This window comes from Chenopodium album, chromosome 23, assembly GCF_948465745.1.
Source record: "Chenopodium album chromosome 23, dcCheAlbu1.1, whole genome shotgun sequence".
NCBI lineage: Eukaryota > Viridiplantae > Streptophyta > Magnoliopsida > Caryophyllales > Amaranthaceae > Chenopodium > Chenopodium album.
This window is the reverse complement of record NC_137856.1, coordinates 891,211-1,009,641: the sequence shown is the minus strand read 5'-3', so window position 1 is coordinate 1,009,641 and position 118,431 is coordinate 891,211. Positions and strand designations below refer to the sequence as shown.

At 34.5% G+C, this 118,431-nt stretch overlaps 16 protein-coding genes and 4 pseudogenes across 20 annotated transcripts in view; 6 read left to right on the top strand and 14 right to left on the bottom strand.

The window, feature by feature from the left end:
• Positions 1-339, bottom strand: part of LOC145609507 (FBD-associated F-box protein At5g60610-like) — a 1,823-nt gene extending 1,484 nt beyond the window's left edge. Inside the window, exon 1 of the mRNA XM_081664973.1 lies at positions 1-339. This exon is cut by the window's left edge and continues 311 nt beyond it. Within this exon, the coding sequence (XP_081521099.1) occupies positions 1-339 (339 nt within the window).
• A 1,863-nt stretch (positions 340-2,202) lies between these two features.
• LOC145609591 (phloretin 4'-O-glucosyltransferase pseudogene) lies at positions 2,203-3,924 on the bottom strand (annotated as a pseudogene).
• A 4,236-nt stretch (positions 3,925-8,160) lies between these two features.
• LOC145609477 (receptor-like kinase TMK4 pseudogene) lies at positions 8,161-10,728 on the bottom strand (annotated as a pseudogene).
• Positions 10,729-10,803: 75 nt separating this feature from the next.
• Positions 10,804-12,418, bottom strand: LOC145609476 (lysM domain-containing GPI-anchored protein 2 pseudogene; annotated as a pseudogene).
• Positions 12,419-14,325: 1,907 nt separating this feature from the next.
• Positions 14,326-16,635, bottom strand: LOC145609475 (receptor-like kinase TMK4 pseudogene; annotated as a pseudogene).
• Positions 16,636-21,884: 5,249 nt separating this feature from the next.
• Positions 21,885-25,029, top strand: LOC145609592 (F-box/LRR-repeat protein At4g14103-like). 3 transcript variants are annotated; one of them, XM_081665045.1, is made up of 5 exons: positions 21,885-22,115; positions 22,697-23,734; positions 23,901-24,053; positions 24,433-24,466; positions 24,539-25,029. In XM_081665045.1, exons 2-5 carry the CDS (start codon positions 22,718-22,720, stop codon positions 24,829-24,831), a joined length of 1,497 nt encoding a protein of 498 aa, XP_081521171.1. In that variant the 5' UTR covers positions 21,885-22,115; positions 22,697-22,717; the 3' UTR covers positions 24,832-25,029. The 3 variants fall into 3 exon arrangements, with proteins under 3 accessions (XP_081521171.1, XP_081521172.1, XP_081521170.1); XM_081665046.1 differs by having other exon boundaries at positions 24,558-24,722; XM_081665044.1 differs by having other exon boundaries at positions 24,433-25,029.
• An 802-nt stretch (positions 25,030-25,831) lies between these two features.
• On the top strand, positions 25,832-27,334 carry LOC145608017 (G-type lectin S-receptor-like serine/threonine-protein kinase SD2-5). The gene has a single exon (XM_081663619.1). It carries the CDS (start codon positions 25,832-25,834, stop codon positions 27,332-27,334), a length of 1,503 nt encoding a protein of 500 aa, XP_081519745.1.
• A 4,675-nt stretch (positions 27,335-32,009) lies between these two features.
• On the bottom strand, positions 32,010-33,833 carry LOC145608295 (UDP-glycosyltransferase 75C1-like). Its single transcript, XM_081663912.1, has one exon. It carries the CDS (start codon positions 33,663-33,665, stop codon positions 32,217-32,219), a length of 1,449 nt encoding a protein of 482 aa, XP_081520038.1. The 5' UTR covers positions 33,666-33,833; the 3' UTR covers positions 32,010-32,216.
• Positions 33,834-39,477: 5,644 nt separating this feature from the next.
• On the top strand, positions 39,478-43,061 carry LOC145609371 (uncharacterized). Its single transcript, XM_081664871.1, has 5 exons — positions 39,478-40,518; positions 40,692-40,794; positions 40,978-41,801; positions 42,559-42,657; positions 42,737-43,061. Exons 1-5 carry the CDS (start codon positions 39,496-39,498, stop codon positions 42,794-42,796), a joined length of 2,109 nt encoding a protein of 702 aa, XP_081520997.1. The 5' UTR covers positions 39,478-39,495; the 3' UTR covers positions 42,797-43,061.
• A 636-nt stretch (positions 43,062-43,697) lies between these two features.
• LOC145607856 (putative xyloglucan endotransglucosylase/hydrolase protein 16) lies at positions 43,698-44,963 on the bottom strand. The gene is made up of 3 exons (XM_081663452.1): positions 44,661-44,963; positions 44,239-44,438; positions 43,698-44,133 (listed from the first exon to the last, which is right to left on the bottom strand). The coding sequence occupies exons 1-3, from the start codon at positions 44,961-44,963 to the stop codon at positions 43,698-43,700; spliced, it is 939 nt and encodes a 312-aa protein (XP_081519578.1).
• A 1,938-nt stretch (positions 44,964-46,901) lies between these two features.
• On the bottom strand, positions 46,902-48,175 carry LOC145607822 (xyloglucan endotransglucosylase protein 1-like). Its single transcript, XM_081663421.1, has 3 exons — positions 47,929-48,175; positions 47,552-47,751; positions 46,902-47,334 (listed from the first exon to the last, which is right to left on the bottom strand). The coding sequence occupies exons 1-3, from the start codon at positions 48,169-48,171 to the stop codon at positions 46,902-46,904; spliced, it is 876 nt and encodes a 291-aa protein (XP_081519547.1). The 5' UTR covers positions 48,172-48,175.
• A 2,104-nt stretch (positions 48,176-50,279) lies between these two features.
• Positions 50,280-52,337, bottom strand: LOC145606634 (xyloglucan endotransglucosylase/hydrolase protein 24-like). Its single transcript, XM_081662441.1, has 3 exons — positions 51,967-52,337; positions 50,982-51,181; positions 50,280-50,853 (listed from the first exon to the last, which is right to left on the bottom strand). Exons 1-3 carry the CDS (start codon positions 52,261-52,263, stop codon positions 50,496-50,498), a joined length of 855 nt encoding a protein of 284 aa, XP_081518567.1. The 5' UTR covers positions 52,264-52,337; the 3' UTR covers positions 50,280-50,495.
• A 4,207-nt stretch (positions 52,338-56,544) lies between these two features.
• On the bottom strand, positions 56,545-57,689 carry LOC145606690 (xyloglucan endotransglucosylase/hydrolase protein 24-like). The gene is made up of 3 exons (XM_081662511.1): positions 57,368-57,689; positions 57,067-57,266; positions 56,545-56,919 (listed from the first exon to the last, which is right to left on the bottom strand). Exons 1-3 carry the CDS (start codon positions 57,656-57,658, stop codon positions 56,559-56,561), a joined length of 852 nt encoding a protein of 283 aa, XP_081518637.1. The 5' UTR covers positions 57,659-57,689; the 3' UTR covers positions 56,545-56,558.
• Positions 57,690-67,376: 9,687 nt separating this feature from the next.
• Positions 67,377-68,830, top strand: LOC145606707 (xyloglucan endotransglucosylase protein 1-like). The gene is made up of 3 exons (XM_081662532.1): positions 67,377-67,660; positions 67,813-68,012; positions 68,375-68,830. The coding sequence occupies exons 1-3, from the start codon at positions 67,394-67,396 to the stop codon at positions 68,733-68,735; spliced, it is 828 nt and encodes a 275-aa protein (XP_081518658.1). The 5' UTR covers positions 67,377-67,393; the 3' UTR covers positions 68,736-68,830.
• A 2,679-nt stretch (positions 68,831-71,509) lies between these two features.
• Positions 71,510-73,163, bottom strand: LOC145606730 (xyloglucan endotransglucosylase protein 1-like). The gene is made up of 3 exons (XM_081662555.1): positions 72,839-73,163; positions 72,413-72,612; positions 71,510-71,957 (listed from the first exon to the last, which is right to left on the bottom strand). The coding sequence occupies exons 1-3, from the start codon at positions 73,124-73,126 to the stop codon at positions 71,561-71,563; spliced, it is 885 nt and encodes a 294-aa protein (XP_081518681.1). The 5' UTR covers positions 73,127-73,163; the 3' UTR covers positions 71,510-71,560.
• Positions 73,164-76,724: 3,561 nt separating this feature from the next.
• Positions 76,725-84,703, top strand: LOC145606712 (putative E3 ubiquitin-protein ligase RF298). 2 transcript variants are annotated; one of them, XM_081662537.1, is made up of 3 exons: positions 76,725-76,876; positions 77,435-79,577; positions 83,990-84,703. In XM_081662537.1, the coding sequence occupies exons 2-3, from the start codon at positions 77,439-77,441 to the stop codon at positions 84,530-84,532; spliced, it is 2,682 nt and encodes an 893-aa protein (XP_081518663.1). In that variant the 5' UTR covers positions 76,725-76,876; positions 77,435-77,438; the 3' UTR covers positions 84,533-84,703. The 2 variants fall into 2 exon arrangements, with proteins under 2 accessions (XP_081518663.1, XP_081518664.1); XM_081662538.1 differs by having other exon boundaries at positions 77,432-79,577.
• A 1,090-nt stretch (positions 84,704-85,793) lies between these two features.
• Positions 85,794-90,505, bottom strand: LOC145608162 (thioredoxin domain-containing protein PLP3B-like). Of its 2 annotated transcripts, none has more exons than XM_081663774.1 (9): positions 90,363-90,505; positions 89,999-90,118; positions 89,017-89,091; positions 88,882-88,929; positions 88,663-88,805; positions 86,669-86,741; positions 86,456-86,517; positions 86,202-86,299; positions 85,794-86,136 (listed from the first exon to the last, which is right to left on the bottom strand). In XM_081663774.1, exons 2-9 carry the CDS (start codon positions 90,080-90,082, stop codon positions 86,033-86,035), a joined length of 687 nt encoding a protein of 228 aa, XP_081519900.1. In that variant the 5' UTR covers positions 90,083-90,118; positions 90,363-90,505; the 3' UTR covers positions 85,794-86,032. The 2 variants fall into 2 exon arrangements, with proteins under 2 accessions (XP_081519900.1, XP_081519899.1); XM_081663773.1 differs by having other exon boundaries at positions 89,999-90,103; positions 90,363-90,439.
• Positions 90,506-91,409: 904 nt separating this feature from the next.
• LOC145609741 (xyloglucan endotransglucosylase protein 1-like) lies at positions 91,410-93,748 on the bottom strand. The gene is made up of 3 exons (XM_081665204.1): positions 93,387-93,748; positions 92,068-92,261; positions 91,410-91,913 (listed from the first exon to the last, which is right to left on the bottom strand). Exons 1-3 carry the CDS (start codon positions 93,654-93,656, stop codon positions 91,541-91,543), a joined length of 837 nt encoding a protein of 278 aa, XP_081521330.1. The 5' UTR covers positions 93,657-93,748; the 3' UTR covers positions 91,410-91,540.
• Positions 93,749-97,224: 3,476 nt separating this feature from the next.
• LOC145608314 (protein TIC 22-like, chloroplastic) lies at positions 97,225-103,486 on the bottom strand. The gene is made up of 7 exons (XM_081663929.1): positions 102,809-103,486; positions 102,058-102,132; positions 100,419-100,475; positions 98,422-98,481; positions 98,241-98,321; positions 98,115-98,150; positions 97,225-97,681 (listed from the first exon to the last, which is right to left on the bottom strand). Exons 1-7 carry the CDS (start codon positions 103,295-103,297, stop codon positions 97,583-97,585), a joined length of 897 nt encoding a protein of 298 aa, XP_081520055.1. The 5' UTR covers positions 103,298-103,486; the 3' UTR covers positions 97,225-97,582.
• Positions 103,487-108,603: 5,117 nt separating this feature from the next.
• LOC145608822 (uncharacterized) lies at positions 108,604-114,336 on the top strand. Its single transcript, XM_081664416.1, has 5 exons — positions 108,604-108,834; positions 109,150-109,362; positions 109,453-109,686; positions 111,015-112,997; positions 113,405-114,336. The coding sequence occupies exons 1-5, from the start codon at positions 108,798-108,800 to the stop codon at positions 114,031-114,033; spliced, it is 3,096 nt and encodes a 1,031-aa protein (XP_081520542.1). The 5' UTR covers positions 108,604-108,797; the 3' UTR covers positions 114,034-114,336.
• Positions 114,337-118,431: the final 4,095 nt, after the last annotated feature.

Sequence of the window (118,431 nt, the reverse complement as noted above, 5' to 3'; positions counted from 1 at the left end):
TTTTGTATACGGTATGTTGATCTCACAGTGACCCCCAAAATGAAGTCTAAAAGAGGTTATATTGCGAGATTGAGATCTTTGCAATACGTTATCAACATACATCTCAAAAACACGGGAAGAATCAATCATATGTGGACTTTTCCAACAATGACATATGGGCAAGTCATCGAATTCAAGGCGTGATAACCAAGTGTAAGTCCTCTTCCATCGCTTCGACAAAGCACAAGTAGCCACAGCCTCTTTCGTAGGAAGGAATGAAAGAATGTGTTGTAATATATTATCGGGTAAATTGCTAATCCTTGAATCATCAACTTCCTTGAATTTCATGGGCATCGTCATGATCACAAATTTCCAAGAAACCTAGATTGAAATCATGTCACCATTAATAAGAATCATCATAATCATATAATCCATTATATCAAAATTCACCAAAGTTTCTGTTTTTCGATTAAATTAACCAAAATTCACTACCCACAAAAGCAACATTCATATCAATTGCACTGCAAATGTATAATCTGTATTAAGATGAATCAAGAATTCTCAAGAACACACTCAATCATAAAACCGAAATCAAGTTGAATATGTAAGAATGAATAATTGAAAATCATGAGCAATTACGATTGAAATGTGTACTCTCAAAATCACATTCTACAGGACAAGACTAAATTAACTAAAACAGCATAAATATCGAAACAAAATCAAACGCAAGAACATCAAAATAATAAGATTATACAATAAGTACAATTAAAATTTCTGTTTTTTCGATTCAATTAACCAAAATTCACTACCCACAAAAGAATTCATATTAATAATATAAAGCAAATATTCTCAAGAACACACTCATTCATGAAACGAAATTAAACTGAAATCATTTATAATTACAATTGAAATATGTACTCAAAATCACATTCTTCATTCAGGACAAGATAAAATTAATTAAAATTGAATGAATATAGAAACAAAATCAAACGCAACAACATCAAAATAATAAGAAATACAATTAGTACAATCAATCAAACAAGAATTACTCAATTCAGAAAACTAAGACTAAACCCGGCCTAGTTCATCAATGTACATAAGAGAGAGAAATTGACGTACCTAATTGAATTGGGTGGGTTGATGATTTCTTCTAGAAGCTTCGGAAGAAGAGGAGCTTTAAAAATGGAGGGAAGAAGAATAGAAGATTAGAAATGATTTAAGAACAAGTAAACAGTGTTACGTAGTATAATAAAGTCGGGCATGAGGTGCGGGTGGCGCGAAAATGATTCAATATGGCACAAACCTAACACGAACCCAACACGTTCACGATGGCCGGTAAAATTGGGGGTTATGAAATTTGTATGGAGATCATTTTTAAAATTTTAGATTAATTATATACTTGTATGATGTATTGACTTATACGAGTTTTTTTTCATGTAAATTTACATTAATTTCTATATTGATCATATTAAATTATTAGCTGCTATATTCATTTCTACTAGAGCATATGCATGCTAAATCACTGAATATATTAATTATTGATTCATTGGTTATTGTAATTGTTTTTTTTCTCAAATTTGATATGCAAAGATTAATGTATACGTAGTATTAAAGGAAGTTATTGTGTTGATGTAGAAAGGTATGATAAGTTATAGTTGTTTAAAAAAAAAAAAATTAAATTAGAACAGGTAATAGGATTTAAGGAATAAGAGTTTAGATGATTGACATTAAAAGTTGTAAAATTGATTGTACAATTATATAAAAGATATTAGCATTTAAAATATATTGGTGATGATGATCCCCTTGTATCATAATCATAAATTATAAAAAGAGGCAAAGCTAATAAAATGGAACATTTAGTTACAACCATAGTCACAAAGACAAGAAATATAACAAGTAATTTGGTCTCCCAAAGAGAATTGTAAAGTTTTGCATGCATTCACAATAAAACTGGTTACAAACATCACTAATTACACTAAAATCGGTTGCTCAAAGTAAATTTCAACACAATTATCATCTATCATTGAGTTTTTCATTGTGACAAAACCCATATACTAAAAGTCTAAAACACATTTATAAGTATTAAATAAAATATTATTCCTACTTGGAAAATTAGATTCCTAAGCTATGAAAGCTTAATTCTTTAAAAAAAAAAAAAAAAAAAAAAAAAAAAAAAAAAAAAAAAAAAAAAAAAAAAAAAAAAAAAAACCTTAATTAGAAACATCAATACATACCTAAATCCATGATTTTAAACTTTCAAGCAATGTTTTCTTTACATAAAAGATCGTTATCCTTAGCTTTCCTATGATTTTTATCTCCAAGGGAATCAATATTCTTCTCTAAAAGTTGATAAGGTGCTACTCTTTTCTCTTGCATGCAACTTTTCTTTTCAAAAAGTTCCCCATTTTCAATTGTTTTCTCCTCAATTAGTAATTCTTTATCTTTTAAGGGCCCTTCCATGTGGTAAATTACTTCCTCTTTTAGTTGTCTATTTTGAAGGCCCTCTAAGAAACATTCAAGATTATTGTTGGAAGAACCCCCTTCCATAATTGCTTCTAGGGCCAACTCCATCCACTTCTTTGTGTTTCTCCTTATCTCTTGTCCAATCTGTTCATCTCCCATTACGGTCTCCACACACCGTTTGACCTCTTCTCGGTCCACAATAGTACCCTCTTCATTATTCTTTTTAGCTCTGATTCCCACTCGCCATACCTCCTCCACCAACTTTGCGTTGGTAGGTTGATCCGATATCTGTGGGACCCCCACTATTGGTACTCCCGTGACTAAACCTTCTAATATCGAGTTCCATCCACAGTGTGTCACAAAACACCCTATTGTAGGGTGGCTTAGCACTTCCACTTGGGAGCACCAAGGCACAATAAACCCTTTTTCATTCGGGTTACCACCAAACGGCCCAAGCCTGTTTTTAACTAGATCATCTATAACAACCTCATCTTCATCCCCCACAATTTTATTATGGGTCATGGGCCTAACTACCCACAAGTAAGGTCGGCCCGTTAATTCAAGCCCATGCAATATTTCCTCAAATTGCTTCCTTTTTATGACGGCCATGCTCCCAAATGACACGTATATAACTGACTTCTCTACTTTGTTCTCTAACCAAGTTAAGTATTCCCTAGACCGCTCAAACAAATCACAACCGTACGATGTATCGGATGGATCAATCATGTCCGAGAAGGCGGAAGGAATCAACGGTCCGATGGTGATCATCTTTACACGATGATCACGATCATGATCAACGGCCTTGATTAACACGGATTCTTCAAGAGCATCAAATGAGTTTATGAGGACCGTTGGATTGGGATCTTTTTCAAGGGCCCTGATGTGATCCTCAATAGTGGGTGCAGCAAAATAGTGTGGACTTGAGGGCAGGAGAAAACTAGGAAGATCAGTACTTTCAAACAGTGGCAAACCTGGTAAATCTATGGAAATTTGAGGGCTTTTGATATCATTTCTGTTATTACCGTTAAAGTAGCGGTTATAAATAGCAAACGTGGTTGCTGATTGGATGAACAACAAAGCCGAGGGCACGTGAAGCTCACGCGCCACGTCAGCAGCCCAAGGGAGCATTAAGGAATAGATCAAAAGGTCGATCGGACGACCTTGATTAGAGAGGGCGATGATGAGATCATGTAGGGAGGTGGATACCACGCGCTTGGCTGTTTCGGCCACGGTCTTTGGGTCATCCGACGGCTTAACGCCATCATCAAACCCCGTTGAGAAAGTGGCAAAGGATAGACGGTCGAGGTTTGATCCCATGGAGGGGAGGTTGATACGATCCCGGGCATTGGCCGTGGTGGCGAAGGTGACGTGTAAGGTGGGGGAGGCGCGTGTGAGACACTTGGCAAGTTGGAGAGTGGGGTTTAAGTGGCCTTGTGCCGAGGCAGCAATGAGAAGGAGGTGATGGTGTTTTTGGTTGCTCATAATAATAAGTATAAGAGTTTTTATGAGAGAAAATGTTTTGGATGAGAAGTGAAGTGAATGGTAGTGAATGGTTGTATGTGTATCATAAGATATTTAAGTTGTGGCTTAAATGTGTATTAGTGGTACATTATTGTGTTTTTATGTCTCAAAATCATGGTTAACACTATTATTAACATGATATTTATAATAGTGTATAGTGTATTAGTGTTACACGTACTATTACACTACAAACTTAAAAGTATGGATGATAATTTGATGTGATATTTGTAACTTTGCAAAATTTTTCTTTGTATGCACATTCGTCTTCAAATAATAGTCTTATTTCACTTAATAATTTTGTCCCTTGATAAATTTTCAATTTCACATTTAGATTATTTTTTAATAAATGTATAATTTTTCCTTAACTTTTAAATCAATCAAATCTTCATTTTATTGTTTTGCAAAGTATTTTGTTCACTATAAATCAACAAAAACTCATCATCTTATTATTAAAATCACTTCACGCTATAAAAACTTGTACAAAAGATGAATACGAATCTTAAATTTGTGGACGAAGGGAGCATTTAAAATTGTATAACTTACTCCGATCTATTACTTTCCATATAGAATATACGAAGTATCAACTAGAGGAGAATATTTACTAGAGTCAACGCTTTAATTTTGATCATTGAAATTTTCTTATTTACTCGGATATATATTAAAAAGAAAAATTCAAAACTTATTGCTTTGTGACAAATTTGGAATTAGATTCAAGATGAAACATTATGCTTGATAGATGAGTACTATACTACTTATATGATGGTGGTGGAATATATAGCTGCCATACATATGTAGTCCTAATATCTTGAATATATTCTCTCAAGCTAGTCTCAATAAATAATTTTCCTATCTTTAAAAATTTATCTTGCAAGAATATTTGATAATGATACAAAATATATAAGTCATAAATGTATTACACTAGATTTGAAAAATACAAAAACTATTATTAATTAGAAAAATTAGAGTAAAAAAAATCGACTAACATCATGTTCGGGCACAACACAAATCTATGACATCAATTTTTGTCCTGAATAATGTTGGATAAATTTGTACCTATACTGAAAACGTTACATCTTCTAAAGTGAGTTTAAAATATACTAAATCACCAGCTAAAAAAGTACTCCATGTTTACAAAGAGTATGGAATCAGAATTTGTGGAATAATAATTATTTTCCACCAAGTTTATATAAATTAAAAAAATATTTTCTTAAATCTAGTACTGAACATTTTGCTAAATAAAGAATCAAGCTTAAAAGCAGTCCTTCTATTAATTCCTTCTAATTAATAAATTAGTTATACTTTTCAAGTTTTCAGCTAGACAAAGCTAAATGGAACTATATCCTGTACCATAATTGGTAAAGAAAAATAACTTAAGTTAGTACAATTCTTAATTATTCGTATAGTAATCATGGGTTTCATGTGATTTAAGTACAGATTGATGTAATTAATGACAGTCTTTTCATAATCTTTGGCCCAACTTTAGTTAGAAAGCACCATGTTTTGCTCGTAAAAGAGACATCTTTTATTGGATATATACTGTAGATGCATATTTTAATTATTAAAATATCTAATATAAAATGCATCTTAAGCTTTTACACCAATTGTTTTATTGTTATTTCAACAGGTAAAGTGACAAACCTGTGAAACCATATCCAATTATAAGTGACTAAAGCTTAGCCTTTCTCCAAATCTAAATCTGCAATATTTGACTATTTACACCATTTCTTTTACTCAGTGTAAAAACTTTTATAAAGTGATTAGAAGGCAATATATATAAAGGTATTTTCAATATATTTATTCAAATTTGCCCAATCATTGCATGTCACACCTTCTTTTCATCTTAGCATGTCATTTTGGGCCACGAAGCACGTATACACCATTCAATTGTCGTATACTCTTATGTATTTAACACATACACGAATGGGACTAACCTAAATACATAGCATAGGAATAACACTCCGTCTAATTTTAAGAGATCTTAGAACACATGGACACAAACGGTGTCCTACATTGACATAAATACGCAACATTAACATTTTTGTGGGTTTAATGGTGCGAGCTAGTGAATACTAATTAAGGCCCTGTTCTTTAAAGCTGCTCTGCTCCGTCCTACTTTGCCCTGCTCTGCTGAAATCTGCTTTGCTCTGCTCTGTCCTGCTCTACTCTGCTTAGCTCTGCACTACTCTACTCTGCTGAAATCTACTCTGCACTACTCTGCTCTGTTGAAATCTGCTCTGCTTTGCTCTGTCCTGCTCTTCTCTACTCTGCTCTGTCCTGCTCTGCTCTGCTTTGCCCAGAAGCTCAAAAGAATAGGGCCTAAGTAGATAGTAGACCTGAATTTGCTGCATGCTTAACGATGTCCCATGCTTGATTCATTGATTGATACTTTGCATCGATTGGGAATATATCTAGTGATTTTATTTCAAGCTAATAAAACAAGTTTATATGAGATTTTCTAGGTGCTAAATGGCTTCTGCTAGCATTTCAGACATAAATTTTTTATGTTTTCAATGGTTTATATGACATTTGCTTGATGCTAACTTGTCTCATATCAAGTATTTCTACACTGCAACTCCAAAGCTTAAAAATTGCAATTTACATATTTGAAGTACAGAAAATGGACAATATATATATATATATATATATATATATATATATATATATATATATATATATATATATATATATATATATATATATATATAATGAACAGCTGAAGTGCTTATTAATTTGATTCTAACGAACAAGCTTCCTTATCGCGGTCCTTAAGTTTCTTAATGGTCTTAAGAGTATCAAAGAACTGACCAGACGTTGGATGTAACTTAGTAATTATCTCTTGAGGGTTTCTCGACAATTGGCTCTTCACTTGATCACTTTATAATCCTTGACCACAATATACATGCATGATAAGCCTTGTTAAGCTACATTAGTCTGCAACACCATATTGCTACTGCTAGTTAGTTACAATATCTTCTTTACTTCACTATTTTGAAGCATATCATCACTGCCTGTTAGCCTAACTATATCGAGCAGACCAGATAACCAGTCTGGCTCGGCCTTCCTTTTTACCATATAAAAACGAGTGTATTGGCACCCAGACACTTCTGCAGGTGAATACTTGGATCTCCAAATATGACTTCCTGCTAGTACTATGATTTCATAACTACAAACATCAACTTTCTCCGTTATCTTCCTCCCCAATATCATTTAGGGTCATAGTCTCGAGTTTATCTTATTTGAGTCATTACATATCTTTAATCCCCTTCAGCTACTGAAACATAGTAGCATAGTTCAAGTACTCTGTATGTATACCTAAAGTTTATGTCATTATGTGTGATCTGCAAATCGCGACCAATTTACCAAATTTGTAGTAGGCGTATACAAACATAGCAAACTATCCACTTATCTAGCAACTATCAGACTCGAACTGACACACACTGACACACCCAAGTACCCAACTTTACCTTACGCCAACTCTTCAGCCATCAATTAGGCAAAAAAAATCAAAACCTGCTACATACAGAATTTTTCTTGGGAAATTAAACATAAATAGACACAATCATAGGTTATATAAGGCTGCAAACAGGTATATTCAAAGCTCTAGATCAGCAGATTCGGATCATGTCAGTCCAATTATGCATTATAGAGGTATTGAAACAACATCCTAGGCTCCTAGCTACTCAGATTATGTAGCAAAAAAAAAAAAGATGAAAACAATGTGACTTACCTTGCCCTCTTTTGATCTTGCTTTACTCAATATACATATCACCAACAATTACCAATGAAAACATCAAATTATCAATCAGCATTTCATCGAAAATACACTACGGAGTACGGAGTATTTTCCTACTTGGATATTTATAAAGATTATCCTAGCCTCCTAGGTAGAACATTGGTGGAAACTTTTATCTTTTCCATCAGCTACCAAAGTTGAATACTCTGATTAAGTACTACTACAGTGCCAAATATTATTACAATTAAAGAGATAAACAAAGATGTAAACATGTAATAAAGCTGTTTGTGTGCGCATGACTAAATTCCCCACAGAGTTGCAGTTTGTATCTTACCATTTTGGAAAAAAAAAAACTTCGGCTACTCTTAGCTATAAGCCCATGTTGACAACGTTTCGTATTTCCTACAGAAAATTTTCATTTATGCAACAAATGATCACTTAGAAATTTGTTGGCAGTACCTGCCTCATCTCGGACCAGAGAGAACAGAATCAGAAATTTCTGTTATAGGCTCAAAGGTCGGGTTTCTGTAGGTAACTGGGCTTGTCAAGGAAAATTCATCAATGTTCTCGAGAAATACTGAGCCCTCCAGAACTTTTACTACCGTTGACATAGAAGGCCGTCTTGCTGGTTCACTCTGCAAGCACCAGATTGCAAGTTTTACTGCCATTTCTATATCTTCAAAGTTTTGATGCATATTCTCAGAACATTTATCAAGTAGATCAAGTAATTTACTCTCCTCTATCTTCTTTTTCCTGCATGATTAGAGTGCTTTCTTCAGGGTGTGAGCAATCCAAATTCTTCCTCTCAAAAATTACTTCTAGCACCACAACTCCATAGCTGTAGACATCGACCTTTTCCGTGATCTTTCTGCCTAACCATTCAGGGGCAAGATAACCTCGAGTTCCCCTCATTTGAGTCAGAACATAACTTTGGTCCTTATCCATTAGTTTTGCTAGGCCAAAATCAGATAATTTTGCATTAAATTCCTGATCGAGAAGCACATTCTGGGGCTTTACATCTAGATGGGCTATACGCTTTTGACAGTCCTCATGCAGATAAGCAAGTCCCTTGGCAATATGCAGGATGATTTTTCTTTTAGTATCCCAAGGAAGGACATCTCTTGAATTGGTCTTGAAAATCCATTTGTCCAGTGAACCATTGCTCATGTGCTCATACACTAGTAAATTATGAACTTTTTCGGCACAGAATCCAACCAATTTCACCAAGTTGACATGGTGTATGCTTCCTATAGTCTGTACCTCCGCCAGAAACTCTTTCCTTCCCTGTCCAAGACGATCCAACCCTCTTAACAGCAATTTTGGTCCTGTTATTCAAGTTTCCTTCAAAAACAGTCCCAAAGCCACCTCCCCCAAGCTTTCGGAGCACATTAAAGTTATCAGTTGCTGTCTTCAAAGTGTGATAAGAGAACCTTAGTGGAGAGTCAGGTGCTAGATGCAAGAAACCCTCCCATTGCTCTGCATCTTCTTTCTGTTTTGCATTATGCCTTCTTTTTTTTAATACATACAGCATAACCCAGAATGAGACAATTGAAAATGTTGAAGCTGATGCTGCTAGTAGTATAGAAGTCTTCTTAGGAGTTTTTTTACTCGCACTAACAGTGCTATTGTTTGTGTTGTTTCCGATATTCTGATTGCCATAAGTGAGGGCAATCACAGTGGACTTAAAATGCGGGATTTCTCCTCTAAGATCATTGTTTGAGAGGTTTATTTCTTTGAGACTGTGCAAGGTTGTTAAACTTGCTGGTATGGTACCAGTCAAGTTGTTATTGTCGAAGTATAACTCACTTAGAGATGTCAAGTTTGCAAGAGCAGGAGATATGGTACCGCTGAATCCCTGCTTGGATAGGTTTAGTCTAATGATGCTTCCAGAGGCATCACAGGTTACATATGGCCATTTATTGCATGCATCATTACCCTGCCAAGCCTCAGCCAGCTTCAGAGGATAGCCCAGAGCTCCAGCAACCTCTAGCAATGTTGTCACTTGAGGATCACAAGCTCCTTGAACATCTTGACAGAATAGGTTTGTTGTTCCAAGAGTCACATCAGTACTGTCAGGGAAAGCTGGTAATGGGCCTTGGAGCTTGTTGTTCTGCAATGAGATGTTGACTAATCCGGGCAAAGACATCAAGGAATTTGGAACAACACCGGTTAATAGATTGTTTTGCAGTTGTAGATCGAATATACCAGTGTTGTTTGAAAGGTCAAGAATTGGGCCAGTAAATTTATTTCCTTGTAGCCAGACCTGCTTCAATAAGCTCATTTCTGCAAGAACATCAAGGGAGCCAGATATACCCATATGCTGATTTTCAAGCCACAAGTTCTGCATCTGGGTCTTATAAAGAGAACCTGGCAATGACCCTGTCAAATTGTTATATGATAGCCTCAGATTCTGGAAACTGGTGAGGGAGCCAAAAATATCTGGTATAGGTCCCATAAGATTGGCATTGCTAGCTTGGAAGGATACCAAAATTGTACTCAGTCAATTCAGCCGGGAAGGACCAAGGACTGAGATGTGGATTATTATCTAACGAGAGGGTTTTAAGCTGTTTAAGACCTGAAAAAATGCCATTAGGGACAGAAGTGAAGTTGTTGGAGTCAAGGTGTATCTCTCGGAGTAATTTGAGGTTGGCAAAGGATGGGAGAGGGCCGGAGAGTTGGTTGTTTTGGAGATAGATTGTGGTGAGCTGAGAGAGGGAGTTGAGATCAGGGGAAAGACTACCAGATATATTACGGGAGGGTAAGCTAATTGATTTGACAAAGCCATTGCTGGTGCAAATAATCCCAGACCAGATGCAGAAGTTGGAGCCATACCAACCTGATACAGGACTGAGTGTAGAAGTCAATTTCTTCAGAACTGCCCCATCGGCTTTAGATGAGAAAATAAGAAAGGAAACAGAGAAATAATTAGAACTGGTAAGAAAAAAGTACTTTAATAATGGGCAGCTTTGATTTGTTACATTTACATGTAAACCACTCAAATAATCATGATTAGGAATCCAAGAAGAATACATCAATTTTGTCACATACGGAATATACAGTCTTATTTTTGCTAAAATTGCCAAAATTACAATCTGATGACCTTTGTTTTATGATTCTTGATCAAGAACAATTTTATATGCTTTGTGAAGATATGGTCCTAGGAGGCAATTCTCCTCTAAATATGCTGAGAAATGAACAACCCAGTATTAGACATCGATACATTTCTTTACATAATCATAATCGATACGAAGAAACTTGGTCTTATGCAAGGAAAAGTGTCCCCTTAAAGCTAGGATCTAGCTGTTTATTGGGAAAAACATTGACTAAACTTGTATTGTTAATACTTTCCCCAAAGAAGAAAAATATGACTGGAAACTAATTTTCCTTCATCAAGTTTCTTTGAGATGATTAATTGTCAAACACTACCTACTTTTCCTTTGCTAATGAAATGCTAAAATAAAGCCAAGCTACTGTGCAGTGATGTTGAAGCAATGCATTAGCAATATCATGAAAATGCTGTATTGATCTTTCTGAAAGTTCATTATTATTCTTTAATTTTCTTATACCATATTAAGTTGTTAGGCTTGATTTCTTGATCAGGTGCTAGCTTTGTTGAACAAGTAGTAATAACTAATAAGAACTAGATCATTATCTTCTTTATTACTCCCTCTATCCCATAATACATGACACAGTCAAACATTGCACACATGTCATTATGTCAATGTACTAGTTTGACTTTATTTTTATATAATTAAATATTAATAAAAATTATTTTAAAAATTATATTATGAAACTTTATACTAAAACCTATCTACAACATATTTTATGATAAAATATATTTTTATTATGTTAGTAAAACATTATAGTCAAACCTAATGCTTGCATGAATAGTGAAAAAAAAAGTCCAACATCTCATGTATTATGAGACGGAGGGAGTAACAGAGAGAGAAAGCTGAAAGAATCACCTGTAGAAGGGGTAGCAAGGTTCTGGAGAACTTGACCTTTAAGAGGGACATCAACGACCTGACCAGCTTGGAGCTTGGAAGGCTCAGTTATGTTGTTTACGCTAGCTAAAGTTTCTGATGTGATCCCAAACTCCGCAGCAACCTGATCCAGAGTGCTCCCGGGTGGCATCACATGTGCATAGTGCACCACCTTCTGCCCCTCCACAATATCACAACTGCAGGGAAGTGGGATCCACAGCTTCGTCCCAATCGTTATATTATAGGGATCCATTGGATTGACAGCATTAATCTGCTGGTAAGTCACCAATCCTAGAAGTTCAGGATTTGACACATTTGCTGCCACCAATCCTGAGTAAACTTGGGTTGCTAAGTAGTAAAAAGTATCACCACGAACAACAGTGTGGATGGGGATCCTGTCTGAAAGACCAGTACCGTTGATGCATCTGCATGGGAAAGGAACCTTGACCGTCTGATTAGCCACTATGCTGTAGTCTTTAGGAGTGGAAGGAGGGAGAAGATTGACCCCTAGTAGGGAGGTCAGATCCTTAACCTGAAACAAGGATTGGATGTGGGCAAGTGTAGTGGTGTTTTGGGAGACGTAACCTACCAGGGCTTCACATGTAGCATTGTTGGTCATGCACTTGAAAGATGGCAATGAGTCTGTATCATTTAAGTGTTGAGCGGCGTAGGATACAGAAGCAAAGAGTAGGATCAGAGAGATTGATATGTAGTACTCAGGAACGTCCATCTGCTTCATTTTTGCAAGATTAGAATTGTTAGTTGTGAACTTGTGGTTTTGAGTTTAACAATATCTTAGCCTCTTAGGGTCTTGGGAATAGAAAATTCTACCTAAATTTTTTTTTTCTTTTACATTCAGCTAACAACTTCGAAAAGTATATTAATTGGACTAATACTTGGTGCATATATTGTGCAGTATATTGACTCAAATTTCCCTTTGAAAAACAATGAGGTTTTGACCTTGATAAAGGTGTCGTAATCAGCAAGATGGTGGTGAAGCCCATCATAGATTCACAGTCCTTACAATTATCAAGTCGAGTAGTTGAAGACGACATAATCAATTAACAAAAGATGAAGACTATAATAGCAAAGACAAAGAGCACCTGTACTTACAACTGCACAATATATAAGAGAAAAGAACGGCAATAAGCAGATAATCAACTAACAAGCACGGAAAAACGCAAGTAGAAAAGAACAGAGCATTTCTAGTCTAGATGGAAAAAAACCAAGGACTCACAACTGCACACTATCAGCTTACCTGTTCTGACGAATTCAAGTCAATTTGCAACGATAATGGTTTCGACATAACACTAGTTGTCTCCCTTCTGATCTCAACATACTCTCTCTCAGCTCAGCTCACCATACCTCCCTCGAGAACCATCAAAATTCACAATCTCCGGTCTTTACCCCTTTCCAACCTCACAAGGCTCACTTTACTTAAGTATAACCTCCAACAACTTCACATAATCACATCTGTTTCATATGAAGCCTTTTCAGGCCTTAATCGCCCCCAAATTTTCACTTGATCAGTTTGCGAAACCTAAGGCTATTATACAACAAACCAAAGCAGATTGAAAGGGAGACATGATACCATAAGCTAGCTCAAGAAGTATTAACAATAAGGATAGCTCTTCCTTGGTTATCAACACTGTATTATTTTCCCTTGTATTTTCATAACGCCATATCACTTTGAATCATTATTAGCACCATTAAATACCACCTTTCCCTCCCCCTCTTTCACCCTCGAAACTTCGAAGCTCGTCACTTTCCCACCTCGATGCAGCCCCTTGGACAACAAATCATCACTATCACAACAAGAATTACTAATTACAACAACTTTCTTAGCAAAACCCCAAGTATGGTTCAAAATTAATCTTAAAAAGCTCAACTCCATTCTCAGAGGCATTTCGTCGAACATGTTAACGGCAAAGCAAAACCCCTAAATCACCTCACTAAACATAAGGAAATTGGAGAAATTTCATGGAATTCTATATTTATTCATTATTTTAGTTAGAATTCTGGCGAAAATCCCAGCTATGGTAGCTTTCTCTCCTCATCTTTGCAGTTTCTTCAACTCTCTTTCTCTCTCCTAAAATTGAGGATTTTGAGGATAAAATCTTCATAAAATTGAAAATATCGCCATTTATTATGAAGGATAAATTTGTATGATCATTGAAAGATTAGGGATTATTTGATCAGTATGATTCAATCTGACATTGAAGAAAAATGGCGCGAATTTTCATAGTTGGAGAAGAGAATTTTGTTTGTGATTTTGGGTTGCAGCCAATCAGCCATTATGGTATTGTTGTCGTCTTGTGGATACTATTTTATAATGGATTGGATTATGGAGTACTCCTTTTGTCTCGGAAATTGTTTATGATAAAATTACTATACAAGGATTTAAAATAGCAATCCGGTGCAACACCCAAGCCAAACAATAGTTATTTTCATAATTGAACATCATTAATTCATTATGCATTATTTCATAGCCTAATAAAAGAGTAAAAGTCTTAATATTCATAACGGTTCTTAAAAAAATGTCTAAAATATGTTTTGGAATTTTATAGCACTACTAACAGAATCAAGCACAAACATTAGACAAGAAGCTGTCAAGAAGGAAGATACACATTTAGGCAAGTGCCTACTTCATCTTGGACCTGATAGAACAGAGTCAGAAATTTCTGTCATCAACGGGCTTGTCAAAGAATAGTTATCAATATCCTCGAGGATCATTACACCCTCTAAAATTTTCACCACCATTGACATGGGAGGCCGCCCTGCTGGTTCACTGTGCAAACACCGGATTGCAAGTCTTATGGTCTTCTCTACATCTTCATAGTTGTTAAGCATATCCTCGCTGCATGTATCAAGCAGATCGAGTAGCTGACTCTCCTCTTCTTTCTTTTTCACCTGCATTATTAGAGTGCTTTCTTCAGGGTGTGAACAGTCCAAGTTCTTCCTCCCAAAAATTACTTCTAACACCACAACTCCATAGCTGTAGACATCTGCTTTCTCTGTTATCTTCCTTCCTAACCATTCAGGAGCCAGGTACCCTCGAGTTCCTCTCATTTGAGTCATTACATAATTTTGATCTCTATCAATCAGCTTCGCTAGACCAAAATCTGATATTTTGGCATTGAACTCATCATCTAGAAGCACATTCTGGGGTTTTACATCTAGATGTACAATCTTCTTGTGGCACTCCTCATGTAAATAAGCGAGCCCCTTGGCAATGTGGATAATGATCTTTTTCTTGGTATCCCAAGTGAAGCTATCTCTTGAGTTGATGTCAAAGATCCATTTATCTAATGACCCTTTGCACATGTACTCATACACCAAAAGCCTATGCAAGTTTTCAACACAAAACCCAAGCAACTTCACTAAGTTGAGATGGTGTATGCTTCCTATAGTCCGCACCTCTGCCAAAAATTCCTTCCTTCCTTGCCCAAGACGATCCAAACGCTTAACTGCTACTTTGGATCCATCACTTAAGTTTCCCTCGAATACAGTTCCAAACCCACCTCCTCCAAGTTTCTTATGCATGTCAAAATTGTTGGTAGCCATTTTTAAGGCTTTGTAAGTGAACCTCATTTGAGAGTCGGGCGCCAACTGCGAGTTTCCCCATTGCTCTAGATCTTCTTTGGATTCTGCCTCGTGCCTTTTTTTTTTATACATGTATACAAGAATCCCCAATCCAACAACTGCAATCATGGGAACAAGTACTCCTGGTATAATCTTAGACATCTTCCCAGATGATCTATCACTTGTAGCAGTGGTGTTCGGAGTTGTCCCATTGGTAGTACTTGTAATAGGCTTAATATTCCTATTCCCACTGGTCAAAACAGTCACCGAGGATCGGAAGCTTGGCACTTGCCCTCTAAGATCATTATTAGAGACATCAATTTTTGTCAACTGGGACAAGGTTGTTAAACTATCTGGTATAGTACCAGTCAAATTGTTATCATTTAAGTACAATTGACGCAGAGATGTCAACTGTACAAGAGATTGGGAAATGGTACCGCTGAATCCTTGCCTGGAAATATTAATTGCAGTGACATTCCTTGAGGCATCACAAGTCACAAATTCCCACTTGTCACACACATCATTACCAAGCTTCAAGGGATAACCCAAAGCTCCAGCAACCTGTAGTAATATCGATACATATGGATCACATTCCCCTGCAATATCCTTACAGAACGAATTGTTCTCAAGAGTACCTGTCAATCGTTTCGTAAAAGATGGAAACGGGCCTTGGAGCTTGTTGCTATGCAATGAGATGTTTACTGAGGACAAGGATAAGGACGGTGGTATAGGACCGGTCAATAAATTGTTGTCCAGTCTTAGATTAGAGAGACGAGAGCAATTAGAAAGGTCAGGGATGGTACCAGTAAAATAATTTTTTTGTAGCCAGACTTCACGTAATCGGGTCATCCGTGCAAGTACATCAAGGGTTCCAGATAAACCCATGTGCTGATTATCTAGCCTCAAGTTACGAATCCGACTCCCATGAAAAGAAAAAGGGAGTGACCCTGTCAAGTTGTTACATGACAGCCTCAAGTTTTGCAAACTGGTGAGGGAGCTGAAGATATCTGGTATCGGTCCTATGAGATTGGCATTGCTAGCAAAATAACCCACCAAATTAGGAGAGCTAACCAACTCAGAGTGGAAGCCCCAAGGACGGAGACTCAGATTGTCTTCCACGGACAGGATTCTGAGGCTGCTTAGGCCAGAAAAGGCACCATTTGGTACAGATGTAAAATTGTTGGATTCTAGGTGTATCTCTTGGAGAAATCTGAGGTTCTTAAAGGAGGGGAGAGGACCAGAGAGTTGGTTGTGTTGGAGAAAGATTCCACTGAGCTGAGAGAGGGAGCTCAGACTGGAAGGGAGTATACCACTTAGATTAGAGGAGGAATAACTGATAGATTTTATAAAGCTGTTCATATCAGTAATGACAAATGACAGACATTATAAATCAGTAGTATTCTGAATTGTATCACAGCGTTTATTATATTTATGTATACTTCAAATTATCTTGTATTAATGAATACCTGTTGGAATCATGATTTCGAAGGACCTTTTAACATGTGTGTAGTTGTAGCGCATCACCGTTTGCCCCTTGACATTGTTTTGCATACCTGATCGAAGCATGTGTTGGAAAAACTCCTCAACGTCGTACTGCTCCTCCCCTTGCCCCTTTACATTGTTGTGCATATCTGGTTGAAGCATGTCTTTGAAGGATCCTGCAGCATGTGCGTAGTGCACTACCTTTTTCCCCTCTACATCGTCGCAGCTGCACGGCAGTGGAATCCACAGCTTCTGTCCCTCCTCAATCATATCATTCAAATCTTCGATATGATTTACGTCCTTGACTAGTTGGATAGTTGTCAAACGACTAAAAAGGGTTTTTGATAGATATTCTAGGTCCTTACCATCCTCAGCCTTGGTAACAGTGTGGACAGGAAGGCCATCAGAGAGGCCTGTTCCGTTTTTACAGCGACAGGGGAAGGGGATCCTTACTGTCTGACCTCCATAAATCGGAAAATTCCGAGGGGTAGAAGGAGGCAGGAAGTTAATCCGCAAGAAGGAGCTCAGGCTCTTCACCTGAAACAAGGATTCGATGTCGCCCAGTGTAGTGTTACTCTGTGTAACATAGCCTGCTAAGGCCTCACAAGTGGCCTCGTCTGTCATGCATCTGATTGACGGTGTGGGCCGTATGGCTTCGAACGCTTTGTAGTAAGTGGGTAGGCTTTGTTCGTAGGGGAATAACGGACTACTTAAACAGTATAAGGTGTTGAGATTCAAAATAAACACTAGTACTAATGCTATAAACTGTTGAGCTTGAGCACCCATTTTTTTTTGTACATGTAATTTATGTAATGCTTTGTAAATTTTCTCTACGATTATGATATTAAGAGGATATAATGGGAGAAGTAAGTCAAGTAACCCAGAAAGTTCGTGTTTCAAACGTCCATTGCTACTTTTTTAACACACAGAAGCTTGGGGTTGACTTGGTATCCGAGTAGAATTAATAGGTCGACTGCTATTGATTGGGTAGCTATATTTCCCTGTATTGGTAAGTTTTGGGAAGTATCCAAGACGGTGAGACCAAAAATACAAAATTCTAAGCATTGCAAATCTCTTACATATGTAGCTAACTAGCTATGTACTTGGAGCAACTTGCCCCTCAAAAAACACTAAAGACTTGACCATAAATTAAGCTGTTGTGATTGATCAGTAAGCTAGTCCTTACAATTATTAAACCGTGTAGAACGGGACCTTACATTGCCTGGTCATTATAGCAAACTAGGCGGGACACAACAATATGCCTTTAAAAGACTTTATAAACAGCATACAATAATGAATATCACATACCGATGACATCCTAGTCCAGCCTACGAGAATGTATTATCACGTACCCAAGGCTATTCTTGCTCATTTGGACGGCTCCTGACACTCAAAATAAAACCTAATAAGCAATAACCATGGACCGGAACATAATGGATGTTTTCTGCTCCTAAACTATGATCTTAAAGCCACGGTTACTAGTAGGACTGCAGAATTCAGGCAGACGGAAAATACTGAGCCCATCCTAATATCCTATCACATCTTTGATCTGTTTTTTAGCTTTACATCATTGCCTAGACATTAGACACAGACTCATTACCAGTTTTTTTAGTGTGTCGGAATACTGACTGAGGCCTCAAGTATACAGATCACAACAGCATTTGATCCAAGCCCAAACAACTCGTCAGGTACAAGGCTTGTCTTTAGTTCACACTAACAGCAAGTCAACATATTTTTGTTACAATATACTATGCCAGCATGTAGTTATCAGAGTTGTAATCTGAAGTAATAAGCCATATTGTATGGGGCTTTATATAAATGATCCCAAGGCATTCTCTCAGCTCACCATCTCTCTGGTCCTTTTTCCCCTTTCAATATTTAAGCTATAGATAGTGTAAACTACATTACTAAACTTACCTTAGATGTATACTACTTAGTTACCAATCAAGCTAGCAGCTAACCTTCCATGGGAGGCAATTCTGCACACATAGGCAGGTAAGAATACAAAAGTTTGCAGCTCCCGGGGATTGGACATTATTTCCTCATTATTCTAGTATCCAATTCACAAAAAAAAAAAAAAAAAAAAAAAAAAAAAAAAAAAAAAAAAAAAAGAGATCTTGACTACAAAACTGACAGATATCAAAGTTTATTAAAGACATATAAGCATCAGTACTTATGGAAATTGGAAAGAAGGAGCATAGGTAGACATAACTAACAAACAAGCAAGCATACAAAAAAAAATACAAGTACAAAAGAACAGGGTTTTATCTAGATATAACTAAAAATCAATGTGTTCCAAAGCATTGTGACCAATCTTTCAATAAACACACTCAGCACAATGACGATGCGAACTGATTGATTTGTCTATCTCCAAGCACGGTCCAGCCTAGTTGTTCATGATGACACAATCTGCAATTCTGCATAGTCATCATATATTTGTTTAATATATCAACATGCAATATATAAAAATATAAAAATAACTTTTTTTTTTGTTAAAAAGAAGCTCTGTAGGGTGTAAAATCAAGAATTGTGGCTTCTAATTCATTTATTTACAAGGTAATTTAATTAGGACCTGACCAGTAACCATTCAACAAAGCATCAGGCAGGATTCTTTAAGCTTGTCAGCTTGTGTAACAGAATAGAACATGTATAATTCGGATCTAAAGATTAAAGCTTCTTTATAAGTCTATTAACTCTTGGAGTTTCATTGTATGCAAAGCCACAACTATACACGATCTTCTTATTTTCTAAACAACAGCTGATGGAGCAATAACAAAAAGATTGAATTCTGCTCTTAAGTTGCAACAACAATGGTTCCGTTAAATTTATTATCTTACCGTCCTAAAATTATTCTGGCTCGCCAAAATCTCCCTCCGAGCCAGAGCAGCCATCTCTCTGGCCCTTAACCACTTTCCAACCTCACATTACTCCAAGACTCCAAGTACATCCTCGAACAACTTCACGTCTGTCCAATACAGAGCCTTTTCAGACATAAATCACCTCCAAATCTCTCTTTAGAAGACAGTGCACATCCTTTTGCACCTACCCTGACGAGTAGGCTGGTTCTACAAGTTTGGCAACATATTATGCTAGAATTGTCAATCTCATTCGACCAGTATGACCATATTTGTGGCACCTTGATCAGTTTGAAAAACCTAAGGCTATTATACCACAATTGGACATAACTAGCAAGTTCCCCCAGAAGAAAATTTAATAAACCAAATCACCATTGAAAGAGAGACATGATACCATAAGCTAGCTCAAGAAGTCTTGTGGCACATCAATCCGCTATCTTATACTATGACAAGCTGTTCATGCCAACCAGTGCCAACATCTGACTTCTCGAACAAAATAGTGTCTATATCATCTACATAATCACATTTATGCTGCTCTCAAGAAAACCATGTGAAATTCGCAATATTGAGGCAGTAAAACAAAAACTGATATCCACAAATAACATTGTCTCCCTAATCGTTAACCCTTTTTCCCATAATTGCACATTTTCGTTTCACTAGTAAACCCGAAACCTGAAACCCAAGCACTGCGTTCTTTGAATAACCATGTAAAGCTGCCTAGAAAATGAATCAATCCCATTACCTTTGCCAACCCCCACAATATGAACAGCCATCAATGATGAGGATTGCTCTTCCTTGTTATGATGTTATCAATACTATATGATTCTCCCAATTATTTCAGAATGTCACATCACTTAGAATCATGATAAACACCATCACATACCACCTTTCCTTCACCCTCGAAGCTTCGAAGCTCGTCACTTTCCCACCTTGATGCGGCCCCTTGGATAGCAAATCATCACTATCACAACAAGCATTACTAAATTACAACAAATTTCTTATCAAAAAACCAAGTATGGTTCAAAATTAATACTTGAGAAGCTCCACCCTATTCTCAGAGGCATTTCGTCGAACATGTAATAGGCAAAGCAAAACCCTAAATCAGCTCACCATAAATAAAAAAAAAATCTCAAAATTGGAGAAATTTCATAGAATTCCATAGTTATTCACTGTTTTCCTGTAAGAATTCTGGCGAATACTCCAACCATTGTAATGTTGTACCCTCATCTTTGCAGTTCCTTCAACTCTCTTTCTCTCTCCTAAAATTGCTGATTTTGATGATAAATTCTTCATAGAAATTGGTAAGATCGCCAATTTTTGATGAAGTATAAATTTGTATGATAAAAGTAAAGATTTGAGATTATGTAATCAGTATGATTCAATCCGCCATTGCCGAAAAATGGCGCGAGTTTTCATTGTTGGAGAAAATAATTTTGGGTTTTAATTTTATTTGTGATTTTGGGCCGCAGCTATTACGGACAGTCCATGGATGACTTAACCTCTATTTTTAATGGATTAGATTTATGGAGTACTCTTTTTGTTTGAAAATTCTTTTAGTGATAGTGAATTAGTGATCGAATAGTTCGGGTGTTGCCCTGGATTGCTATTTTTATAATCGTGCAATTTTATGTTGGAACAATTTTATATTTAGAAATAACTCATTATTATTTTATAACTCCCACTCAGTAAATCCAATTTCTTAAATCACTAAATTCAATTTTTTAAATATTTTATCATTTTTCTTTTCCATCACCCTTAAATAAACTTTTTATATATACTTCCTCCGTTTCATATTAATTACAACACTAGGGTGTTCATTAAGTTTAAGAAAATTTTTATGGATCATATACAGTACAATTTACTTTATTATACTAATCTAATCCATTTGTAACTGTGGGAGGTCATCCAATCACTCCCTCCGTCCCCGAAAGAACGACCCATTTGGGTTGCTTATGCAGGGATTAAGAAAGTTAAATAAAAAGAAGTAAAAGTACATTGAAAAGATAAATTTACATGGGATTTGTAAAAAAAAAAAAAAAAAATAGAGAAAGTAATAAAATTACATGGAAAATCAAATTTTTATATGGGGATGATAATTTTGCACAAATATTGTTGCAAATTGGTGGGTGTTTTAATGTAAATGGGTCATTCTTTTGGGGACTAAAATTAGGCCAAATAGGTCGTTCTTTTGAGAACGGAGGTAGTAGTTGTTAATGTAATGGTAATTAGAACAGTACTTAATAAGAAGGACAACGTGTTCGAACCCCGTAAGTTCATAACAAAAATTGGGAGGGATTGTAACATAGTAAATAGAATTGAGCCCAAATCAGGATTAGTCTAAAGGGCGAATCGGTTGAATAAATACTAAATAGTGGCGGGTTAAGGCTTTTATTTGGGCTCTCGTTCCCTCCATTGAAGCTCAGTAAACGTTCTTCATTGAAGCAGCAGTTTAGGTTCTCTGTTGAATCGCACTTTATTCTCTAATTACTCGTATTCTCCGTTGAAGCAGCTTCTGAGGTAAATTATTTCTTTTTGTAATCATCATAACCTCAATTTCACAATCTAGGGTTTATTTTTGGTCTAATTTAATTTCCATAAATCTGAATTATTGGTTCTAAATACTAAGATTATGAAATATTATAACCAGCGATTAGATTATTATTATTATTTTAACAGAAAACTAATTTGATTATTGAATCAAATATCCCTAAAATTATTTTAAGGTTGAATCAAATTCGGTTGCTAATGTATTGCACAAGCCTTTAATGTTAAGGATTAACTCTGAAATTAGACCTCCTTTCCCTGGTTTTGACCCAAATTTACTTAAGAATTATTTTGTCAATTAACAGATGTTTTTTAATGGGATAATAAAAGTTTTAAAAAACAATAATATAATTACCTCAGGATTACTCTTTATTTTATAAACTTATTGTAAAGAGGGTAACTTTATTCTGTATAAGCATGCAACTTTTCTTATACTATATCCGTTACATATTATTTGCAACGATTTGACATATATGAAACTTGTTCCGTAAAATACTTGCTGTATGACTGCCTTTGTCCCCAATTAACTTGTTCATCATGGATTGATAAAGCAGGGATAATTTGATTTCAAGTCTATGGATTTCGGGTTGAAACCATGTGCTACTACTACCTTACAAGATGATAGCCTAATGTTAGATAGGCTATCCAATTTGCCTAATGAATTGTTAATTCGGATACTTTCTTTGCTTCCTACCAAGGATGCTGTTGCTACTTGCTCATTGTCTAGTTCTATTAAACGTGCATTTCCATGGATTACGACCCTAGACTTGAGTGATTCACCTGTATCGAATTGCTTACAACATCCATATGCAATCCAACGTTTCCCTAGTTTTGTATCTTTTGTTGAGACTGTTCTGCGTGCGCACCAGTCTCAGTATCTCACCAGCTTTAGACTTCATCTAGGCAAGGACTACGCCACCACATACTTGGGTCGTACCAAACATAAAGTTTTTGGATGTGAGAAAGGCTGTTTTCCGGACTTGAACACCACGAAGTGGATCTCTTTTGCTATAACCCGTATTGGCCTCAAGCAACTTGATCTCCGAATTCATGTCAGGGAACCGGGTCAGCTTCCACCAGCTATCTTCTTGTGTGAGACGTTGGAGGTGCTCAAACTTGATGTCAACCTCGGTCTTGATCAAGTTTGCACTATGCCATCCTTTCGTCTTCCAAACTTGAAATTACTACACCTCTATGCCACTCTCATTAGCGAGGATGGCTTGTTGCCAAGGTTGGTTTCAAGCTGCCCTTTACTTGAAGATCTGAAAGTCGTAGCAAATTGGAATCGTGTCAACTACACACGTATTTCTTCGTCTTCTCTCCGGAGGTTGCATTTAGAAATATATAAACTTGTTGATGAATTTAGCAACACTGATTTTGTGCTTATCAATACTCCTAATTTGGAGTACTTTGGTTATTATGATAATCTACCTAAACGACTTTCTATTACAAATATGAGTCGGCTGGTAGAAGCAGAAATAGCCTTCGCAACTGTGACATTAGGTCAAGTTGAAGATCTTCAAGTATTGCTTAGCCTTATCAAAGCTCTCGATAATGTTCACCATTTATCTTTGCACGGCATTTGGGCACAGGTTTGTTTAAATTTCTAGTTTTGCTCCTCGATTTCTTATTTATTTATATACTCCCTCCATTTCTTTTTTTTCGTCTCATTAGTAATCTTGCACATATAAAAACAATATGTAGTATGTATTTTATATTAGGTAATGTGAAATTGATTTATTGCACCTTTGGTTGAAGGAGCTAAATGTTGATGGTATAGAGGATAAGCTGCCACTATTTCATAATTTGAAATATCTAGAGCTGGCTTATTCTTATCATAACTGCTGGGATAAAGTCGTTTTGGCATTTCTCAATCGTTCACCGGTCTTAGAAACTCTTGTTTTTCCTAAGGTTAGTCCCTGACTTACTTCACTTGTGTATTAATTTTACATACATAGAATAAGTTCACTTTAAATAACTCCGCTAGTGTAAAAAAATTTCACATCCCATGGGCCATGGCATGAACCACATTGATCGAGAATAGTACTAGGATGGATAGTGACCTTCTAGGAAGTCCTCATTTTGGTTCATGTAGCCGACCCCACTTATGGGATTAAGACATTCATGGGGTAGAAGGTGCCTTTTTAAACCACTTATTGGCACCCCCCAACATTGGCACCGGTTCAAACCGGTGCCAAGACCGGGTTTGAACCGGTGCCAAATTCATTTTTTCACATGGTGTGTGGCGTAAAGTTGTTGATGTTGATTTTGATTGGGATCAACTTTGCAGGGATTAATATCATATTCATATGTGGGTGGACAAGGTAGAGTAACGTTTCCTTTTCCTGACGAGAAGATACTCAAGGAACAAGTGTTTTTTAATACAACTCTAGCAGTGATTCCTTCATGTTGCAGATATCATCTTAAAAGAATTGTGATTGATTACTACTATGGGGCGGAGCGGGAAGTGAATTTGATCCAGTTTTTGTTTAGACATGCTTTTGTGTTGGAGGAATTGATCATAACGAAGGGACATGTTGCTGAAGAACATAATATGGAACTCGAAAGTACATTACAGAGTCTACCAAGGGCCTCAGCTACATGTTCAATTCTGTTCTATCCAAGCAGAGAGGAGACAGTACAGCTTCATAGGAGATCGCCTCAATATAGGTCCAGGTTTGGTGGGTAACTGGCTGGGGATGGAGAAATACCATACTTGCCATGGGTGATGGGGGCGGGAATGGATGTACCCGCCCCGATACTTATATGTATGCAAATAATTTAATTCAACTTCTCCATTGAAGGCATACTTATATATTTTGTAATTTTAATTTAATTTTTGGTATACATTCTACTCCTATTATAAAGATTTAAATTTTTAACCTTACATGATTGTGTATTGAGTCTTTTTTTCATTATTATTATATGTAGTAAGAAGGATATTATACTACAACTGTCATATCCGCGGGTTTATCACATTTGAGTCATTACAAAGGAAGGGAACGAAAACCTCTAAAGCAACATAGAGCCAACCTATACAAGGGTTAAAATTTACAGTACTACCTTAGTCTATATTATCGATGAGATCTTAAGAGGTACCGATTAATAATAATTGCATCCAACACTATAAATTGACGGTATTCGAATATTCATTCACATTCACATACAAGTGATTCTTATCTTCAAATTTGTACTATATTAGTCCTACTTTGTTTGGAATAGACTACTCTGTCTCATGCTACAATAAACTACTGATACTTGCTAATTTACTATTGCGTTTGTTATCTTCTGCCTAATCTGCACATATATAAAAAAAAAATTAAAAATAAAATAAATAATAGTAGGCCAACTAGTTATTGATATTATTCATACATTCATTTTTTTTAAAAAAAAAAAAAACGGCTACATATATAATCATATTAAATATATGTAATTAAAACTAGGAGTAGTATTTTAATTGATCAATTGTCATTACGATGAATCTATTCAGAACATCCAACTAGTGGACTTAGATACCAAGTATTTATCATCATTCAACATTTCAACATACAAAAGACCAGCGAGCTAGCATATAATAAGCACATTAAATTAGTACTCCATAATAAACAAATAGTATAATATTTATGTTGACTATTTTGCTAATAATCCTGTTCTGCAACAATGTTTCAGGAGATTGTGATCCTCAAGTGATGACGTTGCTAGAGGTTGCTGGGGCATTAGGTTATCCTTTGAAACTAGCTGAGGCTTGGCAGGGTAACGATGCATGCAGCAAATGGCCATTTGTGACTTGTGATGCCTCTAGGAACGTCATTAAAGTTAATCTATCCGAGCAGGGATTCAGTGGTACTATTTCTCCTGCTTTTGCAAACTTGACATTTCTAAGTCAGCTGTACTTGAATGATAATAACTTGACTAGTACTATACCTGCAACTTTGACAACTTTACACCAGCTCAAGGTAATAAATCTTTCTAACAATAATCTCGGAGGGGAAGTGCCAGATTTCATGTCCTCTGTGATTGTTTTAACTGCAGGGAATAAGAATATTGGGCACAAAAAAAGATTAACAGCGAAAATTATACTAGCAGTCCTAGTTCCTACAATTTCAATCATTGCATTTTGGATACTTGTATATGCCTATAAAAAGAGAACACGTCACTCAGAACACAAGGAAAAAAATGCTGAACAATGGAGCTTGCACCTAGAACCTGACTCTCCACTGAGATTCACTTACCATGCCTTGAAGGCAGCAACAAACAACTTTGATGTCCACAGGAAACTTGGGGGAGGTGGGTTTGGCACTGTTTATGAAGGAAGCATGAATAATGGCACCAAAATTGCTGTTAAACGTTTGGATCATGTAGGACAAGGAAAGAAGGAGTTTCTAGCAGAGGTTCAGACTATAGGAAATATCCATCACATCAACTTGGTAAAATTGATTGGGTTTTGTGCTGAGAAAATGCATAGACTTTTAGTGTATGAGCACATGGGCAAAGGGTCATTGGACAAATGGATTTTCAACATCAATTTAGAGGATGCCCTCACTTGGGCTACTAAAAGAAAAATCATCCTGCACATTGCTAAAGGACTTGCTTATTTGCATGAGGATTGTCAGAAGAGAATTGCTCACCTAGACGTAAAACCCCAGAATGTGCTTCTAGACGAGGATTTTAATGCAAGATTATCGGATTTCGGCCTAGCTAAGCTAATGGATAAGGAGCAAAGCTATGTAATGACTCAAATGAGAGGAACTCGGGGGTATCTTGCTCCAGAATGGCTAGGCAGAAAAATTACAGAGAAAGTTGATGTGTACAGCTATGGAGTTGTAGTGATGGAAGTTGTGTTTGGGAGGAAGAACTTGGATTACTCTCAACCTGAGGAGAGCAACCTACTGATCCACATGGTTAAAAAGAAGGCTGAAGCAAGCCAGTTGTCCGATCTACTTAACACATGTAGTGATGATGCGCAGCAACATGGTGAAGAAATAGAAAAGATCTTGAAGCTGGCAATCTGCTGTTTGAATACTGAACCAAAAAGGCGGCCTTCAATGTCAACAGTGGTCAAAGTTTTGGAGGGTGCATCTATTCCGGAGGCTATTACTGAATACTCCTTGACAATCCTGACAGTGGGTGAAAATCCATATATGAAAGCAGAAACACAGCTTTCAGCATCTCTTCTATCAGGACCTAGATAGGCAGTTAGTCTACTTCTAAAGCATTTATCTCTGTTGGAATTGTATAAAGCATATAATTACTTATGAAAAGTTTTACCATCATAAAAGAAGTTAATTTATTGAAAAATAGCTGATTACAACCATACATGAAAATTAAAACGGTGAAGATTCAAAATAGTGCATCATGCAAACATGATTACTTAGAATAACCTCACATAACATATACTCAAACAGAAATCATATACTCTTGAAGCAAATATGTTGATTACTACAAATATTGTATTACATTTAATAGGTTAATTACTAAATTATACAGGTTGAATAGCTGAAATGTCCATAAGCATTGATATTTAGATAATAGATAGTCACAAAGCAAACAAAACTTTATAGTAGGGACAGACTTACTTATTGAGGTCCGGAGAAAACAGATGTTATTGGTGACTTTGAATCTGTCCTTTGGTTCTCAATTATTGTTGGGAAAGTATAGCAATAACCACAGATAAGCTCTAAGGTAATGAATCCTCTAAGATTTTTACCATAGTGACATGGTAGGCATTCTGGCTGCATCAGTGTGCATGCACCATATTGGTAGCTTCATTAATCAGCTCTATCATCGCTGCATATGTCAAGCAGGTCAGAACTGATGGCATCAGCCTTCTATATTACCATATTGTTTAGTAGACTGGCATCCTCTTCGGTGGGTGGATAGATTAAGTTTTTCCTCCTGAATATGACTTCCAAACTACAATACTACCTACGATTCCATAGCTATACAAATCAGCTTTCTCTGTTACCTTCCATCCTACCCATTCAAATGCAAGGTACCCTAGAGTTCCCCTCATTTGGTTCATTACTTAACAGTTAACATGCCATCAAAATCCAAACCACAGCTACCATGTCCAAGCTACCTTTCCATGTTGAAATAGTCAGTTTCAGTCCTCAAAACTTCATAAGTGAATCTCACAGGGGAGTTGGGTAGTAGAAACAAGGGATCCTCAGATTGCTCTAAATCTACCCAATGATTGATGCTGCATCTCTCTATACATTCTTATAGATATCCACGATATAAAGATAACATGAACTACAATGATTGATATCAGTAAGAGCAGGGGTACACGGACTTTAGTAGGAGCATGGTGTACGTGGTATAAGATAGGAGTGAACGCCCTGCACGTGCAAAACATACGTAAAAAATGTGGCCAACATTAGTCTTCTTTATTGACAGAGAGAGGTAGAGTGAGAAGACTGGGAACTGAAAGAATTATCAGCAGACAAAGGGACATAAAAGACTAAACTCACTATAATGGTTTCAATAAAACTATTTGCTTAGCTACCCAAATCAATTCTAGCTGTCTCCCTTCTGATCTCAATTCCCTCTCCAAGCTCAGCTCATAACCTCCTTAAGAACAATCTCTCTGGTCAGCTACCCTTTCCAACCTCGCAAGGCTCACATTTCTCCAAGCATAGCCTCCAACAGCTGAACAGCCTCACGTAATCACGTCTGTCCCATATGGAGCCTTTTCAGGCCTAAATCCCCCAAATTCTCTCCTGAGAGGACAGTCTGCGTCTCACTCCTTTTTCAGTTGCACCTACTCTGATAAGTGACAAGTTGGTTGATTCTACAATTTGGGACAGTATGACATACATGTGGCACCTTGATAAGTTTGTGAAACCTAAGGCGGTTAGGCAATTATACAACATTTTGACATCACTAACAAGTTCCTACAGATGGAAATTTAATAAACCAATGTATATTGAAAGGTAGAAATGATACCATAAGCTATCTGAAGAAGTCTTGTGGACAAGCTGTTCATGCCTGCCAGCGTCAACATCTGAATTCTCGAACAAAAGACTGTCTTCATATAACATTCTGTTGAGGCATCAACCACAAAAATTAACATCCACAAATAACATTCTGCTCCCTAAATTCTAACCCTTTATCCCATAATTGCACGCCTTTGTTTCACTTGTAAACCTGAAACCTGAAACCCAAGCATCACGTTCTTTGAATACAAATGTAAAACTTCCTAGAAAATGCATCAACCACCAGCCATTTCCCATTACCTTTGCCAACCCCCACAAATATGAACAACCATAAATAACGAGGATAGCCTTTCCTTGGTTATCAATACTATATGATTCTCCCAATTATTTCACAATGTCACATCACTTTGAATTATGATTAACACCATCAAATACCACCTTTCCCTCCCCCTCTTTCACAATCGATACTTCGAAGCTCGTCACTTTCCCACCTTGATGCAGCCCAAATGCCCCATAGACAACAAATCATCACTATCACAAGAAGCATTACTAATTACAACAAATTTCTTAGCAAAACTCCAAGTATGGTTCAAAATTAATACTTAAGAAGCTCAACCTCATTCTCAGAGGCATTTCGTCGAACATGTAACAGGCAAAGCAAAACCCCTAAATCACCTAACCAAAAATAAGAAAATTCCTCAAAATTGGAGAAATTTCATGGAATTCCACAGTTATTCACTGATTTTCTGTAAGATTTCTGGCGGATATTCCAACCATGGTAACGTTGTACCCTCATCTTTGCAGTTTCTTCAACTCTCTTTCTCTCTCCTAAAATTGCTAATTTTGATGATAAATTCTTCATAGAAATTGGAAAGATCGCCATTTTTGATGAAGTATAAATTTGTATGAGAAAAGTAAAGATTTGAGATTATGTAATCAGTATGATTCAATCTGCCATTGTCGAAAAATGGCGCGAGTTATCATAGTTGGAGAAAATAATTTTGGGTTTTAATTTTGTTTGTGATTTTGGGCCGCAGCCATTACGGTAATGTGTTGATCTCGTGGATATTGGATATATAGTCCATGATGACCTCCTAAGTTAACCTCTATTTGACGGATTAGAGATTTACAGAGTACTCCCTTTGTTTTAGAAAATTTTTTAACACAAAATTCTCTATGTGGCTAGCCACACGGTGTGGCCATCCAACTTGAGAATTGCTTCGTTAGTGTTATAGAAGTTACTCGTTCAGTTTTACAGAGGTTATTTTGTCAGTGTTATAGGGGTTACTTAATCGGTATTACAGGGGTTATTGGTCAGTGTTTCTAGTCTTCTCGACTCGAATTAGTGGACTAATCGCTTTAAACATGGAGGGTAGGGCAAGAGGGTCCAAAAGTCCTTTAGTGTGAATTGAACTACAGCTTTGGGGTTGGAAGGTATTTCCTTGCCACAAGGCCAAGCTCGTCTTGGTCTTAATTGAAATTTGATTTGTCCATTGCCAAAATAAGAGAGCTTAGCTTGAATGACAATACTCACATAAGACCTGTTAAGAGGATGAAAGAAAATAACTTGAATCATGTTTCGCTGCTACATATGAGCCGTTTGTCAATTTAATTAACTAATAAGGTTCATGATGGACAAACCCAACACCTAATTAATTTTTTTCCCGAAAAGAAAAAGGTTTGTATTCCATATGTTATTTTGCCACATTTTTTTTAATACAAAATGGTACTTGTAAATGCTACTGTAAATGTTTAATGTTTAGTTACTCAAATTATTTTAGTTAAGCCTATAGCATTATGCAAATTGTCTCAACTAGTTTATTCACAAAATTGGGAAATAAATTGTTTGGCATACTAGTATATACTACTACGTGTCTAGATTCTTCTTTATATTTAAAAAAAAAAAAACAAACAAACAAAAATATTACACACATAAATTCGATCACCTAAATTTTGTATTTTATGTAAATAAGATTATACGAGTTATATATTTGTGGCTTCTTTGCAAAACGGCAAGGATAGAAAGCGTCCAAACGACGGGCCATTTTTGTTCATAAAAAAAAATTTGATGAGTTTATTTATTTTTTGGTTTAAAAATGGCTAGCTAATTTGACCCCATAGTCTCCAAAAAGAGTTTTTTTCAAAATGAATTAAATAATATACAACTACTAGTAGTTTAATTAATTTGACCCCATAGTCTCCGACTCTCAATAGTCTCTAGACTTTTTAATAATCCTAAATGATTGTCTTATATACTCACTAATAATATAAAGTACTCCCTCTGTTCCTATTTTTTTGCCCCATTTGACTGTGTGCAGTCTCCAAGAAGCGTATTAAAATGTCTATATCTTTATTTTCATAAACGTAAAAATTATCTCACCAAAGAAAAATAAACGTAAAAATTATAAAAACATGATATTAATAAAATATACAATGAGACGAATCTAACAAGACCACTCATGACTATATTATCTTTTATAGATTAACGGTAAATTATGATCAAAGTTTTAAAAATTTGACTCAAAAAGTGGCAATGGGGCAAAAATAAAGGGACGGAGGGAGTAACAACTATTGCTTTATACTCATTACAACTTCACTAAAATGAGCTAAGGCCAGAAATCAATCAATACGAAGGCCTGTTCTCATACGTTGAAATTCAGTTCAATTCAGTTCAGTTAAGTTCATCTCCTAATTTCCTTCTCTTATAAAATATTCAGTTCAGTTCAGCTCCTAGTTTCCTTTGCTTATAAAATATTCAGTTCAATTCAGTTCAATTCAGCTGAGTTTAGTCGATGAGATCAGACCCGAAGTAATATGTTCATATATATTTTTGAATAAAAATAAATCAATAATATAATCACTTCAAGTTTCAACATTTAACTTAATTTAAATTACAAGTATTTTACAATTGCCATTACGTCATCATTCAACATTTCAACATACAAAAGACCAACTAGCTAGCATATAATAAGCACATCAAATTAGTAATAAACAAATAGTATAGTATTTATGTTGACTATTTTTGCTAATAATCCGCTAGGTACTCCTTCAAATCACTAATCTAGTAATAAAGTGCTAATTAAAAGCTAACAAATGATAATGCAACATATATTGCAATTATTATATGACGTACTATTACTTATTCATGAATCTTTTTGCTTTTAACATTACTAAACAACTCTTCCATGAAAGCCTTCAAGTTCTTATCAGACGATCCACCCTCGTTGGCCGCTTCGACCGCCAATTCTCTCCATTTCTTAGCATTCTCCTTAATCTCTTCACTCTCCATAACCTCCTCCAAACACCTCTTAATCTCCTCACTCTTAACTAATACACCGCCTTCTTCTTCACTCACGTTAACCCTTACCCCGGTCTTCCATAAATCCTCCACCAATTTAGCATTCGTTGTTTGATCCGTCCATTGTGGAAACCCTACCATGGGAACGCCTGATGTTAGGCTCTCTAAGGTCGAGTTCCACCCACAATGTGTCACAAAGCACCCTACTGAGGGGTGGGATAGCACCTCCACTTGGGAGCACCATGGGACTATTAACCCTTGTTGTTTTAGCTCCTCCATGCAACTCAACTCATCTTCTTCTTTACTATCTTCTTCATTTGTTTCATGACTCGCCTTTTCCCTTATGACCCACAGGAATGGCATGTGGGTCTGTATTAGGGCTCTGGCTAACTCCTCCATCTGTGGCTTGGATAGCACTGAGATGCTTCCAAACGACACATAGACCACCTTAGAATTTTTTCCTTGTGAGTTTAACCATTCCATGTAATCCGCCTCCTTAGATTGTTGGAAGAGGTCCCCTCCAAAGGATTTGTCGGAGGGGTCCTTTCCATTCAAGAAGGCGGAGGGAAGGATAGGGCCAATAGGAATTAAGTTGAACCTCTCAATAGCTTTTAAAGCATGAACTTCTAAAGCTTCAAAGGTATTAACTAGGATTATTGGTTTATCCTCAATCTCTAGTTGTTGTATTTGCTCTTGGAATGTAGGGAGGGCGAAAGTGTAAAGGGCAGGGTTGGAAGGGAGAAGGAATGAAGGGAGGTCACGTGCTTTGAGCTTCAATGGCATGTTTGGTAATTCTAATGACCATGAGGGGTCTTTCTCACATTCATTTATAGCCTCACGATACCCATTAAAATAATAGTAGTAGATATTAAAAACTGTGGCAGGTTGAATCCAAAGGAGCGCGGATGGCACGTGAAACATACGTGCTACCTCGGCGGCCCAAGGTAGGAGGAGTGTGTACACCAAGCATGTAATTGGTTTACCCTCGACGACACTCTTATCAAAGAGTGCCGATAGGGTCTCAACCCCACGTTGGCGGAATGTTGACATATAATTTGTGACATCTCCGTCACTAGCCTTAAAACCATCATCATACCCGTCAGAAAAAGTGGCCAAGGTCATACCCTCAGGGACCGTAGCCTTTTTAAGGCATTTGTGGGCAGAGGCAGCGGTGGCAAAGGTGACATCAGCTCCGGCCCTTAAGAGCCGCTTGACAAATTGGAGGGCCGGGTTGATGTGGCCTTGCGCCGGGAAGGTGACTAGGAGGAAGTGAGGCCTTTGTTGCTCCATAAAAGGCGGTACGTGGTGTACAAATTTTTGGTGTGGCAAGTAAAGTTGGAAGGTATAAAAATAATGAGGTTATGAATTTGTTGTGGTGCTCTAATCTTGGAGATTGGGAATATGTGTGTAGAGTAAGTGAATTTGTTACTTTGTTGGCATGTGATGTAGATAGTTATAGTATGTGGTATATATATATATATATAGTGATTAGGCACATGCTTGGACTAGTGACGTTTGTGGTGACGAAAATTTAAAAGGGTTGGCTTAATAATATATGATTGCCAATTTATCAGAATTAATTAATTGTAAAATATATGATTGATATGTTTAGGGTTGGCAAATTGGATTTTATTTGCAATTTGCTACTTGATAGTCGCCTGAGTATGTGATTATGATTATTTGTGTAAAATATTATTTGATGAGTGGCTGACAGCAAGTAATATATACAGCATAAAATTGATTGGAAAAATTAATATTATTATTATTATTTGGATATTTTCTCTTGTTGCATTAGAGTAAAAGTACGTATTAGATACTAGAGTAAATAAATCGTTACTTCCTCTAGTTGTTAATACTTGTACTATTCGAACTTTAACAATATTTGAACTTTTTATTTGATCATGAATACATGAGTTGTGATTTATTAACATTAGCTTTAGAAAATATTTTAAATATTTAAGTATGTATGTTTATTAGAAGTAAAAAGTGTAAGTAGGTTTAACTAAAGTATTTAGCACTTTTAGCAAAACCAAGAGAATTATAGCATTAGCTTCTTGTCGTCCAACATTTTAGCATCCAAAAATTTCAAAAGATTTAACATTTTATTCAAATCTATCTATAAATAAAATATCATATGACATACATACAATGTTACAATGTATATGTTACCGATTATATAATATGAATAAAATAGTACTCCGTATTATATTTGTATATATCTGTAGGTAGCTTAGGTTTTAACGTGATCCTTGGTAAGCTTATCGAATCAAAGAAATGGAGTGTCGCGTCAATGTATTGTCCTCATAAACTACATCTATCATAATCTTATTAATATCATATTCCTTAATGTTGTTGTAAGTTTTGGAGGCAATGGTTTAAATTTGCCGAAGCCTAAAATCAAAGCACGTTGAGTGTCGCATACATATTCATCTTGTTGCTGTTCATGTGACCACACATTACTCATACATCTATTGTCATACCAGCTCTAACCATGCATAATAACAAGGCATTATGTATATTTAAGCTGAGATAAGTTATTTCTTGTGTAAAAGTAAAAAGTGGATCGATGACTAACATATAAATTTGGTGGATTATCCCATTATTATTACAGAGTATACTAATAAATTAAATTTGAAATTGAAACTTATGAGACTTGTCCATGTCATACTCTTCTCCAATACAAGCTTATTGTTCGCCTAACAAGCATGTCTAAGTAATTAAGAGTTTTTATTTTTTAAGGACTTGTTCTGATTGACTGAACTAAGCGAAATTGAACTGAACTTATTGGAGTTGAACTAAACTGAACTAATATTTTATGAGAGAAGGAAATTAAGACAAGAACTGAAATGAACTGAACTTATTGGAACTAAACTGAATTGAAATGAAAATAAGCTGAAATTAAATGAACAAGCCCTATATCTTACTGATGTATTTTTTTAAAAAAAATATTTTATTTTTAATACTACTAGGATAGCTAATTGAGGGTGATAAGTCTGATAATCAAAGTTTGATTTCAACCCTCAACTCGCACTCTATCTGACTATCTTAGTGGACTCAAAATCTCAAATCCTCAACCTTAATTTTTATTTTATTTTTTTATTTTTTATTTTTTTTTATGGAAACTTTATCTTATATATAATGCATGCTAAATTGATGGCCATTTTGTAACAATACATCTAAATCAATTATGTATTTATGGTCCAAAATATTTCATATATAATCTTATAATATAATCCTTTCATTGATTTGATTTTGATGATGAATTGATGGGGAAAGTAAGCCCCTAATATAAAATGAATTGAAGATTTTGAAAGGCATAAAAGTTTTGGATTACAAATAACGTTATCATCATCTTCATATATCTAACTCTCATGGACTTAAAGATTGAAACGTAACAAAAATACATAAACCTATCAAAATGCATAGCAAAGTTTACACGGATGTAATACCCTAGCTTAATTATTGTGATTATTTTAGTATATTACTGTAGTTTTTTCTTAACAATTTTTTTTGACGAAATATTAGATGGAGTTTTTACCAAATGTTTTGTTTAATTATTTGGCACGTACTTAGCCGAAATCATATAGCATAATCATAACATCTTTGATTCTTTTCTAGTCACATTATTGGGAAAATTTGTCTTTTTAATAAAAGTCACGTTATTACTTTTTTCTTCGTTCCAACATTAAAGTACAAACCATGTGCTTAATAGTTAAATGTAAATAAATATATCATAACATGACATGTCACATATCAATTAGTGTAATAAATTTTTATTTTGTGGACTTCTTGTTCAAATTGCGGCTTTACTATTTTCTCCGTTTCTCAATTTCAAATGATCGTATTGTTATTAATTATATATGGAATATATCACTGTTTTTGTATGTAGAATGTAGCACTAACATATACAAGTAAGCACATTTTCTTCATCTATTTTACATATAAATCAAATTAAATTTCACTAGTATGCTTTTTATCTTAAAATTAGCTTATGTTATTTCCTATAAATTTAGGAAAAATACACTTTAATAAATCTCAACTTTGTCCAATTTATTATACAAGTATAATTTTTGGTTCACTATTGAGAATGAGAAAATACATGCAAGTTAATCTGCCAGATAAACGAATTTTTGTTAATCTGATGGCATTTTTGTAAATATATTGACAAAGCAGGGTAATTTATTCTATACTTTTGGTTGAGCTGTCCAATGCTACTTCAAAAGACAATTATACCCCCAGATATCTGGGGAATTGATTGGGTATCCCTCATTGAAAATGTTAGAATAACTTTTTTTCAAAAAAAAGAAAAGCATGAATAACTAATATTAGATTACTTCGTAACATGAGATATTTTTTTTAATACGGTTTTAAATAATCGAGTTGTATATTTCATTTGCATTAAAATAAATAAATTCTTTTAAAATAAAATCAATATAAAGTAACGGAGGGAACATGACTTATCTCATGAGGGCCTATACAATACAGTATATATAACGAAGTAATGCATTTCATTAAAAAAAAATATCTTCTTCAAAAACCACGCAGCTTGTGTCCATACCATTTTTTTGTTGATAGAAACATGTCCATACCATACAACAATAACTTTGTGTTACCTTGTGATAGGGTAATACAAAGTAATGCAGTATGTAATGTGTGATAGAGTATAAAACATAAAAAGTTTAAGCTGATGGTTGAGACCCATAAATATGTTTTATACTATATCAATATGTGACAAGAAATTTACAATACAAGTTAATTATATTATTGAATCTATATGTAACCTTATGTATAAGCTAAGAGGAATCATGCTTCACTTACAACTTCAAGTCTCGAAGGCTTTTATGCAAGTGAGCGTGATGAAATATAAAAACCAATCTAGTGACTGTAACCACTAACTATAACTTTTAATTGATTGTATTACTTATTTGACATATTATAATACTCGATATGTATATTTGTTCTAGAAAGTAAAGTACCCATTTAACATAAGCGTCGATCCTTTCAGATAAAACACAGTATAGATATATATGAATCGACTCGATGAATCCAGAATTATATGGATGGAGGTAAGTTGGGAGAGGCTAAGGTAGGGCAGGCGATACTAGGTAAGAAAGTTACAAGACATCACTCGTACATAAAGGCGTACTGCAATTGATGGCTGCTTCTAGACGACCCATTTTCCATCGACATTATATGTGACAAAAAACAAGTGTATGCCCGTGACATTTATCATCACAATTATTTGTCCATGCATGCATATTTATCTTCATGTCTCACGTAACTTCTGTGACGTACTTACATACGAACTATGTACTATTTTTTAAGGTCCAATAATTATGTTACACGTCACCATTTATAAAGAGTATTACATTCCGAAAAAAGTAAAATATTGTACAATTTTCGATCCTTTTCTTTCTACAGTAACAGAGAATGTGAGGAAGCCTCATCTAGACAGTTATCATCTTCATAAACAAAAATCATCCGTCTAATGGTAAATATGTAAATAAATTAATAAAAAAATCGTAACTAACATGACATTTTCACGAATAAAGTAATACTAGATTAGACTCGCGCGTTGCACGATTTTATTTATTTATATTATTATGCATAAAATAAAGTTTTATCATTTGTGTAAAATAGAATAATGGTAATTTTTGATAGAAAAATGTACAGTGCAATTTTTTAAAAAATAATACGAGTATAAATTATGACATCACAGATAGAAAATGCAGGGAAAATTTTAAATATTTAAATGACACGTAGGATAATTTGAGGGTTAATGATGTCAGCAATATTTTGTTTTAGTAATACTTTATACTACGTAGAATAGATAGATTTGTGAGGCCTACATTTGAATTATTGGTTATTTACGAAAATGCCACTAGATAACTGTTTTGTTTGGAAATATTAGAATGCATGATTATAAACTTGTATATTTTCCCAAACTGTATATGTCAAACTTAATATTTACTGTATAAAATGAAATTACTTTTTAATTTGAATAATTATTGAATAGGCGTACGTGGCTACTTGATTAGGTAGAAAAAAAAAAAAGGTATAGACTAATGTACCAAATCCACACGAATTTACTTCAAAACTTAGTAAACTTATGGGGGTAAAAATAGAATTTCCTAAATCTAGCCGCCTAAGTGCCTAACCTAAGCTAGAGTTTATGTTTAATTAGGTCTCTTTGTTATGAATTTTTATTTTATTAAAAAAATACTCTTCATACAATGAATGTGTAACCATGCATGATTTCAGCTTTTACTTGAAACATAACATAAACAGTGTACCAAACAATCAAACATAAATATATTCAATAATCAATAAGGGGAAATTAAAAAAAGAAAGAAGTTTGTGTTTGAAATGTGCACACTGATATGAATCTATAAAACAATATAAGTTATTAGTTGGTCTCATGTGAAACTGCTTAGGGTTTCGAGGGTGGGGGAGGGCTGGGCGGCCGTTTTACAGTGAAGGAGAAGGTTTTTTTTTTTTTTTAAATGGTTTTTACGGGGATGGGATAGGGTTTCGGGAGTGCTAATGGGCGGCGAGGGGAAGGGAGGCGCAGCAAGGGGTAGGGGAGAGGAGGCGAGTGGTGACGTGGCTGGTCGTGGTGTGGTGGTGTGGGTTTTCGATGATTTGGGTAGGTAGAAGGGTGGTGGTATGGTGGTGTAGCGGTGGTCAAGAAATGGGAATGGAAAAGTCTAGGAGGGTGGGGAATGAACTTAGAGGGATTCTGGGGAATGAAAAGAGTAAAGGAAATGGGAAAAATGGTCTAACAAACAACAACAAAGGAAATAAGGGCAGTTAATTCCCATCCCTTTAATGATTAACCCAACCAAACAACCATAAGTGTTGATTAGAATTTCGCATTAACAAAAGTGCCGATAAAAACACAATGCGACTACATTGATACAAATCTACAAATTTGAGTCCAATGACCCAAAAATCAGCCCAACCCAACAACCACTATTCCCGCCAAAACAATCATCAAACCCTCACAAATTTCCCGCCATAACAATTCCAATTATATAAACTAACCCACCTCTTTTTTCCCGCCATTCTCAATTCTCCCTCCACTTTCTCTCTCCTCACTTTCTCTCTCTTCAAATCCGCCATGGAAGCTCACACTCAAAGCTCGAGAAAACGAAAGCAACCATCATTATGTTCATCATCAACATCAACATCATCACCAGCAGCAGCGAATTTGAATCCATTTTCTGGGATTTTGACCCGCCATAAATCCCAGAAGTTTTTCTTCCATCATAATAGATCTGGGAAATCTCGCAGAAGTCGCTCGTTTCCTTCTTCTCTTACCAACCCTGAATTACCCACTAATCAAAGATTGCTTGATTGTAATGTTCGTGATGTTGGTACTGAAGAAGATGATTCGATTTGCCAGATTTCGATTAAAGATCTTCGAGCTCGGCGGGTTTTTTCGAAGCCCGTTGGGGTGGATTCTGTGGGCAAGATTCGCGATGATAAGATTGGTAAGAGTGTAAACCCTAATTCTGATTCTGAGGTAATTGCTGGTAAATTGGATGATTGTGATGTTAAATTTGATGGTAATGGCGAAAACCCTAGTTTATTGGTAATGGGGAAATGTGATTCAGGGGTTGAGTTTAAGGGGGAGGGTTTGAATGTTGAAAACCCTAATTTGGTAATGCCGAAAAATTGCGATGATTCTTTGGCTGATTTGAAGGTGAATTCAAATTGTGGAAACCCTAATTTGGAACTGTCTAAAAATCGCGATGATTCTAGTGTTGAATTGAAGGTGAATTCAAATGGTGGAAACCCTAATTTGTCAATGCTGGATAAATGTATTGAATTAAAAGATGAGTTTTTGAAGGGAGGAAGCCCTAATTTGTCAATTGAAGGAATTGGCGCCAAAAATGATTGCGTAGCTCGGGTTTCAAATGATATGAGCCCTAATTTGAGTAAAAATGATTTGAAGGGTGATCATTGTGAGGAAGATGTGCAGACAACACCTCCAGATGCTGCGGTATTGGTCAGGCAGAGTGAAGATCAAGTTGTACGGGGTAGCCGTGCTGATTCGAAGTCGCCGCTGAAGAAAATCAGTCCAAGTAAAGGTGGATTTGCTGAGGGGAAGAAGAGTTTTCCAAATTCCAAGAGAAATTTGGTGAGAATTATATTTTTTTTCTCCTTACAATTTGTTTGTGTTCAAGTTAATAATTACATTTAATTGATGATTTGGCGGGAACTTAGTTTATGAAGCTTATTCTTTATATGATATTATTTGCACCTTTTTGGTTATCTTTGTTTGTAATTTATGTTGAATTTATAATACAATAGGGTCTGACTCCGTGTTCGAGGATGAAGGTTTTTAAGGCTCCGAATTCGTTCAGCTATAAGAGATTGCTCCCTTACCTGATGGACTTATCAAAGGATACACCAAGTAATCCCTTAGCCCTCCCTTTATATGTTTATAATTTCACATGATATTCGTTTGGTTCATGTAGTCGACTTCACTTATGGGATTAAGGCTTTGATTGATTGATTCGTTTGTTTATTTGTTTGTCAATCTATGAGTATGATATTGCAGTAATTAATAGCCTTATTGAATAAATGTTTTATACAGATGCACCAAAAGTTAATCCAAGCATTAAAGTTGAGAAGGTTGAAGATAAGCCTCTAATTTTCTCCTCTCAAGAAAATGTCATTGATTGTCCAAAATTGGATGAAAAGCCACTGGCAACTGCAGTATCTTGCGAATCCACGGAAATGAATGTTGATAGTAAAGAAGAGGTTATTTTGGACCTTAAGACTAATGATTCTGATCTTCAGCAAGCTGCTCCATGTACCCCTGTCAATTGTTCTGTTGAAAAGACTCTAGAAAACCCGGTATTTGAAACCCCTGTATCAGAGGATCCCATGAATTGTGAAGCCTCACTGGATAGCCAGGTTTCGCCACATAATTTAGGGAAGTCGGGAGACATTAGTCCAATCGTTGAATCTGATCTTGCTGTCACATTGCATATCCCCGAGAGAAGTGCTGAGACTTTAGTGGAAGAAGCCGTTTTCAAAACTCCATCACATTTGTCTCTATCTTCTGAACAAGAATGCAGGACAGCACATGTAGAATCCAATACTGAAAGAAATTCAGTTAGTGTCCTTAACAACTCTTCCACCCTGGATGCTATTGTTTCTTCTAGCGTTCCTAGTTCTGGCCAAGCGAATGGTATCCTAAAGAAAAATCCCAGGGGCTGTCGGGGTATTTGCAGCTGCTTGAACTGTGCTTCATTCCGTCTCAATGCAGAAAAAGCATTTGAGTTTTCTAGGAATCAGTGGCTTGATGCCGAAGAACTTGCCATGGACTTGATGAAGGAGCTGTCAAACCTGAGGAGTATTTTAGAAAAATCTGTCAATGTTCCTGATGCTAACGCTATTGTCCCAGCTGATCAGGTAACAAATTCATTCTCAATTTGTCCACTATTTGTATTTGCTAATTGCTATATGAATGATGTGTGTTTAAGATGATCTTTTGGATTAAAATATGCTGAAGTTTCCTGTTGATCGTGTTCTGCAGCGACTTTAGGATATTAATCTAGTGTTACACTATGGTTTGCTTGATTTCATCTACATAAGCCAGGGTATATGGCAAATTAAGATCTAAGAATCAATGAAAGCTGTATGTGCTTTGGTTACTGTGCATAATGATTTATGTGATATACTGTGGACTTTGGTCTAGGAGAGGAGAAGGCTATGCTTCTGAACTCAAGGGTTTGTTAGAATTAACTTCTTGCTCAATTTTAATCATAGTGATCAATTCACAAAATTTCTTTCTATATGATAATCTTGATTCATTTATGTACTCCTACTATATATCATAGGAGGTTACAAATTTTTTCTACTAGTATTTACTACGTATATTTTTAGGCCACATTATCTTCTATGGAAAGTCTGATAGTGGGGTTTTCTCTCAGAAAATATGTTGTTTCGCTTGTTAACTGTATGGTAGTCATGGCATGAATGCTTACTGGAAGGAGACAATTCATCCCCTCTTCTGATTATGTTGTTCAAGGAATTGAGTTTGTGATGCTTCGAAACTATATTCTCAACCAAACATAATTTTTTCTCCTTTTGTGCTCAAATTTTCTAACTTGAAACACTCAAAGTACAATTCACTTCAATAGTTTTGCTGATACAAAAGTCTGTGCAGGTTCAGGAAGCTTGCAGAAGAGCTTCCCATGCAGAAGATACAATAAGAAGCCGCCTTGATCAAATGAGTGAAGATCTCCATGTTCATTGCAGAACCAGGGTAAATCTCATACACATTGTCCTTTACATTTTTTTTGATATATAAAGCTCATATATCTGACAATATCATCTCATTACAGCCTTTACAGCGTCCCGGGGTAAATTTCTCAAGCTCTGTCCAAGATAAAAAAAGATCATAGGAGCCTAGGAGGAAGAACTTTTGCAAGATGTCGAAAAGCCTCTATGAGGATCCTGGACTAATGTTTGGAAGACTTCTTTTATCAGTTGAGGAAATTAATTATACCGTGGTTTTGTTCTTGAGTTGGAATGTACTTGTCTTTCATGATTGTAACTGCTTGAAAAAAGGGGTGAAGAAAAGAATCTCATCGACTGAATCTATCATGTTTGTCGAAAGACCATGGCTATTGGATCACCTAATGACAGTAAAGTAACTACTGAAATTCACATTATTGTATTTGTAAGTTATAGTTTAGCTTTTATTATATGACAGCAATAGCTGTATTATTTTTTGTTGCAACTCAATGATCTGCTTCCCAAATTCATCCCTGACAACACAAATAGCTTCATTGCGATGACTCGATGATAGTTTGTCAGTGACATCTCAAGCAGCACATACATGTAACTATTAAGTTACTAAACCATATCATATTTATGAATCATGTGAATTGTGAACTAACCATTATTTCTGCTGTCATGTGGACAGATTGTAATTTTGATATGCCAAGCTAATACTATCCTTTACTTTTCTTTAGCTTGGAAGAATGATACAGTCATATATTTTCGGCCACTTGATTCCATTATACGAAATATATGTATAAGCTGTACTATACGTCTATTCAGGAATTTTCACTTGGAGGCAGAATATAAAGAGGTTTAAAACATTCGAAAGAGGCCAAGAATTTACAAGGACTAAAACAGGACTTTTTATTTTGTATGAATTAAAGAATGTAAATAATTTATTGAACAATCAAATACAAAGATTTTCCAATGTGAAAAAAAATCAAATTAATTAAATTTTAGCCATATATGTGTTGATATGGTATGACCAGGATTTAGTCATTTAGTTTTCTCTTCAATCCTTTAAACCCTGTTGTGCTTGCATTCAGTAGGATAGCCTTGAGGAAATCGCCTTGCATCACTGCAATAATCATAAACCTTAAAATGCTTATGCACCCATCTCATTCTTTTCCTGCCATTTGCATCCAGATCATGGCTCCTCCATGAAGCACGCGTAGTACCTCCATTAGCCGGCCTTACAGAGGTGGTGGAAGCCTCAGGTTCAAAAGCACAAGAGGAGGAGCTGCTACCTACAACACAGGCATCGATATTGAAGTTACGGTAGTAGGCAGTGAAGGGGGCCTTGGTCCAATCTGTCTTCACCAAGCCACCTTGTGTAGCCCAATCGTCAGCATTCCAAAGGCTAGCATGTATTGTCATAGGCTGGTTCTTTGGGAATGCAACTCCATGTTTTTCATGGTTTCTGAATACTCTTATTGGTGTTTCATCCACCAAAAACCTGCAAGTTAAATCAAGGTTCAGAGTTAAAACATATGTTCTAAAACAAGATAAAAACGCGCTCATAGAACAAACTAATTGAAGGAGTGGTGTTTAGCTTATTTACATGATGAGTTTTGTGTTCCAAACAATGGAGTAAGTGTGGAAGTTCTTGGTGGGATCAAACCAAAGATGGAATTGCTGCTCCCTGCTGCCTTTCCCCTGACTGAACACATTGGTGTGGACGGTGTAAGGATTGCCACTCGAGTTTCCCAAGAACTCGAAATCAATCTCATCATGTATACCTGTGGTTTGATCAGCTGATAACTGCAAATTGTAATGCAAAAATCAGCAAATTGTACAACTTAGCTGCTATTCAAATGCATATAATGCAAGGACTATAACCTAAATATACTACTTTCGCTGACTATTATCTGCAATTTTGGAATTTTGTTTTTATCTCACAAATAATACCCCGAACTTGCAGATAAAATTTAACCAAAATACTAGCTAGTAGTAATAATAATAACATGAGATTATGTGACTTACATAAAATGTTGTGACGGTGCCAGCAGAGTTACCAGGAACAAGTTTAATTTGCATATCAATCCTTCCATACAAGTATTCCTTCTTGGACCGAAACCCGGATCCAGTATACTTGTCTAGGCTAAGGGATAAGAGACGACCATCCTGACCGAAGATCCGAACTCTATTGTCACCAAATGTGGGCTGAAACTCATCCCTGAAGCTCCCTGCAGCAAAGGCGGTCGTGCTGACCATGGCAGCAACTAATAGGACAATCTTAGGCACAAGCAACTTGTACTTGTCATGCCAATGTGATGAAACTGCCATGTTTTTTCTTATAATGAAGAAGATTTATTGAAAATTTATGTTTATTTGTAGTTGTGTGAAGAATATAGTTCAAGAGATAAGTATATATATATACATGTAATATGGTGAATTATTAGTATTAGTAACGTAGATCTAATGCATGGTTTACAAGAGGGAAGCTTCTTAGCTAGTGTATGTTTAACGCGGAGCTAACTGTGGATATGAGAGTTTAAGCTGGCCAATTATAATCTAATTAGTCAAAGTGATAAACCTCATTAATTCATTGTCATCTTGATTTAGTATTGATGTAATTTGTTAAAAAGTCAACTATTTAGACGATAACAATAGTAATTGAATTATTTTGATGTTCCTTAATTTTAATTAAGCACTTGGGATCATGATGCATTATATATATTATGTTTTTAGAAATACACACACATACATCTTGAAGGACATGTAAGTATAATAAAAGAATGAACATGCAAGTCTAATGAAAAAAGAGATTAATCGAGAGCATGATGCACATTATACTTACGATAGTCATGACTTATGAGTGGTCAGGTGGATCAATTAGCAAATTCTTTAATTAGTATTTTGGGTGTGACAGATGATTACCGAGGTAAATCTAATCAATAAGTTTTAAATTTAATTGTGTTGTTGTACTATTATAATATGAGGCAACTGCGACGCACTTCCTTTGCCAGGCTCATCATGTAGATCAAAAGGCTTGACACTAACCCACTTATATATTTTGTGTCCAATTCGCGTTTTGTTGTCACGTCGGGTCAACTTTTATTAGCTCTACTTAGGCATATAAATATACTCGTACTCCATTTGCCAAGACTCTTTTTCTCTGACAGTCAAAACAATACAAGTATAATTTTTGCAAGTTTTGTCAAATGTACACTATGTTGGTCCAAGAAATCCCTTTAATCTAGGTTGTCGCTCTAATTAACTTACTAATTTCGGGGCTAATTAATTTTGTGAGCATGTCTTGAATTATGTAGCATGAACCCATATGTGCACCATGTTCAATGATGAATTTAATAAAGGTAATGTCAACGCATAAACTAGGTATCTTGTTGAGTAGTGACTAAATTCATCAATTCATTCATTATTAAGAAAAGTAAGCAACTTTATTTTAATTAAGTCGACTCTTATAGAAAACTACTTCCTCGGTTACTCACTTGCTAAGCTGCTTACTTGCATGTTGATTGTCAACTCCAGAGCATCATTACATGTAGCATCTTAATGCAGGATTTGCAACAATAATAATCATCTTCAATATCAAGAAACTTCATATGCCAAAGTCAATTAGCTTAATTAGTTAACGTCTTCACGGTGATAGATTGATAGTGATCGTACTCGAATATGAGATCGAGTATTGTTTACCAGAATATCACAAGGACAGAAGGACTTTCTACACCATCAAAAAGATAAAGAAATGAGAGCGAGGGATAGCTCAAGTGGTTAGAGCTTCCCTCCCTGTTCCAAGAGATCATGGGATCGATTCTCACCCCGTCCTTGTGGCTCTCCAAACACTTAAAAAAAGATGAAGATCTCAAGTCTTGGGTATCAACCTCAAGGCTTTAATCAACTAAGAATGAAAAAAACCTTTATTACATAATCATTGATAACATAGCTTTGTGTAGTGTAAAACAAATTGAAATGATGAGTGACTTGTAACATTATTCCTAATTCCTAGTTTACATGTAGTGGTAACTTGTAACATTATTCCAATATTTATTGATATAAGATATTCGAACTCTCCAATACTTTAACCAACTAAATACTCGTCAAAAAAAAAAAAAAAAAAAAAAAAACCACCAACTAAATCACAAAGTAATCAACATTCACACATCAATTTAAGCTTATTGTAAAAGAATAAAAGAATTAATTTGATTACATAATCTTTCTTCAACGAAAATGTTTCTCATCAAACCAAACGTAAATCCTCAATCAGTGCTTGCATTCCGGAGGGTAACCTTGAGATGAGAATCGCTTCCAATCTTTGCAATAATCATAAACCATGAAATGCTTCTGGACCCACCTCATTCTATTCCTTGATCTAGCATCAAGATCGTGGTGCCTCCATGAGCCACGTGCAGGCTTTCTATAGGTTGGCCATCTAGAGTGGGCAAAGTTTGTTGGGCCAGTTACACAGGAGGAATGGGGTCCAATTGGCCCAACACAAGCATCAATATTGAAATTACGAAAGTAGGCCGTGAATGGGGCCTTGGACCAATCTGTCTTTACTAATCCACCTTGAGTGGCCCAATCATCTGCATTCCATAGGCTTGAGCATATTCTCATGGGTTGATTCTTTGGAAATGCAACTCCATGTTTCTCATAGTTTCTAAATACTCTTATTGGTGTTTCATCGACCAAGAACCTACATATTCAAATAAGTTAGTACAAGATTGATAAAATCGACCTATTTGTAATTTTATATCATAGTTACACATTTAAATACTGACATGCAAGAAAATCTAACTAGATTTTTCAGACATCTTAAACTAGTACACGTGACTATTTGTAATTTAGAAAGTATATGCACAACTCTATAGAGATCAGGGGCAAAGATAAATTGTTGATTTGATATGACTTACATGATGAGTTTTGGGTTCCAAACAAAGGAATAAGTATGAAAGTTCGCGGTTGGGTCAAACCAAAGGTGGAATTGCTGCTCCCTGTTGCCTTTCCCATGGCTGAACACATTGGTGTGTAGGGTGTAAGGGTGGCCACTAACATTCCCCAAGAACTCGAAATCGATCTCATCGTGTATACCCGTGCTTTGATCCGATGTTAACTACAAATCACAATGCCATAAGATCAACATGCCATGAAGCTAATACATACATATTGTTACAAACGTACAATAAGTCAATCAATTACTTTTTTATTGCAAGTGTCATCACTAAAAATTTTCATGAACAAACTAAAATATAACGGAGTATAATTATAATAGTATATAAAGCGGACTTACATAAAGAGTAGTAACGGTGCCAGCAGAGTTACCACCAACAAGTTTCACCTGCATATCGACCCTTCCATACAAGTATTCTTTCTTAGACCGGAATCCAGATCCGGAATACTTGTCTAAGGACAACGAAAGGAGCTGGTTAGTCCGGCCCCAAACCCGAACTCTATTACCACCAAAAGTAGGCTCAAATTCATCACTAAATCGACCTATACCATAAACACTAGGGCACACCATAAGAACAACCATCACAAAATATACAACTTTGTCATGCTTAATTGCTAAAATTCCCATGATTTTTACTACAAAAAAATGATGATTAAGTAATTTAATTTGTAGATAAGTTATAAGTTTGTGAGATGATTTAGAAAGAGTGTAAGATCAAGTGTATATATACTAGTGAAGTGTGAAGATAAGTCACATGGAATTTCAGAATGAGTTATGTAAGACAAAGATACAACAACTGGAGTTTAAAGCATAATTAGCTGGACTATCATCATGTTATTAACTTCATAATTTACTGAAACTTGATCCAATTGGAATAATAATTCTGTTTTTTTTGTTAGTTTCCTTAGTTTTAATTCATAGAATATCCTAAATTATTTATGTCTTTTATGGAGTTAAATCATATAGTACTAATATAGGGTATATTAATAATTTATTAAGTACAAGAAGTTTATTTGTTAATTATGAGATCAAAGCTTAAGCCATTGGGAATTAACTCTTATTTTTTATGATTATGCAAAGTATATAATTATATATTTTACTAATGGTATTTCTCTATATTCGATGATCAGGATGATGATCTAGCAAGTTTTATCATGTGTGATTGCATGTGAATAAGAAGAACAAGCTATGATTGAGACATGCAATGATGCGGGAACAAGTAGATGGTTTTACATTAATTAATAGTTGGTTATATTATTGTATATTAGGATTATTATCAAGTCTTATCTTATAATTCCTATATATTTATTACTATGTAATATAGTTTATTAGTTTTAGAACTTAATCTTTAATTATAGAATTATGTTTAAATCTAAGTAAGATCAGCTAGATGGCGCTTGTTAATAGTGTTACTTGAATTTAGTGTCGTTGCCATTAATTTAAACCTTAGAAGTCGTCATTTCTTTCTTAGCTGCCTTTATGTTGTAATCCTAGTGATACTATGTACAAGAACTTCTTCAACACGTTGAGACGTTGAGTTATGTCCTATAACCTTTAGTAACTTTTTAGGTTATGCTCTTACTCGTAATGTTTACTTTCGTGGAATGTATATTAATTCATTATTGAGCAAGTCACGTGATATGACACCTACAAGTAGGGGTATCAATTCGGATGATAGGGTTGGGTCTGATTGGTTGGGTCGGGTAAAATTTTAAAGTTAAGTCATATTGAATTGTTATGTCTACGCGAGTCGTCCAAATCTGAATCGAATATTTTTCGAATCGGTTTCGGATCGGATTGGATCGGGTCGGGTGTACTTTTGACACCCCTACCTACAAGGGCTACAACATAAATCAAAATGAGGAAAAAAGATAAGAGAGAAAATGGGGCCACGAAAACAATAAAGTACATGTACACCGTTGTTGTTTTGTTGTATATAAATAACTAGGTAATCCCCGAGCGATACTCAGTAACTAAAGAAAAAAAAATCAATTGCATTATGTGATGTAATTTTTAATTTTAAGAATAATAATACCAATGACGTAAGACTTAATAACCAAAGCAAGAGAAAACCGGAAAAGAGAGTTTGCCAAAAACAAGCTAGGCCCAAGCTAAGGAGGTTCATAATAAAACCTATTGGTGTTGATAATAGGAGTAACTCATCATCTACTCCGTATCATCTAAAATGGAACTGTGGATCCTCTTTCTCCAATGTACGACACTCATAATTTGGACTAAAATAGATTTCTAACTATATCTTATTTTATCATGTATGCACAACATTAGGTATTTTTTTTTAATTTTGTGTATGATGACTTGATGAGTATGCACATTTATTAGGAGAGTTGCATAACTTTAAGATATTGTTAGGGCCTATAATTAGTGTTTATATTGTATACTTAACGGGCCTATTTCTTGAGCCCTAATTTCTTGTATAAATACTCTATTCTACACTCTAATGAAACTACGGAAAATCATTTCGTGACATGGTATCAGAGCCAGGTTAGATAAAAGATACAAGCACAATATATATGATCTAAAAAATTGGGAGTGGAATAAGTGTGAATAATAATTGATTTCATTTTGAAATTGCTTCACAATAATGCAACAGATTTTCAAACTATTTGACTCTTGTAACTTGTAAGTCGTGTATGGATTGAAAAATGAAAATCAATTAAACACACTTGACCTTAGTTTATAATAAATATATTGATATAAAAATAGCAAACGTATACATTTTATCACACGAACAATAATGCTTTTTATAGTAACTTTTCAAGAATTAAAACAAACGTTACTTCATTCAAACAATATCATATCAATAGAGAAACCTATCATGAATAACAATGGTGTAAAAACTCAAGGCGATGCATCTTTTGTCAAACGATATAAGGTTGTTTGTTTCCCTACTCGAATCCGTGCTTGCACTCGGGTGGAAAAGCTTGAGAGAATCGCTTCCAATCGGTACAATAATTGTAGATCATGTAGTTCTTTTGCACCCATCTCAATTTCCTCCGGCTGTTTGCATCAAGATCATGGGTCATCCATCTCCCGTTCCTCGCGGTGTTGATGTTAACGTTGCGATAGTACGCCGTGAACGGAGCCTTAGACCAATCTGTCTTCACCAATCCGCCTTGTGTAGCCCAATCATCGGCGTTCCAAAGACTAGCGTATATTCTTTGTTGTTGGATTTTAGGGAAAAATGTTATTCCTTTGTTTTCGTAGTTTCTAAATATTCTTAAAGGTGTTTCGTCAACTAAAAACCTGAAAAGTCAAAGGTCGTACGTTAGATTGACTAGTACGTGACAAGTTTTAGTAAATACGGAGTAATTATTTTTATTATACGTACGTTCATATTTTAAATGTAACATAAAATAATTAAGTGTACTTACATGATGAGTTTTGGATTCCAAACAATGGAATAGGTATGGAAGTTTAACGATGGGTCGAACCATAGGTGGAATTGTTGTTCCCGGTTACCTTGCCCTTGGCTGAACACATTGGTGTGGATGGTGTATGGCTGGCCGGAAACGTTCCCTAAGAACTCGAAATCGATCTCGTCATGCCTTCCCGTGCTTTGATCAGATGACAACTGCATATGATAACGTCGTAATGTATGTTAAGCAATTATAATACGATTGCTATTTTTAAGAGTTTGTACAAACCAAATTAAACTATGACTAACAATCAAATAATAATCGGCCTTATAATTAGTACTATGTTCCCATCATCGTCTCTAAATGCTGTTCCTATTTTGTAAAAAAATTCAAAATAGGAACAATATCTAGAGGCGGGAAAGTAATTAACTAACATACTCCAAATAAAGTAGTTGTAAGTTGGTTCGTCTAGCTTATTTGACCTTTAAGTAATTAATAATGCTAGCTATTAATTAGCTAGTACACTTGTTTTACTCAGTCGTCTGGTAGCTGACTAGTAGTAAATATATTTTGAAATATATATCGTAAATCATTTACTCGTATAGTAGTTGTTAGACGTTTTAATGTAAAACAACCAGCTTAAATTTTGGAAAATAAATGCCATAATAAAAGTCAGCAGACCTTTCTAGCTAGTACGAAATAGTAAATGTTGCTTGAACTAACTTTTTTACGATTGAGAAATTTGATTTTAATTGTTTCACTACTTTGATAAGCAAGTTACTCTAGCTCTCAATTAACATCTATAAGGTGTTCATGTATTAATTTTCTAACGAGGTGACTATCTCAATCTCTATAAATAACAACTAACGTTCAAATAGAAAAAACTTTTAGACACGGATGAAATATGCTAAATTAAAAAATTATTTAATCGCAACATGAGACCAATAATAAGTAATGAAGGATAATGCATGTAATTACCAAGTAATAGTAAGCAACTTACATATAAGGTAGTGACGGTACCAGCAGAGTTACCAGAAACAAATTTCATCTGCATATCAATCCTTCCAAACAAATACTCCCTCTTAGAACGAAACCCGGACCCTGAACCCCTATCTAGGGTAAGTGCAAGTTGTTGGCCACCAGGACCGGACACACGAACCCTCGGACCACCAAATGTGGGTTCAAAATCGGTGTTAAAGTTCCCGAGACCATAGGCCGTGGTGCACAACATAAGAGCAACCACGACCGAGGTTACAACTTTAAGCACAATAACATTATTGTCATGCCTAGTCCCCATAATTTTTTTTTGGTTGTAGTAGTAGAGATAAGAAGCTAAGTAGAGTGTGGGATGTGGTTAAGAAAGAGTGGAAGAAGAGGTATTTATATAGTAGTGTGAAGTGGATAATATGCAAAAGAAGGAAGATTTATTAAAATTTCTAGTAATAATAATATGTGAATAGAAAGAGTAACAACTATAGTAGGGACTAGAGAGTATTAGCTGGCTCAATAATCGGACTCACCCGAAAATATTGATCCAAAATTAATTTCGTGTTTTTTTTTGTAGGTCCCTTTATAAATTGGTTGGCACTTAGCTAAGATAGTTGTATAGATTTTTTGTGTGGTTCATAATTTTATGAAACAATCATGCACGCGTATGTTTAAGTGGCTATAATCAAAGCATAGCGTCGAAAAGTTAATATTTTTATTTATCGATCATAAGCTTATGATATAAACGACTCTAAAAGTTGGATAACAAAATTTAAATATATATTTTTTAATATGGTACTAGTACTTAATAATTCTTAATTGTTTGTTGTTATTGCATTATCTTTTTATTATGATTGTAGTTACAATCCGTCTTGTATGTGATTAGTTATATCATGTAACCACTTATAAAAAAACAAATTAACCCCTATAACACTAACCAAGTAACCCCTGTAACACTGACCGAGTAATCCTACAACATTGAAGAAGTCCCTCTTTCATACTGACCAAGTAACTCCTATTAGTCTATTACAATTCGAAGTAACTCCTATGATGGTTAGTCAACCACATATAAAAATTTGTGTTCTATTAATCGTTTTCATTTTTTTTTTTTTTTTGAAAACATTTTTTCTGATTTTTGGTTGTATTGTGTGTGAGTGGAAAAAAGAAAATTATTGCATGTAGTTTACAGTTTGCTAAGTTTTTTTTTTTTAGAACGTATTACTACGTATGTTGATCAAATATTAGCCAAATTAATAAAATACGGTGTACTTTCTACTTAATTTAACCAAATAGCTTTTAAACGTCGTTGTACATAATTGCCATTTGTGAAATACGTAGTATTTAATTTCTAGACACGGAGTACGAATTAATATAAGTGTTGAATTATTAATTTTCTGTAGTTGTCATAATTGTAAGTTGAATTTTTATATATACTCCTATCAATAAAATGTAGAGCAATGCTAAGCTATTTCTATCTCAATCATAAATTCATCACACTCTCTTTCAACGTCAAGTGTAAGAAGTAATATCAACAGCTAGCTGCAATTGAAATTAGGTTTGTAGTCTATCTTGTAACTTGCATGTAGTAAGTCACTAAGTCAGCCTGGTTTTAGTTGGCATTTTTGCTCTACTATTTTCATGATTGTACTAGAATTTATGTAACAACTACATTATTGAAAGATTTTGCTATAAGTGTTATACTATTAATTATTATGAGTTCAACTCTTATGTCAACGTGCAATGTCTATACATTTTCACACATAAAATTTATTTTCTAGAATAAATGGATTAAACAATATACAAGAATAATTTATATACTACTCGATCATATATATATATATGAATTGTGGCCATTCAATTTATATGTATGTTTGTTTAACAAAGTTTTATCGATAACAATTTTCTTTGTACACCAGTTAGGGTCTGTTCTAATTGATTGAACTGAGCTGAACTGAACTGAACTTATTGGAGCTGAACTGAACTGAATAGTTCATGAGAAAAGAAAATTAAGAATTGAACTTATTAGAGCTGAACTGAACTGTTAATAATCTAAAGAGAATAGGTCATTAGTTGTACATACGATATATTTTACAGAGTATCTTGATTGTAATTTTCTTAGTCTTTAACAAGGGCATGTTGGTACTATATGATCGTTGATGTGACTACATATGAACATGTACTTATGTATCACTAATAACTCGAAAACAATGTACTGCAATGGAAAATACATTTGTCGTCATAGTATGAGTTAAGTACGTACTTAATTAAATTAAAGTTAGTTGTTATGCATTTATTTATAAGATCACTCATCCATGCAAACACATTAACATGTACGCACATGCATTTGTGTGCTAGGGTAGGGATGAGAGGGAGAAGAAGAGTATCAGATTGTGGGTCAACTTATAAATGGATTTTCAAGACCTAGTCTAGGTTTCCTGAATCGAATATGCACAATCAAACATCAAGTCATCATAAGAAAATTATACATCAATATATGACACGACATGACATAAAATTAAGAGATGGATATGCCGCAGCCACAATTTTATTTATAGAGAACGTATATTATATTGCCTTGGCACGTTAACATGTGGGCTTGGGCCTTGAATTACCCATCCAAGAAAATCGTTATAAGTTCTCAGACACGGCATGAACCATGGCCAATGGTCATTGGACCAATCTAGCCAACCAGCATGCGGGTATGGACCTTGAATTGAAATTCCTATGGAAGCCAAAGTTAATATTTTTGATACGACATGACCTAATAAAAGAAAATTTTGAGCAAATTAAACTTACAAGGATTATGGCCATGTTTGGTAAACACTTTTGTTCAGTAGTTTAGTCAAACCACATAAAAGTTGAGTATTTGAAAATCTAGTGTTGAAGGTAACTATTAACTTCGGAGCAATAGAGGTAACTTTTATCAAGAGCTAAAACTAGTGGCTTTTGAAAAATTAAATGTAGTTGTTTTTTCGGTTTTGTTAACTCAATAAAATTAGAAAATTGTTGACCTACATACACTAATTACATGTACGTATATCATTAGTTTGTTCTTTATATCAATTGCAAAATTAAGAGTTTAATGCTAGCTTGATTAATCAACCCTAGATTTACTTTCATTGATATTAAGAAGCATTTTTGGGCCTATTGTGCCATAAAATTAGGTGTAAGTTTTAATTTTATCCTTATATTAGCTAAGTGAGCCTTAAGTATATTGAGGAATTACGCTAATACTCGAGAGTTGCAGCATCTATCTACAAGCTACAATTGGGCCAATTGAGGTACAATATAATGGCAAATTTTGTAATGGTGATTGTGACATATTTGGCTCTTAATCAAAAAGAAAGAAAGAAAATTGATTTTTTTTTTGGATTATTCTTTCGAGTTACAAAGACAAAATGCATGTTAGCTAATAGGGAATACTTTCTATAAAATTCTCATCTGTCTTCCATTAGATTCGTGCATTATATTTCATATATTTGTCTGCTTCTATAAACTTTTTTGTAATTTTCTGTAATCATCATATATAATAAAAATGTGGTCTCTATTATTCACCTGAAAACGTTTTAAAAGTAAGTTAAGCCTTAGATGTGTGATTCAATTTATTTAGACTCATCTAAATTTATCTTATCTGAACATATTTTGTCAATATTAATAAGATCAACACAATACGTTCTTAATTCTACAAAAAATTTGGTTAATACCCCCCTCAGCTCCAAGTTGATTTTTATATGAACGATAAACAACTTTGTCTACAATTTTGAGTGAGACGTGAGCAATCCAACAAGCAAGGAGGAGTACATTTTGATCTACTTACAAGTTACAAGCTTATACTTCATAGAAAGTTACATCCCAAAACAACGGATAATTAAAGGAGTAAGTACTCAACCTTATAAAAACTCGCTTGTAATTATTTTTTCTTATATTCGCCAACACAGGACAATTACTTGTGGACATCAAACATATTTCATGATCCGATGATTTCAATAATTGTTGGTTTTTACCAATCTGCCACATTTCCAACCTCCATATGGTGGGTGACATCAATTTTTGTCTCACCGTATGTGGAACAAAAAAGTTTCATCCATAAAAAATTTTGGCTGGTTTTCCTTAAAAAAATTGGTGAGATTTCATTCAAAAAAAAATTTCCCTTTTACTAAAAGCATACATCTATATATATATAATTAAGGACATTTTACTATTTTAGGCATTATATATGCACACCGCTACTCTAGTCTACATCACCCTTAGTTTATATAATAGAGATTTACGAGTACATTCTTATGTTCCTACAATTTCTTGTAAATATTACAAGTAATAAGTTTTCCGATATGTATCAGCTTTCTAATGTCGTTATTAATAACTGGAATTTGTTATATACACCCGGGTGCACTTTAGATTAATTATAAAAAAGAACCAATTTGATTTTATTGAATATCTTATGATTACAATTACACATAAAAATGTAAATCCATGTATAAACCTAAAAATACAAAGTGAAATGAATACAAGTATATAATTTATGAATAAAGAATCAAATTAAAATACAATATAAAATTAAATGGTAGCCCATGCATTTATATTATATGTCCATATTTTCACCCCTTAATTAAACTTGGCATGCTTGCACTCAGGAGGAAAAGCTTGAGAAAATCTCTTCCAATCAGTACAATAATTGTAGATCATATAGTTATCTTGAACCCATTTCATTCTTCTCCTGCTGTTTGCATCAAGATCATGAGTCTTCCACTTCCCGTTCGTCGAGGTGTCGATGTTGAAGTTCCGGTAGTAGGCGTTGAAGGGAGCCTTAGACCAATCTGTCTTCACCAATCCTCCTTGTGTTGCCCAATCGTCGGCATTCCAAAGGCTAGCGTATATTCTTTGGGGTTGGCTCTTTGGGAAAAATGTAATCCCTTTGTTCTCGTAGTTTCTGAATACTCTTAAAGGTGTCTCATCAACCAAGAACCTATAAAATAATAAAATATTAAAATTAAAATGAGTTACGTATTATATTGCACATAGTCATCTAGACCTTGTAAAATCGACTAGTACTCATGTCACTTGACCCGTCACACAAATATTTTAGGTACAATTAGATGGATCATGGACTTACATAATTAGTTGTGGGTTCCAAACAATGGAATAGGTATGAAAGTTGCTTGTTGGGTCAAACCAAAGGTGGAATTGTTGTTCCCTATTGCCTTGTCCTTGGCTAAACACATTGGTGTGAAGAGTGTAAGGCTGGCCAGTAACGTTCCCTAAGAACTCGAAATCGATCTCATCGTGTCTTCCTGTGCTTTGATCAGATGTCAACTGCAAGCAACAACATTTTGATCATCAAACATAAAGCTTAAAATTTTTGTACTAAGAAAACCATGTAATATAAGCTACCAATTAAATTAAGATAGACTTACATATAACGTCGTGACAGTACCAGCAGAATTACCAGGAACAAGTTTCATTTGCATGTCAATCCTCCCAAACAAGTATTCCTTCTTAGACCGGAACCCGGATCCTGAACCCTGGTCTAAGGAGAGGGAGAGTTGCTCGCTACGAGGGCCCGAAATTTTTACCCTATCACCACCAAACGTTGTTTCAAAATCGGCGAAAAAGTTGCCTGCGCCGTAAGCCGTAGAGGTTACCATAATAGCAACCACTAAAGCAAACTTAAGCACAAGAGCTTTATCATTTGAAAAAATTCCCATATTTTTTTGTAACAAAAATATAAAAGATGAATTATTGATTATGTGAAAGAAAGATGATTAAGAAAGAATGAAAGACGAGGTATATATAGAATTAAACATGCAAATAAAATAAGGAAAGTTCATAGTACGTAGTATGAATAATAATGTGAGACGTAAAGGTAGTAACTGGAGTAAGGAGTATGAGCTGGCCAATTATTAAATTCAACCGAAATATTATTGATTGTATTTTTTATAATTTTGTTTTAGGAAATATTGATCTGAAATCGAATTATGTTTTTTTTGGTGGGTCCCTTGGATTTGGTTGGTACTCTAGTTCTACCGATTTTGTGGAGAAATAATTGTTTGAAATTATGGAATTGGTCTGTTATTAAATCATGCAGCACCGAAAAATATTTATTTTGTATTGTTTTTTGGTGGAAAAATTCTGAATTATTCAAGAAAATTATTGTTTAGTATATAATTCTACACTGTTAAAAATATTGGTAAATATCTTACCTCAAATATATGTATGACGACCTAAAATGAAGCATTTTTCATAAGTTATTACATTATTACATTATGATTTGGTTACTTGATGTAGGTACGCATGCACAAATAAAAACTTGCAAACTAGCAAATGGCATTCTATATTTCTATGGCACCTTTAGTGGTTATTGTCTTTACATACAAAAACTCGTTAATATATCAATTTATTAGCTTTATTTTGTCAAGCTAAGCTTGGTTTTGTGAAAAAAATTGTACCTTTAAACTTTGAAGTTGAAGGTTCAATTTTCATTAAAGGCACTTTAAGTGTGGAGATTCTTTACCCTTTCTCCTCACTCTCGCTCTCAATGGTTTGAGTATTAAACGCTAGTGTTTGTTGGTTTTGGTCTTTTGAATTGTATCACATTGTGGGCTTTCTACTTCCCTCTTTGGTTTTGGGCTATATCACATGGTAGGCTTCAGGCCACCTTCTTTATGATATGGGCTGGCCCAAACCTAAAAAAGGGTGGGTGTGTAACAAACTAAAGTAAAATAAAAATAAAAATAAAAATAAAAAAAAACATTTTTTGCAAGTCAAATTAAATTAAAAAAAAAAGGAAAGAATTGACCTTGTTTAATTCACAACTAGAGCAAATCAAAAGGTTTTGTGTGAGACCGGACTCACGTGAGACCGGGCTCAATAACAAAAGTCCAATAAAAAGGCGCGGGATAACTAAACCGGATTGCGAGGCCCGCAACACCAAAAACATGATAGTGGACTCACGTGATTACGTCTCACCCAAAACTTTACCAGAGCCCATACTCTATTTTAATTACTTCAAAGTTCAACAAGTTAAGTTAAGCTCAAAAAAAAAAAAAAAAACAAAAAAAAAAAATCCACTAATAGTTAGTTTAGATTAGCAAAATTTAAATAAAAATAATGCAAACGATTATGTTTAACTTCACAATCAGCGTGGTACACACAGCCACATAGGGACATAGGGTAACGCTTCAGAGAGTAAAGGGGAAAGGCGAGGATATAATCTTTGTGACATCAAAATAACATAGTGAGTTTCCTACAAGTATCAACTCTACCAAACTGGTTACTGTCTAGCTATGGATTAAACCCATATTTTATACAAAGTATTTGGATAATATATGGCAATTTAAGGCTCTGGAAGTCAAAGTTGTAGGCCACTGCAGTAAAATCTATAGCTTGAACTTGGGACCAATTTTTCAAATAAGTAAATAGAGATCTTATCAGCTAATGGTCTGTTCTGATTTATTGAACTAAGCTGAACTAAACTGAACTATGTTCGAATAAAAGTGTAACAAGCCTAATTTAAGTAACTCTCAGCTCGCTCAATTATCACCCGGCCCCTAGATTCAGCCATAGACCAAGTGACCAACAAATCAAGAGCCAACTCTAAATAAATATTGCCTAGTTTGTTTAATTTGGCAGTCATGCATATGCTCTTAATATAAACCAACCATGTATAACAGAACTGAATTAACCAGAATTCCTTAGCAATCTTCATCTTATCTTCAAATCTTTTCCTTCTATATTTAATGCAATCTTTTTTGTGTGGTGCTATATACTCCGTATATGTTCAATGTTTTTGCAGGTCTGCAAGTGAAAATTTATTGTATCTTGTTTGCTCTTACTACTAGGCTTCTATTACTGTTTTTTTTTTTTTTGTGAGTATCATTTGAGCTTGTCATAGTCAATCAAATGATAAACAATTTTGTTTATGTATTTTTGTAAATAAATCAACGACTTTATTCAATCAACATCAAATGTACGTGAGATTCACACTTGATAAAAAAAAGTTAGTATTTATTTACAAAAATGTTACTTCATATTTGATAAACAAAATTTGATTATCACCATAATAGACTTGCATTCTCTGATATTATTAGAGTGACAATCATGAGATATTTGGTAATTGTAAGAGTTTTTTTTTCCCTCAACAATTATTTGGTTTCAACTTAGGCAAATAAGACACCTTATTCTATCTGTCTTAATTTATTAATTTTAGAAATATACTGTTAAGTTTAGATTATGAAAAAATGAAGCTCACTTCCCATATTAGGAAAAAAGTGATTTATTTTATTTTAGTAAACTCATTAAATGTCATAACTACCCCACAATTTTTATTCATTCCAAATTCACCATCTCTTCTACCCTATCTCTATATCCCCTTTTTTCTACATCCATTCACCTCTCATGGAAAGTTGGAAACGAACATATTTTGGTAGGTAATGAGAAGGGTTCTATCATATCGTAATCTCTCACTGATCAACCTGGCTTGAATTATTGAACTAAGTTATTGGAAGTGGGGGTGAGGAGGAGAAGGGTGAGAGAATCCCCACCCCAAAGTAACTCTTTGAGATTTATTAATTCCATAATTTCTTCGCTGTGAGCCTGTGAGATATAAACTAACTTTTTCACTCGACAAATATTATTACTTAGGCCCCGTTCTCTTCACCTAAATTTTGCTGAACTAAAATTAATTTTACTGAACTTAAATTATTATTTGTTTAACTGAAATTATTTTTACTGATTTTTTATTATAATTCTTCTTTAAGAAAACCGAATTTTACTGAACATAACTTATTTTTACTGAACTGAAATTAATTTTACTCAACTAAAATTATTTTTACTTAATATTACTCTATTTTTTTAAGGTGAAGAGAACAGGGCCTTAGTGAGCGTATGTATTAAGTGCATAGATCGATGTAACACTAACTACTCCATATAGTAATTAGACAAGAAAATAAAGCTATAGATTGTGTATTTATAGCCGTGAATTACGGCATAAGATAGATTTTTGTAATTAATATAAACAGCAAGACAATAAGGTGTCAAAAAAGTGAGTCTCAATTCAACTAACTTAACGTCAATTACTGAAGTTACAAAGGAGTAAAATTCAAACACTAGGAAACAAACACTAGCGTAATATATTGTGAAATAATGGACCATATTTCGGTGCTTGCTAAGTTAGGACACCTTCACATGAATTTCAGATATCAACAACACTTCTAGGAGTAATTGGACCGTAAACTGTATAAGGTCACCGACCAACTAGACCAAGACAAACATTTGTCAAAACCAACTAAAATATCGAAATTTTATACCATAGTATTATCAATTTACAAGTAAAAGGCTAGGGGTACACTAAGTGTACAAGATTCCTTTTGTACACCACCAATAAAAAAACGCCAACTCATCAATGTAATAATGGAAACTAAAAAAAGAAGAGGGAAAGGAAAAAAAAGAAGAGGGAAAGATGAGAGCCAAAATTTTCAGCCTAGGCGCCATTGTGAGGAAGGTGAGCGGCAAAATTTTCAGTGGGCGGCAACAATTAATGAATAATACACCATTAATTTCCCGATTAAGCATCAAAATTTCCCATCTTCTCCCCCAAAATTTCATCTTTTCCCCCACAATTCCTTGGCGAAGAACACACCCAATTTGAATAAGGGAAGAATTGTGAAGAAATTATTCAAGTGTGGATATTAATTTCGTCAATCAGTTACAAATATTCGCAGGTAATCTTGTTAGTTGCTGAATTATTACGTTTAAAATTCCTAGTTTGATGATTTTGATAATTTAGGGTTTTCATTGTTTGATTTTGAAGTAGATGATTTTTGGGTAAAAATTAGGTTTTATAAAGATTGAATTGAAAGGGTAAATCGTTTAGATTAATAGATTGATTTGTATGTTGTCTTTGGTTTTGTTTCTTGTGAGATGTTATTTAATTGAAGGAGTTTTCTGGGTTCCATTGTAATGGAAGCAATTGTTAAATGGAATCGAGGTTTATCTGCTGTCAATAATTTTATAGTATCAGTTTTTTATACGTAGGATCATTTTGTCAATATTAAATTAAAATATAATTTTATAGTATCTTTTTTTATTTTGTTGAATCTGAAATAAATAACAGTAGTGTGTTTGACATTGTGGCAGTGAAATGGAATGCAAAAACATGTCCCCTCGTTTGAACATTAATCTTAATGAAGTGATAAATGATGTGATTAGCTCAATCGAAGATGCAGATCGAATCAAACGATGTAACAGAAGAAGAAGCAACAGTGCATGCCATTCGATTATTAATGAAGAAGCTGAGGTTACTAACATTAGAAATGAAGAGATTAAGGTTGAGGTTAATAACAATATAAATGAACATGATTCTCATTATCGGTAAAACGGAAAAGAACAATTCAGTCGTACTCCGGCTGTGGGTATGTATTTTGCAAGCGGTGAAGAATTTACAAGGTTTTGCCATATGTATGTCTTTGAGAAAATGTTTGTATTTGTATGAATTAAATATGAATCAGTAAGCCAATATTTAAATTGATCCTGTTAATACCATTTTGATGCTGTTTAAATTCGGAAAGATGTTGTTTTATGGAATTTGATGCTCAGAAATGCGGAAAGGTTTTGGGTTTGTAGTAGGAGTTTTATAATTTCAGATTTAAAGAAACTAGACCTCGAACTGTTTTATTGACAATTCGTAACATTAGTATTTAAAAGTACTAATTTATATTAGGACGTTACTATTTATGGGTAATAGGTGAATGAAATATAAAATGCAAACAAAAATAATAATAATTGGTATATTGAATTTAAATTAATCATGATTCGAATTGTTTTATTGATAATTAGTATCATTGGTATTTAAAAGTCTTATTTAAAATGGGAAACATTAGTATTTATGACTATTATGTAAATGAAAACTAAAAATAAAACCCAAAAAAAAAAAAATGGAGTAGTTTGGATTCGAACACGGATCACTTATACATAATAGGAAAGCATTCACCAACTACACCAAGGGGTATCAGCACATATATTATCGTATTATTTATTTATTTGTACTATTTAATTATATTTATGTCAAATATATTGGATGATTCTATTAAACACAATATGATTCCTTAAATGGTAATAATACGCTTATTAATATATTATGATGATTATTGTATGTTGTTGTTTGGGTTAATAATGTGTTTCAACAAAAAAAAAAAAAAAAAAAAAAAAAAAAACAAAAAAAAAAAAAAAAAAAAAAAAAAAAAACTTAAATATATTAATCAAAGTGAGATATTTTAATAGGCGGTCAAATTTAAAACTATTTTAATTGCACACCGTCATTCGCTAAGGGTTTGTTCTCTTCGCCTTATAAAAATAATTTTTAGGTCTAATAAGTTCAGATTAGTTCAGATAAGTTATAATAATGTCCAATAAGTTAAATAAGGTCTAATAAGTTACATTAGGTTAAATAAGGTCTAATAAATTTCAATAAGTCTAAACAAGTCTAATAATAAGGTCTAATAATAAGTAGGAGTGTCCATTCGGTTTTTGGTTTGAATTTAGCCCAAATCCAATCCGATCCGAAATAATTTTAATTTTCAATTATAAAATCCAACCCGGTCTAAATTCCTCACCAAATCCACTCTAATTCAAACCGATTTAAAATTCGGTTATTTGGATTCGATATGAGAGTGCAAATTAAAATACGTTTCAAATATTTTGGGCCTAATGCGAAAATAAAAATTAAAATACAATAATAAAAAATTAATTCTTAAAAGTATAGTTGTACACGATTAATAAAAGTATTGAAAACGTAAGTAGGTTACATGATAAATAGTAATAATTATAATAATAGCTTAGCATGATTATATTAACAATACTTATTCATAAACTAACGATTTCATATTTAATTTATTTCGGTTCTTTTGGATTCAAACAAGGTCAATCCAATCCAATTCGAACGTCCGAATTTTCAAAAAAAAATTAATCCAATCCAATTCGATTTAAAGTTCAAATCCGATCCGAATTAATAATTCAGTTTTGATTTGATTAAATTTTGAATTTTAATCCGAATGATGGATACTTGTACTTATAAGGTCCAATAAGGAACAATAAGTTCAAATAAGTTCAAATTAGTTTAGTAAGGTCTGATAAGTTCAATAAGGTATAATAAGTTTGATAAGGTATTACAAAGTTCCAATATGTTTCATGACTTTGAAATACTGTGTAAGTTTTGATTTTACAAATACAAATATGATTCCTTTAAAATTAATATGAATTATTTTTGAGTTTTTAAATACAAAAATGATACTTAAAATGAAAATTTATATATAAAAAAAAAAAAAATCAAAACGTGTTTCTTTACACCTCCATAAAAATTCGAACATAAGACAACTAGTTTTAGGTCATTCAAGGGGTTTGTTCATTACTAGACTAAGGGGTATCAACACATACATTGGATGAAAACAAATTAATTTTTATAGTATATCTATTAGACTAAATTTCCTGGCTTATGCCCATAAATAATTGATTAGACACATTATACAAATAGTTTACGTGCAAAACATTTAAATTAAAAAGAGTTTTTTGATTTTTTTTTTCACTTTGAAATATGGTGTATGTTTTGACTTTATATATACAAATATGATTTCCTTAATATTATATTAATAACAATTAGTTATGATTTTTTAAATACAAAAATGATTCTTAAAATGAAAATTTATAAAAAAAAAATAAAAAGCAACATGTGTTTCTTTTGTACCTCCACAAGATGACTATCCATCATAACTCAAGGGGTTTGTTTATTAAACCATTGGAAAATATTTTTTTTAGAAAAAAAATAGTTATTAAAGATTAGTTATACATCTAAAAGTATATCTTTGTTCCCTTCAAAGAAATAAAAAAAATTATGTTTTGTTAACAACAAGGTGTTCTTCATCTTTGTACTTCAACTTAGGATAATATACAAGCCTCTCACCAAGCCAGATTGTACACCTTATGGAATTTGAACATGCCATTCTGATCTTTAAAATGCATGTACTAAAAATGGATCTAAGAAAGAGAAAAAAAATGTGTAAAAGGGAAAAAAAAGGGCAAAGTGGGTTGGGAGGTGATGGCGGTTGGAAGTCTGGTCCACATATTCCACAAAACATACCTTTAGTTTTATTTTTTACATTTCAAACGACAGTGTGTACTAGCGTTTTAAACATGTTGTACGGAGATCTCATAACGACACGTTTATCAATCAAGATTTTATTAAAAGAAGAATGATTCTTTAAAATAGAAAATGTTTTTAGGGGACATAAAATAATTATAAACTAAATAACAGATATACGTAAAACATTGTTTCATTCACTAAATTTTATGTTCTTCTGATATTTTAAAATTAGATATGATTCTGTAAAGTTAAAAATAATTAAAACCAGAAAAAAAAATACAATTTATGCCATCACAGTGTTCGAACAGTGGTTTGATGTATGCACAATTAAGCAGCTTTCGAAGTTAACCATTGGACTAAGGGGTATCAGCACGTTCATTTTGTGGGAAAAAACTATATATTACATTGTTTGTAAAACCATCCCACAACATCGTTCTCTTGGAGTCGAATCAAATTCCGGATAGTGCTCTTTTGGGTGAATTGAAAAACCTAATCTTTAACCAATTTTGCACCTAATATTTCTAATTCCGATGGAAGTCTACATGAACATTAAAATGGAAGTCTCATGAACTAAAGGCTACTGCTGCAGTAAAACCATCCCACAACATCGTTCTCTTGTGGATGTTCGCAAAAAGCCTCATGAACTAAAGGCTGCTGCTATTTGTAATGTTCACGGCCTTCGCAAATTAACCGACTACATATCGCACCGCCATTGTTAACAAATTAGTTTCACGCCATTGTTAACGATGAAATTAGTTTCACGCCATTGTTAACAATTTAGTTTCACGCCATTGTTAACGATGAAATTAGTTTCTGCCATTGTTATCAAACTCCGCTACTCTTTAACCAATTTTTGTATATTGTTCTTCATAAGTTAATTTTACCCAGATACATTAGAGGGGAAAATAGAGGAGAGAGAAAAAGTTTTAGGAGAGAGAAAAAAAATGAGGTAAAAAAATCTGATTTTTTTTTTTGGACTATATACTACATTAATTTGGGTAGGTGAAAAGATAGAAAGATTTGAAATTCAAAAGTTGAAAATTTGAAAAACAAGTTTGAATTTCAAATGAAATTGAAGTTGGTCCACATACAAGGAATATTTCCATTCAACCAATAGGAAACTTGTGTACAAGATTCCTTTTGTACACCATGTGTACCTTAAATTGCTCCCAATTTACAATATGTATTTCACTATTTTGTAATTTAGTACCTTCAGTTTCCAATGTTAATTCTAGAATTATTATATTTTTATAAGGATTATGTGAAATACTTATTGTGTTCTTGAAAGGACATAGACGTGTATGTAAAGAAGTGTTATAATGAAAAAACAAAGGAAATAAATATGTTATTTTATTTTTTACTCATATAATATATAATTGATATGAGATAAAGAAATATTTTATGTGTTCATTTATCATAATGTTTTGTTCTTTTAATGCATAGTCAATATTATGAGCATAAATAATAGAGCATGCCATTCTTGAACTAAAAATTGTTGTATATATAATAATTTTAAGATGTAATAATTGATCCAATTAAAAGGATGGAAACATGGAATAGATGTTAAGTAAAAGGTGACCATGTTACATACCCCCATGATTCCTTTTTTTGACTCTATATATGTGTTAATGTGTTATGTCTTGTGGTCAAACTTTGAAAATGTTAATTGTCATAGCAATTTATAGACCGTTAAGTGTTAAGTTAACACTATCTTATGGGATCTTGTTAATTAGTTTTATTTGATGTATATTTTCTCAACACAAGCAATTCTATTAATGATCAAATTAAAGATACTCGTAAATATTATTGAATGCGCAAAATGCTAGGATAATTTGGATAAGACATTCATTTCAGTCGTTAAGTAACAAATAGATAACTTGTGTACACTTTATTTATTACACATTATTATTACGGAGTAATACATAATCTTAAAAAAAAAAATAAAAAATAAAAAAAAAACAGTACACCATTTCAAAAAATAATTTTGAAAGAGCAAATACAGAATTGGACAACCAATGCCCACAGCAAATCTACAGTTGGTAACGCTTCTGATGCTCTCCGCGTTACACTCACCTAGGAAACTACTATCGCGTCACCTTCCATGTGATCCGTTAACGGTTTACAAGAATTTATCTATTTTTTATAACGAACGGTCCAAACTATTATATTCACCCTATATATATATACGTACCCTTGTATACCATATTCTTCACACAACTACTATATCATATAATCTCTCAAATAATCACTTCTTTTAGTTCTTCATATTTAGTCCTTTTTCCCTTCTAGGGGAAAAAAACATATAATTATGGGCCATGAAAAGATGCTTCTTGTTGTTGTTGTTGCTCTTATGGTAAGCTCTACGGTTTATGGTGCAGGAGTCAATTTTCGCGATGAGTTCGAACCCACATTTGGTGATAATAGGGTCAATATGGCTGGCCGGGACTTGTCACTCTCCTTAGACCAGTATTCGGGATCCGGGTTCCGGTCTAAGAGGGAATACTTGTATGGAAGGTTAGATATGCAAATGAAATTCGTTGAGGGTAACTCTGCTGGTACCGTCACTACTCTTTATGTAAGTCCGCTTCACTTTTTATATATTGTCTTTTGTCTAGTTGTCCAGACTCATTTCACATTACCTGTCACTTAAATTAAAATATTTGTTACTTTATATTGTTGGTCGATGATTTAATTTAATTTGTTCGTTCTTGGCATTGTGGTTTGCAGTTGACATCTGATCAAAGCACCGGAAGACACGACGAGATCGATTTCGAGTTCTTAGGGAATGTGTCCGGACAGCCTTACACAATCCATACCAATGTGTTTAGCCAAGGGCAAGGAAGCAGGGAGCAACAGTTTCACCTTTGGTTTGACCCATCTAAGGCCTTCCACACCTATTCTATTGTTTGGAACCCAAAACTCATCATGTAAGTCATATTAAGACACATGAAATTGTTTGTTTACTTTATTTATAGATGTGTCATTGACAACAAGACCTAATAATCTTTGATTATATAAAGATGTAAAATAAAAATAAATATACTTGTATATGAACAATCGTGGGATTATAAGTATATAAGAGTCAAGGAGTGAAATGATGGTTAGTCCCTCCATATTCCCCCTAGGTGGTTGGCGGGGGGTTTGATCCTTAATCCCATTTTGTGATAAAAGGGTCCCTAGCTCGTATTTTACATTTTTAGTTCATATAGCCGACTCTACTTATAGGATTAAGGCTTTGAGAAATTGATAGTAATAAACACGTCTTAACTCATTTGTCACATTAATGCAGGTTCTTGGTTGATGAAACACCTCTAAGAGTATTCAGGAACTACGAAAACCACGGAATTACATTCTTCCCAAAGCACCAACCCCAGAAAATCCATGCTAGTCTTTGGGAAGCCGACGATTGGGCGACACGAGGTGGATTGGAGAAGATAGATTGGAGTAAGGCACCCTTTGTAGCCCATTATCGCAACTTTAACATCGATACCTCACCAAATGGAGCATATAGAAACCATGATCTTAATGCTCAATCTAGGAGGAGATTGAGGTGGGTTCAAAAGAATTACATGATCTACAATTATTGCACAGATTGGAAACGATTTTCTTCAAGTTTCCCTCCTGAATGCAAGCATGCCAAGTTTAATTAGAAGGGTTCAAAAGAGATTATTATTATTATTAACAATATATCATTGTTACTATTGTTACTTTACTATTTGTTATACACTAGGCTATTGTAATTTCATATGAATTTAACTCAAATTTGTTCTTGTATTTTCAATTCTTATAATAAAAATAATTATTATATTCTTCTATATGCATTGATTTTATGGAAAGTCAAGAATAGTGGCCATCCTTGTTTGATTTTGTGACATACAAGAGACTTTTTTTTGCCTAAGTTGTTGAAACAGAGGAATTTGCATTGACCAATTGATGCAAATATAGTAAAGTTAGACACTTGTTTAAAAAAAAAAAATCAAAATTTTCCTTATTTTACTAATTAATTGTAGTAGTTTGAGAAACATAAAGTATTTGCTTAGTTTTTTGCGCCGTATTTAAAGATAACTATAAAAATGAATATAAAATGCCACAAGTCATCTATCCGGGGAAAGAGTTTAAATTACTTTTGAAATTAAAGATAGTTAGAATCTTTTATTAATGACTTTTATTATCCGCTATACATATTACAAAGAACTATGTACAAATTTTTTATTCTCATTTTGACAGAGCCTATATTCCTATGTTCCTCGTTAATCATGGCAAAATGGCATATAGAACTATCGAAGGGGTTTTAATTCAAGTAGAATGAAAGATCAAAACTTATAAGAGTCTGAAATTTTGTTAAGAGCTTCGTAAATTAGTATCCAATGTCTTATCCTCTTGAATTTTTTTATGAAAAAAGAAAAAAAGGAATTTTCTATTACAATAGAGAATTATGGCAATAGAATGCAGTGCAACACTTTTAGAGTACTTTGTTTACTCCTTCCATCAATCCATCCTATAGCATTGTGCCCCTTTACATATTCACATCTACTTTTTGTTTTCGTTTCAATTATTCAATTAATAACTATGCATACAAGTATACAACGCAAAAAAACAAAATAAATAAATAAAGTTACATAATTGTTATAGATAAAATTGCTTTATTAGTGACGAGTATTACAAGAAACTTATTCCATATAAGCGAAAGTCACTCCTAAGTCCTAGTGTATTAGTACAAGCGAAAGTCAAAACAATACAACTAAGTATAAAATTACCCGATAAAAACCTAAAATTCATGACAAATTCAACAAAATTACATGACTATGTTATGAAAATATATTTAAATATCAAATTTCATAAATAACACAATCTATTAAAATTTCAAATAAGACAATCAATTAGAAACGGAGGAGTCCTCCTAACGAGCCGGATTATCTACTTGTATGTAGCACAGTAGCAATGTCGCAAATCTCATATACTACAAGTCGGAATCTTTGGCAGAAAATGTGGAAAGATTGACCTTGAAAAGCATAGCAATAAATAAAATCAAGGCTAACATGCAACTCTTTAATGCATGCGATGTAATATGATGCATTGCACGAGTCAAATATTCTTGAATAAAGTCACCAATTGCATCTATATGACTATATGAGGTATCCTAGACGAACCATGTGAGCTATGTTGTATAATCCCAATTCATAATTCTTAACCTTGCAAATCCATTTTGTCTCTTTATTTATTTATTTATTTATTTAATCTGTATCATCATCATTTCACATGGTTTCTATTCTGTCTTTGGATCATTTCTTCATGATTAAGCATTATAATTATATTATATTTACAATAATAGAACTTTCATTTATCCGTATCATTCATTTATATTCATCGTTGATCAATTCAGTTCGGATCAGAAAACTTATTTTATCTTTATTTATTTAATTGTATCAAATCCATTAACTTTATTCATCCACATAAATCGACACTAGCTAGGTTTTGTATTTATTGATAATAATCCTTAATATTAATATTAAGTTTTGATTAGTGTAGATATATATATATATATATATATATATATATATATATATATATATATATATATATATATAATTTTAAATATATATACTACCTCCGGTATTTTAAATATATATACTACCTCCGGTCCAAGTTAGTTGCAACTTTGGGGTATTATTTGTGAGATATAAAATATTCCAAAGTTGCAACTAACTTGGACCGGAGGTAGTATATAATTTTAATATACCAAGATATTATTACTGTTGTAAAATGAAATAGTATCGTAAATCGATAATAATATTAAATTTTGTGTTAACTAACCTATATAAGGCTATGAGAGAACGCAACCTAATAGGTATCTAAGACTCCAACACTTTCTTTATTTACAATTGAAGCAGCTGGTTGACTGAAGTTTGATAATTGACTAAAGTCATCTACCAAACCTTCATTAGGACTATATATAGGTCTTCAGCTAGACTACTCATAAAATATATTTTGGTTAATATATTTTATTTCATTAATAGCTAAAATAGCGATCTTTACGTGAATACGTGCATGCAATTACCTCGTTGACTTGACGAATCACGACTCACCGTTAACTTGTTGACGAATTAGTTTATTTTCATAATATCTTTTTTCTTAAATTGAGTAGTATTTTAGGGATTATGCTCTAAAGTAAGGAAGTCAATAAATTAATAAAGTTATAAATCTTACCAATGAAAATACCCTAGGAAAGCCACTAAATTATTAATTAAAAATAGCTACATACATAAAGACAACACATTCATTAAAAAGAATAATTATAATTTATTTCATTTGATGAATTAAAAGTAATGCAACATCGATCACACATTATGTTCTATATCCTTTCAAATAAATCGTAAATTTAAAAATAAAATTTGAATTATTAAAGTGACACTTTAATTAAATCTGGACAAAGGTAGTACGTACTCGCTGTACCTCGCATTAGCTCTTTGCTAATCTAAATTCGTGAATGCTTACATTCAGCAGGATAACCTTGAGAGAAACGTTTCATATCTGCACAATAATCATAAATCATGAAGTATTTTTGAACCCATCTCAATCTTCTTCTACCCCATGCATTGAGATCATGAGTTCTCCATGCACCAAGTGCTGTCTTCCCATTAGTTGACATTGTAGCAGCGGTTCTAGGGGTGGCACTGTCGATGTTGAAGTTGCGATAGTAGGCCGTGAAGGGGGCCTTGGACCAATCTGCCTTAACCAAACCACCTTGGGTAGCCCAGTCATCGGCGTTCCATAGGCTAGAAAACATCCTCATGGGTTGGTTCTTTGGGAAAGGAACTCCGATATCCTCGTGGTTTCTAAATACTCTTAGTGGTGTTTCATCAACCATGAACCTAAAAAAAATCATTTAAATTTAAAAAATTTGTAAGTCATTCAATATAATGGTTAAAAGACAATTGGTTAAACCCTATTTATTATATTTATTTGCTTCCATATTTTTATAAGACATACATATGCGTATGTATACTGCAAAAGTAACATAATAATGTTCTTTCAAAGAATAAAAGTAACATAATAATGTTCTTTCAAAATAATAAAAGTAACATAGTACGCACTCATATATGATATAAGTGATATGACTATATGTCTATATGAACACACCTATGTGAATTGGAAAAAATAATGTTTAAATTTCAATTTCAGTATGTCTCTCAATAATTAAACCGTCTAAACACAATAGAAAAAAATGTTCACGTACATGGTACATTTGTTTCAAAATTAGATACTTTAATTCTACGTACTTAATTACTAAAGAATGTATACAAAATTTACTATGGAATTTACTTACATGATGAGTTTTGAGTTCCAAACGATGGAGTAAGTGTGAAAGTTCTTGGTGGGATCAAACCAAAGATGGAATTGCTGCTCCCTATTGCCTTTCCCTTGGCTAAACACATTGGTGTGGAGAGTGTAAGGTTGTCCGCTTACATTCCCCAAGAACTCGAAATCGATCTCATCGTGTGTACCCGTGGTTTGATCAGATGACAACTACGTACGTACATACATACAATAAAATTCACACTACAATCAGGAAATTAAATTTAACTTATACCTAAGTTACGTATACTGATTATGGGGTATTGATTATATGTTTATATCTCATATCTCTAACATATATAATTAGTGTGATGTATGTGTATTTGACAATGTACGAATAAGTTGCTAATACAAAAATGAATTATACATGATAATACAAATGAGCGAGAATGCTTACATAAAGAGTAGTAACAGTCCCAGCAGAATCTCCAGGAACAAGTTTCAATTGCATGTCGAACCTCCCAAACACATATTCCTTCTTGGATCGAAACCCGGATCCGGAATATTTATCCAAGGAGAGGGAAAGGGATTGGTCACCTTGGCCAAATGTCCGGACTCTATGATCACCAAAAGTTCTTTCAAACACTGCATTGAAGTTGCTTCCATAAGCACTACTAGTGAAAGCAAGTACACTCACAACAAGTAACTTAAGCATCATTAGTAGCTTAAATGATGAAATTTTCATGCTTAATTAATAAAGATATAACGTTTAAAAGAATGATAATTTATCATGAATTAGTAAGATTATGGAATTATAATTATGGAAAGACAAAGTTATATATATAGTCATAGAGGAATAACGCCGAAAGGTAACGAGAGAAACACCTAGTGGAAAAATGGTTAAATTTAGCTGGCTATGTACTAAAAGTGGCCGTTACATGATTTGTAGTGTAGTCTTCATTATTATTGCCATGGTGTGTTTGTAGGGTAAAGGTCTCTTTTACATAATTATAAAGTTAATTTATGATCATTTTTTAGTATTTATATTGATCTATGGATGGAATCCAACTATGCATGGTTAATTAAAACTTACTATAAAGTCTATAACAAAAAAAATACCAATATAGTAGTATGTACAATCATTATGCATGGCATATATTATTTTGGTTCATATAGCCGACTCTACTCGTGAGATTTAGGCTTTGATCGATTGATAAATTGATAATTAATAGTATATATGTACAATCAATTATATAGCCCATTTAGAAAATTAAAGTAGTGATGATTTATGATTGAATTAGTCTAATATATTAGCACTTAATTAAGCGAGACTGTGACAGGTGAGGATGTATTGAGATGACATGACTATTAAAAACATGGAGTTTGTTATATAAATCCAGGTGCATCGTACACCCAACTAACCTAAGGTTAGTTTTTGCTCTTCATTTGATGATTACACGAAGAAAAAAAATCATCAAAATGAGAACAAAATACTCATGAGTAAAGATGGGCAACGGGCCGTGCCGCGGTGGTGGGCGTGTTGTGCCGGCTCCGCGGCGGGCCGTGCCGTGCCTAAATTTGGCACACCCGAGCCCACGGCACAGCACGTGCCTGGTGGGCCGTGCCTTGACGGGATGTGGGCCAAATCGTGCCACTTTTTTTTAAATAATAAATGTAAATAAAAAACAATATATAAATTTTTTTAGTACAACTTAATTTTATATAAATAATGTTATTAATTTATGTTTATGTTAATGTTAATATATTTTGTTTTGAACAACTTTATTTTAATTAAGGTTATATAAATTGTTTAGCTAATTATGCTTAAGTTTATATAAATAATTTTATTAATTTAGCAAAAAACAACAATACATATAATAAAAAAAAATTACCAGTGTCGTGTTGTGCCGGGCCGTGCCACGTGCCGTGCCCTCGTGCCACGTGTCGTGCCTCGTGCCGTGCCCGTGCCGATTCCCAGATTTTTGTTCAAGGCACGGCCCACAGGTAGGCCGCCGTGCCGGCGACCGTGTTGTGCCGGGCCCGTGCCAGCACGACCCATGTCCATCTTTACTCATGAGTGTATAGTGCACCGGGTATATGTATCTATTATAATAAAGACTTTTAAAATTGGTTGAGATTAAAAGATAAGTGTTTATTGATTTCTTGAAGATCTCAGCTAGAGGATTCCATTTACACTAAGAAGAACAATATTAGTGTGCATTTGTTTCACACACACACCCTTTTTTTTTTTTTTTTAAAGGATAATTTTGTAACAATTGAATGTACTATGTATCAAATATCAATACTGTAGAATTGTAGACCATTGGTTAAGATCCAAAAGGTAGAAAATCAAAGTAGGAGTTGGAAGCAAATTAAAGTCCAATGCCTTATTCTTAATTTCCTATACACTGTCAAAGAAAGGCCCTATAAATATGGGCCTCCCATATATTTGACTGGGCTTTTACTCAAATCCATATTGCCTCAATATTCATTTTTTGGTGCTTTATAAGTCTATATAGTATATACAACTCTCCAAAGGTTAATCAATACTTGAAGTATTTGCCAATTGATTTGAATGAAAACTTTCATACTCTTCCATCAATCCTCCCCACCCCCATTAAAACACAAAGTTTTTGTCTACACCTACTTTATAATTGAATATTCGCACACACTAGCTCATCCTAAAATTTCGACTTTGATTTGCCAAAATTTATAATGAGGCAATGAGCTAACAAGTTTATAGTAATGAATGTAAAATATCACATTAATAACATAATTTCCTTATTTAAAAGAAACAAAAAAAAAAAAAAAAAAAAAAAAAAAAAAAAAAAAAAAAAAGAAGAAGAAGAAATTTTATAATATTAAGGCATGATTCGCATCTATTGTACGAGTAAACGTCGACTTTCTATCAACAATGAGAATTGGACCAACTCTTTTTAAAGTTGAACAAATTCTTGTAATATTCTTTGATAAGACTATAGTGACATATTTTGAGATTCATAGAATGAAATTCAAAGCGCAACTAACGTATACCACTCATTTTGAGGCATAACATGATATTTCTTGGAAAAGCTAGCAATATGCAGGAAGAATTAGAGTTTTAACACCTACCATGTTGCTTATAGGCAACACCAAAAGGTTATTTGGAATAAATAACTCATAAAACTCTTATTGAATTTATGATTGAACAGAATTAAAGAGCCACAAAGCCCCAAAATAAATCAATTACATAATTCATTCTCCAAGTGGGTTTTCTTAATTTGAGTATCAAGAGATGACTGTTAGCTATTACTCTTTGACGTTGTGATTAATTCCAAATAGGCTAACTAAACAGCTATGAAATATTAATTTGGGGTCAAATAGATTTAAACTCTTACATGTATCAAAATACTACATGCTATCCTTTAATCACCGGGCCATTATCATATTTGTAGTTGCACTATCAACTCATACATTAAGCTTTGACTAATCTATATATTTTCACTAATTGGTAAATTAATTTTCCTTACTATAAGTTACTCATGTACCAACTTAGTTAAGCTTTCGATTACACCATAGCCATCAAAGAGAGGCTTTTAGTTCACATTCATAATGATCTAACAAATTTTGCCTTTAAAAATTCAATTAATGCTAGTCACTTACTTGATGTTGATTTCACACAAATGAGAGTACAATCCAATTAAGCCTTTGCTTACACCATATCATCCAAATTGAAACACATTTTCAAGCTTTATAACAATCAATTATTACAATGTAAGAACTATGATAATTGCGACTTTGTGAGCTATGTTGAATAATATCTTGTGCCGAGCTTCTGTACTATGAAGTTGGCTAGGCTTACCTTACAACTCTAATCGATAGCTACATGCTACATGTCATGCTAAAAAATTTCCAAATTGTGGGTTAGCATGACTCGGACTCATAGAACCATGATGATGATTGTGGTTTATGTTGAACCATGGTTGCGTGCGTAAACCAAATTTTACTTGTTATATCATCTTCTGCCATGTCAGGCATTGTCATTCATAAAAAAAGCCAAACCCAACACATAGAAAAACGTGTCATCACTGTCATGTCATGCCTAACTCATGTGCATGTCATTTTTTTTGTGCCTAACCGACCCTATTAAATGAGCCAATTTCATTGCATCACAATTATAATAAATCACCAATACATTTTATACACATGGATAGAACCTCCAAGGATTATTAAGGACATAAATCATAAAGATTAAGGGAATAAAATCACAATTATTTTTATGGGCAAATTAGGAGAAGAGAAAGAGCATTAGCATTAACATTAACATTAACATTATTACATTTACATTAACAATATAGGAAAAGGGGTCCTTTTGCTAAGCTCTCAAGTCTGAATACTTTGTTCCTTCGCCACCAAAAACCTTTTGTTTTTGCGGTCCTCAATCACACCACCACCACCAACAACAACCCAAACTTTGCTCAATCTATTCGTCAATCAACTGCGCTCTTTTGATCTGGTAGTGAATTTAATCCCTACCCTTTTTCTATTTTTCTCTGTTAATCAATAGGGTTCTTTCGTTTTCTTGTTGTTTGATTGATTTTGATGCTTTTTTCTTTGTTGGGTTTTAATCGGAATTGGTAAGATTCCCTTTTTTGGTTTTTGTATTTGATGTTAATTGGTTAATCAGCTTCTTTAATCAGTTGAAATTCGAGCATCATCAATTAGTTTGATTTTCTTGGGAATAAAGATTGACTCTTTTGTTGTTATTTTATTGGAAGATCGATTAAAATGATTGTTTTGTTAGTGATTACTGATAGATTGTTTAATTGATGATGTTTGGTATCTGGAAATTGAAGTGATTCAATTTATGAAAATGGGTTGATTTTTATTATATTTATTATGGTTATTTTGGAATGATTTTACATTTGCTTATTTAAGTGGGATTGTTGGATAAAGTGTATAAGTGTGTAATTTGATTGTTAGGGATTGGTTTGGACTAATTGGTGGGATAAAAATGTTAAAATCTGATGAAATGTACTTGTTTGTGGTATATGGTGGATGTGTTAATTAGCAGCTGAATGATGGCATCAATGGTAGCGAAAGCGAGTACTAGTAGTTGTAGTCAGTTATCACCATTGTCTATTCAAGAGAAAGGAAGTAGGAATAAGCGGAAATTTCGGGCTGATCCACCTACAAGTGACCCTCATAAGGTCTCTCCCTCGACTACAAATGATGGGACGAGTTATGAATTCTCGGCTGAGAAATTTGAGATGGCAGCTAGTCATGCACATCCGCCTAGCCCTTGTGATGTTTGTGGCGTATGTCAGGACCATTCGGATAATTTAAAACTTGACCTTGGATTGTCAAGTGCTTCTTTGGGGGGTTCGTCTGAGGTGGGTTCTAGTCATCCTAGAGAAGAAGAGGAACATGACGACTTCCAAGATGCGGATTGGAGTGATCTTACTGAAACTCAGCTGGAGGAGCTTGTTTTGAGCAATCTTGATACTATATTTAAGAGTGCAATTAAGAAAATAGTTGCTTATGGATACACCGAAGCCGTTGCCACCAGGGCTGTTTTGAGGTCTGGTCTTTGTTACGGGTCTAAGGATACTGTATCAAATATCGTGGACCATGCTTTGGTATTTCTTAGAAATGGGCAAGATATAAGTCCTTTAAGGGAGCATTGTTTCGAGGATCTGCAGCAGCTGGAGAAGTATGTATTGGCAGAGTTGGTCTGTGTACTCCAAGAGGTTAGACCTTTCTTCAGCACTGGAGATGCAATGTGGTGCTTGCTAATATGTGACATGAATGTGTCACATGCCTGTGCCATGGATAGTGACCCCTTAAGTAGCTTGATAAGTGAAGGATCTCCAAATGACAGTTCAACCAATCCCCCTCATTCCCATTTGAAAGCCGAGTCTAAAAGTATAGAAATGAGTCTTCCTAGTCCCTCTAAAGCTGTGGCAAGCAATGTAAATCAGACTGGTAAGCACAAAGTTGCTGGAGTTCCTAATCTCACCAAACCAAAGAATACCAATGTTCCGAAAGGAACAACTGCAGCAAAAGAGTGTTCAACTTCCTCACAACCTAATTCCATAGATAAGCCTTTCAGTGCTGTAGGTATATCACATACTCTTTCTCCGGAAGAAAAATCTGTGTCAAGCAGGAAGACACATTCTGGCAATTCAAAAAGAGAATCTATCCTTCGGCAGAAATCTATTCATCTAGAGAAAAGCTGCAGGTCCTATGGGGCAAAAGGGTCTTTTAGAACGGCAAAGTTCAGTGGTTACATCTTGGATAAAAGAATCAGACCCACGTCTGATTCGGCTACCCTTAACATGAAGAGTGCCTCCTTGAAGATAAGCAAAGCAATGGCAATGGGATTGGAATTGGCACATGAAAATGGAAGCCTCAGTTTTTCAGCCTGTTCTACAATTTCCTCCACTTCACCTTCGTTTACTGTAGAAGCCCGACGTACCGTATCCTCATCACCTGAGACGAATCAAACTTCAGTGACTTCAGTGGCCAAAACCAAGCCTGATGTGTCAGCTGCTAATACTGAACTTTCTCTTTCACTACCGGCAAAAAGTAATCCTCCTCAAGTGAATCAAAGCTATAATAGTGAGGCTTCTATCCCTAGTGCTGCTGATATACCCTATGATAAGTCTCTAGCTCAGTGGGTACCTCAGGATAAAAAAGATGAGGTGATTATGAAGTTGGTGCCTAGGATTAGGGAATTACAACACCAACTTCAGGAATGGACAGAGTGGGCAAACCAAAAGGTAATGCAGGCTGCCCGGAGGCTGAGTAAGGACAAAGCTGAGCTCAAAAATTTGAGGCAAGAAAAAGAGGAAGTGGAACGGCTCAAAAAGGAGAAACAAAGCTTAGAGGAGAATACTATGAAGAAGCTTTCTGAGATGGAAAATGCATTGGGTAAGGCTAGTGAAAAGGTTGACCTAGCAAATGCTGCTGTACGAAGACTCAAGGTGGAGAACGCATCACTCAGGCAGGAAATGGAAGATGCTAAGGTACGTGCAGTGGAGTCTGCTGCAAGTTGTCAGGAGGTCTCAAAGCGAGAGAAGAAGACATTAATAAAGTTTCAATCGTGGGAAAAGCAGAAGAGTATATTCCAGGAGGAGCTTGCAACCGAGAAACGTAAGTTGTCTCAGCTACAGCAGGAACTCGAACAAGCTGGAGATCTCTATAACCAGCTTGAGGTATTTTCGTTTACACTGTTTGATTTCTGCATTTTGTTTTCTTTCTTCTCTTTTGTGTGAGTAAAAGAATTTCTGGCAAATGCTAGCTCATTGGCTCGTTGCTTCTAATACTATAAAACATTCTGGATGAGAATAAGTTGGTGGATTATTGAAGTTCATGTGATTGTCAGTGAGCACAAATACTGAAAAGCTAATTCATGCTTTGATGAGCACTAGTTCAAAGGTTGACTGTTTAGGAGTCAGGGATCTCTGCTTATGTTTAACTCTTGAATCATTTAGTTGACTAGTTCACCCCTTCTCTTCTCTGGAAAATTTGTCATATTACACTTTCTAACTTATGAGCTATACTACTAATACCCATGAAGGGAAATAATCAATAGATAAACAAAATTTAGAAGCTGAAGTAAATCTTACTTCAGTATGACTAACAATAGATAATTATCTCTTCCTTGTAGTTCAAGATCTATATTACATATATACATGTTAGAAGATATGTGCCTGCAGCTTGACAAGGCAAGACGAGTGAACAACTGAACATGGCTTTTGGCGTTCTTATTTAGGTAGTAAATCACCATTTTTAGCTCTAGCTGCTGCAGTAATAACTGGTATTCAGTTTTTCTTCCTGCCATAACAAGCCAGCTTCTTGAGTTCAATCTGACATTTGCATTGAATGTTTTTTTTATTCCATTCGTCTATTCCCCCCCCCCCCCCCCCCCCCCCCCCCCCCCCCCCTTCTCTTTCTTCCCTTAGATCCATTTAATGAATTTTTGTTTCTATCCTTTTGAAGTTGTGGTTTAGGCCTCTACATATATCTAGTATGCGCTTAGGCTTTAAGGATGTAAATACTAGGCTTGGACTTGTGGTTTGTGAAAAGCCATTTGCTAACACATCTCCTGGTTGGTGATTTGTTTTCTTGAGTTGCAATGCTTAGAAAGAATTTCCGCCTTAATGATACAACATCCTGCCCCAATCTATTGATCATCCGTCTTTTGCTGAGCACTGAACTACCTAATAGTTGTTCATTTTGAAAATACTACCTCATATATTTCTGGATCTGTCTCATTTTTTTTCTTTTTATCCTAAAACTCCTCAAACTCCTCTCAAGATCCAATGCATCTCTCACTCTGTTTTCATTATAAACTAATATTTAAGCATTTTGAAATTTTGATCAACCAGGTTTACAACAGGAAATATTATTCCTTGTTAATTATTTCAGGTTTATAGTTTTAATTTTTGGAAATGTTATTCTGAATTAGGTTTAATGTAGTTAAAAGTATCCAAAGGGTTTTGAGTTTGATGAAGGCAGGCTTTTTTCATTTATTTTCACAGTTCAGATAAAACCCATGCTTTAGTCTTTCAATTTGTGCCTCTTTTTTTTTAATTATTTTTTAAAACTTTTTTGGTTGTTACAAACAATAAATTAAATATGTTTCAAAAAAAAAAAAAAAAACAATAAATTAAACATTGGATGCAAAATTAATCAATTAAACAACCAATTTCAGCAAGTAAAGTCAAATTTAAAAAGTTAGGCATAGGAGGGAGGTATGATAGTTTAGTCATATGGGAGTAGGAAATGTGGGCCCTGTAGTCAAAAGTTATGACAAAAATCATCGAAAAGATTGTTTTTTCTAAGAAAAACATTGGTTTGGTAGTTATTTAAATTAAAAAAGAAAAAAAAAAAAAAAAAAAACCTTTTTAGGTAATTGTTTCCAAGAGTGGAATAGATGCAAGTAGTTGCTCACAGAAAAAAAATATCTCTGATATCTAACAATAACAATATCCTCCTTCTATGCCATCTATCTTCTTCTCCTAGTTTCAGGCTTTCATCTTGGAGTAAGTATGCCCTTGCTTGCTTTATAAACATATTATTGGAAACTCTTATCTTTATCTGCCTATTCAGCGGGTCAAATTTTATGTATACTATTGATAACCATGGCCCTCTAGGAGGTGTACTGTGTGGGGAAGATCATACATCATGATGTTGGAAGGTTATGAGTTTGCATGGATCAAGCCTATAAGTTTTTTTTTTTTTTTTTTTTTTTTTTTTTTTTTTGAGGAAGCGTTTAAGCATATTGTTAATCATATTGGACAACTATTTGAGGATGAAATGCTTTTTTTCTCAATCTTGAATTTTTGCAGTTGATAATGAAGTTTCAATGCAGATATCTCACTATTTCGGTTCAAAACCGCGTTTATGTCTCATAATCTTATTCACATTATGTGCTTGTTTTATATGTATTGCCCATTATATTAATATTTGCAAAGGAAACTTTTAAATCTGATTCTGAAATGTTGATGGGCTATGTTTATTAGGACTTCATTTTACCTCAAGTGCTTAACATGGGTTTGGACATTTGACACTTCATTTCTGACCAACCATAGAAAGTTTCATAAATGTGTGCACTTGGAAACATACACATGCTATAGTTACATAGCTTTTGAGTGGTTCTAAAGGAAGCTGATCATTCTGGTGGCTCTGCCCCGTAAAGATTAGAAAATATCTGTGGCATTTAGAAATCCATTCATTTTGAAAGAAATGTAGTCGTATGAAAACATGTTCTCAATTATAGTTCAGTAGTCTTTAGAAATCTCTATATGAAGTGACTACTGTAATGCATATACTAAATTGTAGTAGCAGTGCCTTTACAACCTGCTATGTAGGTACAAATGAAAGTAATGGATATAAATTAAATGTAATATTGCAAGGTAAATACATGCTAATGTCTATGCCCTATGGTAGTGCAACCTCATCCTTGAACATGTATCTTTCTGTACAAACTTTCATTACCACCCAATTCCGCCCCTCAAGACCTCAAGTAGACGAGTGATAGTAAAAATTTATGGGTGAACTAAGCATTAACGTGGCCTTTGGCATATATAGGACTTTCCTTGTAAATTTATTAACGCCTATCTAATGCGCTGTTGATTTCATTCATCTCTGAAAAAAGTCTCTATAGTGTCTTTATATTCTTAGATCACCTGCAGAGGCAGATCCACAGAAGGTATCACTCTGAAGGTGCCAAGTATAACTGAGAATTTATACCAATGGCATAAACTTTTTGTGTTTAATGCTTCTTCCCCTTTCAAACAAAGAAAGTGTAATGTATTCTTTTGTGCTATTTGTAGCATCTCTGTGATTACCATGAACTATCTTGATTGAAGCCAAGGATACAGATACTAATGCTTGCTTATCATCTTATGAGTTGATTTATATACTGTGCACACATGTTAATAGAAACGAATAATGTTATGGGTAAAGATCTCAATAAAGTATTGCTTCTAGAAGAATAATAATAATTGCTTTGTCCTTTTTCTGAGGCTACACATGTTTTAAATAAATCTATGAATGCTCCATATCAATACAAGTATGATATTGTATATTGGATAAGTTTAAGGTTTCCCTTGTTTAGTTGTATCTTTCATCTGTATTAGCAATTCATGTATTCTTTATTAAGACTGTATAAGTATATGCATTTCGTTGAATAGCTGCAAACATACACTTAAAAATCAGCAATTCAATCCTTTGTTGCTAGGGTATCACCCAATGAGTTGTAACTTGTGCAGGTCGCTGTTAAAAATCAGCAATTCTATTTAGAAAATCTGTGCCTGGGAGCATTATTACCCAACCCCTTTCCCTCTGCAAACCACATTCTGGAACATGCAAACTACAATATGGTTATCTTGGGTTCCAGTTCTTAGTCGTCCAGTCTAACAAGCTGCTACATACACTTCCATACTTATTCCTAGCTCCTTAAGGCATGGTGTTGCTTGTGACACTCTGAAATCATTCTATTGCTTACGTTTTGTAAGAGTATTTTTGGTTCTGTATCCTAAAAGTTGGTTAAGCTTTATAGATCTTCAGATTAGTGTAACAAAGTTAATGTAATCAATTCATCATGACACTCGGCAGATGCATTTGTCATCTAATAATTAGTGCAATCTATGTGCACAAGTTTCTTTGCTCTTGTCATCATTAGCAGCTTCATGCTCTTGTTGGGCTTCATTATGCCCCTCACATTCTTTGTTATGGAATGCGCTTGCGTCTAGAAGAAAGACATGTCCCTGCTTCTTGACTTCATTCTGTCAGCATATGTTTGAGAAGTTTGCAGCTCTTGGAGGATCTGTGTGATTGTAAATACCGAGTCTTAGATTTGATTAGTATTTTACTGGTGAAATTTGAAGCCTTTGAGTTTCAGATCTTGTTCAGACGGAATGTTTCTAAGGACTTGCTTTGTAAATGGACAAACACATAAGGAATCTTTCAGTACATCATCATCTGGAGAAGTCAACAATCCTAGTATACGTCGTTATGTTCTTTGTTGCTTAAATCTCTTGTTTTATACTTCCACTGTATCATTATTTTTAACTTGAGCTTTCTGAATTCTGATAGCCTGAGTGTACAAAATTTACAGGCTCGGTGGAAGCAGGAGGAGAAGGCAAAGGATGAATTACTCGCTCAAGCAAACTCAATTAAAAAAGAAAGAGAACAGCTTGAGGCATCTGCAAAGTCTAAAGAGGATGCCATAAAACTGAAATCAGAAGCTAATCTTCAGAAGTATAAAGGAGATATCCAAAAGCTTGAGAAGGAAATTTCTCAGTTGAGACTGAAGACCGACTCATCAAAGATAGCAGCTATGAAGAGAGGCATAGATAGAAATTTTGCTAGCAGGCTCACAGACGCCCAAAGTGCACCTGCTGCTAAAGAATCCAGGGACACACACAAGTCTAGAATTGCAAACGGGTTTCAAGAATTTACTGCTGTTGGAGGGGTAAAACGAGAAAGGGAGTGTGTGATGTGCCTCTCAGAAGAGATGTCTGTTGTTTTTCTTCCCTGTGCTCATCAGGTGGTTTGCAAAATGTGCAATGAACTCCATGAGAAGCAAGGCATGAACGATTGCCCTTCTTGTAGGAGCCCCATATCTAGGCGTATCTGCGTACGTTTTGCTCACCCTTAACCGCTATACTTCTCCCTGAATATAGAGCTCTTGAGTGTTTTGAATAACGGAGACAAAATGTTTTGAATAAATACACAACATTTTGAACGATTGAGTTCAGAAAGCTTATACCAGTACTCCATACAGCCTTGCATAATGAAATGAAAGGGTCCATTATATTATTGATGATTATACCGTGTGCATTAGTTTCAGTCTATGTTGATGCCTGCTTCCTATTTTGTTTTCTGAATACTGAGGTGAGGTCTGAGGTGGTTTGTTTATACTACGTATGTTCCTTCAAAATTTAACGTGAGAAAGTAAAAGCTACCCTTTAAAAAGTAGAAATCATATCTAAAGAGGTGCCTTTCCGTTTTTTCGCCACTAGTTTGACAAGAATTATAGTACTCTCTCCGTTCCTAATTGTAGGTTATGTTTTATAACCAACAAAAAAGAACGGAAAGTGTATTTAAAAACAATCTTAAGATGTCCTGAAATTTGAAAGTTAAATGGTCTCAATACTAAAACATCCTATATACTGTATAGTACTTCGTATCACGCGTGGTTCTTTACTCTCCCTGTTTCAGTGAAGTCTTGGACATGTGAGGAAAGTAGCTAGCTTTAGGAAAAACAATTTTTAACCAAGAAACAACCCAGTATTGTAATGAATACTAAAATTGATTTACAATGCATGTCTTTTGACAGCTTCTTGAGCCCGGAAAGAACTAAGAAATAGATGCACTACATCAGTACATCTAGAGGTGTCAATAATGAACTTGGCCAATCTAAATTGATTTGACTAAAAAAAAAAATAATAAATAAAAAAATTGATTTAGATTTTGACTTGTATAGACACAATTAGTTAGCAAGAATGACATTACTTCAAAAAAGAATCAACCCGACCCAGGCAGCCGAATTTACACCTCTATCTACATCAGCCTGGTTTAGTTGTCATTCGCCTGGTTTAGTTTTTGCTCCGTATATTGCTAGTTTAAAACTTTTAGTTATACGGAATGCGGGAATGCTTTTGAAGTTCATAGGGAGGGAGTAGGTCTCGTGAATATAATTCTTCCAGTTTATGCATTATTTCATCAGAGTAAATGTTATTTCCTCAAAAAAGATCAGATATTTCTTTTGTTCCTTGAGATTAGATGCTGTATGCCTGTATGTTCATATACTGGCATAATTCCCTACCATTATTGTCCAGTTCGTTTGTCGCAGTGTCAACATCATATTAACAATAATAACATGAACATGATTCATTGTAAAAGAAAAATACACAAGATGCAAGACGCAAGGATAGTCTTACCTCAAGACTACGTGTGCGAAGTACTCCCATATAAATTTTGTTAAATGTACTTTCATATTATAAGTTTTCACTAACACAACACACAAGGATTATGAGCCCAAAAAAGTCGAAGATTAGCTTACAGAACTGATTATCACCCGGGCTTGATAATCAGTACTACATAATACAAGGTTTTGAAAAAAAAAAAGGTTGCCTTCTTTCCTTCTGTAAGATCACTAATCAGAATCTGAACCAAGGTTCAATGATGATCTGACTGACGTGCGTTTACTTTCAGAATAATCATCCTCGTCTTCATCTTTTTCCTTCTCTTTGATAATACCTGTAAACAACTGGTCAGACACATAGTAGCAAGCACTGCAACCCTCAAAAAATAAGGATTTCTACCTTTCTTGATCAACAGATTTTCGAGTCTCTTAGTCGGGAAATCATCTTTAGCTCCAAGGTCTTGAAACCCTACTAGTCTATCACCAGCTATTCCTTTCCTGAAATTCAATCAGGAAAGCCATATTCAGATGGCAAAACTGTAATCAACTGTGGTGTTCAATGCAGAGAGAATAGAGCATTTTTTGAACAGCAGATATTGATGAACACTCATAGAATATGATATGGATACGATACAGAGAAGATGAGAAACTTACTTGAACAATATAACACATGGCAAAGTTTTGATTCCGAGCTTGGATATGAAAAAGGGGGCATTCTGCATTTGGTGTACAGAGTTAGTTTGTCATCCGCAATTTATAGGAACTCAAAATTGTTTAAAACTTACGTCTTTTAGAGACACCGAAACAGAATCAGAAGACAAACAACTTCATAAAGTAACATCAACAAAATATACTAAGAGAGCTAACCTCAGCATCCAGTCTTAAGAATTTAGTACCAAGGTACTTGGGTGCAAGAGCCTTCAGATGCTTATCCATTATCCTGGAAAAGATGCCAAAAAAGTACTAAATTAGGCAAGCTATGTAAAAGTTTCTGCATCACAAAAGTGTCAGCTCAGAAAGCTGCATATTCAACAATGATAACAACAGGAAAATTGAAATGCTGTCTTTCAGCAGCAGCAATGAAAAAAAGGCAATAACAATCTCCATTTCCCTTAGAAGCTACTTGGATATTTTTTTTAACTCAATTTTCCCATTTTCCCTTTTAAAGTTCCGCATTAACCCTCTATATCAAGTCCACCTTTCTCTTGGGACTTGAGTATTACCCATTTTCCTCTACCCCTCTCCTCTACACCACCCAACCACCACCTAACAGCTTTTTAGCTATCAGCTCCCAGCCACAGGCCAACATATGCCCACTTCCCGACCAACAAAAACCATCCACCCGCCTAACAGCCTCACAAAGTCACAATGAATCCACCACCGCCTACAGCCTACCCATCTAATCCACAGCACCAATCCACCATCAACATATAAACCACAACTGCACCACTAACCCCTTAAAATATCTGTCACCTCCCATCATCATCATCTCCTTTTCTATTACTGATCAATGAAGACAAAGAAAGAGACTGAGCTGCCAACCTTTTTCCTGAAGCCATGGCTTACTTTTGACTCCTTGGATGCTTGACATGGTAACCAAGTTTCAGACATGAAATTCTTATCACTTTCACCACCAAGAATGCAAGTTAGTCAATATTATTTTAAGGCATCATCAATAGATAAAATGATGAGGAGAGATGAAGGGATAACTTCTGGTAATCTGGTGGTTGTGGTGAAGCCTAGTTAGGGAGGAGGACACCTTTGACAAAGTGGGAGGTGGTGTAGTGATGCCAGTGAGGGACAGTGATTCTTCTATTTACAAGTGTCTCGCGAGTGGCATCATGTTGGCCGGTTGTGGCCCATTGGGTGGACAGAAAGACGTGTTTTTCTTTCTTTTATTTGGCAATCAAACATTGAATACGGATTTCAAATTATAATCATTAACCAAACCATACAAATAGATAAAATTCCCTTTCTTGATTCCTTTCACCTCATTTCCTTTCCTTGATTTCTTTCCGTTTTGAAGGAGTGAGCCAAGCAGCCCCTAAATAAATTTGGATCCACTATTCTATACCAAGAACATGAATTAGATTCTGTTTGTCTTCTTTCATCTTTAGAGGATGTTATAGACCTGGTGTCTACCACCACTAAGCCAACAAGGAACACAGTAGCACACTAGCACTAGAGGATAAAAGCAATTAAGAAAGCACTAAGGAGGGGGAAGCATGGGACTGATTCCTGATTCTGTATGGCAGCAGTAGAGGACAAGAACAATCAATATTAGATTGATGTTTTGAATGTGGCTTTAGTATATAAAGTGTAGTAGTGAAGGCAATAGGACATTATGTGAATTGTGAGGTATTTCAAGTTACTAAGAGAGATAAACTAAGGTTATCAAGAGAGTAGAAACTTTTTAACATATGCTCAAACTCTTGCCCTTTTTGAATGAGTAGAATCAAGGTAGTTCATACATAGCATACCATAGAAGACAGGAAAAATGAAAGACACAATCACAAAAAGAGGTAGGATGTGCAGCAATTGCAACTGTTAATTGGTGATCATTGGTCAGGCCATATAACACCGGGAAAATTTTGCGGCCACAAGTTCTGCTTTAAACTCGGAAAAATGCGCTTACTAGTTACTACATTAAGTTCAGAAGGGGGGCATAATCCACAAGATGCCGAGACCACAGAAAGAACAGATATTTTTTTGCTACAGGCAACACAACTTAGAGATGGAATGGGGTATTAGTGTATTAAATATCACTAAGAACATGCTAGAGGAGAAAAAGGCCTCAATAGTTATTTGATGGCTTCGAATTGATATAAATATTAAGTTAAAGAGGCAGATTAGGTCCTTACTTGCATCGATAAAACTCCCGATGGTAGAAGTGGCAGATAACTAATTCACTGCCAGTAACTTCACCCAAGAAATCCCCTTCAGTTATGTCTCTATATTCTCCATGGCCTTGATTCTTCATTTTTTGTCGCTTCTCAGCCTCTTTCTAAGCAAATATACCATAGGGTGAATAATTTAAGGACTTTTGGTAGCAGATGCCAATACTAAGAGACAATTTAAACCTGTAGTGCTGCAATTCTCTCAGCATGCAGTTTCTCTAGCTCTGGATCCTGGCGTTACAGAAAGAAACAATAGTTGAGCATTCAAGAAAACACATAAGTGACATGCAACCTAAATGCAAATTATCTAAAACTTACATCCATCAACTCATCAAGATCAATATCATCATGAACTGAACTTGATGCCTGTGTCTTCTCTTGAACAATCATTTCCTGTAACACCAGTTAAGTGAACTGTTTACAAGCCATCGAAACATCAAAGAGATTGATTATTCAACAAGCAACCCAGCGAGGCTTTAAACATCATCCCTACTAACCAACGTAAACATATAGTCTTAGCATCTGTCTCCTACATCTGACTAAAGCCATGGAATTTAACACAACAATCACCACAACAAAAATTTGCAAGCAATAGCATTCTTTCTTGTGAAAGCATATCCACGTAATACTCTCCTACACTCAGGTCCATTAATTTCAATATATAGATGTAAAATTAAAACTTAAAGAAGGGTAGGGTTTTCAAGAAACCAAGCACATTGTGATCCGGAATAAGATAGTATCCTGCAAACTAGTAACACTAGACAAAAGTTTATACGCTTTGGATATATCCCAGCACGTCACAAACACAGGTACCCCGTATTTAGTTTTCGCACACACTATCAACCTTTAAAATCTCATATATGTGCTTCTCATTCTTGGCCACAATGTCCACTTGAAGTTGTAACTAACCAACATTCCATATTTAAAATTAAAAAACACCTAACCATTCACTAATTGTTGAATTCAAGCTAAGAAAATCAACATTTCCATGGTTTTAAATCGATAAATTCCCACGATTTTCTCGAATACTGACCAACTTCAATACCCTTAAAACACATGCTCAATTCGAGCTCCTCAATCATGGCGGTAGTCTCTAATTGACAAATTACTAACCAATATTCTAAAACAAACAATTCAAATTGATAAAACTAACATATTGGGAATCACATAAAAGCTAATTCCAAGAGATAACAAAGATAAATTATCAATATATATAAAATTAAAAAATAAAAAAGCATTGAACTATATTGATCAAAGATGAATAATGAGGGATGGAAAAGGGCAAAAAGAGTAAATTTACCTTCTGAAGATTGCGGGCAGCAGCAGCCATAACATTTCCCATAGCTAAATTAGAAAAAGTCGATTTCACTGAATCTGGATCCATCTTTTGATGAACTCACTTCTTCTGTGAAAAATCAACCTGAAATTCAAAAATCCCAAAAAAAATTCAACCAACCCATAAACCCTAGAAATCAAAATTAAGAATCATACACCCTTTAGATTAATTGACAAAATTCAACCTTTTGCACAATTCATAGTATACTAAATTGCAAATAATACACATACTAACAGATCTAAAAATTGAAATGATTGAATCAGTAGAAAAATATCAGATAATTGTTGAACAAAATACTGTGTGATAGACAAAGAGGGATGATGAATACCTGGAAATCGAGGAAAGGGAAGAAGGTGAAGAAGTGCAGGAGAGGAGTGAAAGGAGAAGAGGAAGATCTTGCTAGTACTTTCTTTTTCAAAGTTTGGTTCATTAAGGGCAAATATGTAAATGTACATGATGTGTCAAAAACAATAGGTACTATGAGTCTATGACAATTTTTGGGGAAATTTTATATAGTGACCTTCAGTTTAGCAAATGCGCAATCCTTGATGACTGCTCTAAAATCATCGAATAAGGAAAGAGAAAGTGAATGTAAGCATGAGTGTGAGGGTATTTTGCTTTGCACCCATCGAGTCAATTTAGGTTAGGTTGGCTCAAGTTATAGTGAGGTTCAGATGAGACAGCAAGGTGACAAGAACAAATCGTGTTGTATAGAGGATTATACGGGACAATTGGTGGTGACATAACTCGATGGACAAAAATAACAAGCTTGGACAATATTTTTGGGCTCAAAATTCAATCCATCAAGTTAGATATAGAAAAATTGAGCTTTGGGCATCATTATAGCTCAAAGTCCACTCTCTGGCTCAATTTTAGTGGATTTTGTGCGAGAGGGTTTTAGGTTGATCATAAACCTATTTCAACCCGACTCTCTCATGGAGGCATGACATGACTTGCTTTTTTTAGCCAGTTTCGATTTTCAACCCATGTCATGATCACCTTTATATTTTGTGTTAGTTTGTTTACTCGTATAAATTCAAGACTTAATTTGAGTTGTGAGACAAATTTTCGACTTGCCACCTATCCATCTTCAAAGTCATGTTATAAAAAATCCATGTCGAATTGACCAAATATTAATCCATACAAATTAAATCTATCACCAATTTTTAAATAATTATTAACCACTGTTATACTTCGTAGTTTTAAAGAGGGTTGCCTTGGGATCGAATCTCAAAACGAAGGGAGATGGGAAGAAATATGGGGTTCATTCATGAGGGACTTATCTACTTGAGATAAGTTGACTAGACCCAAGCACTCATGTGTACCACGGCCACGCCCATCCCTAAAGGGACCATATAATTCAAACACAATATAATGAAAGAAAAAAAATACTTATTTACTTAAACCCATTTAATACAAAAATTGGATACAAATTAAAAAGCTAATCAACTTGCAATACACTAGTAATGCAAGATTTTAAGCAACATTCATTCCATACTAAACATATCAAAACAACCTACATTCTCTAGGAACACCCTTTGGAAACCTTTGTGCATCAGTACAATAATTGTAGATCATGAAGTACTTTTGAACCCATCTTAGTCTCCTTCTACTCCAAGCATTTAGCTCTTGGTTTTGCCACTTTGCATCGGTGAAGGCCGCGGTTGCAGCCGCGTGGTTAGGGTTGACATTGAAGTTCCGGTAGTAAGCTGTGAACGGAGCCTTAGCCCAATCTGTCTTAACGCGGCCTCCTTGGGTAGCCCATTGGTCTGCATTCCATAGGCTTGAGTATATCTTCATGGGTTGGCTCTTTGGGAAGGGCACTCCTCTAGCCTCATGGTTCTTGAATACCCTAATGGGCGTGTTGTCTACCAAGAATCTGCATGAATTAATCAAGTCGCGATTTAATTAATTATTCATTAATTAATACTTAGGCAAAATATTTATTTTAATTATTGTCGTGCTTTCGATTGTGATATATCATGTAAAATTACTCTTTTACCCTTAATGAACGAAACTAAAGTCGTACTTACATGATCATACGAGGAGTCCAAGCGACAGAATAGGTATGGAATTTTGAGGTTGGGTCGAACCAAAGATGGAATTGTTGTTCCCTGCCACCCTTTCCTTTAGTAAACACATTAGTGTGGAGTGTGTAAGGCTGGCCACTTACATTTCCTAAGAACTCGAAATCAATCTCGTCATGGGTTGCTCCTTCCGATGATAACTGCATACATACGTAACACAAGTTCAATCGTCATACACTAAAATAAAAAAAACTACGTAGAACATTAAAGAAATAACGCAACTTTATTTAAAGAGATAATAGATTATTCACGTTCTCATGTTACTTGGTCTAATATCAGATATTCCGTATATAACAACTATTTTCCGAACATCTTAAAGTTGTATGTTCGATTAGTCATACTACACAACAATTTAAATAACAGAAAAAGTTTATTATTATGCTCCCTTGGACTCTTATTATTTGTATCGTTATGCCTATATAATTATCTGCTTTTGTGTTATTCTTTTGAAAAGCATGTTTAATTTATGTACATTCAAAAATAGTGATATGAAGTTATGAAATTGACATCAAAGAAATTATTGGTACTCCTTTCTAATAATAAGACCAAAACTACGTAGATGCCCAAATTCTATTCTCGTGCAATTTGTGCAAAAGCTATAAACTAATCACCACTTTTTTCCTTTTTTCTTTTTCTAATTAAAAAAAAAAAGTCCAACATAAAATTCATGTGGACCTACTACTCCATCAGTTCTCAACTTAGGTGATGTGACTTATACTTTATAATAGCTTATACTTTATAATAGCAATAAATACGATTGTTTGTTTATAAGTTACTTCTAAAAATAAATGTGGACGTGGACTAATAAGCTAGTGTACAATTATATGAGTATGACCTAAACTATATTAAAAATATCATAAGTTTGACATGAAGTTGAAGTTTGTTTTAGTCTAGTCCTTTTTGAAGAACAACTTTGAAATATTGAAATATAAAGTGGTCACTTAGTTTATATGATGAAGAATATAAGGAGTGGCATTGCGATAAGGATGTATAGGCATGTAACCTACTACTACGTCTAACTAAACAACCACTTATAGTCACACAAGTAAAGTCGATTTATTACTTACAAGTACCAACTAGTTAGCTAAACTATAGCAATCCCATTTGTGTGTTATTACTTCATTACCTAGTAATTCGAAATTAGTCGTTACGAACTTAAACCATATACCATGATACATAATTTAAACTATTAACGTGACAACTTAGGAGATACTATACTATACTAAAGTTAAATGGTGATCGATCAAGGATCGAAGAAGGCTTACATAATAAGCAGTGACAGTACCAGCAGAGTTACCCGCAACAAGTTTAAGTTGCATATCAATCCTTCCAAAGAGATACTCCCTCTTAGACCGAAAACCCGAACCCGAAACCCGATCAAGAGAAAGAGTAAGAAGTTGGCCTCTCCCAAACTTCTTAACTCTTCCATCACCAAATGTAACCTCAAAATCTTGATCAAAGTTTCCCCCATTAACAACAACACTCAATGCTAGTGCTACTACCATTACCATGATCACTAAAACCCCTTTTCCCATATTTTTTTCCTAGACAAAAATGTCAAAAACACACTTTTTTTTTTATATAAAATATTTTAGAGAGGATTATATATTTTTTTTTGTCTTATAATTTTTTTATCTTGTAATTTGGAGTGATGAAATTGAGGGGTATATAAAGGGGAAGAAATGATTGAAGGAATCAATGGAAGAGCGTGTAGTAAGGTATGGTGTAATGAAGTGGGGAGTTTAAGGGCACCAGCTGGAGGTATACTGGTGCCAGCTGGGGTAAAATAAATACCAAATTTAAAACTATATATTATACGATGTACCCTTATAAATGGGTCATTTACTAATTTTTGAGGACTAATAGTATCTTTTTTTAGAAGGTTTTCTAATTTGTTTATAGTATACTATAGTATGGTGAAGTGAAGTGAAATAAAGGGTACATGAATCTATTTTTAGGAGTTTTGTCTCTTTATGTATATGTATATATTATTGATGGCTCTTTTTTATTATTTTGTTCAATGGTTTTATTAGCTTGTAAATTTTAAATTTCAATTTAGGGGTGGGTAGGTACCCTACTTATTTATGTGATGGATAACTATTTTGTGATTTTAACTCATTAATGATATTTTTCATGGATAACTTTTAAAAATTAGTAACAAAGAGTATAATGCAATTGTTTAATTTGATGATTAATTGTTAATTTGTTTCTAGGTGTTTAAGACAAAGATTCTCTTGCCTTTATGTTATGTTATACATGTTTGAAATTAAACTTGATATATGTGGTTAATGTTGGTTAAAGTATTGCGAGGTGATTATTAAATATCAGGATCATATGTTGTCTAATGTATGAAACTTGTTTATATTTAGTGCATAACGGGATATTTGATGACAAATTACTATGTACAAGTTTCTTATTAATCAACTAATAGTAGTTAGGGATATGGAGTTCTCCATAATAAGCAAGTGTATGGCAAAAAGAAATAAAAGTTGATTTGACATTGAAACATCTTTTAAGAGAATCTTAACTAGAGAAAAGGGTGCATGCTCATCAAAAACATTTCATTCACCTAAACATTTTGACTAAGGGCCTGTTCTTTTACGTTAAAATTCAGTTCAGTTCAGTTCAGATCAGTTCAGCTGAATTCAGTTCAGTTTAGTTCACCTCCTAATTTCCTTCTCTTAAAAAATATTCAGTTCAGTTCAGTTCAGTTCAACTCAGTTCAGTTCAGTTCAATTCAGTTCAGCTGAGTTCAGTCAATGAGAACAGGCCCTAAATTTATTTTTTACTTTCCATACGCCATATGTAAATTAATATATGTGTGACTATGGAATTTCCCCCGCCCCCCGTTATACCCGCCCTTGTGGCTCATATGAAAAGAAAAAAAAAAAAAAAAAAAAAAAAAAAAAAAAAACTAGTTTGATTGATTAAAGTGTAACGAGTAATATCTAAAAATTGAGATCAAAAATCATACCGCAGAGTATCATTTACATCAGTCTCGATTATAATTAAATACAATACTTAATGTTGAAAATGAGCTTGTACTATTAATTATAATAATAAATCATCTAGTCCAAGAGAATTAAATACTCCACATCATTTAGTCAATAGTTGAACCTTTGGTTTTTAGCAAATTTCACTATCCAATATGGATCCAATTAGAGAGAAAGTGGGACCATATTTAACCCAAAAACAATGAAGATAACACTGAGTTTTATGGGTCATGGACCCCAGAAAAAGCTTTAGCCTAAAAACCCAAAAACCAAGACAAAAAAATTCAGAAGATGATGTTTTTAGTAATTATCTCATCTTTAATTTCATTGGATTTTTTATGAGGTGATGGTTGTGAAAATTGCTTGGGTGGTGCATAGTTGGATGCCAGAAAGGAAGATACTGTCTTAAAATTAAATTATTACTGGTTTTTTTTTTTCAGAACATTCTTGATTTTATTGGTTCTTAAGAAACCTTTGAGAGGTGTATTTTATTGTGTTAATAATTGTATAATCTATGATACATTATTTTATATATTTTTATTCTAAGCTTATCCATTTTATTGTTCTCCATGATTTTATTGTATGATTAGATTTTGTCATTGTGTGTTTCTATGGAGTCAAGATCTTCATCCTTATCTCTTTGTACATACTTTTGAGTCACAATAGGTGACTAGCTCACAGGCTCACAGCTCGTGGACGTATATGTATTGCATATTCTACACAAGTTTATAATTGAATATGAGTTCACAACTCTAAAAAAAATTACTTATTCTTGTTAACTCTAATTTAAGTTTTTTACTCTATAATTATGAAGATATCATTCTACTAGCATATGAATTAGGAACATAAAAATGTGTATGGTGGGATCATGTTGTATTTGGTGTATCCAATATAACACGAGCTTATTATAAGACACGATTGTGTTATTTTGGCCAATAATCTTAACCATCATTATAATTGTAAGTCAAAGCATATTCATGGGCGTCAGGTAACTAATTACACTTCAGTTCAACTCAAAAGTGTCGAAACTTTGTCAAAGTTTTCTTTCCATTAGGTTTTATACATGTTCTTTTGCATTTCAATGTATAGATTGAACATTTCTTGAACCTCATTTGAAATTTTGCATTCTTATGTTGGGGTAAAATATACATTTCAGTCACTATTAATACGTTTAACTGTCAGACAATTAGCTACACTCAAAACGAAACACTTTGATGTATGCCATCAAAAAGAGATGATACCATACTTGTTACGGAGTATTTGGAAGTACTCTAAAAAAATTACCTCATTCAAACTTTTCCCAATAAAAGAATTGTTGATCCCACTTTTGAACTAAAAAGCTATTTATGGAAGAATAGTATGCTTCCAACAAACCGTTGGCCATTTAATTAGTAAAAACTTAAAGGCCTCTCATTGGCCCAATTATTATTAATATTGTGGGCCTCACAACTAGATGGGCCCACATCACGGATAACCAGTGACTTGATTAATTTATTCCAAATTTGAAATGGTGGATTCTTTAGAAACATTGGTTTTTAGCCTTTTGCTTTCCTCAACTTTTTTGGCTTTCCTTTCAATAAAATGAATTATTCTACAAAAATAAAAAATAAAAAATTGCTTTGCACATTCTTAGCCATTAACAACTCAAAAGAGGAATTTACAGCTGCAAATCATGAAAGAGTATTTTTATGATGAGTAGAGAACCTGTGAAGATGCCAAAAGATGGTATATAATTTAAATAAGAAAGCGTTCGAAATTGATGACATCCAAGGAAATCCCTTGACCTAAAGTGAATCAAATGGTATGTATTTATGCTAAACAGAAACTTTTCATGACACCTTTTGTGTAAAGTGCAAGCTGGAATTCCTTCGTTATACAAATTATCCGAAATGAGTGTTAGCAAGCTCTTGGGTTAGTTAGACTGTTAGAGCTACATTGATGAGTTATAGCTGATTGTATTGAGTATTGACCCTAAGCATCAGGCTGTAAACAGGTACCAACAGTAAGGTTGGAGCAAGCCTGGTAAGCTAAGGACATAAAAAGGCCAAGGCATATTCGCGGTTGTAGTGAAGTTTGAAAATGCATAGAATTTAAGGGGTCAAATAAAACAATAGACCAGTTGTCATTGTTATCAAATTAAGGAAACCATCAAAGCAAATACAAAGTACGGAGTAATAATAATGGTGGAAACATTTAATTAGTATCTTGACAAGAGGGAGTTGATTATAAAGTTTGTCTTATCACCCCTCGTCCCTCGAGAGGGAGGGGGGAACGTAAGCAACATCAGAAAATCAGGAAGGGGTCAATAAACCACAAATGTGACTAAGCTATTTTGGCACAAGTCAATTACACAGCTTACTGAGTATAGCATGAAACACCCAGGCATCAGTTTTTGGAGCATCGATTAACACCATAAGGACAAAAGAGAATATACTAAGCTAAGTCCAGGATAATCACAGTTAAATCACTCACTTAGCTGAAGATGCACGGCCCTGTGAAGGATCAGTTGATACATCATATCCAGGTGGTATGAAAACGACATCATCCCATTTCCGAGAAGAATCATCCTGCAAAATTATTCTCTGATGTTAAATTTCAGTATTAAAAGAATGTTTCGTACGATAAAAAAGCAGAGAAGCTTAGGTCCATATGGTAATTTTGAATAACCTATGGTCCCTGTGGTTGGGAATATGGGTGGGGTGGGGTTGGGTGGGTGGGGCGGGGATAGAGGGTCAACTGTCTAAAAGCTTAGGACCCTGAGAAAATGACTGAATCAGAGTATATTTCTAAAGCCATCAGAAAGCAGAATTAGGTGCAGTACACAAAGAATTCATTGAGCAGCAATGCATAATGGCTCCATGTTCTTAATCACATGTCAGAAGTTTGGTTGAACGTAAGGTTAATGAATTTCTTCAAAATGCAGCAGTTTAAGAATCAATATATCTACTTTATGATGCTAATATTGTATTGAGAAATTATAGTGGCGAAGACTTTATATACCTTCATTCCCTTAATTATGTCTTCAAGAACAGCTACCTGCGATATTGAAAGGGTGAAGAAAAAAATGTTAGGAGAATAAAAACTACAGCTAGACTAGAAAAGTCGTGGGCCATGAAAATCACATACTTCAATATCCCCCTGTCTATAAGTAGGATTCAGCCTTCCTTGCAGCGTAGAAGCTTTCAGTAATGAATTTTCCAAGTCCTCCTATTAAGCCAAAGATTAATGCAAAACAAATGGAAGTTAGAATTAAAGATACAATGGAGACAAAGAGTTTATAAATCCTTTCGCAAGTCGAGATACCAACCTTTCTGAAGAAAACAGGACGGTATTTTTTCTTGTCGCTGCTTAAAATTAAACTCCGGGACTGACATGTAAAACAATTGAAGACTATTACATGGATAATTCATGATGAAGTAACAAGCATTATAGCTACCAAAGAAAGCCTAAAATTGTAACAAGCTTAAAATTAAACTCCCGTCCAAATAAGCATCTTGTCCATCAGATGCAGTAAAATTGTAGTCTAACAGAAGCAGGTCAAATTAAGCTGTAGCATACAAGGTTGCACAATTTATTACAGGTAAGAATATTATGAACTATATACACAAATTTAAACTGTGGAAACAGACAGAACAGACATGAATTGATAGAGATCTCAACCGACTGGGAAGATAATTTTCCCTCTACTAGTATGTGATTTTGACTAATACTTTCATAAGAAGCAAAATTGGATTATTAAATGGAGTTGATTACATCTTTGAAGAAATAACTATTAAACCTAATATTCTGCTTTTTCAACGAGGAGTCAAGGATAGCAATCCTGTTCCCACACGTATTTTGTGTAACAAAGTTTTCCAGATTCCCATCCATACTAAAAGTATATCATAATTAGCATTTGACCTCATCAGAAAGAAAACCATTAATGATCTGAAAAGGGAAGTGGTAAATAAAGAGTATAACATTAACAGAAACATGCACATTATTGAGCATCAAAATTCAAAAAAAAAAAAAAAAAGAAGAAGAAGAAGATATATATATGAAGATCTTCACAAATACAAGACATTATATGATTTATATCCCTTGGGATAGGCCCTAAGTTGACTCCTAAGTTAACAACCATTCTAGCCTCGAAGTAACAACGTACAACTATAGATTTGACCATACCAGTTCACAGAAACATCTCACCAGATAATTCACAAAGGAGTACATAAATTTAGGATAGACATGAAGTCAAAAGATCGAAAGGATTTTACAATGAAAAATGTGCTATGAATGAACATAGCTTAGAAAGCATTAGAAATTGGGAAAGGAGAAATTAGTTTTTATAAAGGAACTGGAATTACTGCAGATTAAAGGATATTCAAGTTTTTAAGAGGATCGATTCTCTCCCAATTAGCAATCTGAATACTTAACAAAATACTCGTCAATATTCAACCTCACTTCCCTGTCTCTAATATGTCCTGTATTGCTGTATATAGTGCTTTTCCTCTCAATTACTCGCAATCTTATTCAATTACTCCTCACGTCATTCATTCCTGAATTATCATGCTACTACCTAAAGTACCCCTCTCACTAATACTGATCAGATTTTCATCCATGTTGACAATTTTCCAAGATAAAAATTTTCAGAAGCTGAAAGAGAGAATGAGAGGCAAGAGTCAACTTAAGAAAAAGGGTTAGATCTACAATCAATAAAATCTGTAATGAAACAATACAAAGATTAATAAGGACTTAAATTAGGAAAAAATTTAGAGCAAGGGACATACTAAAAATTAATATGGAACAAGAGAGTAGAATAGATGGAAGTAGCTACACTTAGTTTATTGATCTACGATCCTCCATTGAGATAAAGTGAAGAAAGATTGTGCCCCATTGTTCCACTATGGGAGCAATTTCCGAAATTCGCCAAAAAAGAAGGGGGGGGGGGGGGTGGATAATGGATTCATTGTGATGAAGGGAAAAAAATAATAATCCAAAACTCACTGCTTCAGGAGCTTTAGAGTAGAGGATAGTTTTCTATTAATCCTCTTCTTTCTGAAAACTAATTGCCTCTTGCAGAAACTTCTAGTGCAACAAGACTTCAAATTGTCCCTTGATCAGTAGATCTATAATTGGTGTTTCATGGCATTGATGTAATTTACACAAATTCACAGGAAAATAGGCAATACTTCCAAGCACCCTAAGTAACAAAGGCACTCAAAGAAAATCAACATTTAGTCAAAACACCCCTAATCCCTTTTCACTAAACCCTACCCCACGAACAGGAAACATCGTCTTCTGGTATTAGAGAGCATAGAAGCAAACCTGGAAAACAGGAACCCCTAAGAACTCTTCTTCTGAATTTCCAGCCTTTTGCCTTTCCTACAAATTTAAAGGGAATATTAAATTAGAAGCATAGAAATAACACGTAAACCTAACATGAAACTGACTATATCCTCCTTGCATGGCTGCATTCACACTAAAAAAAAAAAAAAAATTCTAAATTTTAAAAGTTTGTGCATATAACTGTGTCTATGGTTGAAGAGATGATCTGCTAAAATGTTCAATTGTCACAAAGAAAATTCTTTTAAAAGAATTAGTATTTGAAGTAGTACATAATTGCACAACACAAATCCACCCATCATTAGTCAATATCAATCAAGGAAGTTTAAAGGTTGCAAGTAATGACCAAATGCAGACCAAATAACAGAATAGCACCCATTATTTCTACAAACTTAGCAAACAGAAATAAGGAATTAATACAAAAGTGAAGCATATGTCACAAGATTTAATCCTATTTTAAGCAAGCAAAGTCAGTACACTAAATCTTAAAAGGAAATATGGTATGATCTGGCTATTTTGAGAGATAATTGGTACAAAGAAAGCAGACAGGTTCACCCTCTTATCAAAGTCACAAAAAAGTTCATGATCAAGAAGCTTAAACTGACTAGCATTCTAGCAATATTTGATTATCTGTCAACTTTTGAACCCCAATACCAATCACATCTCATCCTACTTTCCAGACTAGAACATCTCAACAGTGCAATGACATGGAAACAGGACTCAAGCAACATAGTAATTCAATTTCTCTAGATCTTCGATTCAATGGTGATCTGTAGGATGAAGATAGCATCCATAATGCAGTTGGACAGAATAAAAATTTCAAAAAAAAGGAAAGAAAATCTTGAATTTATAGCCAAATATATTGTCAATAGAGGAAACTAGGAATGAGAGGAAACTAGGCTTTGTCACATCCATGACATGCAGACATGAGCCCCCCGTTGTTATGGGATTAAGGCTTTGATTGATTGATTGAGAGGAAACTAGGAATGATGTTTGAATCAAGAATTGCAATTGAAGACTTGACCTCTAACACTACATATAATATACTACTTTCTCAATTCCAAATTAGTTCACCTAAATTCAATCATACATATCTAGAATTATCAACAAGTAAAAAGATATAAGTAGTTGATAGCTCGAAAATACACATTGAGAGGAGTCTAATCCATCTCCACATGACTACATTTTTTCATATCTATATATCACATAAGCAAGTCAAAGTAGAGTACGTGAATAGTGTCAAAAGTCAAAACATGTCAATTAATTCTTCTTATCATTCAACTTACCACTTACTACAATTGTAAATGATTCTTCAACCATATTCATGAAATTGCAGCAACTTTGAGAAAAGAAAGATTGTCAGCATATAGCAAAAACGAGTGCAATTGATAGTACAAAAGACCAAAACTTGTTCATAGTAGCAATAGATAAAGCTGCTTAAGAAAGTATAAATTATTCCCAAGTCTCAAACTCTCAACGACACACATAGTCAAGTCAACATCAAACAATATGACTGATGACAAATAAATCGTTACATTCGTTAGCCTCAATGGTTGTATTCTATTTTAAAAATAACCAATCAAACTATTATCATTATGCTTTTTAGTCAACAAAAACTCACCTTCAAAGCATTTTTAACCTCTGATGCCTCCGGAATCAATCTAAAAGCAACTCCATTCACCTTAAGCTGGAAAACCTGCCAATGCACATCCCATTTTATTCTTCATTAGTTATGAGTTGCATAAGTTATGAGTCGCACTGTAAATAAACACATGATATTATTAGCTCAAACTTGTCAATGTAATCCAAAATGAACATTCACCAACAAGCAACCGCCAAATAATCAAGCAAAGCCAACAACAAACTCATTAACCATTGATCCAACAACAATGATCAGTCACTTCACCAGAACACAAACAACTAATGTACCATATTATTGATACAATCAACCAAAAGTTTCATTATCCTATTCAGAAACTTCGACCCCTCAAACTGAACAATACCACCTTAGTATATGTACATTTTGCACCATCCCAACTCTAATTTCCATCCCTCCACCCTCCCTCTACACCGCCTTGCGCCTCTCAAACCCCATTTTTCTGCAAAGTAGCACTCCCCATCAGTTAATTGAACCAATGTGGATATAATGAACAATCCCATGTTGATGGATTGACTAGTTTTAGATTACCAATTTGGGAATTTCATCAACCAAAAAAGCTAAATTCATCTCATAATTCTCATGCTCATCAATCAACAATAGCAATTACATAAACATAGCAAATATATAACTAAATAAGATTGCATAATATGATTAATTAGCATAATATAAGCCCAAATCATTCAAAAAAAAAAAAAAAAAAGTAAAAATTGACCTTATTCAAAGCAACAGGAACAACACTAGCCCCACGACGCATGTTGGGGTCCATCAATCTCATCTGTTCAAGAAGAGTATCAGCATCTTCCTCCTTTAAACAAAACAAAGCAAGCGAATTCTTCGATTTCTTCCCAGAAACCAACACAAATTCTTCATTCGAATTACTCAAAGCATAAACAGCAACCCCAGCTAATCTCTCCTCAATCGCTTCATTCGACATCCCATAGTGTTGCTGCTGCTGCTTCTGCAACTGCTCAACATTAATGGGGTTTGCCTCTAGTTGCTGAATTCGAGCAAAACCCGGGGATTTGACCGAACAAGAAGAAGTGGAAGCAAAATTGGCGAGGTGGGTATTGAGGTGATTAGTGAAAGAAGAAGAGAAATTGTTGAGGAAAGAAGAACAGGTTGTAAAAGCTTGCTGAAACTGGGAAATTGGCAAAAATGGCGGATGTTCATGTTTAGATGATGATGAAGTTGAGGAATTCATAATCAATTGAATTGGGGGTTTTTTGAGATGGGTATTTTTGTAGCGGGAAAATTGAGGGATTTGAGAAAAAGGGGTTTTAGGGTAGGGTAAAGGAGAGAGAAAATGGAAGAGGGTTTTAGTTTTTACAGGTTGAGTTTTTCTGGAAGTGAAGTGAGGAAAGAAGGAAGAAAGAGACTGGATTTGTGTTTTGGGGCCTAGACAGGGTCTATGGTGTTTTTGGTTTTTGGGCATTCTTTTTATTAGTACTCATACGGACTACTATGCTCTACTCTGCTGAAATCTGCTCCGCCTATCCAAAAGCTCATAAGAATAGTGCCTAAGAATCTAAGATCTTATTCGATTCATCTTATTGTTATTCATTTACGATACAAGAGTAAGTATAGATGAGAGCGAGGAATACTTGAGTTGGTTAGACCTTTTCTCTTGCTTTTAGAGAATCCTATGAATCTGTGATAAGTTAAAAATATATGAATAAGGATTAATAGTGGTTAATCATGATCAATTTAGTGCTAAAATAAACTCGGATTAAAGAGTCACAAAGACATTGATTAGCAAAAATTTGATATAGGCCTATCGGGTCATGGGTATGACTGTATGAGTGGCATGATCTTTTATGCTTTACCAATTAATTTAGTTGGTAGTCATTTTTAAATAATTTTGTAAATGGAGGTTTTTAATTTGAGATAAATGTATCTTTTGATAATTTATGTAGTATTTTCCATGAATACTTATATGAATTTTGCATAAATTTTGGAATTATGAGAAATTTTTTTATGAGTAACGAAAAATAACAATAATGAATGATGGGAGGATGAATTTGGGCCGGTCCAACAGGTTGGTTGATTTGAAGACCTTGTTTTGTTTTGGGCTAAATTAGACCTCCCTGAAATCCTAAACCAATCCTTGTTGCTTTTGATCACAAAATTGCAATTTTGATAATATCGTTTAAAATTTTATTTTGACTTTATCTTTTGTCAATGTATGACAACTCATAAACTTTCTGGAAACAGTATACTCATCGGAGTGTTAGGGTAGGCCGGTAGGGTATCAAGATGTCCTAGAGACTAAGTCCAACAATTGTCCAAATGTCCTTCGGCTCTGCCTAGCAAAGGTATGTTTGTTTGACTCTGAGAGCTCCGCCTTTCACAGGTATGTCCGATGGCTAGCTGCAAACAGAGAAGGTTAGCTGTCCTGGGGGTTTAATTTGACCCGGAAAAGCCCTTTTCTGATGCTTAAGTCAACAAATGTACTTTTTAGAGAGAAAAAGTAGAGAGAGTGGGTACTTAGAGAGAGAAGGAGAGAGAATTATTAGGAGAAAGTCCCCTCATAAATTACTGGAGAGTTATTTATAGTTGTACTTTTATGTGGCAAAGTTGTACTTACTTGGGCAGATTATGGGTAAATATGTATTCTCCAATGATTAATTATAGGCTGGATCATGGAGGGATATATTTGTAATTTCAGGTCATTGAGCTTAGGACAATGGACTACCAAACAAGAACTTTTATTCTTAAAACTTATTTGATCTTATTTTTCTTAAAATATGTGAGCATAACAAAAGCTTCAATTTTACATATGTATCATGTCTTTGTTTATTGTATGCATTCTAATCATATGCAAAGTACATATATAAGTACATGTTTTACATATATAACCTTTGAGATGTACAAATATGTACGTAGTATATAAATATTTTACAACCTATACTTATAATATAGCTATATTATAAGTACACAAACTTTTAAATAAAACGGATGTTCAGTAAATTACTGAACATCCGTTATAAAGTTACAATAAAATGTGCAAAAGTTACACTAAAACGCACAAAAGTTACCCTAACATAAATAAGAGTTATTAATGATTCATTGATAAATTTGACAAAAGTGACGCTAAATTTGACAAAAGTGACACTAAATCTAACAAAAGTGTACCCGATGTACAGTAAATTACTGAAAACCGGGTGTATACAAAAGTTTTCCTTATAAGTATAGGTTGTAAAATCGTGCAAATATAACTAAAGATACATTTTATAAAAGTAGATTTTGTCATGCTCATCTTATTTTTTTTGGACGAGATAAAATATTGTAAGGGCTTCATTCTTCTTATCTTATTTCTTAGTATAAGTAATTAAGTACATATAGAATAATATAAGGGCTAATGAGTTTATAAAATAAAATAAGCACTAATAGATTCATATATAAAAGCTAATCAATTCAAATAAACTAATGATTAATAAGATAAGATGAGAGCAATTTATGTGAAGAAAACACTAACATATGCTTATACATCCCTCTATTGAGTAAAAACAAAATATTAATAATCGATTAATAATAATGAAAACAAATCTATATTTACAATATAATTAGCATGATGAATTGATGAGGGTTGAGTACATACACCTAACCTAACCTAAATTCACTAATGATCTCATCTTCTATGCATGATGCAATCTATAACAATCGTCCACGTGGCACAATCACAATGGATAACATAGCATCATCAATAATTTAAGTATTTTTAATTTAATGTTTTTCTTTCCATCTTATCTTGACAGATGTAACTAGAAATTCCTGCCACTTTCAGTAAAATGGGCCAATCAACTCTTCTCGTTACTATTGGATGGTTAATACATATTTATGATTTGTAAATTAGGAGTTTGGATGTTGTTATTTAAACTGTCTGGTTCACCAACTCAACTGCTAATAATTAATTTGGGGCTGAAATAGTTTAGAATTAACTACTTGGATCATTCTTTCATTAGCCAAAAAACATGGTCGGATGAAATATAAGATTACGCATTTATGCATGTTTTGAATAGAACACATCCTTAGATTAATAAGTCTATAAACTTAAATGAACTAACCTTCTAATTTGGTTTGCTTATTACATGTAATTATTTTTTTTAAAGCTAAAATAATAAGAAAAAAATGTTCTAAAGGTATGTCTTATTCACCTGATTTTTACTTGTTTTAACTTTTCTTATTATATCTTATATAAACTTAATTTATCTTATTACATCTTATCTGAACTTACGTAAACTTATTTACATGTGTTGGCTACTATAATGTATATATAGCTTAGATAATGCATGCTTCGAATTATTACTTCAAATACATGTTCATTACATGGAGTACTATTTTGTACCCCATAATAATATAATATTTACATATTACATATGCTTTATGTATAGTCTTGCTTCTTATTCCTGCATTTACATTATAATGCTTTTTAATTTGGATTTGTTTACGTCATATTATTTTATTTATTTATTTATTTATTTTAGTAGGAGTCAATTCTAAACTAGTGTAGTACAAAATTCATGTATATTTTATTGACAGATCGAACATGTATGAGGAAAGACATTAATGTTCATTGAAAAATGTAGGATTGAGTCATGAACCAATCAAATGTTTGAGAATGCAACACACGTGAAAATCCATGCAATATGCAGCCTATATTATGCCAAATATTTAGGGAGAATACCTTCAAATTCAATTTTAATAAGGAGTAATAATTAATCAACAGCATGGTGCACCACATACATAAACAAATTTACTCGAATTATACTTCCCTCGTTTTTTAATAGTTGTAACACACACTTTTTCACGGCATTTAAGGTATGTGGGGTTTACATGTAACACATTTTAAAATGGGGTGAGTGTGTGGTTGTTAGAAATGTAATTTAGTGGGCCATGTACTTTAAATAAGGGAAATAGTATAGCTTTTCCTTAACATAACTTTTCAATTATTGTATGTTGCAAGTATTGTGTGACATTTCCATATTAGGAAAGTGTTGCAAGTATTAAAAAACGGAAAAATTGCAAGTAGTATATCTTAAGCTTAATTGTAACTACTCGATACATCATATCATAATCATAATTTGGATAATTAAAAAAAAAATCATAATCATAATAGTAGTATAATTGTAAAATATAATAGTAGTATAATTTGTTCAAAAAAAAAAAAAAGAGTATATTTTGTAAGATATATTAGCCGTAGATTTAGGGGATGTTTATTGAGCTACCACGAGATGTGGAGCCTCGCCAAAAAGAAAACTTGATAAAGCATGTGAATAGGACAAACTAGGGGTCATGTATAAATTGTATACTAGCCCGTGAGCCAAGTAGAACTCTGGTTTAGCGGATACAAGGCGTTACTACCAGTCATTTGGGTCATCGGTCGAGTTCAGGTCAAAGTGGATGGCAATCATGTGAAATTATTGTGCGTCTAAAATTTTAATTTAGATTGGGTTATATCGAATTGTTGTAGTAGTAGTTTAGGCCGGGTTTTAACTTCTATAACTAGGTTATTGTGAAGTTTCTTAGAACTATCGATTAACTTAGTGACATTCACATATAAGGCTGGGAATTGAATAACATGTGTACTTGTGTAGCATGCAATGCATGCACTTTGCAATTTTCTACTCCTTATCTACTTAGCTTGGTCTAGTGATGAAAGCTTTTATTCATGACTAAACAAATTTCTAAGTTAGAGTCCCACTAACTATTGTTAGAAAATAATTTCCCACTTGTGATACAAAATATTTACTTCGTGTTCCTTATTGGAAAAACCCAATATATAGTGCTCTAATCACAGAGAGGCATGTCAAAATCAAGTAAAGTTTCTCTTCCTTTGGTCTCATGCCGTCAATTTTGAAAATGATGTACATGCATGATCCGATGCATTGCCAACCAATACATATGCTTGTCGTGCCATTCCGGGCTCGTGTTGGCCTCTAGATCAAATAATTTTTGTGTAGTGCCTAATTATCCCTCATGCCCCACCTATAAACCTGTAATTAATTATATAAAGTCACATGCATGTATATAGATCTAGCTAATCATTAAGTAATCATACTTTCTCACCAACAAAGTCACAATCTAAACTTAATCCTCTTTAAAGAGAGTATTATGTATTAAGTAGACCTGACAATCGTGTCGTGTCGTGTCATGTCGGAAATTAAACGGGTTGGGGAAGGTCAACACTAACCGAACCATTTAATAAACGTGCGTGTTGACTTGTTTAATTAAACGTGTTGAAAACCCTTGACACTAACCCGTTTTTTTCATGTTCGGTTTGTGTCGTGTTATCGTGTCGTGTCAGCTTTTACCATATCTAGTACTTCGTATTAAGTATGAAACTAATAAAATACACAAAACTCTAAAATTATCATAGGATTCATTTTATTGATATTGCATTGTATTCCATCCGACCCATTTGAGAGAAAACGGGCCTACCATAACATCACCGCACATGGTGTACTGGATTATTTCTTCTTGTCATTTTCTCTCACTTTCTTCTTCACTTCACACCACACTCACTTCTACTCGACTCGTTAACTCGTTCTTCACTCAACTCAGTTACTTCCACACTTCACTCAACCCATCTAACTGAAAACGACTGCAAAAATACTCCCAATTTTTCATTTCTCTTTCTCTCTCTTCTTTGTCCTCTTTTCCCCTCTTTCAATTTCTATCATTTTCTTCTTCTGGTCGGATTGATGGAAACCCAAGATCACAAAAAGCCTAAACAATCAGGTTTGTTATCTGGGTTATTTAAATTTTCTTTCTTTTTTTCTGGGTTGTTAATTAAATCTGTCTTTTTTGTTCTTCCTGCTGTTAAATGTGATGTTTTGTACAGATTTTTTTTGTGGGTTTTGTGTTTGGAGTTTTCTGGTTTTAAATAGTTAATGAATTTTGGAATTATTGAGTATGGTTATGTTGATTAATTGGTATACTGTGGATAAGTTTCGTTTTTGTGTGTTGCCTGCCAAGTGTTTGATGAAATGCCTAAATGCAAAAAATTAAAAAAGAATTGATTTTGCTGTTTTTGATTTGATGTTTGGTCAAAAGGGTATGAAGGGCATAGTGGAGGAGTTCATGTTTGTACTAAATGTGGATGGCCGTTTCCAAAACCACACCCTAGTGCTAAGCACAGGAGGGCTCATAAGAAGGTTTGTGGAACTGTTGAAGGCTATAGGTTGGATAATGATGCACAAGACAAGACCCATTTGATGGATGGTTCTGATGGTGAACATGCTTCTGATGATGAACTCAAAACCCCAAGTAATAATCGATTTTATTTCGCGTTAATTGCTTGATATATGTTGTATAAATGATGGTTTTGAAGTGGGTTTTTGTTTGAATATTTGGTAGGTGGTAAAGTTGTGGAGACTACTATAAACAGGAGGACTAGCAGTGGAGTTGGTAATAGATCAAGTAGGTCGACCAGATCCGAAGATGAAGTGTTTACTGATGCTGTCACAGAATTTGCTGACACTCCAAGTCCTGGAGAGGCCTCCGATGGTATACAGCGGTTTTATTCGATGCAACGTGTAACTCAGAATGATTTGGATGATATTAAGCATGCTGCAGAGAAGGCTGATGCTGGTGAGATCATTTCTTCTATTGTTACCATGTTTTATCGAGTTTTTGCTCAGTATGTAGTTATTAAAGTTGCTGAATGTTTATCTTAAGCATTAGCTGGTGAGTGTGCATAAGAATTGTGTTTATTTGATTCAAGTAAAACCTGTTTGTGCTGTAAGTTTGTATGGGTGTTTGTGTCAGTAGTTTAGGATTGAAATAGTCCCAAGGATGTGTACCTAGATCGTTTATGTTGTTGCTTAGAAGTTAGAATCTTGTAAGTCCATCTGAGCTTATTAACTTCAGAAGTTAAAAATATAGGAAGTCAGAGAGGTTTAAATTGAATGAGCTAAGTCAGAGAGGCTTATTAACTACCTCACAGTGAGGAAATTGTTTGTGCAATGTGGCTCCATCATCAAGCACTGAAATTCGAAGTCAAAATTTAAACAGAAATTGATTCCCTTTGTGACTGTTTGATTCAAAGTAGGAATCAATTAAACTACAAAGTTTTGCTAATAATATACAAGTATATATTTTTCCTTTATAAGTTGCTGTACATCAGATTCGAAATAAAAAAATCTTAATTTTTCTTTCCACTGCTGGGCTGGTGGCTTTCTTTTTGCTTCATGTTTGTGGTTATACTGTTATCTGTCACTCTGTCTGTTCTTTCTATTGACTGTGACTCTGTGAGGGGGCTAGGAAGCCTACTTTGCTGTGCCATAACTGCTTTGCATTCTTGCATATTTGTCTGTGACATAAAGGCGATAGTACATTATGTTTGCTGTGGTAAGCTTTACGTTGACAAACAATTAGTGTTACAGTTTGTCTGCACATGGAATACTTGCCAAACCAAAATACAAGAATTTATAGTATGTATGTTAGCGTTGATATATTCTGTTTTTTGCTAAAATTTTATTCAATTATTCATGTGGGAGGTAGAAAATGGCTTTATCATCTCCCATAATTGTTTATAATGTTTCTGGTTGCTGAAGAGATTATAGTGAATCACATGTGAAGTTTTCGTGAAGTCTTCTAATGTTTTCTGGTAGCAGACGAAGAATTTTGGGTAAAAAAAATTATTTCATAGGATAACCATACGATGATACGATTTCTATAAACATAATTTCATTGGATATATAAAAGTTCCAGAACTTGATATTCTGATTGAGATCACATTAGTTAAGTGATATGCACTAAGTGCTAGATGTGTAGAAATTACCAGAACATTCTTTTATCTTGGTCTGTTGTGAACTGATTGTTTGTGGCTGATTGTTCTCCTTCAGCTTTTCAAAATTAACAGTGTGTGTGTGTTCTTGTCTTTGAATTATTATTGCTTATCACGTTCTCAAATGCAGATAATTTACAAGCCTCCAGCACACATCTCAATGACAATCAGGATCAAGTTCAACCTGTTCAGAATTTGGAAGGTGAAAATGATAAAATAGAAGCTGGTATTCTATCTCAGGATCATATCCCCAGTTTCACCTCTGGTCCAGCTCCAGCCTCAGCTTCAATTACTATAGAAAATGAGAATGAAGATGAGACAGCTGATGAAATTGTTTTGAGTAAGGGGAAGTCAGAACTTAGAACCTCATATAATGAAACAACTGAGGAAGCATCAGAAGATGTTTCTGTTTTGAGAGATATGGATAAAGGAATTCTAGGTCCTGTGTCCGATGGTGATTTAGCAAAATCGGTAGTGATGGAAATTACTGGTTCTGAAAACAATGTTGAATGCTCTCAGGCAGCAGGGCAACCAGTTGAAGTTATTGATCCTGCAAGTGGAAGCTCAGCCAAGCTAAGTGACGTGACAGTGGATCATGGCCTAAAATCTGGAGCTGATGCAGATGTCTATGTTCTAGCTGCTCCTGATACTTTACCTCCGCATAAGCATCCTGAGAGAGCAGTCAAAGATTTAGACCATGAAACAAGTGAAAGTAAGAAAGTCTATTCTGAAGATAATGTCCTAAAAAGAGTTGATGTCATGGAGAGTAAACTTAACCAGGATGCTGGGCAGAAATTAATAGCTGAGCAAAACCCTGTTGGTGAGACAGTTCAATTACCTGATGTTGAGGCTTCTGAAGGTGACATAAGTAATTTTAGTTGTGAAGTAGTTTCTGACTTGAAGACTGAAAATTTGGGAGAAAAAATTAGCTGTGCTGAAGAGCAGAAACCCACTACTGCATTGAATAATGTCTTTCCTGACGAGCAGAAACCCACCGTTGCCTTGAATAACGTCTTTCCTGAAGAGCAGAAGCCTATTTTTGCTGCTGATAATCCAGAGTTCACCTCAAATGGAGCTTCCAACACTAGTAATGTTGTTAAAACTAATGCTGAGCAGGTGGTTTTACAAGAAGTCATTGACAATGAAGTGTCAAGGGGTCTATTATTGGCTTCTGATGTTGACACAACTAAATTAAGGAATGAAGTACTTTCTGACTTCAAGACTGAAAATTTGGAAGAAAAAAGTTTTAGTTGTGCTGAAGAGCAGAAACCCATTGTGGCACTGAATAATGTATTTCCTGAAGAGCAGAAACCCATTGTTGCACTGAATAATGTATTTCCTGAAGAGCAGAAACCTTTTGTCGCTGCTGATAATCAAGAGTTCACCTCAAATGGAGCTTCCAATTGTGTTAAAAGTACCACAGAGCATGTGGTTTCACAAGAAATTGGCGACAGTGATGTGTCAGGGAGTTTATTATTGGCTGAACATGCTATCAATGACATTTTACCCCAATCTAAAGAGCCAAGCAATATCCATGATAGCTCTGATCTAGGTAATAATGAAAACATTGGAGCTGTACGAACTCATTTGGATGGAAGTGAGATAAGGTATGGAGGCGAGGGTAATGAGGCGGTTAATGCTGAAACTGCACCTAGTGGCTCAATTATAGCTGGATCTCGTGATGACATTCATGAGACATTTGAGGTAAATAGATTTCATGACCATGTTAAATCAGATAAGACAGTGGATTCTGGGGATTTGGTGGCAGGTCATACACTACCCATGGTGGAGAGCACTGGTGATAGTTCAGGAGGGGCAGAGTTTATAGGTGAAGATGGTCTAGGTGCTATTTCGAAAACTAACAATGTTCCTGGTTCAATATCAAAGATGATATCAACTGATTACTCAGTTGTTTGTGACAATGCTCAACGTTCTTTGAAAAGCTCTGCTACTGTTGATGACACCTGCACGGAAAAGTCTGCGGAGGAGGCTGATGTTGTGTTTGAAGGGGATAGGAATGTTAAGCCCCATATTGCTATTTCAGGAGCTGATATTCTCCCAGATTCTAGTAGCCAAGCTGACAGTCTGGAAGGCAACTGGGGATCTGTTTCAGGTATTTTTTTATTTTTAATTTTTTTGTGAGATATCTTGGCCCACATAGTCATATCTGTTGTAAGCTTGTGACAGATTCAGATGCATTATTCTTGTATATATGCTCTATTTCTTATCTCTCTCCTTCAGAGGTTTCCTTCTTTATGCATTCTCATTACATCCATCCGGAAACTGAATCTTTAAATACTACCTGTCTCTAGTGAGACCCATAAACTCACAAGGAAGGTTTAAAATTGTTTTAGGGATGGAGTAGTTTTCTCTTTGTGATCATGCCTTTTTATTCAAATGTATGAGGTTGATCAGTCATGATTTCTTTGCTTGAATTTCTAATGCCTCTAGTAAGTCATTAAGAATCGTGTGGCTTCACCTGGCAATTAACTTCTGCTTGCTTGTTTTTGGTTGATGCAGTTATGTCAGCAGTATCAGACACCCCACCTGCGAATGACACTGCATTGAACCAATCCCAGGTATGTGCCTCAAAAGATAATGGGAGCTTGGAGCTGAAACCTATGATGGAAAATCAACACCCTGATAGTAAATCGTCAGTTGATTCTGTGGTTGGAGCGATAGAAGGTGTATCTGAGATCCAGACATTAGAGGAGCAGAATGAGAAGGGCTCTGCCTTACAAACTTCTTGGTCGACCTCGGTTGCTCATTTGGATAATGCACCGCATGGAGGAAAAAGAAATGAGGAAATTATTGCCAAGGTAACTAACTGGAGCACCGAAAAGCAACATCTGCCTTTGAAAACCCTTTTGGGAGAAGCCACTGCCAGAAGTAGAGCAGAATCACCAATTCACATGCAGATGAAACCCCAAACTGATGAAACTCCAGTAGCAAATGATGATGTTTCAAAGACAGACAATGTGATTCTTGGTTCCAACAACCCCATTCCAGAGGCATCGAAGATAGAGATGGGAAAGGAATGGAATTCTCCAGCAAGGTATCCGGTGAATATCAAGACAGAGAAGAGGAAGGGCAAGAACAAACCATACTGGGCACCATTTCTTTGTTGTTCATCTGTCAATGCTAGGTAGGATAGCTGTTCAAGGCAACGCAACGACTTGAAACACATTTGAGGAGCAATTTTCTTCGATAAGTGGAATGCTTGTTTAATATGCACATTTGGGTTTGTAAAAGATATGTCTATATGTTGGATTTTTAAGCCTAATACTCTTGGTGATCTGATTATACTATGAAGTATTTAGTTCAGATTATTAGGTATTTAGTTCAGATTATTGTTGCATAGTGAAGATTTGTGAGCAGAGTAATTATTGTTTTTGCTGTGAAAAGGAACTAGATCCCTACTTTTAGTGTATTTTCAGCAGATTTTTTCTAAATGCCTTTTTTGAGGAGACATCATGCTATTACCTGTGTTGTTACAAATCAATCATAAAAAGTGTAAATAATTTAGGCATTTGAAGATGTTGCAGATGGAGTTAATTGTAGGGGTGGACCGGTGGACTAAGTAATGCTTTATAATAAAAGAGATGATATTTTCTTGGGTTTTTCTACACGGTAACCTTGTTTTTTTCACTTTTCTACGTTGTGTCCTAACATATATGACTTTCTACACTGTAACCCCAATATACTTTTTGTTTCCATACGGTAACCTTGCCGTTATCCTGCCGTTAAAAAATTCCGTTAGTGGGGCCCTTTCTCCATTAATTAATATTATTTTTATCGAATTGGTATTCTGTCAAAGGTTTCGAGGGCTATTTTGGCCCTTAAGGGTCCAAATTGAGCTCAAATTTGACAAAAAAATAACGTAGAGGCCTCGGTTATCCGGTGGCAATTACCCCCCTTTGCCACCGGTTTTGAACCGGTGGCCTTTCTGCTGGGATTTGCCACCCCCCAACTGACCACCGGTTCAAAACCGGTGGCAAAGGGGGGTTTTGAACCGGTGGCCAACCCTATTTTTCGCATAGTGGCGGCATTATCTTCACCAATGAATGAGACAAATTTTATTTTATTAGAGGAGATACTTAGTTTGTGATGAATTATGAAAATGGGTAGCAGTGTAGAACCTAGAGGCATAGAAGTTAGAGGGAAATTTTGAGAGAGATGAGGTAAATGGGTTTTGGGGGAAATTTTAGAGACCCTAATATAATTAATTATACAACTTTAGTTTTTTTTTTCTTTTTTTTTCTTTTCTTTTCTTTTTCTGTTTATGGAGAGTTTAACACCGTTAACTATTAGGCACTAATATTGAACAATTATCTAATGATAGGACACTAAAATGGGAATATTGAAACCATGGGTCACCAAAGTGGAATTTAATTAAACGTTGGGACACCAAAGTGTAAATTTTCCTAATTAGAACTTGTACCCAAGTCATGGAAGGTTTAATAAAATCTAGATGCCTTTTGTTCAACTTATATACTGGTACAAATCTGTAAAACCACAATCCGATTCAGCTTAGATGCCTTTTGTTCAACTTATATACTTGCATCTTTTCACCACCGGGCCCAAAACCTCAAAATTTCCTTAAAAAACGTGGATTATAGCCTTCAATTTTGTATTATTTCACCTTTTTCGCCCAGAAATAAAAATTGACGAGATGTTTACCAGGGTCCCTAATACCTTCTAAGAGTCCAATTTTACCCGTTCACAACTTGTATTGATTTCGTAAACTCAAGCCTACCACGGACGTTTATGACAACATATAATGATCATATATGGTTTCAAACGGTATTATATGACACCGAGATATATCCATTAGGGTCTCAACCCTTTTCGCCACCGGGCCCCGAAACCTTAGAATTTCCTTAAATGCGTGGATTATAGCCTTCGATTTTGTAATGTTTTGACGTTATTTCGCCGGAAATATAAATTACCGAGATGTATACCATAAAATCTAATAGCCTTCGGGAGTCCAATTGGGTTGGTGGAACCATCCAATATGTCCTGAAACGGTCATTTTACCCGTTCGCAACTTGCGCTGATTTCGTAAACTCAAGTCTACCACGGACGTTTATCACAACATATAATGATCATATGTGGTTTCAAACGACATTATATGACCCCGAGATGTATCCCTTAGGGTTTCAACGCATTTTGCCACCGGGCCCTGAGACCTTAAAATTTTATCAAATAGCGTGGATTATAGCCTTCAATTTTGTAATTTTTTGACCTTTTTTTGCCCGGAAATAAAAATTGCCTAGATGTTTACCATGGTCTCTAATACCCTCCGGGAGTCCAATTGGGTTGGTGGAACCATCCAATATGCCCTTAAACGGTCATTTTACTCGTTCACAACTTGTATTGATTTCGTAAATTCAAGCCTACCACGGACGTTTATGAAAACATATAATGATCACATATGGTTTCAAACGGTATTATATGACACCAAGATATATCCATTAGGGTCTCAACCCTTTTCGCCACCGGGCCCCGAAACCTCAAAATTTCCTCAAAAATCGTGGATTATAGCCTTCGATTTTGTAATTTTTTGATCTTTTTTCGCCCGAAAATAAAAATTGCCGAGATGTTTACCATGGTCTCTAATAACCTCCGGGAGTCCAATTGGGTCGGTGGAACCATCCAATATATCCTGAAACGGTCATTTTACCCGTTCGCAACTTGCACTGATTTGGTGATCTTAAGCCTACCACGGACGTTTATGACAACATATAATGATCATATATGGTTTCAAACGAATTATATGACCCCAAGATGTATCCCTTGGGGTCTCAAGGCTTTTCGCCACTAGGCTCCGAAACCTCAAAATTTCCTCTAAAAGCGTGGATTGTAGCCTTCAGTGTTGTATTTTTTAGAACTTCTTTCTCCCGGAACTAAAAATTGCCCAGAGTTTTTCCATAGTCCCTAATACCCTTCGAGGGTACAATTGGACCGCTGGAACCATCCAATATGCCCTTAAACGGTCATTTAACTCGCTCGTTCACAATTGCAGTGATTTCGTAAACTAAAACCTACCACGGACATTTATGACAACATATAATGATCACATATGGTTTCAAACGACATTATATGACCCCAAGATGTATCCCTTAGGGTTTCAAGGCTTTTCGCCACCGGGCCCCGAAACCTCAAAATTTCATCAAAAAGCGTGGATTATAGACTTTGATTTTATAATTTTTTGACCTTTTTTCGTCCGAAAATAAAAATTGCCGAGATTTTTATCATTGTCCCTTATATCCTCCGGGAGTACAATTGGGTTGGTGGAATCATCCAATATGCCCTTAAACGGTTATTTTACCTGTTCACAACTTGTATTGATTTCGTAAACTCAAGCCTACCACAGACGTTAATGACAACATATAATGATCATATATGGTTTCAAACGGTATTATACGACACCGAGATATATCTATTAGGGTCTTAACCCTTTTCGCCACCCGACTCCAAAACCTCAAAATTACCTCAAAAAGCTTGGATTATAGTCTTCTATTTTGTAATTTTTTGACCTTTTTCGCCCGGAAATAAAAATTGCCTAGATGCATACTATGGTCTCTAATAGCTTCCGGGAGTCCAATTGTGTCGGTGGAACCATCCAATATGTCCTGAAACGGTCATTTTACCGTTCGCAACTTGCACTGATTTCGTAAACACAAGCTTATCACGGACGTTTATGACAACATATAAAGATCATATTTGGTTTTAAACGACATTATATGATCCCGAGATGTATCCGTTAGGGTTTCAAGGCTTTTCGCCACTAGGCCACGAAACCTCAAAATTTCATCAAAAAGCGTGGATTATAACCTTCAAATTCAATTTTGTAATTTTTTGACCTTTTTTTGCCCGGAAATAGAAATTGCCGAGATTTTTACCATGGTCCCTAATATCCTCTGGGAGTCCAATTGGGTTGGTGGAACCATCCAATATGCCCTTAAACGGTCATTTTACCCGTTCACAACCTGTATTGATTTCGTAGACTCAAGCCTACCACGGACGTTTATGACAACATATAATGATCACATATAGTTCCAAACCGTATTACATGACACCGAGATATATCCCCTAGCGTCTCAACCCTTTTCGCCACCGGGCCCCAAACCTCAAAATTTCCTCAAAAAGCGTGGATTATAGCCTTCGATTTTGTAATTTTTTGACCTTTTTTCGCCCCGAAATAAAAATTGCCGAGATGTTTACCATGGTCTCTAATAGCCTCCGGAGTCCAATTGGGTCGGTGGAACCATCCAATATGTCCTGAAACGGTCATTTTACCCGTTCGCAACTTGCTTTAATTTCGTAAACTCAAGTCTACCACGAACGTTTATGACAACATATAATGATAATATATGGTTTCAAAAGACATTATATGACCCCGAGATGTATCCCTTAGGGTTTTAAGGCTTTTCGCCACCAGGCCTAGAAACCTCAAAATTTCCTCAAAAAGCGTGGATAGCTTTCGATTTTGTAATTTTTTGACCTTATTTCGCTCGGAAATAAAAATTGACGAGATGTTTACC

Bases quoted from the DNA above. Each gene is read 5' to 3' on its own strand.
- LOC145609592 (XM_081665044.1), top strand. From the start codon at position 22,718: ATGGATTTCGGGTTGAAACCATGTGCTACTACTACCTTACAAGATGAT. The intron at 23,735-23,900 runs GTTTGTTTAAAT...CTTTGGTTGAAG, and splicing joins TGCACGGCATTTGGGCACAG to GAGCTAAATGTTGATGGTAT. The intron at 24,054-24,432 runs GTTAGTCCCTGA...TCAACTTTGCAG, and splicing joins AAACTCTTGTTTTTCCTAAG to GGATTAATATCATATTCATA.
- LOC145608017 (XM_081663619.1), top strand. From the start codon at position 25,832: ATGACGTTGCTAGAGGTTGCTGGGGCATTAGGTTATCCTTTGAAACTA.
- LOC145608295 (XM_081663912.1), bottom strand. From the start codon at position 33,665: ATGGAGCAACAAAGGCCTCACTTCCTCCTAGTCACCTTCCCGGCGCAA.
- LOC145609371 (XM_081664871.1), top strand. From the start codon at position 39,496: ATGGAAGCTCACACTCAAAGCTCGAGAAAACGAAAGCAACCATCATTA. The intron at 40,519-40,691 runs GTGAGAATTATA...ATAATACAATAG, and splicing joins CAAATTCCAAGAGAAATTTG to GGTCTGACTCCGTGTTCGAG. The intron at 41,802-42,558 runs GTAACAAATTCA...AAGTCTGTGCAG, and splicing joins CTATTGTCCCAGCTGATCAG to GTTCAGGAAGCTTGCAGAAG.
- LOC145607856 (XM_081663452.1), bottom strand. From the start codon at position 44,963: ATGGCAGTTTCATCACATTGGCATGACAAGTACAAGTTGCTTGTGCCT. The intron at 44,439-44,660 runs GTAAGTCACATA...TACAATTTGCAG, and splicing joins GCACCGTCACAACATTTTAT to TTATCAGCTGATCAAACCAC. The intron at 44,134-44,238 runs GTAAATAAGCTA...TTTAACTTGCAG, and splicing joins TGGAACACAAAACTCATCAT to GTTTTTGGTGGATGAAACAC.
- LOC145607822 (XM_081663421.1), bottom strand. From the start codon at position 48,171: ATGGTTGTTCTTATGGTGTGCCCTAGTGTTTATGGTATAGGTCGATTT. The intron at 47,752-47,928 runs GTAAGTCCGCTT...TGTGATTTGTAG, and splicing joins GCACCGTTACTACTCTTTAT to TTAACATCGGATCAAAGCAC. The intron at 47,335-47,551 runs GTAAGTCATATC...TTGAATATGTAG, and splicing joins TGGAACCCAAAACTCATCAT to GTTCTTGGTCGATGAAACAC.
- LOC145606634 (XM_081662441.1), bottom strand. From the start codon at position 52,263: ATGGGGACTAGGCATGACAATAATGTTATTGTGCTTAAAGTTGTAACC. The intron at 51,182-51,966 runs GTAAGTTGCTTA...TATCATATGCAG, and splicing joins GTACCGTCACTACCTTATAT to TTGTCATCTGATCAAAGCAC. The intron at 50,854-50,981 runs GTAAGTACACTT...TTGACTTTTCAG, and splicing joins TGGAATCCAAAACTCATCAT to GTTTTTAGTTGACGAAACAC.
- LOC145606690 (XM_081662511.1), bottom strand. From the start codon at position 57,658: ATGGGAATTTTTTCAAATGATAAAGCTCTTGTGCTTAAGTTTGCTTTA. The intron at 57,267-57,367 runs GTAAGTCTATCT...TGTTGCTTGCAG, and splicing joins GTACTGTCACGACGTTATAT to TTGACATCTGATCAAAGCAC. The intron at 56,920-57,066 runs GTAAGTCCATGA...ATTATTTTATAG, and splicing joins TGGAACCCACAACTAATTAT to GTTCTTGGTTGATGAGACAC.
- LOC145606707 (XM_081662532.1), top strand. From the start codon at position 67,394: ATGGGCCATGAAAAGATGCTTCTTGTTGTTGTTGTTGCTCTTATGGTA. The intron at 67,661-67,812 runs GTAAGTCCGCTT...TGTGGTTTGCAG, and splicing joins GTACCGTCACTACTCTTTAT to TTGACATCTGATCAAAGCAC. The intron at 68,013-68,374 runs GTAAGTCATATT...ACATTAATGCAG, and splicing joins TGGAACCCAAAACTCATCAT to GTTCTTGGTTGATGAAACAC.
- LOC145606730 (XM_081662555.1), bottom strand. From the start codon at position 73,126: ATGAAAATTTCATCATTTAAGCTACTAATGATGCTTAAGTTACTTGTT. The intron at 72,613-72,838 runs GTAAGCATTCTC...GTACGTACGTAG, and splicing joins GGACTGTTACTACTCTTTAT to TTGTCATCTGATCAAACCAC. The intron at 71,958-72,412 runs GTAAGTAAATTC...GATTTTTTTTAG, and splicing joins TGGAACTCAAAACTCATCAT to GTTCATGGTTGATGAAACAC.
- LOC145606712 (XM_081662537.1), top strand. From the start codon at position 77,439: ATGATGGCATCAATGGTAGCGAAAGCGAGTACTAGTAGTTGTAGTCAG. The intron at 79,578-83,989 runs GTATTTTCGTTT...CAAAATTTACAG, and splicing joins ATCTCTATAACCAGCTTGAG to GCTCGGTGGAAGCAGGAGGA.
- LOC145608162 (XM_081663774.1), bottom strand. From the start codon at position 90,082: ATGGATCCAGATTCAGTGAAATCGACTTTTTCTAATTTAGCTATGGGA. The intron at 88,806-88,881 runs GTTTAAATTGTC...ATATTTGCTTAG, and splicing joins AGAGAATTGCAGCACTACAG to AAAGAGGCTGAGAAGCGACA. The intron at 86,137-86,201 runs GTAGAAATCCTT...AGTTGTTTACAG, and splicing joins AAATCTGTTGATCAAGAAAG to GTATTATCAAAGAGAAGGAA.
- LOC145609741 (XM_081665204.1), bottom strand. From the start codon at position 93,656: ATGGGAAAAGGGGTTTTAGTGATCATGGTAATGGTAGTAGCACTAGCA. The intron at 92,262-93,386 runs GTAAGCCTTCTT...GTATGTATGCAG, and splicing joins GTACTGTCACTGCTTATTAT to TTATCATCGGAAGGAGCAAC. The intron at 91,914-92,067 runs GTAAGTACGACT...TAATTCATGCAG, and splicing joins TGGACTCCTCGTATGATCAT to ATTCTTGGTAGACAACACGC.
- LOC145608314 (XM_081663929.1), bottom strand. From the start codon at position 103,297: ATGAATTCCTCAACTTCATCATCATCTAAACATGAACATCCGCCATTT. The intron at 98,151-98,240 runs GTATGTGATTTT...TCAATATCGCAG, and splicing joins ATAGACAGGGGGATATTGAA to GTAGCTGTTCTTGAAGACAT. The intron at 97,682-98,114 runs GTATATAAAGTC...ATAATTTTGCAG, and splicing joins ACATAATTAAGGGAATGAAG to GATGATTCTTCTCGGAAATG.
- LOC145608822 (XM_081664416.1), top strand. From the start codon at position 108,798: ATGGAAACCCAAGATCACAAAAAGCCTAAACAATCAG. The intron at 109,363-109,452 runs GTAATAATCGAT...AATATTTGGTAG, and splicing joins TGATGAACTCAAAACCCCAA to GTGGTAAAGTTGTGGAGACT. The intron at 109,687-111,014 runs GTGAGATCATTT...TCTCAAATGCAG, and splicing joins TGCAGAGAAGGCTGATGCTG to ATAATTTACAAGCCTCCAGC.